We start from the raw sequence: 143,149 nt of genomic DNA on the forward strand, positions 1-143,149 counted from the left end.
CAGTTCCCTCAGCCGCTGCTCATCACACTTGTGCTTATAAAACACATGCTCTTATTCCGAAGGTTAGCCTGACATGGGGCTTTCAAATTACTGCGACAATTGGCTCTGTCAGTGATGAAGATCCAGCACCTCTGCCAGTATTACACTCAGTGTTTTTTCTAGATTTCACTTCTCCCTTTCCTGACCATCGAGCACGTGACTACGATGCCTCCAGGCAGCCCCGGCCTTGCCACCCTGCAGTGCAGTAGCTGGGAAAAGCGGCCTGGTGATGGCATGTACACTGAGGCAGGAGGCGGTTAGTGTTTGGAGTCTTGGCCAAGCCAGGAAGGCAGGAAGAGGATGGCAGAACAAGCCCTTTCCCCAGCAGCCGCTGCACTCAGCAGGAGTGGGCACCACAGTTCCGCATTAACAGAAATCCGCTCCAGATCAGGGGACTGAGAGAGGAGCAGGGTCTGTTCAGCCTGGAGAAGGCTGAGAGGGGATCTCATCAATGCTTATAAATATCTCAAGGGTGAGTGTCAAGAGGATGGGACCAGACTCCTTTCAGTGGTGCTCAACAACAGAATGAGGGGCAACGGGCACAGACTGAAGCACAGGAGGTTCCATCTGAACATGAAGAGAAACTTCTTCACTCTGAGGGTGCCAGAGCACTGGAACAGGCTGCCCAGAGAGGCTGTGGAGTCTCCTCTGGACACATTCAAACCCCCCCTGGACACATTCCTGTGCGATCTGCTCTGGGTGAACCTGCTTTAGCAGGTGGGTTGGATTAGACGATCTCCAGACGTCTCTTCCAACCCCAACCACTCTGTGACTGCGACTCTGTAACGGCGGCAGAGCGGCCGTTGGCACAAGCAGCCCCGCCCCCGAGGCGCGCGCACCCCCCCTCCCTCCTCGCTCGTGCCGCCTCCCGCCCGGGTCTGCAGCGCGAGAGCGCGCGAGGGAGGGGGCCCGCCGCCATCTTGGCCGCTTTGCGTCGCTTCCGCTGCTGGAAGTAAACAGAGAGAGGGGTGGGAGGGAAGGGAGCATCGACACGGGTGGGACGGGACGGACGGCCGGGCGAAGGAGGCGCTGGGGTCGGCTTCGGCGGAGGGAGCTGATGTGGCCGGAGCGGCAGCGCGGCCCGAGTCCCGGTTAATGCGAAGCGCAGCAGGGGAGCCGCCAGGTGAAGGGACTGGCCGGGGGCGGGCGGCGCGGCGGGACTTTCCTTCGGACCGCGGCTGAGCTGCAGATGCAGGGAGGAGAAGGAGGTCGGAGCGGTGGGGGCGGCAGGGCTTGGGGCTGTCAGAGCCCCGCGGCGCCGCGCTGGGGCTGGGCCGGGAGGAGCCGCGCCCGAGGTGAAGCCTCTCCGGGAGGAGCGGGGCTTAAAACTCACCCTCGGCATCCATACAGTATCGCTGCCTCGCAGCTCTCTCGTAACAACAGTAATACATTGTAAACTTTGCATTGTTTTCAGCAGAGCTGGCTGTTCTTGGCGGATTAGGGTTGGGGGGGGGGTCACCCCCTCGTTCGGAGTGTTCCTCCCATCAGTGCACGCACTCCTTTTATTTCAGGAGCAGCCTTACTTGAGGTGTAAGAAACGCAGCGAGCACAGTTACACTTATTCGTGACCAGGCGTTATCAGCAGGGTATAAACAGCCGTGAACGGTTGTTCTTAGTTGTTGGTTGGTTGGGGTTTTTGACTGCTGTTGTGTTCCGGATAAGGTCTGCATCTTCTTCAGCAATAAAAACAGTGTTAAGCGTGTGCTTGGCTCCTCCTCCTACTTGATGACTGAACTATGTGGTTATGGTTGAACGTGACTGTATTGCAAACAAGGGGGCGTGGGTTGTGCCCAGATGGGGAGTTCAGAAAGAAGCTATTATAATAGGTTGAGAAATTTCCTTGGAAAATCTTAAGGAGTCAGGCATCCTGATTTCGCACAGCTTTCTGTCCTAGTAGAGTTGTGGGCTGTTTTGGGGATTGGTTTTGATTTTCTATTTTTTTTTGTTTTGTGGGTGGGGAGGGGAGTGTTGTTTGGGTTTTTTTTTGTTTGTTTGGTTGGTTTGGTTTTGTTTTGGGGGGTGTTGGTTGGTTGGTTTGTTTTTTTCTCCTTTCTGTCAAGATCTTAGATTTTAAAGCAAAGTTGCAGCAATTTGGAAAAAACGATCAACAATAAGTGAGTGTGTCCTGAGTATGGTGGAGGGAGTTAAAAGCAAGATTGATGGTTCAAGTGTTGAAGTGATAAACAATCATTGTTTGAGAAATAGGTTGTACCTGTACACTAATACGTAAACATGGAATTTCACACCAGTGTCTTCCTCGTTGAAAAGTTATTTCTGTGGGCCTTGGATTTAAAATGGTTAGAGCTTTAGACTATCAGATACATAAAACAAAGTGAACTGAACTGCCTAATTGCATTTGTCTGTTCCTATATTAAATTTGCAGAAAGGTTTACTCTCTTAAGTGGCATTTTTATATACATAATTTTTAGGTTATTCTGCAGACTTTTATAGACAAATATGCATTATTTAAATTTTGTATTTGTTTTATTGTTAGGCATGTTAAGAGGTTGGAACCAGTTATGTTTTTAAAAAGCTATTCCAATAAATGTTGAAGCAAGATAACAAAAATTAGTTGAACAAATTAATTAGAAATTAGATGACAAAACAGTAATATAATTGTTAAAATCAGGTTTTAGTCTTGAGTGTAGGCTTTTCTTTTTCTGTTTTGCAGAAGTTCCACATGGCAGTATTTTTGAAAACTTAGGATTATTCTCTCTTTTCAGTTACAGGAACATCCAACATGTCAGTAACAAAAGAAAATTAACTGGAATTGTCTTTTCCCATCCCCTACTTTTCAAGTCTTAGAATATACAACATCTTATTTTCTTGGAAGACTTTACCTGAAATTCATCGTCGCTATAGCTCTAGTGATGGCTGTGTTGTCTCTTTTCTCTGTCTCTGTCTATAAAAACCTCAGATAGTATCCACAACTTCAGGGTTGATCTGTAACTGGCATATATTAACTACTTAGAACTTATCGAAGTTAGCTCAGACATGCAACTTGTAAGTTGGCCGTTGATGATCTGGTCCACTTCTACCAGCCATATCTCAGAGGTTATTTTTCCGGCTGAAAAATCATACAGTTTTGTCAGTGGCAGCTCACTCCTGTTTGTTTGTTTGTTTTTCCTAAAACAGAAAAAAAAAAAAAAAAAAGTGTCAGATGTAGTGCTCATGTTTCTGGAAAGATCAATTATAATATATATGCTGTGTATGTGAATCAACTCTACTGTACCTGCACAGTAGCCCCTATAATGTGATAAGGGAGAAAATCCAGAACTTGACCCCCCTAATGCAGTAATAAAAGTAGCCTACCTATTCTGGAAAACTTAGGCAGATACATTACCTTATTAGCAAAAGATGAGGAAGGATCTCTGTAGAGGAAGACTTGGAGAGCCCAGTCTAAAAGTTGCCTTGTGTAGTTTTTTACAGATGAGCAAAAGATGGCTTTGGAAAGACTTAAAGATATCAAACATGTAACCCCAAATTTGGCAAGTGAATAGCTTGCGTATGGTAATTGCTCATTATGACCTAGTTGTTCGAACTATCTGTTTAGCCTGAAGTTTAAATAAAATACTGCATTTCAGACTAGCTTATTAGAAATAATATTCTTGAACTATGCTTAGCAGTTATCTCAAACACAAACATTATAGGTTTGCAGTGGATTTGCTAATCTATTTCTTGATTTGTTTTTTTAATTATTCAGTTTTCACAGTTGCAAAATCCAGTTCCTTCATGTTTTTGTTAGTTGCAGATCGTTCTAAGTCACTATGCAGTTTTCTTGCTTCTCTGCCAGTGAAGTTAGTGGCTCAGCAACAGATCACTGTCTCTGGTGTAAAGCTTGTTTCAGCACAGGAGTCGTGTTTTGCTTAGTCTCATAGTCACGATCTGTGAGTCACAGTAAGTAGTTCTCAGGAAGCAATTAGAGATTTTTGCCCATAGTGTTTTCACCTTTTGCTTGCCCTAAGGTGCTACTGGGATTGAAAAATGAAGTTGAAAAAAATCAAAAGACAAATTCTGTTCTTCAGTCTTTCATGTTCAGGTTTGTTTACATCATTTGATGAATGGCTTCAGACCTTAAGTGATACTTTGCTTTTGTCATGTGAGTAGGTAGGATTAAAGTGTTTTAAAGATAGGTAAGGAGGTGCTGGTTTTGAGAAAATAATGTATGATGCATTGGATGATAAACAGTATATATTTTTTCACTTGTATATCTAGCATATTACACTTTGTTTTAGAAAGGACTTCTACACTTTTACGTAGTTGCGGTACATAGCAGGGAAACTTAATTGTCTGGGTCCCAAATTAACTGGGCATATGATAATCTTATATGTGTAATTGTACTTGAGTGTTAAACCAGAATTATTTCGCTGTGTATGAAGCCCATGTTTATCTTATAGCAATCACTGGGGCAGGGAGGTGCTTAGACGTATAAAGCCCAGCCCACCTCCGGATTCTCTTAGCTTTTTAGAGACTAGAGTGAGTGTTTTGTTGTCTAGTGTGAGGTCTTGTGGATCCTTTAGGACATGATGTGCATCTCATTGAAGTGTTTAAAAATAAATGATGGGATGCTAAGTTCAATTGTAAGATGGCGTGTACAAAAGAACGCATTTTGGTCAAAACCCAGTGCTGGATTTATTTTGGCTGTATGTAGTGGTGAGGGTTTTTTTTTTTCCTCTTAGGAATGTAATATAAGGTAGAATGTGTGTGTGACAGCTGTCGCAGAAGTATATGCTACTTCTAATGAGAGAACCTTTTGCCTCAGACTTGCTGAATTTAGTATTAATTTGAAGAAGGTTTGCTGACTCTTCTGTAAACTTTTCTTTTATTGAAACTTGCAGACTGTTACTTTCATAATGCTTGTTTGCTAGTTAGTTGGAAAAATGAAAGCACACCAGCATTCTTGATGAAATATGTTTTTAAGGATACTAATTCAAAATAGGTGCATGTTGAAGTAACCTTTTAAAAATAAATTTAAAAAAAATAAAGGTTCTTCCTGTCTGGGAATAAAAATAGATTGGGCAGACACAACATCTGCAAGATGCAATGCCTACAAACGTGCATACAGTCATTATTTACTTTCTTTTACCTTCCACAGTTTCAAATGTTGTTTCTGGTAAATAGGACCCAGGCAGCAATATCAGTGTCAGTCTTCACAAAATTGTTTAGAAAATATCTTTCCATTAGTAGGAAAGTAGAGCGATAATCAGCAAAATGGTAAAATAAATTAGGTCCAAAGTCTTCTCAAACACAAAAGTGAAGCACTGGAAGGAGAGTGACTCATAAATGGATTGGCACTGTTAATGATTAAATAAGTAATATTAAAGATATCTGTTCAGATTATGTTATTTTTAGATTACCACTTCAAATTTGTTGTTACTTGGGGTTTTGTCCTTCATATAGAGAAGAAAAACTGCAAAAGTGTGGTTACAGGAAAACATGCTTTTTCACCTGTGCAGTTTTCTATTAATATTATTGTTCTTAGCTCTCCTACATTTACAAAATATATACAATTTTTGTTATTATTCTTTTTGTAGAATGAAACGAGGAAGGAAAACCAATGAGGCCAACAGCAGCTCATCTGAAGAGACAACTGAGAAAGAATTCAAGAGACACAAGGTCTTAGATGAGAAAACTGTAGTTACACAGAGTCCCGACTGGGCAAACCTGCTTCAAGACATTATCCTGCAGGTATTTCAGTACTTGCCCCTTCTGGATCGTGCTCATGCATCTCAGGTCTGTCGAAGCTGGAACCAGGTGTTTCATATGCCTGATCTCTGGAGGTGTTTTGAGTTTGAACTGAATCAACCAGCTACCTCTTATTTGAGGGCTACACATCCTGAACTCATCAAGCAAATAATAAAGAGGCATTCCAATCACCTGCAGTATGTAAGCTTCAAGGTAGTGTATTTTGGAGGCTTTTTAAAAGTAATCCTATAAAAATAAAAGCATTTGTTAAACTTGGCTCTTTTTTCCTGCATTTTATTTAGAATGTTTTAAGGAAATATCCCTAATACTTTGGAGGCAGTTTTGATGGTTCATCTGTATAAATATCAAAACATGAGAACTGTGGTTTAATTAATGTCAGTAACTGAAATATTTGTAAGTGGTGGTTGACAATTGTGATCAAAAGATTTTAACATGCTGAAAAAAACATGACTAAATGTTAGGAAAGGCTTACAGTGTTATTTCTGTGGTTAGGTTTGCCAGTTATTTAAAAAGAAATATGCCAGCTCTCAGCGGGGTACGCCTTGTTCTCAGGCCTAGTATACTGAAGAAATGGATTTTCTAAATGGGCTTATAAACATAGAGGTTATCTGCCAATTAATTTATTTATTTGGATATATTTTCAGGACCAAAACTTGGAATAACAGTTCTGAACATATGTTTTAGTTGCCTTAATTCCATTAGCTTGGGATTTTTTTTATTTGGTGCTTCTTTTTTTTCTCTTTTCTTGAAGGATCTTAGCTGCTTAGAATTCTGCCTCAGGGGGTGGGCAGATGTACTCCAGTTCCAATACTAGTGTACTTGTGGGTCCCTGCCTCAGAATTAAGTTTGATTAGGATACATAAATCGGGCATTTCCCTGTTTCACATCCTGTAGGGACTTTTATCTAATATTCATGGTTAGAAAACCTCTAGTGCACTAAGAGTGACTTCAGTACTACTAGTAAGCAGCTAGCCGTTTTAGTACTGAATTGTATGCGATATTCCACGCGTGGCATGTACTCAACACAGCTATATTTCAGTTAACTGAAAAAGTACATGGTATTTGCACAGGATGTGATATCTACTGATTGTACTTGGCTGAGAAATACTGTTTGGTCAGAAGTGGCTTTGTTAATGTCATGGAATTATGTTCAGCAGAGGAAAACCTTTAATATTGGCTTACATACCACTGTTTTGGAAGAGTGCTGTGAAACAGTCATGACTATGTATGCATCAGCTATGTGACAAATTTGGAAAGGAAATTACTTTGCACCAAGGTGGACATATGAGTTGTTCTGAGATCTGTCTGTTTTAGTGTAGAACCATCTGCGTGTGGGTAGCTGGGGCAGCTCTGCCCGATCATGTGTATCACTACTGCTTGATGCGATATGAGATGTAAACTGGTTATCACAAGGTTTGCAGGGTTTTATCAGTGTCTGAATAAAGAAAATTTATAGTGGTATTGGAATTGCCTTCCAGTGTCTGTCTCCAGTCTATGTTGCTTTGCACCAAATGTTTCTGAAGGATTTCAGATGCCTTTCACTGGTAGGGTGATATCCATGTCATTTCTTGCATGTGCCCCTTCACAGTGTTGCAGAATGTTGCAGGGATAATCACAAGAAAGTGGCTGAAAACTTGGGATTTTTTTATGTAGGCAAGGAAAGATTTGGTTGTTGAAAATGTAAGTTTTTCAGCTTGTTTTCAAGCAGAAAATTAAGATTCGTTGGACTTAGGTCAGTTACTGACAAGGTGGTGGGTGTTATGGTAGACTTAAAATTGATGTTGTGATCAAACTTTTCACCATTCCGTAGGTTTGCAAAGTTGTCACGCCTAATGTATGTAAGAGGTTGTTTGTAAAGAACATCTGAGTGTTGAGGGAAATCCACTGGAGGCACATTAAGTGATTCAATTGTGTAATAAGCTGACTAGTGAAGATTTTTTTTTTTTTTTTTAGGGTATCCATTGCACATCTGTTGTGTTATTAATGAGGAAGGCCCCATCCTTTAGGTTCATCTGATAATGCACTTAACTCTTCAGCAGCTCTATGTTGTGAGCTGAGTCATCGTAAAAGGAATCAGCTTCACACAGTAAAGGATTTATACAATTTCCACATTTTTATAAGGAAGAAGGTAAAGAGGAAGTAGGGTAGGCTCTGGACCCAAATGAACCTCCTCTTGCTTATTATTTGATGTGGATAAAACATCTTGGAACAAACTGTTTAGTTGCCTTCTCACCATGCTGAATTTTACCAAAGTATTTAGGAGAGTGGTAAATTTGTAGCAAATTATCTTGGACTTTTGGTATGTATTATTTGGGGAAAAAAAAATTACATTGGTGCATTCCCAGTGAAGTGTTTTGTGGGTTTTTATGACATCACATGTCAGAAGGTAAAGTGGAAAAAAAGTAAAAGTGTATCTGCCTTACTCTGCTTTTTCATAAGGACTGTGTTTGATGCAGTGTTTTCTGAACGAATAAATCTGTTTTGTTTTAAGGTGGACAGTAGCAAGGAGTCTGCAGAAGCAGCTTGTGATATTTTATCGCAGCTTGTGAATTGCTCTCTGAAAACACTTGGGCTGATTTCAACTGCCCGGCCAAGCTTCATGGATTTACCAAAGGTAATTGAGTATGTAAATTTTTCTATAGCAAAGTATGGCAGTTGTTCATACAGTATTTCTATGACTTTATGAAAAGTTTTATTGTAAGAATATGAATCTTTGGTAAGGAAAACTTTATTACTGAACTCTGTTAAAGGGAGGAACTGAGATGATATACTTAGGTTTCACTCATTTTCTGCGTCATGTGAGAACGTAGTCCTGACCTTGTTCTTCTAAATCCTCCTGTCTATTGACCTCAATGTAATAGTGAGCAACATGATGCAAGTCAGGAGGCCAAACGATTCATGTCTGTGTAGTTGTGTTGTGGTACTGTGGGGACTCTTTAGGAGGCAATTATAATTGAAAGAGTGGTAGAGTTTTATCCATGGGACTTGCTGTAGGGATTGTGTCAACAATGAGCTGTCTTTAGAAAGCAATAAGATCATGATTTTCAATACTTTGTCAGATAGTCATATATCAGATCCTTAGGCAAAGTGCACTGTATTTCTGAAATTTTCTGTCAGATTTTTACCTTGCATGTTTACCAAAAATTAGATTTTGTTAGAAGGCATCTAGTCTAGAAGACAACAAATCTTTTACATGTGCTTCTAAAGAATAATTCCTGCTAGTGAGGTAGAAGTTTACTGTTACTGAGGAGCAGAAGAGTGGCTGGGGTAGCCTGGGCTGCTTGTTCTATGGCAATGACATCTCGGATGACTCACAGCCCTAATTCTTGAATCCAGTCCACTTGTATGAGAAGGGCCAGGTACAACTAGACTATTAGCTGGATCTGAGTGATGTCATTGCTGATGATGGCAACATGGACAACACAGAACTAGGGACAGCCTCAGGAAAGGAAGTAGGCTATAGGATTTACGCAAGGTTAGCTACAGAAGGATTATCAGTTATCCTTGGCAGTGATCACAGCCACGTCATGTAGTTCCCTTGAATATGTATTTTTAATCCTTAATTTTCAAAGAGGCTTTCCACATCTTTAACTAGTCTTTGTATGTCTTTTTTTTCCTTCTTTGATATGCTTTGGGATGTGACTCTAAGCAAACCTGAACATAGTGAAGACATTCCACAGTCTAAATGTGGTAGAAATACTTTGTCCTTTCAGCTCTTGCATATTGTTTTATTTCTTAATCTAAATCCTGTTTTAGCTCTCTTGGTTTTCACTGGAGGGATATGTTATGGTCCTATTCAGCTTGCTGAATAATTGTTTGTGGTCACTCATGCTATTGTCTTATTTAGCCTCAAAGCTTCTAAAATACCGGCTTCCTTTTATTGTTCCTAATAGATTCACATGTAGCCTTTAAAACATATATTCAAAAGGAATCAAAATCAACTCTAGGCATAATTTGTCTTTTGACCTTTACCACTCCAATAATTTTGTCACTGGCATATAGAACCAGCAGTGATTTAGTTAGTTAGTTAGTTTAATTTTCTGAGACCACTTACGAAACTGTTGTGTAAAGTGTAAAACCGTTGAAATTGTATTTCAGATACTACTGTTTCATTTAAACTTTTTTTTTTTTTTTCCAGTCTCACTTTATTTCTGCACTGACAGTGGTGTTTGTAAACTCCAAATCCCTCTCTTCACTGAAGATTGACGATACACCAGTAGATGATCCATCTCTCAAAGTGCTGGTGGCTAACAACAGCGACACACTCAAACTGTTGAAAATGAGCAGTTGTCCTCATGTTTCTCCAGCTGGTAAGCCACTGTGTTTTCTTTGATTGTTTGGGGTTTGTTGTTTGTTTGTTTGTGGTGTGTGTGGTTTGTTTTTAATTTATGCCTTAAATTCTGTCTGAAACCATTAAAGCCCTGAAAAAACATGGCTGAGGTAAGAGTGAGCATGAATGCATATCTACAGCAACTGCCACTGAACAAAATACTAATTCAACTGTTTGTCAGTCCATCCATCTCACCACTTGCCTTGTGACTACTGAGCTAACAATAAAATAGCGTGTCCCTTCTGAACAAAAAACGAACCTCTTGTGGAACTTAAAAATGTATGTATTGACTTGATAGTCACTGCAGAAGTAGTGCACTATTAAAGTATTCCAGTATAACTAAGCCATTTGGAAGTAGAGTTCCTCTTCTGCAGATCATTATGTATGGGTTTTGAGTGTTGCAATGTCCTGGATTATGGTTTAGCCTTTCTGAAAGAAAGCAGTTTAATCTTTTGCTGGAGGGGAAGTGCAGATTAGACTGAGTTGTGCAGAACTTCTGCCGTTACCAAATATACTTCATTAACACTCTAAGTGTGTTTGTAGCAAGAATGAAGTCAGCTCGTATCAGAAGGAAAGCATTCAGATTGTTGAAGTTCATAGAATTAACATTTTTGGAAGGTTCATGCAGTGCACAGCAAATTTAAGATTAATTCACATCCCATCACCTTAGTACTTAACAGTTTTTCACTGAGAAGTGGAAGAGGAATGAGATGCTGGCAACTTCGTAAAATTCCTCTTCTGAGGATAAGTGGAAACATATGTAAAAGTCACCAGCAGGACTCCTAATATCTGTGGAAAATGATACTGTAGCAGAGACCATGTTCCTGTAGTGATAGCAAACAAAGCACGAACTTAAAACCTTTTGCAGTTGTAGCTCTTGAACAAAAACATCGTGTTTGGTTTTGTATAAAGAAGTCCTAAAAATGCTGGTTTGTTTTACAGCAGATCTGTCCAGCAGTGTGTTCACCAGTGTGTTCACTGGAATGTTACTTCCTTCAAAGCTTTGTAATCATAGATAGGGGGTCGTTAGCTTGAGAGACTGTTTTTCTGAATTAAATTTTGAGAATCCTTGTGTCTGAGAAGTACGGGAGCCATACTGTGTCCTTCAGGAGGAACAGGCTGCTTCAGCAGTAATTTTTAGCTAGGAAAAGAAAGCAATTCCCAAGAATGCTCAGCAAAAGGCAGGAGAACTTGGTTGCTTAATTTGGGTATGGGTGTGCCCTGTGATAGAGAAAAAAGTGGAACAAACTAAATGAGCCATTATGTGGATACTTGGCTGCAGAGCATGCAGGCTTCAAAAAACGGTACTCTTGAAGGAAAGTGAGAAACTGTGAGCCCTGAGACTTACTTGGATTTTTTTCAAATGGGAATATTATAATTAGCGGGCTGCTATAAATGTGGAAAAACCTCAGTTGAACGAAAAGGGCCATGAGTTATGCAAAACTAATTACTTATCGATGCACTTAAAATAGTGAAACAGGCCTTCAGATTGCAGTTGGGTGGTCAGAAATGCTCGTTACTAGTTTAGTGCTTAAGAAATTTGTTAGTGAATGACAGGGAAGACTAATGCAAGTAGTGCAAGAGAGACTCCACTACTGCAGGAATAAAGAAAAAGGATTCATATTAAACTCTGAATTTCTTACAAAGGATGCTCTAAATAATCCCTAAATTACTGTACAAAGATAAAGAGGCCTGTTTGGGTTTGGGCTGGAGAAACAAAGGCAGTTATATATTTCTGATCTTTGTGAGCATATTGGTAGCTTCTTTGATTGCTGTTAACCATATGAACTGTAACTTGCATTAGAACTGCAACAGTACTTTGTAAAACAAAACAATGGTTATTTTTAAAATCTGCATTGATGTGCTGTTGTTTATTACCTGAAGTGTTAGCTATTGGAACAGAGGGAACTGAAAGCCTTTCTGTAAGGCCTGTGTTTCTGCTCTGAATGGGGAGGTTGTTTCCCTTTGAATGGGGAGGTAGAAGAGAATGGTGGATGTGGGGTGTGTCTGCATCAGCAGTTTAGTTGAGGGATTTTTTTTTTTTATTTTTTTTTTTTTTTTTTTTTTTTTTTAGTCCAAATCTGTGCTGTATGATAGCAGAGCGATTTACCTCTCTGTGTCACAAAGGTTTAGGTAGTGCCTGGGGATGTTCTGTGAACAGCACAGGCTCCAGGCAGGCTCTCCAGTAACTGTTTACACTGTATTCATTGTCAGTTCTATATGCAGGATACATTATTTAATTGACAGTATGCGATGTGGATATCCAGTCTTAGACCAATAAAAAAACGCAGCAAGTTGAACCCCTGTTCTTCCCTTGTTGTGTTGCACTAGTCAATAATGTACCCTCACAGTTAACAAAGATTATTTGTTGAAGAATGGCAGTCTGGACAACAAGCTGCTTTGGATGCTAAATTTGTAGCAAGTTGTTTTCTGAAACTGTGTAGTGATGAAACAAAAACATCAATCTTGAAACTCTCTTTAAAATATTTAATGCGTCAACAGACCTAGTTATTGTGGAGCAGCGTGCCTGAGTTTGCGTAAAGGGAGTGGTCATAATATGTGTTGCAGGAGTGGAGTATTGCTGTAAGAATAACTGTTATGATTTAAGGACTGGAAATGATCTCTGGCATGTGTAGAAGGTACACAACAACTGGATTTTCACTTCATCTTGGATGCCATCCCCTGCCCCCTGAATGAAACAAGGAGAATGCTTATAAACTGTTTTTACAGGAAATAGTTGCTATAGGAGTTGGGTTAAAATTCTGTTTACCTAAATACTGGGGGTTTTTTATTCATCTGACAGACTTTTTATATTTGAAATTACAGTATTTGATATTGTTAGAAGGGCATGTGTTCTTGAAGATCCTCAGGTGGAAAATAAATACTTTTTTGGTGTATATATTAATGCAATATTTTTACAGGGTTGTGGGTTTTTTTTTTTTTGAGAAGGTGTTTTTAGGCTCTGTATAGGCTTCTAAGTTTAATAACTGCATCTTAATATCACTGCTGTCTTTCTGTATTTATTCCCCCTGTGTCAAAGCTGTGGTGTATTGAGCTCAGGTTTTTCAGTTTTATATTAGATGCTACATTCTCATGTCCTTTATTAATGGAAAGACCGTATCCTGAATTTCACACAGTTTTCTGGGTCACATGAAAATACAGAGGCCTGTGTGCTTTTTGATTTTTGGGGTGTTTTTTGTTTGTTTGTGGGTCGTTGTTGTGGTTGGGTTTTGTTGTGTGTGTGTTTTGTCGTTTTTTTTTTGTTTTTTTTTTTTTTTTTGAAGTACTGTTAGCAGTATGATACCATGGCTTGTAGCTGCAAATATGATGAGTGGAAACCTTACAGACTGAACTGAATTCTTTTTGTTAATGTCTTTATCTTCTGTGAGCAGCAGGTTATATTGATTCATTAAAGGGAGAGTCTGAAACTAGCTGTTCTAGGAATTACCACTTCCAGTTTTTACTGTTTCACTCTTTTGCTGTTGCTTTTCCAAATTTCAATATTTACACTTCACTAGAAAGAACGAATACTGACAGCAGCAAGTTCTGTATTTAATTAAAATCTAGCATTCATTTGATGTTTGCCTTCCTCAGGTGACAGAGAACAGCAGAGGAGGACAGCAGGTCTTCTAGACCAAGCTAGGGAAATACTTTTATTATGAGTAAGCCCCTTTTAGAAACATGAAGTTAAGTATACATGCTCTTACAACAGGGCAGAACAGTCAGAGTATGCTATTTATATATTTGTCACATGAGAATCAACTCCCACAGGAAAGTATACAATGCAATGTGTTAACTTCTTTATGTTTCCCTAGCAAAATAGCGATGTTGTTGCGTAGTGCACCTACGGGGTAAGATACATATACAAAGAAGTCACAAGACCATGCTTATGCGAAAAAGATTCATGTTTTGGTTTCCCAGTACGATTTTGTTTTGAAATTAGGTCTTGATTGCATGTTGAAATATGTGGTCTTTGCACCCTCTTGACACACAAAACAAACTCACTCTTAACGTTTCTTGTTCAGTTACTAGTATATGTATCTGTGTAACCCTTTACATACTGTTCTCTTTTCCCAGGTATCCTTTGCGTGGCTGACCAGTGTCATGGTTTACGTGAATTGGCGCTGAACTACCACCTGCTGAGCGATGAGCTTCTGCTTGCTTTGTCCTCTGAGAAACATGTCAGGTTAGAACACTTGCGCATCGATGTTGTCAGTGAAAATCCTGGACAGACTCAGTTCCACACAATTCAGAAGAGCAGCTGGGACGCTTTCATCAAGCACTCTCCCAAAGTAAATTTAGTAATGTATTTTTTCTTGTACGAAGAAGAGTTTGACCCGTTCTTTCGTTACGAAATACCTGTCACTCACCTGTACTTTGGAAGATCGGTAAGCAAAGACGTACTTGGCCGCGTTGGGATGACTTGTCCTCGGCTAGTTGAACTGGTGGTGTGCGCCAATGGATTGCGGCCGCTGGATGAGGAGCTGATCCGTATTGCGGAACGTTGCAAGTATCTGTCAGCCGTTGGCCTAGGAGAGTGTGAAGTCTCTTGCAGTGCCTTTGTTGAGTTTGTGAAGATGTGTGGCGGTCGTCTCTCTCAGCTTTCTATTATGGAGGAAGTTTTGATTCCTGATCAGAAATACAGCTTAGAACAGATTCATTGGGAAGTTTCAAAGCATCTTGGTAGAGTCTGGTTCCCGGACATGATGCCCACGTGGTAAAGTCCTTAAAAGACTTGCGGGCGGATGGAATAGCACCTTAAACCCAAGCTGACCATATTGCAATTTACTGTATACGCTTATTTAATACTACAATTTTTACTGTAATTTACTTAATTGTTTGATTAGAAAATTAATTTTTCATTCCAAAACAATTTATGAACTCCAGAGTCAAAAATAGAAATAGCTCCAAAACCCATTTTCATCCATGCACAAATCTGTTTTTTATTCTGGATTTGTTCTTTTTCATTAACCGTGACCTCAGACTTTTATGGAAATAAAAAATGTATTTAAAATATTGAAATGTACCTGCAAAATATCAGTTTTAATATGCTGTCCTTCTTTAACTTAGATACTGGTATTGAACACAATCAGATTTGGTCTTAAAAAACAAAACCCCACTGAAATGGCATGCTTCTGTTGCAGACTGTAGCATTTCTAAATCCAGCCACTTAGAAGGCCAGATTAAAAGGAGTATTTAGTAGGCTGTGAAATATACACATTCTTGTATATAAAAGGCAAGAGCAATATGCAACAATAGTAATATTTTAATTGTCTAAACTATAAGTTTACTACCTTATTGAACAGACTATTAGATTCATCTAAAATGTATTGCAGTGCAAAGAAATAGTAGTGCAAGCTATCAAAAGTGTGGGGGTTTTTTGTTTTGTTTTGTTTTTTTCTTTTGTCCTCTATGCGTTTTAACGTAGTTCGCTTATGGGGTTTCAGATCTGCATCTAAACCTGTTTTAAGGTATTTTATGTCTAGCTCAGGAAGCGAAAGCATTCTGGGGGAAAATGTAGATACGTTGTATTTAAAAAGACATTGGAGCTAATGAGCTTTTCTTGCACGTTAACCGGTTTTGCAGCATACTGTTAGATGGAATAATGTATAGGTAATTAAATGAACCCTGCAGTGCTAAATGTGATGACATGCATGTGAGCAGTGTGAGACAAGAAAGTTAAAATCTGAATGGTGAGCAAGAACCTTTTAACAAAAATCTTAGGCCTTTTGGCTGCTTTCAATTTGAGAGAAATGACATTGTAACAGTTGCTTAAGCTGTATAAACTAATTGTATAGTGTAAATCTGTTTCAGAAATGTTTATGTATAAAGTGAATGATAGATGATCATTTTGTATATCTTTACTTCAGCTAGTTGAATCATTTCATAATATTTAAAAACCTAAAAGTAGTAAACTTGCGTGAAGTAGAGCAATAGACAAAAATTTGTTTTGAATATTTGGTAAATCAGTTTTATTAAAGAAAGTTTTTTGTCTGTAGGTGGTGTAGGCAACGTTTTGCCTGTGATCTGGATGTGGCTTGTGGTTTCATTTTTTACCGCCAACAGTTACGTTATTTTCTTTCACATTATTGATCAGTAACACTAAAGTATTCATGCGACTGCTGAATGTGTTGGAAAGGTGCTGTCGGCCACCAGCAAGGCAGAGCTGTGCCAGCTGTGGGCTGTGCTGCACTTACCTGCTGGCCGCTTCTCACCTGAGCTGTTCAGCTAGTGCTGGTAATATAAGTAGATTTTCTTCATTTCTGATTTCAGTAATGTTTCTCCAAATGTATAGTTTAAGTGTAATACACTTATGAGCATATTTAAGTTCATAACTATATTTTGAGCAAACATTGCTCAGCGGACTGGACATCTTTATTGGGGAGCTGTATGTTTCTGTAGAGCTTTAAAATTGAAATACGCAATTTTTTTGTATTAGAATTTGTTAAATTAATGTAATACTATCATTTGCTTTTATTTGTATAAAAGGTGTCAATATACTTAGTCCGTAAAAGTAAAAAAGCTCAGTGTTTTTTATATTCTGACTCTTGGAATTGCCCGCATGGTAAAGGTGGAGTAACGCTACTAATCTCATGAAGAGGACCTGTTTTCACTAAACTAAACTAATGTGCGAAGTAATATCATTAGTAATGCAGCTAAAACCTCTTTGGACCCTGACTGCTGGTGTCCTGACGTTGGCAAGGTAAGTTGGTCTGTTGCTCGCTGCTGTGGTGGTGGCAATAACCAAAAAGCAAGATGCAACCAAAGTACCCGAGTTCCCTCGATGTTGGAATTAAGGCTTTGAGGCTCAGCGTTCTGCTGCTCAGAGAGACCTCTGTCAGGTGCCAAGGTGGGGAACATGTTAGTAGTTGAAGGCTTTATGCGTAGTTTTAGTGGAACTGCTCTGTTGTCTTGCATAGACTTTAAGAAGTCTTTCGTAGATGCAACACAGTATTTTAACAATTATCAGAATGTTCTAAGGATAAGAAAACCACTTGAAAGCAGTTGTCTCTCTCTTCCTCTGAAGGTCTGCAGTTTTTTTACACCAATTACAGCATCCTTAGCTCAGATAATTTGGCTATAAAACAAACTTCCCAGGCAAGTCTATATTCTATGTATCTTCAGGAAAAGTCGCAGTGCTCCTTTTTAGCAAATCTCATACAATTCTTATTTTGCCTTCTACACGTTGGAAAAAATGAATCCGTGTAATCCATTATATGAGTAGTAATGAATACCACAGACTATCATGAAGTTTACTAGAAACATAAACACAGGTGTCTTATAGCTGTATAAAATAGTGTTCACTGGGTTCACCTTTATTTCTTGTTGTTTTCAGAAGAAGATAACACAGTTTTGTGTAGGAGTTGTTGATGTGTGTAGTGGTAAATCTTATCTCTGAACACAAGTGGCACCTCACTTCTGTGTTTGGATATAAAATTACCCCTGAAAGCTGTTGATGCTGAACAGCTGGGGTAATCCCGGCCAGCTGTGCAAGTTCACAATAAGAGATTGTATCAAAAGTGGAAAGTTGAGTAATTTAAAAGCAGCTGTTATAGTTTCCTGCGATTTACCTAAAGCTACAAACTTGTTTAATTGGGTTTGTTTGTTTGTTTTTTGAGGGATTTTTAGGCAGAAACTTTCACTAATAATGTACAAACTGATCTAACTACGTAGGTATAAATTAGCTGTATCTTTTCAATTGTGGTTTGATGTGCACCAAGTTAATTTCCTGTGTATATAAAGCTGGGTTCATCTTGGCCTCTATATTTGGAGCAGGCCCAACTACAACCTCAACTTCATTATGTTACTTCAGAGAGATCTGTCTTGATCTTTGGCTGGTCTAGTTGGTTGCACACAGAATGGCAAGAGGTAAGTGGTGCTGCTGCTGTACCTAAAACTGGAGCGTTGATTTAATGAGGAAATCTGTGAAATCTTAAAGGGACTCAGAACTTCAGACTACAAACTGTAAATTAATTTTTCTAAAATACAGGTACTGTAGAAACTAGTTCCTTGGAGATACGATTGAACTTGAATAGTATCAAAACTAGGACAGTGAAACCACAATTAGCCTTAGATTAACCTTCATCTGTTCATCCTTTCTGTTGGGTTTTTCTTCTTTCTTACCGGTGGTTGTAGTTCATATGCTTTGAAACGGAGACTGGGGTGTGCTTTCTGCTCTGTCATCCACCTCAGCTTTTGTAAGATGGCATTTCCTTGCAAGATGTTGAGAAACTGTGACAGTTTTGGACCTTTCAGAGGAAAATACCTGTTCCTTCCAGTCTTGCAGCATGATAGAAAACTCATAGTTTCTCATTTTAGCACAATCCTGCACAAAGATCAGCTGTCATTGTTTGTTATGTGAGGAAAGAGAAATATTCTTGTGATTCCTTGTATTGTACTTTATATGTTGTATCATCTTGGTATGGATAGAACATAAAGAACTCTGTAATCTGGAGCAAGATTTAAGAGAGAAAGTGCTGTCCCTGAAACCCTCCCCCAAACAAAGGCTGGAAGGGAGAAAGGAGGAAAAGGGTTGATTTCCTAATTCTGTAGCTGAAATCTCACATTAACAGAGAATCTGGGTTGGAAGTCCTGTTAGACCTACCTGCTGGCTGGCTCCTTTCTCCCCCTGGAGGCTGGGGCACCCAAAAGCTTTTCTCTGCACTCTGGAACAGCCTGGATGCAGCAGGAAGGAGGAAGGCTTTACAACAGTCCCTTCTCCCATGGCCTGCAGCATCGAGCCCTTCACAGGCTCTTGAATCTTAATGGTGACATGAGCCCTCCAAGTTAGATTGTTCCACATTACGCTGTTTTATAGCCTTTTTTTTTAATTATGTTACTGTAGATGGCATAGTATCACTTGGAAAATTCCTTACAGGAGTCTCAGTCATCATAATAGCTTTTAATCACAGAACCCCAATGACTGAGTCTACCACTAATACTAAACTTGAACTGTGACATCGGAGATAATGATTCTTTCGCTGGAGCACTGTGTGCAGTTCTGGGTGCCACAGTATAAAAAAGATATAAAGCTACTGGAGAGTGTCCAGAAGAGGACCATGACATTGGTGAAGGGTTTGGAGGGGAAGCCATATGACGAGCAGCTAAAGTCACTTGGTCTGTTCAGCTTGGAGGAAATTGAGGGGAGACCTCATGGCAGCTACAGCTTCCTCACAAGGGGAGGAGGAGGGGCAAGCGCTGATCTCTCTGGTGACGAACAATAGAACCTGAGGGAATGTCAGGAGGATGTGCCAGGGGAGGTTTAGGTTGGACATGAGGAAAAGGTTCTTCACCCAGAGGGTGGTGGAGCACTGGAACAGGCTCCCCAGGGAGGTGTCACAGCCCCAAGCCTGACAGTGTTCAAAAAGCAATTGGACAACACCCTCAGACACACGGTATGAATTTTGGGGTTGTCGCATGCAGGGACAGGAGTTGGACTTGATGCTCCTTGTGGGTCCCTTCCAACTCAGGACATCTGTGAGTCAATAATTTTAGTTCTATCAGTTCACCCTAGGCTGAAAACGTGATGGCTGGTGAAGTCTCTTTTCATGATATAATTTTGCTAATTTGCAATCAGCAGCTGATGGTAGGGGGGGGGTTATGCTTTAGATTTACAATTTAGACTCCATTGTAAGTGGAAGAGCAGAAGTCTTCTCCAGTTAGATGTTGCTAACACTCGCTTTTTAAGTGACAAAAGTGTAATCTTTATGGATCTATTCTGGGCTTGTCTGAACTTCCCAGAGGTAGCCTACGCATCACCTCGGTGTTACTTTGGGTCTGTCTCTATCGGCCTAATTCAAGGATTCTGGATTCTGCCTACAAGAGAGCACTGCACTTGCTAACTGCCATCTAAATGTTAGTGAAACTATTAATATCTTCAGTGTGATAATTAGTCAACTTCAACAACTGCACCTCTTACAGAAATGCAGTTGGTGCCAGTGGAGTTTATTTCCGTCTGGCTGTGCGTTCAGTCTGAACAGTTGGCTCCTTGTTCTGAACCTTAGAACAAGCAACTTGAGAAAATCAAAGAAAGTGAAGATTGCTCTCTTCAAATGTTGTGCCTATGGAAGGAATAAATAGTGTCCTCAGAAGGAACTGTTAAGTTAAAAAATGACAACTACTACATTGATAATTTGTACCTTAATACTGAGGTTGGAGTTCCTCTTCTTTTCAGAGCAAGATGCAGGTTTGCATACACACATGGCTGCATAAAGGAATCAAATTATCATCAGTATGATCTACTGCTGGATATACTCACAGATTTTGTCTTAAATACTTGGTTCTTTTTTCTGCTTCTGACTGGAAGGGATGCAGTGTCCTTGACAAATAACTTGTCTTCATCTTTTTTTTTGTTGCCTGAAATTTACCTCATCTAACTTGCAACTAATACATGCCAGGATGTAACTTGTTTTCCTTGAAGTGGCTCCCTATGCCATCCGGAGTATTAAACATGCTAAATTAAGTAGAATGTACAGATTAAATTGGGAAAGTGAGAGGGGCTGTTATCTAGTTACAAAAAAGCCAGGGATATAAATTTGTACTGACAGAACCATGACATTACATTTGACCACAGCCATGAAAAGCTATCACTTCTTTCATATAGACATCAATTGGTTTTGATCAAGTTCTTTAATATGATAGTTTTTACTTCCGTAACCAGTCAGCTGTATCAAGTTGTCATTGTATAATTTCTCTAGATATTACAAGTCCACAAACACCCATTTCTTCATTAGGAGCTGCATGAGGCAGCTTTGATGTACAGGACTCAGCTACCGTTGCCTGTGTATTTCAAGATTTGCCATTTTCAGCTCTCCAGGGCTTTCACATACCCTAACTATTTGGGGAAAAGAATGACTTCGGTGTCTCAGCTCCCTAGGTCCTGTATGAAGACCAAGTAGTGCTGTACAGTGAAGGAACAGCACTGTCAGGCTAAGCAGAGACTGATTAGGAGAGAGCACAACCCTCCCCAATATGGCATCTGCTTCAGGCTTCAAAAGGTCTCCTTAGTTGCATCAATGCTACAATACTTTTTAGCAAATGCTAGAGAAGAAGCTTTTGGGGCTTCTACTGGCTTGGCTGCATGATCCTATTTCCCCTTCAGAGCTTGGGACACTGGTTTTGAGGTAGAGGCTTTTTCCTGAAAGGATAATGTGGGCTCAACAATGCCGAGCGGTTCAAAGTCATAAAAACATGCATCGACAAGAATGCACCTTCTGTAGACAGGCTTGTGTCTCCCCTTTATCTTCCCTAGTGCCTCCTGGATAACCTTCTTAGTGGGTCATCTGAAGCTCTGCTGGTTAAAGTGCAGGCCTGTGACTTTGGCTGCAAAGAATCTTTCAAGCTGAGGTAGAAGTTTCATGTAACCGAGGAACTAATTAGCAGCTTTCCCCTGCAGAACACCCAGGTGCTCATCACCTCATTCCTCTCACGTGAGCTCTCATGCTCATCACGTTTATATGACAATACAATTCAACTAATTAATTTTAGTGACTTTTTTTAACACAAGGTAAATTTTCTGCCATTCTTATTATTTGAATCAAATCACTGTGTATTCTGTCTTTGGCTGGAGCAGACTATTAATTCAACTCAAGCCAAATCAAACTGCAGTGCTGGGTTGCTGTGTTACTACCTACCTGCCCATGATGCAGTAATAACCTCTGCAGGAATGCTACTTTTATTCTGCAACTGAATTAGAAAACCAAAGTGAGCAGTATACACTCAGGGATGATTATGCTGCTGCAGGTGTATTTTTTTGTGGGTAGAGGCTCCTTGCTGCTCTCCAGAAAGCCAGTGTTGCCCTTGGCTTTGGTCAGCTGGGTTTAGAGGGCACTAGCTGCCAAGCTGTTCTAGGCATAGCGAGGAACAGGACCCAAATACACCAGAGCATCACTGCCAATAAGAGGCTGCACATACTTTTTATAGGCAAATCTATGACATTTGCTTATTTTTAACTGCCTTTGATACACCACAAACGTCATTGCTACTTTCATTTTAAGGATTCCATACTTTTTAAAGAAGTGTAAAAGGAATATAAACATTACTTCTATGCAACCGACCTAACTGAAGCCTCAAGTAGACTTTAAGAGAGGAGGCTGCTAGAACACTGCAGTTATGCATCAATGTTGATATCAAAACAGGCTGTTTGCCTTCTCTCCGTGCTAGAAAACTCCAACACAAATCTCAGGAAGAGCCATCTGTATTGTGTTTATAGTGCAGCTGAAGGAAGCAAAGTGGTGACAAGATATCCCTCCTGCCATCTTTTAATAGATTCACTGTCCCTTCCCACCCTGCTGCACACCTGCTTTGTGAACCAGAGAGCAGCTCATAGGCTTCAGGTGAACAACTGAAATACAGAAACACCAAACTAAGGCACACATTACAGGAAATGACATATCTAGGCACTCAGGTTTGTTAGCTCCAGCACATGGATTAGCTGAGTCAGTCAGACCAGAAGGTCCTTGTAAGACTTGTGTCCCATCTGTGTTGGTGGCCAGGTGCTACCTGTAGAGTTGAGCCAAGAGGAGCCACATCAGCCAAGCAGCAGGTGTCCATGGTTACACAGAAGCTGGCCAAGGCAGAGATGCTTTAGTGTTCATGAACATATCACACAAGTACTAAGAAAAAAGCCGCTGTCTTTCATGTGGTCTAGCAAAGACTTCCCAAGGCCACTTTGACAGTCAGCTGTGAAACATACAACACTTATATACCTTCATGGTTGCAATCCAAAATCCTTTAGGATAACCTGGTATAAGGGCAAGTTTGGTTCTTTAGTAAGCAATTACACATCAAAGGACATTTTGCTTCCAACAGGTAAAGGGACCTCTTCATAAATTATTTTGAGATAAGGGTACTTCATAGGTAAAAACCAGTATTCCAAGTTGTAGAAGAGGTAAAACTGGCCATTCAAGATGACACGATCAATTATTTTTAAAAGATCCACAAAAAACTCTCCAACTGTCCGGTGAGGTTTGAATGGATAGTAGAAGTCTCTTATAGCTCCTGCCAATGTCTTGTTTCCTAGCGATCCAAAAATAGATGTTTCATTTCCCAAATAAACAGGTTCTCCACTGAATAAAATTATGCTGGTATAGTTTGTTTGTATCTTCCTAAATACAGCTCCTAAGTCAGCCAGCTTCTGGTATGTTCTCTGTATAAATTTAGAGCATTCATAAGAGTCAAACCATACTGTTGACTGGTTGTCAGGACTTGCTTGAACTTTCCAGGTCTCATAGTAAATCCCAGTCTCATTGTCATATTTCACCCATTTTGCCATTTCATTAAACATGGTTCCTGTAAGAGATAAAAACATGTATTACAGAGACAAGGTAATAAACATGACTCAAAATATTTTCCATCTATTTCGAGGTTCGCCCCCCTCCCCTGCAAAAGTTTACCTAGAACTCACCTAGCCATACAAAGACACAAGGCTCACATTGGAGGGAGAAGTGATACCCCACTAAATAAACTACGTTTACATCTAAGTTATTTAAATTCTATTTCCCTTTTCTGCCCTATTTCCTGCTACTGTGCCAGAACATTCAAACATCAGAGAACCATGACACTTCTCATTTTGTTTCATTCACACAGACAAACAGGGCAGGTAGTACAGTCTACAAGAGATGTTGATAATGTGCTCACCAGTGCAAAAGGTGTTTCTGCAATTCCTCCAGTTTTAACTAAATTCAGCAATTCAGGGCAGAAGTTTTCATATCTTTCCATGACAGAAGATTGTGTAACCTTAGACTGAGACACCTTAGCAGCTCCTCAGCCAGCAAAGTTGAACTAAGCCAAATGATATGAGTTGGATGTGAAAACCAGGAAACTTAAAACACCTTGTGGAATATTTTTTTGGTTAGAATATGTTTGGAGTGGTTTGGTGATTTCACAACTGGAATGAGGAAGACACCTCTAACTCAGCTCAGACCTCGAGTAGCTCCTTACATGTGATGCATCTGCCTCCCCAAAACTGAGCTGAAGCACAGCACTGCACCTCAACCTTTCCCTCCATCTCAGGGCACAGAGTACAACCATCTATGACTCAGATCCCTCCAGCACCTCACATTCACAGCACGGCCAAATTTTGCAGATTCTTTTTGTGCGCTAAATCAGACGCAGTCAGATGACAGCTTGCAATCATGACAGCGTTCCAAGCCATGACCTCTCTTCAGCTGCAAGCGTGACTGCTGGGGGTACAGTAACTGTGCTTGGTAGCTGCTGAAAGACAGGCAGGACTGTTACAAAGTCGAGAAACTGAGGTGAAAGCCATTGCACAGAACTGTGTCACCAACACCGCCCTGCACACAACAACCAGCCTCTCACATCACGTCTGAATTCACTGCAATGTTGTGTTCCTGCAGGCCAATGCAGAGCACTGTGTGCCACACACACCTCCCTCCAAAACAAGATGCAAAGGTCGGATTACTGGGTCCACTCTTCATCAGAGAGTAAATACATCTCACGCTTACCCTAAGGTACGACATGCGTGCAAAGCTACTACCTTGGAGTAACCAGAGCTCTGCACCTTCACTTTCTAGGCTACCCCATTGTAACTGCTCTTTGCTCCACACTTAAGAGCTTTTGGGCTTCACAGTACACATAAAAAAATTCTGTTTAGTGAAAGTGTTGGATACTTTCTTTTTTAATTGCCCATTACTTTAATCAAACAGCAAGTCATTTAATCTGTATCAAGAACTCTACTTACTATACACTGTAGATGGGCTTGAAGCTCCTTTCTATCATCTCTAATTCCTACCAGATTAGCTTTCTAGTGTGTATTCTGCAAGGCCTGTTATTGAAAAGGATTCACCTCTCCTAGCAAGACCAAGATGGACTTAGTATGAAGTTCTGGCCTTAGCCTCTTAATTTAAACAAAGATATAACAGGTTAATGCATGGCTTCATTATAATCTGTTGGAAGATGCCTATACAGTGAAAAATCAGATTCCTGCCCTATTTCCACAAAATAAACATACCCCTAAGTAACATTAACCTGGCTGATGGGCTTTAAAAGAAAATTAGAATGCTTCAGTGTCGTCTCTGACACTGCTGACAAACAGGATCTCACAAAAAGGGTCCAGCTGTTGAAGCCCTCTCCCAAGAGATGGGATGCTTTTGCCTGCTCTCTGAAGGAAGCAAATTTGGCTTGTGGTGCTGCTGTCTATCTGTGCTTGCATCCACTCATCCCCTTCCACAGTAGCTCTCAGATTCCTAGTCAAATTCAGACAATTCAAAACTCTCAGAGACGCTACCTTCCTAAAAGTTTTGTGGAAACATGAAGCGACAGGGACAAGGAGGACCGTAACATCACCACCACAAGACACCAGCATAGCCATACCCTTCTGAGACATCACATAACCCACATGGGCAGGAAGCATTACAAGTTTCACAGCTGTATGAAAATATTTAACTTGGTATTCATACGAAAGAATCCAACTATACTGGGCATCAAGGACTTTGGTCATGAGCTACAAACTCACAGGAAAGCAGCTCCGCTTATTTCACCACTTAAAGAACAGTCTAGTATTTCCTAGCACTGCTGGATCTAGAGACTGAGTCCAGCAAAGCTGCTAAAGGTAGAAGTGGGCAAACATAAAGCACCACACTGGCTGTAATCTGACTCTTCACTGGGCCCTGTACACTGTGCTAATTTAGGAGAATAAGTGGTTTTGTTCACGAAAAATGCAACTCTCCAGGTCCTCAGGGGACTTTGCTTGTAAGTCATTCACTATATGACTACAGTAACCACCCAGATTTATTTAAATGACATTTTTATTCGAGAATTTGGGGATTCATTGTATACTAGAAAGCTATTTTGGTCGCCAATGACATATTCAGAGGTGTAAATTCTGGTTTTGTTCTACGACATATGACAGAGGCCTATTATTGGGGACATTTGCACAGTTTTTATGACCCATAATGGGACAGATGGAAACTGAGGGGTTTTTTTTGTTTGTTTGTTTGAGACTATTTCTAAATATCCCCTATTTGTTTGCTCAGTAAGGTACACATTTTCACCAGTTTTTCTATCTCAGCAGTCAGTCATCTGCCACCTCATAATAGAAGGCTTTGTTTTGGTGAAGCTATGTGAAAAGAGTCCATAATGGTTCTATATCAGCTGTTTTGCTATTTTTACACTCAAGAGACTCAAGTGTTTTTTTACAGCAACACCAAATTATTCTCATAGAACAACTCTTCAATGTGAGTTGTTCAAAAGGCAGCAACCTCATACCACTTTCTGTATTAAAGTGCAGAGACAGTATTTCAGTTTGAAATTAGCATCAGTGACTATATTGTAGATGATAACCTACAAAACATAAATTAAAATATGCTGCTTTACACGAAGACAAGGCTGACTAAATATTTTACTATATTAGCACCATCCAAAGCATCTGAAATCTACCTGATATTGTGGTCACGAGAACTAAAGTTCCATTTTCCTTCCAGTGTGCATCATCTATTCCTTCATAAAAGCAGGCAGCTCCCTGGTTACACCAGAATGGTGCGTCCATGCCAGGCCGGAGATGTGGAAATGTGCAGTTCCCAAGCTGGAAGAGCTCATACCACTCCATCGTGTAGTTTTTGCCTGTTAGAGAGCTCTTGAAACCCACAGCATCGTGCATAATTTTCTGGAAAAGCAAACAAAAAAAAAAGCCCCAAAAGCCAAAATTTTAACATAAAACCAACTCCAGCTTGACCGGTACAGAAGCTAAGATGCTTGGGAGCTGTAGTGTAACAAGGTGAGAAGTGGGGAAAGGGTTCCTGTAACATCTTGGATTCAGTAGCATCAATGCACAACATACATGGTTATATCATGTATATACTTTTACCACAGAGACACACTGTCTCAGTGCTTGTCTATCCATCCATTGTAAATTTGTTATTTGGAGGCAGATGCTCAGTGGGAGCTCATCATCAAAACTCAAGCTTACTTTTGAATCCTCAACCTCACAAGGGTACGAAAGAAATAAAGAACAGAACAGAGCTACCAAAAACAGATGTTACAAATGAAAGTCACAAAAGGAATGAGATGAACATTTATTTTAAAACCTGTAAATACATAAATTTAAGTTTAGTTTAACATCTAATATAATGATATTTGAAGCTATTTCTATTTATGACTCTGTGTGCTTGGTTTTGATGTTGCTATTTCATGTTCACTAGTATTTATTTGTTAGGGATCATGCTTCAAAGCTGAATTAAGGTACTTCTAAAGCTAAAAATGTCATCAAAGCTGTGATTTTTTTCATATTTGCATGACTCCATGAATTCAGACTTTAATTAAATACTGATCACAACACCCAAGACAGAACCATAAAAGCAACCAGTCATTCTGACAAGCTATTAATATTATAGCTGTCCACCAAGCAAGCACTTCATCTGACATAAGGGGACAGATAAATGTATTCTCCTGATCCAGTGCTAGCACACGAAAAAAGACACCTAAAATGTAATAGTGTGTATGTATACAAAACATTCTCAATATGCAGCTCTGTGGTGGAACACATGCAAACCCAGTGACAGCGTCAGTCACGCTCTTTTCTTTAGCTGAGCTGAACTCTGTTTGAAACTCACTGCTCTTTGGGTATCTTTCCTATAGATAGCCTAGCCTGTGTGCTCCAATACTCTTCCATACAAGCGTATCCCAACCTTACAGCTCCCACTATTGACACTTGCAGTTGAATTCAGCTGGATTTGCCACTCTAACTTTGTTAAACAAAAACACCACCTTACCAGATGTCCTAATAGGTCCCCATATTTGAACTCCCATACTGGAGTCTGTAATCGATATACTTCAATGACATCCTCCTCTTTCATAACTGGAATGGCAGAGCCAGTGGGACAGAAGGTGTAACGAGCTTGGCAGTACGGATCAGGTTTTGGACGGTAATCAAAGCGCCTGTGTTGAGAAAGAAAAGCACACAGAATGATAAGCACAGCTTCACAGCTGAAGTAACTGCGTCATGGCTTCCCAAGGGCCTGACTGGGGAAGCTCAAGCACGCAGCTACTCCCAAAGACAGATTCTGCGATCCAGACGCTGCAACACTTGGAGCACACAAGTTCATAAGGCTGCTGAGGTGCATGCCTGCAGAAACAGGACTTAAGACTTGCAAATGCAAATCACGTTGTACATAGTGCTGGCAGCTAAGAAGTGGACATGATACAGATTACAAAGGGTGACTTATACTCAAAAAGTCAGAGACACGTAGAGGATGGTTTGAGATCTGCCTCAAAAACATTCTCCTAACAGTTTGTCTACGCAGGGACTGACCAGTTTGCTTTGGGAAACTACCTTATAGTAAGAGGTCACCAGATGGAGCTATTTTTACTGCACAATTTTGCCAATATCAGAAAGACATATTCTGTTCCTCTATGTTAATTTAGATAAAAAGGCCTGAGAAGCTACCATCACTGCTTCCATTCAGCATTCCTATTAAACCTCAAGAACTAAAGACTGAATCTGGTTACATATCACACTATATACAAACACCAAAAAAACCCACTTTCTGATGAGTCTTCCTTTCCCAATTGCCTTCAAATTCACTTGCTGTATTTCACTTAAAACAAGGTTCCTATATTCCTATTACCAAGACAGATCAGAGCACAGAGCTTGCCCAGGTCACAGCCTGAGAATCTAGCACACTCAGTTGCCCAGGGCTACTGAACGGCACAAATACCCCAGCCATGAGATGACTCAAAGACATGAGACTTTCTGAGCCATAGCAAGGCCATTAGCCCTGCTGAGACACCACTGATTTTCCCTGTGGACTTCTTCTCCAAGCTTGATGGGTAATTCAGCATGTCTGCCTTCATTTTGTCCAGGAAAAGAAAAAAAGGAACACACAGCTAAAAAACAAAGACTTGTGCCAGCCACACATTTAAGTCCTGGTTTTAGATTGCACACCTCAAATTTTTAGTTTCCTTTCCCACTGTACTTGGCATCTGACAAGAAGGTAACAAGCAAGCATGTTAAAAAACATTAAAACACCACAGTTCTGAGTGTCTCACACTGACAGGCTTGTACTACTTTGACCATCTTGAGACCCAGCCTTTCAACTCCTGAACTTGCTGGAGAACCCCAATGCCTTGTGACTGCAAGATCAGCTCCTTCAGGCATCACCTGATACAAACTGAACTGCTAGAAATTACACAACAGGCTTGCAAAACTTCAGGCGTGCATTAGACAGCAGTTCAAACTACAACGCCTCACTTTACAAACAGCAAGGCCACACAAAATACACACAGAAGCATAACACTTCTCCTGAAGAGCCTTATTTCCTCAGCATAGCCATAGCCGGAGCCACTTACTTCAATAAAATGAAATAACGTGCATTGTTCTGCTTTCCCCAGCAGCACCCCAGGCCTCCTCCTGGAGCCTGTATCTCACTTCACAGCTCCGGAGCAGCGAACTGGACTTTATATAATGTTGTTTACCGTGAACATGAAGTAAAGTCAAATTTAAAAAATAAAATAAACGGTAGCCTGACTTCCTCATCGCAGCTTGTGGCTAAAACAGGACTTACAGGTGCATTTTTAAAGCAGGGGCAGACAGCCCGGGGGCGGCGGTCTCGCTGCTGACAGACCGAGCGCAGCTCGGAGCCAGGGACGGGACACCCGTTCCCTTACACCTGTGAGCTAAACAGACGAAAAATACCCCCGTGATTGAAAAGGGGAAACTATTCACGACCTTTGTAGCAAAAAAATTACATAAACAAAGCAAACGGAAAGCTGCCGGGCCGAGGAGGCGGGCGGTCGGGCGCAGGCAGCGGCGAGGCCGTGCTTGTCCCCCCGCCCCGGCCGCCGGGCCCCGTCCCCGCCTCACTCACCTGTAGGGCACCGGCCACCGCCGGGAGCGGAGCCTCTCCGAGAAACACGGCGCCCAAGCCGCCGCCAGCAGCAGCAGCAGCAGCAGGCGGCAGTGGCGGGCGGCACCCATGGCGGCGCGGCCTGCAGGGCTGCGGGCCGGTCCCCGGTGGTGCCGGCAGGCGGGAGAGCGGCAGGGCGTAGGGAGATTGGGCGGGAAGGAGCCGCCCCCGCGCCCGCCCACCCGGCCCGGGGCGGCTGCTGGTGCCCGCGGAGGGCCCGGGCTGCAGGGCGGGGGACGGGAGGGTGACACCGCGCTACGGGACCCAGTGCAGGTTTTTTTCCTTCGCTGGAGGAAAACCAGCCGTGTGTTGAACCACCCCTTGAAAACGTCTCTTAGAATCATAGAATAGTTTGGCCTGGAAGGGGCCTTCAAAGGTCATGTAGTCCAACTCACTGCAATGAGCAGGGACATCTTGAACTAGATCAGGTTGCTCAGAGCCCCGTCCAGCCTGGCCTGGAATGTCTCCAGGGATGAGGCATCTACCACCTCTCTGGGCAACCCGGGCCAGTGTTTCACCACCCTCAGTGTAAAAAATTTCTTCCTCATGTCTAGCCTGAATCTCCCCTCTCTGAATTTAAAACAATTACCCCTTGTCCTGTCGCAACAGGCCCTGTTAAAAGTCTCTCCCCATCTTTCTTACAGGCCCTTTTAGGTACTGAAAGGCCACAATAATGTCTCCCCAGAGCCTTCTCCAGGCTGAGCAACCCCAAGTTTCTCAGTCTGTCCTCCTAGGAGAGCTGTTCCAGCCCTCTGACCATCTTGGTGGCCTCCTCTGGACCCTCTCCAACAGGTCCATGTCTTTTCTGTACTGAGGGCTCCAGAGCTGGATGCAGGACTCCTGGTGGGGTCTCACCAGAGCAGAGGGGCAGAATCACCTCCCTTGACCTGCTGGTCACACTCCTTTTGATGCAGCCCAGGATACAATTGGCCTTCTGGGCTGAATCTGATTGAACTACAATTTCAGTTTTCTGGAGATCCAGACAACTATGCATTCTTGTCATTTAGCTAATGTGCTTTTTAACAGCCTAGTATGTTGTTTCAAGCATTGCTTTGAAGCTGATTTAAAACACACATCAAATGCCCATCCTTAAAACCAGAATCCACCAAGAAGGATGACCTCTGGGCCTGGACCCAGCACGATGGGATGAGGCCTCAACAAACTGCTGCAATAAACCGCACAGGCCTGAGCCTCTTCTGGCTGCCCAAAAGTCTTGTCTGAAGCCTTTCAGGGCTTCAGGCTGAGTTTGTATACTCATCACCCATTTCAGAACACTTATTCAGGTTGTAACTTACATTACAGTGATTATAGGAGTTTATTCTCGTTTTTACCACAATAGCAAGCACTATCTTTAAAATGAACTCTGGCTAAGAGAAACAGCAAGGACAGGTTTGCTGGCAGCAGCCCTGCAGTAAACACAGCTTCTTCCAGCTTGGTAGAGTTCAAAACCAGCTATGCTGGCATCAGAGTCCAGGAGGCTAAGTTTGGTAGTTGGCATTAGCAGTGAAAGCACTGGTGTGTGCTCTTCACTGGGTAAATAATAACTGTGCTGTGGACTTTTGACTATCAGGAGCCAGAGAAATATCCCTGCTTATTGCATATGAGCCCCTAAAGAACAACCAGTTCTCCAGTCAGCACCACGCTAGACTATATTAGAACAAAATTGGAGGTGGAAAACCCTGTGTCTTACATAAAAATGCAGGATAGGCTGCTGAATATCAATTTCAGTAATGCTGGAGGTACTAAAAGTGTTCCAAAACTGTAAGATGATGCAGCAATTAAAATCTTAAATTTCAGCAACATTTCTGTATCTCACTTCATCGCTACCTGATTCTATAACACCTATCTTTAAAATCCATGCCACTCAGCACTATACATTATTTTCATTCATGTATACATAATCTATACTTACCTATATTTCCATATATCATTTCAATCTCATGCATGTTATTTGTGTCTGCTTTAAAGTAAAGCTCTGATTTTGTTCTTTATAAAATAAAGTGTGCTATTACTCATAAGGGTAGTACAGAATGCCAGATCTTTCATCTGTTCAAAAAGATACATGTTTGTGTGCAATATAGTTGTAATTCCTAGTTTTAAAGAATTTGACATGTAACTCTGGAAATACTTTCTGAAATAAGGGAAGGATAATTTATCCCTTCTATGAAACTGGGATGCAGAGAAGTGAAATGACATAATGAAGGTGCCATAGCTACTCATTAGCCAAAGTAGAAATACTGTATGGACTGGTTCTTAGTCCTGGCTGAGCATATGTTTGCAGTTTGGACTAGTAAAACTATTCAGGCACTGCTGTGGTTGCTGAAGGTATCAGGTCAAATCACTAATATGGCATACTGTTTTGTTTTGTTTTTCATTTTAGTAGCATTTATGTATCTCACTTCATTGCATCCTGTGGGAAACTTTTGCAGCACAGTACCCTTTTTACTTCTCACACAATCAAAGTTTTCTGGTGCACTATATTTTAACATAGAAAATAAATGACTTATACATTTGTGAATAAACATGCTTGAGCTCAAAAAGCTCACATCAGCAATTTCTGACTCAGCAGCTGTCTCATTTATTATCCAGAAATATGTCGAACTGCCCTTTATAAACCCACTAGCAGGGTTGAGACTGGCTACAAAGATTAACTTCTGGAGTTGACAGGATTCCTAAATGTTTCTTATTTCCCGAAGCATTTTATTTTGCTTAGTGAAAACCAAACATTTTCCTGAAAAAAATGAAGAAGACTCTTAGTGATTTCCCATTATAGAACAGTGTCTTCTCCACCTCTGCCTTTGAGAGTGACAGGATGGAAGGCACAGAGAGAAAGGGGAAAACAAATCCTGCTGCTGCAGCCAAAAGTTGTGCTTTTGAACAGCTAGTTTGGTTCTTAACATCTGTATGAGTCATCACACTGTAACAGTCACAGCAAAGAGGCTGTTGAACCTGAAGTAACAGCTCCTGTCTCATGAAAATGGGGTTCTCTGGCTGGTGGTTACACCCTCAACTGCACATCTGCCAAAGAAAGTTACGATTATATATATGGATCACAGTAGACAAAACTACACAGATGGCAGTTTTACTGCTCACAGGTTTTTTTTATACTTACTCTGGCATATGTTAGCTGTTGAGTCAGCTGGATGCACACTAAGAAGAACACACAGTACCTGAAGTCACACTGAAGCCAGTCTGAAAGACAGGAGTTCATCAATGTGAGGTCCACCCTCCCCACCTTTGAGGGGTGTGAGAGAAGTCTTGAGAAAAGGAGCCGGAGACAGGACTCCTCTGCACCTCTACTCTGCTGCGTAGCCTGAGATACAAACTGAACTGTGCATTGGGGTGGGGGAAAGCCATGTATTTTTCTATGGGAAAAGAGAATGGCTGGGCTTTGTGCCTATGCAAGGTAAGGCTAAGGGTGTCCCCTCAGGTGGCCTCCTCAACACTGAGAGCCAAGATGAGGGCTGTGCTCAGGACAAGGATGCAGATGAAGTTCATCACGAGTTTTGAGCTGAGAGAGACTCTCTGGGATCTGCTGCAGGGTAGGGATAAGCGAACCGATGAGTCAGCTGGATACAGTCTGTGGAATACAAAGAGCCATCCAAGGCAAATTTAAGGTAATCTGAGAATCTGTTGTTAGGCAACTAAGGGCCTTCAGAAAACGATTTCCAGTAGAGAAAACATCTTTCTTAAATCCTGAGCAGTAGGAAAAGGGTTGGGGTCCAGGGCAGAAATGTAATTCAACAAGTTGAAGCCTGAAGGACACAGTAAGTCAAGGCCCAGGGCGCGTTCTCCCCTTCGCATTGTGTAGCTGGTTGCTCAAGGTCTGATAAGAACTGTGAAGAAAGTCAGAAACTGTTCCTGCCTGGGCTCTCCCAAACAGCTCTGCTGAGACAGCTCAGCAGGGGATCCCCACTGCTTTCCTGGGGATGCTGCCACATAGCAGAGCAGTGAATCCTCTTTCCCACTTCAAATACATGTTTATCTGAAGTTGGATAACTTTTGTCATTTCTGCTTAGCTCTGGGGTGCCAGGGAACAGCAGGAGTAGGGCTGCTTTGCACAGCAGGACAAGCCAGAAGCAGAGGTGACTGTGGTGCAGGCAAGGGCAGTGACCTCAATGACCACAGTGTAGTCCTGAAGTTTCTGAGTGAGAATAGGTATGGAATAGTGGCTGAATCCACCAGCAGCCCCAGACACAGCAAGGTAGAGTCAAGCCCATGGTCCAGCCAAGACACAGGACTACCTATGCATCCAATGTCCATCCAGGAGGCAGGACTGAAGATCAGGCTTCCTGTGGCAGAGGTTCACAGTCTGTGCAGGAAAACCAGCCTGTATGAGTGAGTGGCCAGAGGGTGTGTGGGTAGAGGCCCCAGCTGAGGCTGGCCAAGGTAATTAAGGGCTATTAGTGCACTCAGAGCCCTGACAGTAGTTTCTTCTCCCATCAAGGTGAGTCCTTACACCTTACAAAGATCTGTCTGCAGAGGTGTATTGCTTGTGAAGTGCTTTTGTTGTTATTTGTTGCTGTGGCCTCAAGACAGAGAATAGTCATCATGTGCTGTTTCATGGTGATGCAGAGCCAGGGCAGGGACATGCCATGAGCTGTGATGAAAACATGGATCTAAGACAGACACAGAGGGCCATCACAAAGTCGCAGAGCTGGGAAAGGGACATGGCATGAGCAAGTTAGAGCTAGACCATGCTACAGAGCCAGCTATAACATTAACCCTGACCCTAATATATAGGAAAGTTTGAGAACCCACTCATATCTCCAAACATGCATTGAACTTCATCCACACAGCATCTTCTTCCTACCTCTCAGGTGCGGGGAGGATTCCAGCTCTGGAAACTCTTGTTTCCCCTGTCCCCAAACCTAATCAAACTTTCTGCTCTCCTGCAGCTGAGCCCAGGGAGTCCCGTGCCAGAAAGCATGTTGAACTACCACTCCACTCCCACCAAACATATTTCATACTTCGCTGGGTTGAGATGGCTCCACTGGAACTTCCCTGGGGTCCTGCTAAGCCTGGAGAATAAGGTGAGTATTTGGTGCTCTACAGAGCTCTAATTCCACAAGTGTTTTGGGTTGAGAAGGATCTTCCTCCATATGGTTGTAGATTAGGTGGTCAGGCAATCAAGGACTTTCTGAGTTGGAGCTGCATTGCAGTCCTGCTCAATCTTGAGAGGTAGAGTATGGGCTGGGGTAGAATTATTGCTGTAGCCCTGCATTTATTTGGAGCAAAGCATTGCCCAGCAGGCATGAGCCTGCTGTTATGTAGGGAGTTTCCCTATCCTGGCTGTTTTCTGTTGAAGAATCTCCCTATACTTCATCCCCCACAGACTCCTCACCTTGCAGTATACAGCTGAATGCATTCTGCTGCAGTAAGAGACTTTACTTTCATATGCCATTTTTGCTCTTCCCAGCCTGTGCACTGTTGTGTCCCCTGCAGAATTCCTATACTCCAAATTTTTGGAAGACACTCATTTTTCTACAAGATCTACCCTTTCATCCTTTTATTCCAGTAAGAGCGTAGATTTTCCTTAGTAAGGCCAAGGTTTGTTTTATAAAAGAAGCAGCTGATGAAAAATGAAGGACTGAAGAGCTAAGGGACCTTGCTAAAATTAAGTAATCTGGTCTCCTGTGTGGCATTTGTGTGTTCTGTCCTAAGGAAAAGACTAGAGATGAACTTCTGCCTTGCCCTAAGGAAGCCCTTTGGTTCTTGAGGGTGATGCCTTAACAAATAAGCAGGGAGTAGGTGCTAGAAGGTAGGTTTGGATTTCCAAATAACCTCTTTTTTTCCTAGTAAAAAGCAGTCACTCCTGAGAGGCCAATACAAGGTTAAGGGAGCCAAGAGGATGTGTGGGTCTGAGGAGTTGAAACTTGGACCCAGCAGTACTGCTTGCCTCTACTCAAATTCCACTTTTTTTTTGTCTTTCAGAGCACTATATTCATTACACCATTATAGTCACAGAATCACAGAATATTAGGGATTGGAAGGGACCTCAAAAGATCATTTAGTCCAATCCCCCTGCCGGAGCAGGAACACCTAGATGAGGCTACACAGGAACGTGTCCAGGCCGGTTTTGAATGTCTCCGGTGAAGGAGACTCCACAACCTCCCTAGGCAGCCTGTCCCAGTGTTCTGGAACCCTCAGAGTAAAGAAGTTTCTTCTCACGTACACTGCTGAGCCTCTACAAGGTCCTACGGCCAGCAGAGCAACTTTAAGGCGAGTTGCAGAAACAGAGATATGTGACAACATTGCAGGGGCCACCGAGCAGCACCTTCTTTGCATTCCTGCTCTGCTGCAGTAAGCACGCCAGAAAAGAAATCAGGGCTAATATACGACCCGTTCCACTTCGCTTAAAGCTAAAGGAAATTAGGACTTTTTTTTTTTTTCTTTCTTTTTTTTTTTTTTTTTTTTCCGGCAGCTGCGGCCCAGGCCCCGCAGGAAGCTGCAAGATGGATGCCGAGCCGCAGCCCCTCGGCGCAGGCGCAGCGGGAGGAGGCGGGACGCGGCTTCGGCGGCCTGAGCAGCCTCTGCCCGGGCCTAAGGGGCGGCCGCCATGGGCAAGCGGGTAGCAGTGGTGCTCGCCGGATGCGGCGTCTTCGATGGCAGCGAGATTCACGAAGCCTCGGCGGCGCTGGTGCACCTGAGCCGCGGCGGCGCGGAGGTAGGGGGGCGGCGGGGAGAGGCGGGGCTCCGCGCCCCGGCACCCCCGCCGGGTGTGTGCGGAGCTGCCACTGACAGGCTCCGCGGGGTCGGGGGGGTAGATATGGTTTCCCCGTCTATTCGAGCGCCGCAGTGGCTCCTGGTGTTTGCGGGATAGGAGCGTCACGGTGGGCTTTCACAAAATCACAGAATGTTAGGCATTGGAAGGGACCTCAAAAGATCATCTAGTCCAATCCCCCTGCTGGAGCAGGAACACCCAGATGATGGTACACAGGAAGGCTTCCAGGCGGGTTTGAAATGTCTCCGGAGAAGGAGACTCCACAACCACCCTGGGCAGCCTGTTCCAGTGTTGTCACCCTCCCTGTGAAGAAGTTTCTTCTCATATTTAAGTGGAACCTCCTGTGTTCCAGTTTGAACCCATTGCCCCTTGTCCTATCATCGGTTGTCACTGAGAAGAGCCTGGCTCCATCCTTCTGACACTCACCCTTCACATATTTATAAACATTAATAAGGTCACCCCTCAGTCTCCTCCAAACTAAAGAGACCCAACTCCCTCAGCCTTTCCTCATACGGGAGGTGCTCCACTCCCTTAATCATCTTTGTTGCCCTACACTGGACTCTCTGCAGCAGTTCCCTGTCCTTCTTGAACTGAGGGGCCCAGAACTGGACACAATACTCCAGATGTGCTCTCCTCCAAAACTACATACTACAAAGCCTGTTCAGCCATAACCCCCCTCCCTGTCTTAGCCCTCCCTCCCTGTTTTCACCCCTTTCCCCAAAGACGTGCGTGCCTCCCTGACAGGAGCAGCGGTCACATGCTGAACCAGGGAGAGGCAAGAGGCCCTGCCCTGTTCTCCATTCCCCACAGCCCTCACTCAGGTTCACCTGCTTGTTTACTGCTGGCTGTTCCTGGGCTTTTTAGGGTAACTGGAGTTCCTCAGAGAAGCCTGGAGCGGGATGTGGTGGCTGCAGGTGGCAGGAGGTGGTCACCTTCTGTCTGCATGTAGCCATGCTTAGCTGTCTGGTGGTAACAACAGCACCACATGAACAAAAAAAAAAAAAGCACTCTGTATTTACTGCAAAATTGTCCTCTCTAAAATTAACCAAAGTGGCAAGCACTGAGAAGTCTGCAAGGCAAGCATCAGAACAGAGAAGCGAAAACAGCCCCTGCAGTAACACCTTTCACAGAGCCATGTGTTTTTCATGCAGCTTTTCCCATTTGTGCCTAACCAAAATATGTTCTCCTGTGTTCTCCTGTGCTACTCGAGTAACTTAATAGTACAAGTAACTTGTACTAGAAAGTAACTATTGCACTAGAAATGCTTATAAAGTTTATATCTTTATCTTTTAAACTTTTTTTTTTTAAAACATGTTTTAACACCCTGATCTGTAACTGTTAAGAGCGGCCTTTCTGCAGGCTCAGCCCTGTGTCCAGCCAGGCTGCTGGTATAAATTGTGGTGCTCTGTTTGTCCTTGAGGTTGTCTATGGAGGAGATATCTGCAGGCCCTGGCAAAATCAGCAAGCTTAACATTGGTGTAAGAATGTGCTCTTGTCAAAAAGCTGCAGGAATAGGGTGTGGAAAGTGCCTGAGTTTACCCATCCTAATATGTCATCTGTCACTTTAGATATTTAATGCAATAGATCCATCCTGTGGAATCCACTTCCCTTGGATAACAGACTTCAGGAACAAAGACTGTTTTCATTAAAAGATCTTTATTGTCACCAGTACGTGTAAGTTCTGTTTACATTCGAAACAATGCTTCATCTCTGTGTTCTAGGTGAAGATATTTGCCCCCAATATTGAGCAAAGGGATGTAGTTAATCACCTAAAAGGAAGTCCAGCAGAAGAGAAGAGAAATGTTCTAGTTGAAAGTGCCAGATTGGCAAGAGGAAACATTCAGGATTTGGCTGAACTGAAAGCTAGTGAATTCGATGCGGTCATTTTCCCTGGTAGGTGGTTTTCAAAAGAAAAACATTTGTGTGTCTTCGGTTGCAAATAACTGCTTTGCCTTCATTACTTTTTGTTTTTAAATCCATTTAGAGAATAAATGACACTCTAGAATTTGAGAGCTGTGTCTTTTTTTTCTCTTATTTTCTTTTGAGGATGAGAAAATGTTTTAGCAAGCTCTCATGAGCCGCCAAGCCATCTCAGTTCATTTATTAATTTATAGTTCAATAATTTAAAATGTCAGAGTGTTCTTTTGCTAAGTTATACATCGCACCGTTCCTTCCTTCTTTCTAAAGATTGTGAAAACTTTAGTGCCTACTTGTGGACAAGAACACTGGCCAGAGTAGAAAAGTTAAGGCCAGAACTTGACATTACAGGGCAATGCTTTAATTTTATGGCCTCTAAAATTATTGGCAGGCAAGCAGGTTGCTAAGTAGATTGTATTCCCTGTCAGATATGAGTACATTTTGTTTTAATTGTGTATCTGGTCTGCTGCTGATCAAGTTACACTAAACATGCGTATGGATAATTTTTTATTTATAGACCACAAAATTGCTTTTCAGATGGAGGTGATTGTAATCATTCTAGAGATGAGGAAACCAAGGCGTCACGAGGAAATTATGACTTGCTGACGATCACTTGCCAGAGTATTCATAGTACTGTTAAATATTACCTTCACGACTGCGCCTAGCAGTTAATTTTGAAGTTGTCCTCTGTTGTAAGGCCAGCAGAGGGAGCGTGTGTATAACGCAGAGAAACAGACTTCCAGCGCTAAAATGAGTGGCTGACTTCAGGACTGATCAGGGAGTAGAGACTAGCAAACATTTTCCACGTTAATTTCATGCTATTATAACCCAGGCTCAGTGGGGTTGCTGTAATAACTGTTAGAGGGAAATAAACCCTATTAAGTTTGAAAATTAAAATCTTGCCTCAGAGATTCCAGATAACACTCGAAAGTGAGCAAAGAGTGAAGGGAAAATATTAAAAATGCAAAGCTACTTGATGTTGTCCATTTAAATACTCGTGGAATTTTCTTTTTGTTTATTTTAGAAAAGTTAATGTCATGTGCATTCCACAAGGAATCAAATATAATGGATGGTTACACTTACTAGTAACCTTTTTTCTTTGATCATTCTGGTGGTTATTGATCCAGCAAATGAAGGTGCGATAAAACATAATCTGCTTGTACAATTAAATGAAGATTAAATGCAAGCAAAGGATTGTTAAAACTTATTTCTAGAAAGAAAAAATCAGCATTATTCTTAATAGGAAGTTATTTTATCACTCACAAGTGATATGTCTCAGAATATCATATGTTATCAATTCATTTTTATCTAATATCCATTTTGGTTTTGTTATGTTAACCTTGATCTTTTTTTAAGTCCAAAAAAGAATTCTAGGTGGGAAAAAAGCTCCCTTGTAATTGTTTAAGTATTGAACTAAAACTCGAGACTGAAGTTACTGTAGAGTCAAACCACTGTTTGCATTATTCTTATGGACTGCAGTTTCTACTTTTAACTATCATTGGTCTTTCTTCTAATCCCTCTCTTGCTTATCAAGGGGTGCATATGAGATGGTGCAGCTTTTCCAGTCACTAGCAAATGAATGTGAGGTTTTGTATTTATCCATTTGTTACGTATTGAAGCAAGATTAAGCTTTCTGGCCTGCATAACATACATGGTATAAAAAATCTGCAGTTAAACTTTTAACATTTTAAGCCCATCATGTTTCATGTGCTGAAAGCTTTCAGTATGATAACTTAACAGTCCTACACATGCCATGATTGTACTGTAAAAAAGGAGAACTTCTTTCTGGTATATTTAGTGGCTTTTAGCAGTGTCTAACATTTGAGCTTTTTTTCTTTCTTTTTTTTTTTTTTTTCTTTAGGTGGTTTTGGTGTAGCAAAGAACCTGTGTTCCTGGGCTGTAGATGGCAAGGACTGTACTGTCAATGAGCACGTGAACTCCACACTCCAAGCTTTCCACAGTGCTAAAAAGCCCATTGGTTTGTGCTGTATATCGCCAGTCCTGGCAGCTAAAGTCTTCCCTGGTTGTGAGGTTACAGTCGGCCAAGATAAAAATGTAGATGGAAGGTAAGAAGGAAATGGATGGAGATATTTTACGTGGGAATTAGGATTAAGAAATGGACAGTCTTCTGTGCTAAAGTCTGAGATCTCTGGCGCCAGTAACCCTTGGATAATTTAATTTCAAATTTTCACTTGCATAATAACAGTAGGCACAGAACAGACGGACTGAGTCTGTGAGGTCAGATGACTAGTGCACTGTAGCACTGGAAAAAATTATCCCTAAATTCAGAAATACGTTGGTCTGTGATCCACAATGTCAACGTGCACAGACACATTACAATTAATAGCATGAAAACTCTAGGAGGCCTTATCTCTTGCCTAAGCCATCAGTCTGTGAGCCACCGAAGGTATCAGAGGCTCCTGCACTGGCTTTACTGTGCAGTGTGGGTGCTAATGAGTCACTGGATGTCGCATCTGTCAGTCTTAAAAGTGACAAAACAAAATGACTTCTATAGAAGCGTAACTGCGCAAAAACGCAGGTGACTGAGGGTGTCGAGTTATTTTTTCACATTACATTTGTGGTAATAGAGTGATAGATTTTAGCTCATATTGAGATACAGAATTTGCTTAACCAGTGCCTTTGAACGCCATGATTCGTATTGCAAATGTGCGAATGAAGATTGGGCATCTGGCCAGCTGGCGTTCAAAAATTTGGTACCCTGTGGTAATTTGAGTGGCCATTTTAATAAAGTTTTTCTGGTGATAGTGGTTTGGTGCCAGTTTAGGGGAAGCGGATGAGAGCAGGGCCTGGTAGAAGTCAGTGCTGCTTTGACAACTGTCAACTCCTGATAAAACTTCTGAATGGAATTGTGTATCAGTAGCAGTAGTGAGCGATTGCCACTGTCCCTCCCTTATCCTCAGGAAAAACAAACAAACACACAAAAACCCACCAGAGACAAACAACCTGCAGAATCTCTGCGGAATGACCTTTCATGAAGGTCTAACATGTCTGCAAGTTCAGCTGGCATCTCTCATTCTTTTGAGAATCAGTTACGGCTGCACTTGGTATCATCCTGTAAACTTATTGAAATTTTGTAAAAAACAGAATTGTGCCTTCTGACATACTGTGGCTCTACATTTCAGATGTTTTCAAAAAATTGGATCACTTGCATCTGTAAGGGTGGGGAGAAACTGGCACTGGCAGTCCAACTCCCTTATCATCAACTAGAGACTCACTTAAATATTATTAAATATCTCATTCAAGTTTTGAAGGCAGAACTTCACGGTTGTTTCATCTCTTTATGTTAATTACAATATTTTTATTTACAGGTTTCCTGATGCTGAAACAGCATCTGCTATAGCAGAGCTTGGATGTAAGCACGTTTGCAAAAATGTAAATGAATCCCATGTGGATAAAGCCAATAAAATAGTTACTACCTGTGCTTTCATGTGCAAGGCACCTCTGCATGAAATCTTTGATGGAATTGGAACAATGGTACAAGAGGTCCTGAAACTTGCCTGACTGGAAGTGCAGACTTCTGCAGGGAAATCAATTCAGCTAAGCATGAGCAATTAGCTTCTTTTGATTGTATTAATAAAATACTGCAACTGTTAAACTTCACAGTTCTTGGTGTTTTTGCAAAGTGTATCTGGTCTGCAAAGTGGTTATTGCAAAGTGTATCCTATCTATTTCTGTTTTAATGTAGAAAGTACATGTTGAAAGTTGTGTTGCTTGTGGCAGTAGGGCTTTTTTCCCCTTTTTTCTCATGAATCTGAATGTACTCAGTCTTGATAAGATAATGTAGTGTTGTCCCTAAAATACGGTTCTTTACCCAGTGTGCATGCATATAAGCCAAATTCTTCAAACAGAGACAAGAGATTTGTTTTATTACAGAGTTGTACCAGTCTGGATGCTGGACAAAACCAGCATACCAGCAATACAAAAGTCTCAATCACTTAGGCAAAATCTTATTACTACACACACACCCTCAGGGCAGTCCTGTAGGGCTGATTGGTTACAATATTTGCATACAGGTTATATAACATTATTCTTACTATGCTTGTTCAGTGAGTAGGGGTCCTCTGCAGGTGAGTAGCCTTTGACGAGGAGGTGTGGTTTTGGATTAAAATGATATTATAATGAGCAAAGTTTACTTTAGGTTAAGCACATCCACGAAATTTGGTAACAATCACTAGATAATCAACTGTCCATGGCTGACTTCTCAATTCCAGGGTAGGAGGGTAGGTTTTGTTCTACAATTGGAAGTTAATTACTGCTAGATATCTCATCTATTATTAATCTAATGTTAACTTTCTAGTAGGCCTCATGGTCAGGTCTTTTGGTCTACCTGGCAATAGCAGGAACCCTCCTCATTCAATGAGATTTTTATCACATCACTAATGATTATCACTAATTCACATTTGTTTTTAATATTACCTAGCTATAACTGCAGATGACATAGCTGTAAATGAGTCTGTATACCTTCAGTATAGGCAAGTAATTAAATTCTGCTTTCTAAAAATAAAATAATGTCTTTTTTTTTTTTTTTTTCCTTTGTAAGTCTCTAAGCAAGTATAACTAGCAGCCTTCTGAAATGACTGCAAAGCCCCCCTAGATAGACTGACTTCATAAACCAAGAGTCAAGAGGCTTAAGTGCAGATGAACACATTGTGGGAAGGACACAACTTTTTCTCTAGTAAATAATTTGAGGTTTAATAAAATGAATTAACTTTATTTTGTGGGGTTTTTTTTTGTGTGTATGTATGTTAATGCCCTAAGGAAGGTACATTTTATATATGTTAGAACATGCGCTTTGATCTTTCAAGTGTGAGCAAAGGTCGTCAGCCTCTCATGGAGACACAACCTGGCAAGGCTTTATTCTGCTAAAGGAACTAAAATCTCCCATAATTCGTTACCAAGATAAGTTGATAGTGTGGACTTAATTGTCTCAGCATAAGCATCATTCTGGAGCTCACAGGTCTCTGTCAGTCATAACTACTGTAGCTCATGCTTCGCAGTGCTTGAAGTAATCTAGACCTGTCATCGCTAATTAGCTCTAATCGTGTCTTGTTGAGTGAGCACCTTGTAACTGGAGTGGGAATACAGCAGGAATAAACCTGTACCACAGAGGAGCCAGAAGATGGAACCGAGAAATATTGTGCTTTTATGACGAGGAGTGGTGAGTTGTCCCTCTTGCTCTGCAGCTGGAGTGACCAGGGAGGGCACTAAGGTTTATTTTACCTTGTCGATGCAAGACCGGTCCTTGCAGCAAAGCCCGACGTCTTGTGGAGTATCAAGTCCTACTGCTCTGTATGTATGCCATGTTTATTTAGCACAAACGTCAAAGCTCTGACGTAGCAGGTGGCCTCTTCAAGGAGGCTCTAGAGCTAAATCTACAGAAACGCGTATTTAAAGGCTTTTGTTCTCTGTCCTTCTCACAGCAATGTTTCTCACAGAGACAACATTTCCATACTCCTCCAGAATCTGGATTTCCTTTATGGAGTTATTTAGCAGAAACAGAACATACAGACTTCTTTTGGCAGAAGAGCGGGGCATTTTTTGTGTGACACGCAAGCTGTGCTCTGCCTCTAGAGGTATAAAGATAATTGAAGTCGACTGTTCCAGCAGAGGATCTTCTGTTGAGCCTGACTGAGCCGTGCACATAATCGCTAAATTATTTACTTAGCCAAAACACATGATATTGGACTGAGCATGGCTCTTCTGTTACAGGAGTCCAATTTAAAAGTGGTTGAGTTACTAAATAGGAGTTTGTCCTGAATTTTGTGTTTGCTTTGTGAGCAGCTGTCGGTTGGAACATTCAAAGGAAGTGCAGCTTCTCTGACAGCACTCTAGCCGATTGTCCTGATAAAAACGTGCTTAGTACTGAACAGTCCTCTATTTTTTCCAGATTGTACACCGTCTCTATGATGGCTTCTGTGGCTTCTGCAGGCAGGACACTGGAGGCATTGGACTGGAACTTTTCCTCCAAGTCTTCCTTTTTCAGAGGTTTCCTCCAGTGTCCGTAGAATGTGTCGCAGCGGTCGCTGATGGTGTTGCCATCCTGAAGTGTGACACTCACTTCGCAGTAAAGGCTCTCAAAGCTGGGTGTATTATCAGCAGGGTGCTCCAGCTGTGTTTTGCAGAGGAGCTCCCGTAAAGCTGGACGGTGAATGTTCTCACTGGTGAAGGACTGGACCGACATGCTGCCATCCAGCAAAGCAGAGCATGCGACAAACTGAAAGGAGTGTCGAGCCTCATGCTCTGAGGTAGGGCTGGGTCTGTTCACATATTTGACCTCTGGGACTTTGAGAACGACTTTCTCAATTTTATCAAGGGGGAGCAAGTTGCCACTGCTCTCCATAAGCTTCCTCCTAACAGAAGATGCTGCATCAGCCACCCAGTGCGTTCCAAGATGAGCAGGAAAGCGTTTGATGGCCACGTCTTGTTGGTCCAACAGCCAGGGATAGGACTGCAAGGTTGGTAGAGTCTGCGGGTTGTAATCTGTATAAAAGGCACCTATGCCCGACTCCATGTCCAAGATCTGTTTGTTTCCTTGGAGGCCCTGGGATGCTAAGCAGGCTGCTTCCAGGCCGTGCTTGGCAGCATTGCCAACGTGAAGGGGCTTCGTTTGGGTTGCTGCGTTAGCCAGTGGGGCACCTGCATAGGAGGCAGCAATAGCCAAGGTGTTCTTACATTTCAGCCGGTCAAGAGCGAGCAGTTTAGCACAAGCTGCTGCACTCCCCATTGTACCAACCACAGTTGGTGGGTGAAACCTGAGAAAACAAGATCTCTTGATTACTGTATGTCAAAAAGTCACATGAATTCCCTACATACACCATTAGCTAACCCATAAGGAGTCATGTGTTTTCATGTTTAAGATGAACCTTTCCTAAATTTCCAGACATACAACAGAAAATATGATTGATTGTGGCCAGCTGTATTTTAACTTGCATTTAATTAAGTATATTAACACTGAGAAATAAAACCTTCCACACAACTTTCTACTTGAAGCATTTCTGTATACCTTTTTGGAATATTCCTGGCTTCACCCGAAAAGCGCAGCAGCCTGCCTTGCACTTCAATTCCCACGTTGAAAGCTAAGAGCAGATCGAGACCTGAGATTTTTTTCTTCTGGGGAAAGGCCTCCGAGAGTGCAATCACTGCAGGGAGCACGGCCCCAGACGGGTGTGTGGCTGGATGCCACGTGTCGTCAAAATCCATGGAGTGTACCTAATGGAAAGAGAAGACCGGACTTGTCATCAGAAATAAACTCTGACAAGATTGGCTCAGTCAAATGAAACTACTATAGCTCATATAAAGAAGGATTGAAGAACTAGATTTTCCTTAGAAAGCAAAACTTTAGAAGTTTCTTTTAAAGACCTTTACTACCAATAAGGGCCCGTGAGAAGTGACAATGCAATGCAAATCTTGCCTCAGAGGAATACAACTCTAATTCAAGTTGCACCAGTCTCAAACCAGTATGACAGTGGTTCTTCTTTCCTACAGTAAGCTTTTGCTTATCTAAGTAGACTGGTATGATTAAAGCAGCAGTTCTAGGTCTATCATATGAACAGTGAATTTTCACTTCCCCAAACCAGTATATAAACATAATGAAATTACTTCTCCAGTGCAGCAACTGATGCTGCCGTTAGTGCTCACACCATTAAAGCTGTAGAATCCATGCTGCTAATTGAAAGTTGTATCATCAGAACAACTTCCCTAGTGCAACCATCCACAGACACAGGCCTGCAAATGTACATGGGTCTTTAGCCTGAATTTTCAGCACATTGGAACAAGATTTGTCACATGAGGAACCAGACTCCCTAGGCTTGCTGAATCTTAAAACTGGGATGAGCTGCTTAGCCCTTGGGAGTATTGAGAGAGGTGCCTCCTCTTTCTCATGCTCAGAGCCCAGCTGCTTGGTAATATTTTGGGCTGTTCCAGCATGGCATACAGCTGATGTTCTGGAAGCAAACTGCTCCCAGCAATGCCGTCAGTTTTTGCAATGTATTGCTTGCTGGAACCACCCCCCAAAGTTTTAAGAACCCCCAAAGACTTGAGAGCATCACAGACAGCATTTTTAATAACATAATAATGCCTCAAAAGCTGAACGTTCACACCTGTTCACCTGTGTCTTACTTCATAGCAAACTGGGAAGATGGTCAGGCTCCCCAGTGCTCAGATCTTGCCCTGTAATACTGGGAATATGCACTTCTGAGGACTGCACTTCTGAATAGAGAGAATAAAACTCAGTCCCTGCCTTGAAAAACTTTGCTGCCAGCTGGGAAGATGCCCTGTAGTGCAGGACAAGGAAAATTGTTGCTGATACCCAGTAAGCTGCATTCCTGGCGACTTCAATAAGCGCTTAGAACTGACCTGTGACCAGGATGTAAACTGAAATGATCATATACATGCTGACAGCCAGATTTGAATATCACATAGGCTGCTAGGAGCTGAGAGGTACCAAATCTCATTTCCAAGGTAATTTTCTCTACGTTGGAAATGAGGTGTCAAATTGGACCTCTGATCTCGTTGTCACACTAATTTAGATAAGTTTAATATTACCATTCCCTTGGTTGGTCACCTTCCCTAGTTTAACATAATTGCCAAATTTGTCTACCCCACCTCTTGTGCATCTTTCAATTTCAAATGATTTCAACCTCAATCTGAATTTAGACAAATGTCTGGGGAATCAGTTATTGCTTTAATGAGAAAGTATGTGTCCAAAATATATAACCAGGTTTTGCAACTGTGTAACTGGAGATTAAATTGCCTTGTGATATTATATGCGTATGTGTATGTGCATCTGTCTGTGTTTTTCTGTAACTATCCTTTGCCAGTTGGCATGAAATTTGGATCCCAGTGAAATCAGTGAGAGCTAGAGTATCTCTCTGTAATGTGGCTGTAGAAAGTTTGTGACAAGCTGTAGAGTTCTGACCTTGAAAAGTCCAAAATCCCACGTTAAAGATAAGGGGTGCTGTTGAGTTGCATCAGATATATATTATACCTTGAGCTTGGTCTCACTGGAAGGAAGTTGAAGCACATTAGGAGAACAGTCTAGGAAAGTTTTATAGCAGGCTTCAGGCAGAAGAATAAAGTAAACTAGGATTTTAGGAGCATTCTGTTCTCTCTAGAGAAAGAATGGCATCAATTAGTGTGATTTAAGAGCAAATAAAAGTGTATCCCTTACAGCGACTCCATTCACAAAAGCTGCATACAGAGGAGGCAGTCGGAAATCCAAGTGGCCCCAGATGGTACTGGATATCTCTGAGCTGTAGATCTGGAACAAATTGACATCAATTAATTTGAAGTCTGAACCCAAGATAAATGTGCGCTGTATCTCTGATGTAACCAAGATCAAATCATAAGCTCTCAGGACACAACTGTTTCCTTTCACCAGAAAAATATCGTTATTTCAGAAAGTATGACAAGAAACTCCATTTCCGGTTGGTTTATGTCCCTCTCCACCCAAACAGATGTCAGGGGGTAGACCAACACCATCCACCTGGCCATTCAGTTCCCCCACACAGCCTCTGACTATCAATGTCGCTTCTCACCACCCATCGGCAGTTCCCTCATTACCTTGGGGAAGATCTCCAGTTAAAAGTTCTGATTTTCTACATTTTAGTAGTCCCTGGGTAGATGACACACAGCCTCCTGAGGCTGGTATCCCCACATTGTAAAGGGCTCTGCTCTTTTCCTCTTGCTGTGCAGATCTTTTAGCCAATGAAGAGATCTTTACAGAATGAAATGAAAGGGCACAAACTACCACAGTTTGAGAAGGGGGGATCTCTTGTGCGAAGAGACTTATTGGCACACAGAGCTCTCAAGCTTGAGTCAAACTAGACAGATCTGACGGATAAAACAGTGGGCTGAGCTCCTCCTCATTGATGAGCTCCTGTGTTGGGAAGGCTTCTCCTCAAGGCCAAGTACTCCTCTAGTTTAAGGAGAACATGACTGGAGGAGAAACATGACCAATAAGCCTCAGACAACAATTATGTTTTATGGACTAGAAGTAACCCACTACTAACTCTCCATCCCTTTGACAGTTCTGTATTTTTGAAAGTCTGGTGGTAAGTGACGTTTGCATTGCTGATGTTTTTAATAAAATCTCGTATGTGACAGTAAGGAAGGGATTCTTAATTAACTGTGTTTGCAGTGGGGAGTCTTAGCATACAGTCTGTTACATAGACTTCTGCCCATCCAGAGTTAAAAGCGACCCGAGCAATGAAGTTTCCCTGTCACCAGTGGGAAGAACGCTGTGTCTCTCTTCCCAGCCCCAAAATAATTTCTCCATGACAAACCTTCCCCTTATAGACCGATTTTCCCTTGCTTTTCTTAAAGCTAAACCTTAGGGTATGCCATGAATGGTGGACTCCTCACCTTGCTGTACTGTGTCACTTTGTGGCAGACCTCAGTGCTGGTACCCAGAAGCCCCACTCCAAGAGTATCCAGAATCATTCGCTTGCTTCTCTGAATGACTTGATCCGTCAAGTGGTTTGCATTCAAGCCATGAATCACATCGGCAAAATTTCCCGTAATTGTCTGGGAGGGAAAAAAAAAAAAAAAGTACACATTTCTCTTTATTTAAGGAAACCTTTTTTTTTAAATTTCTTTTTTTTTTTTTTTCCCTGTTTTGCTTGTTTGTTTGTTTTGTTTTGTTTTTACTTTCAGTTTTGAGCTATTGCTCAGCATGCTGGCCATTTCTGTTACCCTGCCTCTGCTTACACGAATTGCATCAGCAAAACTAAGGTTTGATTTCTTCCCTTTTTTATTCCCAGAAATGCCACAGTGTTATTTATAGTTTATTTATACTTTCATCAGTGTCCTTGTCTGTTCTGTATTTCTGCTGCTTCCTCCCTGGCTTGCATCCTTGAGGGTAAGCACTGCAGGTGATGTGACTTTGCAAGATATCTGTCTGTCTGTCTATCTATCTATCTATCTATCTATCCATTCATCCCTCTCTCTCTCTCTATCTCTATATTTATATCTACACACACACATATATAAAACAAATAGAACCAAAAATCATCTGGCTTTCTATAGCACTTTCTCATTGCTATTGAAATCAATGGGGAATTGTCATTTCAATCCAGAGCAGCCTCTACCACACAAAGGGTCAAGATTTGATCTCCCTGAATAGCAGAATTACCATCCCAAGCCTTGTTGAGCTTGGAGCTCAGTGGGAGATGGGACTTGGCAGCCCTACCTTGCATTTGCTGCTCCTGGCTCCCATTGAATTCATGACCAGCTGGACTCCCAGCTTTTCTCCAAGACAAGATCTCTCTCACCTCTTTGAAAAGCAGTGGCTCCTTTTTCCTGGCTCCTGCTGATCTGGGAATTATATCTCTAATTTTCTTTTGCTTTCCCATTGGGCATTGACCCATTATGCAAAGTCAGACTGCTGCTTCTTAGCTGGAGCTCTTAGCTGCTGTTAATATCTCTATCAGAAACTAATCTAGAACTTCATTTCTCCAGCCATTAGAATTTCTCTCTGTAGAGGCATATGTTATTTACAACCAGTCTATATACACACTTGCTTTTTTAATATTTGCATTACAGAATATAGCTATTTTCTCTCTTTGGAAATTGTCTCATTCCATTTCTCCTTATCCTTCCCCTTCCTCTACTCCCCTGCACATGTCCACATAGAGTGATGATATTTCCCCTTGGTCTCTGTTTTGCTAAGTTAACAAGACGAACTGTGCTGCTCTCTCCTTTATAATTATGATACAGGCTCACTCCCACTACGCCAGTAGCTTTTCATTGCGTTGTTGCAATTTGATTTCTCTTTTCTGACCATGGTGACTGGAACTTTACCCATGATTTCAAGTAAGTTCTCACCCAGCTTTGTACTAAAGCAGTATTATCTTGAGGTACAGAAGTAATTTAAAGCAGGTGAACCACGTATCCCATGGTGTGATACATGCCTACTGAAACATATGGAGTGAGGATACAAAAGCTTAAACAGAAAAGTTTATCTTACAGTGCAAAGAAGCAAGACAGTACCTTTGCCCACATCTTGGAGAGATGGTGTGTGGTCCCAGAGAGATGCAGCAAACAAGTATCAGCCAACGAGCAGGAGAAATCACTTTCTTTCTGTTTATATACGTGTGTCTGGGGTGGGGGAAGAAATATTAGGCCTGTTTTCTTGCTCATCTTGTCCTGCCCATTTCCTCCTCTGCCTAGAAATGTTCCTTTTTCTTCACTTTCAACTTTCCTCTGACTAACTGTACTACAAACTGCTGGTACACGTGTGATAGGACTTTTTCTTCCACATGCATGTCACATGCAAAACTGATAGATGTGATATTTTATTACCAGATAGAAACTGATAATTAATTTGAGTGTCTTACATTTGGTAGCATGGAGAGGAGAGAAGATATCACCGTGTGTGTCAAACTGACCTTGGGGAACCACAGTAGGCCATGGATGGGAGAGTGATCAACCCAGTACTAGATTCCAGGATGGCAAAGGCTATTTTATCTTAAATAACCTTTTGTTTGTTTGTGCTTTGTTTTTCCTTTTTATTCCCCCCCCAAGCCACGCTTCTTTCACTAGATCTGTCTCCTCTGTAACACACACACAATTCAGACACAGGAAATGTGTGCCATAAGAATATCAGACCATAAACTGGATTAAGGCAGCTCTTGGCATTTAATAGTGTTTTAACAGCATGAGTTGCTATGTGAGGCCATCATTTCTACTAGCAGGTTTTCTGCATCTCAGACAAAGGTGTTTTCTCTGAGAAACGAGGCACTTCTCCCACCACCGGTTTAGGGATTTCGCTTCTGCGGGAATCTCGGACTACGAGAATACAGTGAGTGAGGAATCCCTGCCCATCCCCTCAGGAGGGGAGCAGACCTCAATGGAGCATGAGTAGAGGCCACTGAATAATTCTGAAGAGAAAAAGTAACATATGTCTGAAGCCTGGGAACCTCCTGGATTAGGGAACCAAGTATCAAGTCTTTTCAGAACTGCAGTCTTGCACTTCCATGCTTAAGTGCTGCCTAAAACTTTAGAAACCTCAGCCCTTTACTGAGCCTAGCCTTAAACGCTTTTGTAAAGCCTGATCTAACTCCTGGTAGAGATCAGCGTGGATCTGTAGGTGAAGTTAAACTTTGATCTGAGTGGCTCTACTACTGAAAGGTTTGTTTCGGGCTGCATCCTCTCCCCACTCCTGGCCCTGGACACATATTTCTCCTCCTCCTCATGCCAGTGCTGATGCTGAGCAGACCCCTTTCTGAGCCAGTCCAACCTGTCTCCAGAGCCAGCTTAGGGACTTTCAGCTGTCAGGCAAAACTGAGTTTCATCACCTCAGAAATGCGAAATTACATTTAGCAGCACAAGCAGAGGGAGAGAGCTGTGCTAGTAGTATTCTGTGAAATTTTGGGAGGGCATGGGCAGGTAAAAAGAGATGGGAGGGGGTCAGCTGTTCCCCATCAAGCTCTAACCCAGTCTTTTGCCTGTTTTGCCTGTGCCTTGAGCCAGCTCTGCTTATGGACATCATCTTCAGATGCCTAACTTTATGCTGAAAATTGCACTGGGTAACAGGGTGCCTTAAATGATAGAAGAAGCAGTGTGTCTGTTCATGGATGTAGCCAAAGAGCCTGAGGCCCAGGACTCCTAAATCTCAGCCTTAAAAACACATACATACCTTCTGTGTGGGCTAACCTGCATTATGCACAGGTTCCATTTAAAACCTTGTCCTGTCTTTTTCTTAAATATGAGCAGCTGTTCAGCATGGATACTAAACCTCTTCCCACACACATTTCTTTGTGAGTACATGACATCTTCCTCATTCATGCATGAAAAATCTGCATAAAACATCCCAGTAGGATTTCCTAGGTCCTGGGTGAGATGCACACTTTGGCCAAATCCTGACCGCATGGAGAGACAGAACCAGAATGTGCATCAGTGCTTCTTCCTTGCCCCCCTATTTCCACACTAAGGGAAACCTCAGAGGTAACCTGGATGTGCTGAAGAATTATGTTTGGTGTTGATAAAATCCAGCCCAGCTAATGGGATTGCTCACGTTGACAAGGTTGACAATGGTTAGAAAAGTTAGTAGAAGTTAACACTATTAGACTGAAAAAGGGAAGGCCTTTGTTAACTTTCACTTTTGTTCTTCCAGCTCATTCTTCCCTCCAGAAAAATGGAGAAATAAACATCTAAATCACAGAACCACAGAATCACAGAGTGACTGTCGTTAGAAGGGACCTCCAGAGATAATCTGGTCCACACCGTCTGCTCCAGCAGGTCCACCCAAAGCAGATTGGCCAGCATTGCGTCCAGTTGAGTTTTGTATATCTCTGAGGATGGAGACTCCACAGCCTCTCTGGGCAACTTGCGACAGTGTTTCACCACAAAAAAATTACATATTAAATAAAAGATATTCAAATCCCAAAGTCAGCCCTCTTTCAGTCATCTTTTTCCTTTTAGTTTGGGATATAATTTATACTCTCATTCTGTTTTTAATTTCTTCCTCATCCTCAAGTGAGACTGAAGTGAAATTTGAACATCTCCTTGGCCTCTCTCTGTGCTTCTGGATGTCAGAAAGGAGACACAACAGCCCCACAGCCAGTTAAGGGGAGTTTTCCAAACATAAGAAGTAATGTGGGACCCTTTTCATTTCCCCTGACAAGTCCAATGAATGGAACAGTGAATAGAACTGAACAGCTAGAAAGTCTGAGAGAAGTATGCAGTGACGTAACTCCTGATTAATCTGCTTTATTGCTCTAATAACTGCTCTAATACAGGTGGCATTATACTGGAAAGCCCACAATCAGAATGGGGCAAAAATGAGCCATAAACCTTCTTATGTCTAGAAGGCATAATGTAGTTTCAGCCCTGCACCCTCAGCCTGCATTGTGCCTCAAAACAAGGCCTGTACAACATCTTACAGCTTACAATGTCTTGTTTCTCCCTGAACATTTTGAAAGATCTATTACAGGAAAGTGCAGAGGTCCAGTTACCTATAATCCCATGTTAAGATTCCAAAGTGAATTCAGATGGGAGCCAGAACTTGTGATGTGCCTTGTGACGTGATGTGTGGTCATATGCTGCTGCTGATCTCAGATATGTGGTCACTTTCTCCTGTAATCTTGTTTTTCCCATGGATTGTCCCATGAAGAGAAGGCTCCAGGGAGACCTTATTGCGGCCTTTCAGTACTTAAAAGGGGCCTACAAGAAAGATGGGGACATACTTTTTAGCAGGGCCTGTTACGATAAGATGTGGGGTAACGGTTTAAACTAAAGGAGGGGAGATTCAGGCTAGACATGAGGAAGACATTTTTTACAACATGGGTGGTGAAACATTGGCCCAAGTTGTCCAGAGAGGTGGTAAATGCTCCATCCCTGGAGACATTCCAGGCCAGGCTGGAAGGGGCTCTGAGCAACCTGATCTAGTTGAAGATGTCCCTGCTCATTGCACGGGGTTGGACTAGATGACCTTCGAAGGTCTCTTCCAACCCAAACTATTCTATGAGTTTATGATTCTACGCATTGCAACAGTAGCAGTACTATTTAGGGAGTGGACTGAGATATTGTGAGAAAGCTACTACTTTTGTTTTGTTGTTTGTTTTTTTTTAAAGGACAAAGTGAAATTCCAAATGCACATAGTTCAATTGCTTGGGAGACTGTTTTCCAAAATGTGGCCTACAGACCTTACAGTCAGGTGTATGCTGTAGGCTGGGAGGGAAAGGAAAGCAATATGATTATCACTGCAGGGGGAAGAGGCATCTATACAAAGTCCTGTACCTCCCCAGGAGAATTCATAGGGGTCTCAACAGAAGAAGGTTGAAAAACACTGACTGAGGGTTTGGCACAGGCTGTCCAGCCTGACAAAGGGAATCTGCTTCTTTCCTCTTCTTTGACACAATACGCATGGTTCAGCAATTTGGGCAGACAATTTGTTAACTAGCGAGCATGATGGAAAGACAAAATGCGTTCATCCAAATGCCATTTGCAACATCATGCACAGCTACAGTAATGAGCTATGTTGATTACAGAACAAGGCTTTAGAAAACCAGTGCCCCACAGAGCCTATTTTCTCCTGCTGACATTACATTTTTAAGCAGCTTTTTGCTTTCTTTTGCCTCCAGTTATTTTAGGCTAAACTCTGCCCACACCTGCAATCTGTAGGTTTGCGTCTGAAAGCAGTTTTGGCCTTAGCCTTATGCTCCTTTTGTTCTAAAGAAATATATAAAAAATAGGACAAAATACAGAGGCCAGGCTTCCTTTTCTCTAAGCCGCTTTTTAAGGAGTAACTTTGTTCATGGGCTGTGCTAAGATGAAAAAACAGGAGGCAGGGGCCAACGTGCCCTATTTACAGAGCCTCTGCTATTGCTGAGGGTCTGAAAGCACCTCACAAGTGCAGGACTTGCTCCTTTTCTCTCTACTGGGATATTTTCAGTACAGTAAAAAGGTGCAAATCTTAGCAGATGGTCTCGAATAAATGGCTTGATTTAAATCCTGTTAACAGCCCTACAGCCATAAACCCTTTGTTAGTTCTGTACCACGACCATTATAGTCTCCTGCATCTCTTTTTCCTCAAGCCTACTTTCTTATGTCCACCCCAACAGCAATTACTGAGCCAGTCAGCAATAATACACAGCAAAAGCAATAGGTGATAATTGCACCATGAAGTGCATAACTATGGAAATTTCTAGCCTATAGTAGTTCTCTTACTCACTTACTTGCACAACCAGTGACAAGGGCAGTGCAATCTCTGAGAAGTTACAACACCCTTGTTTCCTTTTCTCAAACTCCTCACAGCAAAACTTGGAAGTACCCGGCCGTATTCTGGTAAAGGTTGCTACAAGTCAGTGCACTGGTCTACATTTACACTGTTCTTCTCACCTTCATAAACTAGTGGTGCTATACCTAAAGGCAAGTCCTCACAGTTGTTTTTAAACTTGCAACGTAGTCACATTAATATATCGCTACAGCTCGTGCAAGCAAATCAGTGAGCACATTGCAAGTTTAATTAGAAAGAGGCAGCAGACATAACTGGGATAATCACATAGGACCTTGCTCAAGATAAATTTATTATCTCAGTATAGACACACCACAAACTCCTGCTTCGCTAGCAGCAAAAGCATGTTTGAAGCCAAAGAGTGTGTCACTGAATGATTAGGGAAGCCCCTTCAACATTGCTTAGGGAGTAGCATCAAGGGGCCTGAACTATAAAAACACATTGACCCAGTGTAAATTTTAGATCTCACCCATACTGTAGCTTTTACCTATAATACTAGTGCCTGTATTCAGATGCTGACAGTGCAGGGGGCTACACTGTACTCAGCTACCATGGGTACACAGCAAGGCAGATCAGGAGGACCAGATGCAGGAGAGGGTGACCCAGCAGCTCCAGCCCCAGTGAATCATCCCTGCATGCTGGGGTACCACCACTTCTCCCTGGGATGCCTCACAGTCACATTCCCAAAGCTTTTCTTCACCCCACTGTAGCTTCCCACCCTATTTTCTAAAGAAATAAGATTATTTGAGCTAGTAGCAGGTGGCTGTAGGGTTTCTAAATGGCACAACCTCCAGCCTGAATAATAACAACAGGTTTAAGAGGTCACATAGGTTTTCTGCACTTGCATAGACTTTGCCATAGCTTCTCCTTGTTGATGGTTTTGGCAGCCTGGGGCAGTCTGTGCCACACATTGTTCTCTTAATCAAAAAAGGGTCATGATGTCTATATTGAGTTGCCAAATGCAGCCAGATGTCAGTACAGGATATGTGCCATTTGAGAAGACGATAAAACTTGACTAGAATAAATTCAGAGTTTTGATTAGCGGGAACCAAATCAGTGTGAGGGAGGTGGTAATTTTAATTAAATTACCAGGAGAACTCCAGTGGTGCAAATGAGACATTAATCACTGTGTTGGGCTGCTGCATCACACATGGAAAGGTATCCAGCAAAGATACTCTCCTGATCATTTCAGAGCAAGCCCAGATGTCACATCATAACAGGTCCCAGCAAGCCTGTTGTGGCAGTCCAGTGGGGAGGTGTGGATATCAAGATCTAGTCTATAAAAAGTTTCAACATTAACTAAAGGATAAAAGAGCCTCTCTGCATCTAAGCTATTACTCAGGTATTTTGAACTCCCAGGAAATTATCCCCGATTCCATTACAGATTTTTGTTTGCACTGAAAGGGCTAAAATGATACCTAAAGCATATACAGCAAAACCAGAATGAATAATAAAACATTCTTTTTCAAACAGAAACAGGCTTTGGGAGAAAAGTTCACCTAATTTTGTGGGAGTCCATCATTTACCTGTCAGCAGCTGCAGAAGCACTTGAGACAGGTACTGGGAGATGCTGTGTGAGTTGGCAGAATTGTTCCTCCAGATTTCACTGCAGATGCTCGCTCTCCTCCTCTCAGCTTAGTCCCTCTCAAGCACAACCCCCCTCGGAAGGATTTAAACAACAAACCATGTTGAAAAAGCCACAGAGCACTTGTTGCTAATGGCTTGTTCATTCTGCAAGCTTGTGCCATAGGTTGTTTTGCCAACCTCCCCTTAATCTTTGGACCACAATCTCTGCTCAAACAATGTGTTCTCATTTGGATTCCAGAGGCAGCTCAGATATCCCATCAGCTACATGCTTGTCACTGCCCTTTAGCATCCTGTGGTAGTTTTTGGGGCAGTCTAGTAACTGGGGAAAGATATTTCTTTCCTCATCTGTGGTTGTATATAGCTAGATCATACATTTTCCACTGAATATACTTAAAAAATGCCAAGAAATTTTGCAAAACAGGACAAAATTACACTTCAAATATGGCAATCTCTGATTTATGGTGTAATGTTAAAACATGCCACGGTAGCTACTAGTTGTGAGATTATTACATGTTCCAGACTGTAGTACATACTGGGGATTTTCTAGCTGTGATTGTATATTCACCTCTAAAGAGAAAATGGTTATAATTACACCAACATTTATGAAAGGGAGAAATAACAGCAAAACTGGAAGAAAGATTAAATTTGAAGATGAGAGCTGTGAATACATAAAACAGTCATATTATTACACTTTTCTAATTGAAAATTTAAGCAGAAGCTAATGATTTGATTTAAATTGGTCCTTTTTTACATAAGTAGCATTTGAAGAATTTTGGTTTTTAGAATTTATAATGACACTATTTTTTCCCTAACATTACTCATCTTCATCATTGTAGATTAAGATAGACGCAGGAAGCATAAAAAAATCAAGGAAAATAACTACTTTCACAAAATGAAAGGAATTATTCTGTAACCTTTCATCATCTGTGTTGATTCTTCAGCATCAGCAGGGTTTAAAACTATTCACAGAAAAATGGTACCTACTGTCAGATGTAGTGGAACTCAGAAAGTATTTTATTTACCTTTTTCCCTCCCCGCAATAGTTGAAGATGTCCCTCCTTATGTAGCCTAGGATATTGCAGGAGCAATAGAATTAGCTGTAAGGAAAAGAACATCTTTTTTGAGTCAAGAAATTACTCCAGGTCATATGCAGTTGGAATGTATGATGTTAGCGTTACCACCAATGTACACAGCTTATCCTACTTACTTTGGTAACTGTTCTGAATGGTGCAATGCCAGCACTGTGACTTTGGTTTTAATCTAATAAGCAAATAAACAAATCTTATTCCTCCTTTCCACAATTAGAAAGTTCTCCCCTTCCTGCAATCTGGCTATTTCCATTCTCTATCAAATTTGGCAGTTTTGAAGTCTGTGTTTTCTTTTGGGATGTTTTTCATTGATTTGGTAAGGTATTTTATTATACTTTGTTAGGGAGAGTGTCAGAAGAGAGAGGACATTCATTTTTTTCTCCCAACTAACTGACTGAGTCGCGAATGAATGAAGGAATACTGAAATGATGTGGCACATCTTAAAACCTAGGTATGACTTGAAAGTCATATGGCTCAACCAGCAACACACGGGGTAGAACCAAGGCAATACTCTTTCACTGCACAAGAAAAGCAGGCAGCTGCCTTGGATGGCAACTTTCAGAAGGCAGTTTGCTGCCTGTGTTGCCTACGTACAAAACAATAAAGCTGAGCTTTTGTTTCTTTGTTTGTTTTGCCTGGTCGTCCCATCACTGCTTTATCCTTCTGTGTTCCTGTGCGGCTGCCCTTTGGAAGGGCTCCTGAGGAGGAACTGGGTGGCTGATGCTGAGAAGTTGTTTTTCCCCACAGGTTCCTGCTGTCTCGTCCTGCTACCCTTGGCAACAGGACTCTGCTCCACCTTCCAAGCACAGCCCAGCCCTGCTCATCCCCTTTTCCTCCTGTGCTAACGTTCCCCACACTTTTCTGCTCCTTGGAAATTTGGGAAGCTTATCCACTCAGAATCAACTAGGGAAGGGTGGATGGTTCCTTGGGGAAGGTGAAGGAGGAGAGGAAAGAGAAGACATATGGCTGCATGGGAATAAACCATGCCCTGCCTCTTAAGGATGCTGGAAAAGCACATTTTTGTCGAGCAGGGAAAGAAAAGATGAGAAAGAAAGGAAAAGAAGAGAGGAAAGAAAGAGGCTACAAGCCCTTATATGTTCCCAGCTCCTAAGCTCCTCTGATTCCTCCCAGATCTCTTTTTCCCAGCACCTAGAAATGTGTTTTACAGCAACACTGAACTTTTCTTCTGCTGAGAACCTGAATAAATCCCTGCTGTCTGTAAAGGGAGAGTGAGTGCTAATTTCTCCTGCCTCCCTCAGCAGCAGCAGCAGCAGCAGCAGCAGCAGCAGCAGCAGCAGCAGCAGCAGCAGCAGCAGCAGCAGCAGCAGGCTGAGACGGGAGAGGCTCCTCTGCTTAATGAACCTCTGTGAAATAAAGGGCAACTGCTCCCATTTTTCAGCATTTTCTGGTATACTGGGGCACAGGGCGATGTATGCAGAGCTGTTTGATGGAGGAGTAACCAGCTGGCCCAGAAAGCTTCTGCACCTGAGCTGAAATTGGTACCCGGTCCAGCTCTGCAGTAAGGTCCACCTGTGGCTTGCAGTCCCTCTGTTGCTGCTGGGCCTTGGTAGACACGAACACAGGCCAAGCTGGCTGCCCTGCATGTCTCCTTGAGACAAGGTTACATGGCTTTTTGTCTGCCCTAGTTGTCTTTACTGGCAGCATTTGACTTGCCTCTTCCTTTTCCTGTGGACAGTAAAGAGCAACTTGAAGTACCCATGGGGGCTGTGTCCAGCTCTATGACACATCTGGAGCAGGAGCTGCTCAGCAGTGGTGGTAGCAGCTCCTTCCCTTTATTTTCTTGGCTGTGTATGCAAGGACCTAGGCCAGATGAGCTTGATGCTATCTGTCCTCTGCTCCTGACTTCATTCTGTCAGTGCTATGATTTCTGGTCAGAAATGCTGCCTGCCTCTGTCAGATGCAGTAAGAAGGTTGTCTGTGATTTGACTTTGTGCCAGAGACTTCCTGAATCAGGGGTTTGATGCAACATGGGTATTGACCATGTTGATGACTGTTCTTGGGGTGTGGCTGAGAAGAAAATCCCCAAAGCACATGAAAAACCCCAAGCACATAATTCTTTCCTAGTTTCAGACTGCTCTCCCACATCATTGACTGTACCCAAAGAATTTTCCCATAGGCAGAGACATCTTTGCTAGCCACTACCTGTTAAGGCAGCTGCTCCAGAGTTTGCAGTTTTGCAACATGCATCCAAACTCAGCTTTCATTCCCATATCTCAGGAGGGTGTGTGTTGTGAAGCCTTCCTTGAGACTGTAGGTCAGCAAAGGGGAAACATTCAAGAGTCTGGGAGAAGGAGAAATGGCTTGTGGCCTGCATCAGAGGGGATCTTATCAGTGCTTTTAAATATGTCAAGGGTGGATGGGACCAGACTTTTCAGTGGTGCCCAGCGATAGGGTGAGGGGCAACAGGCACAGACTGAAGCACAGGAGGTTCCATCTGAATATGAAGAGAAACTTTTTTACTTTGAGGGTTCCAGAGCACTGGAACAGGCTCCAGAGAGGTTGTGGAGTCTCCTTCTCTGGAGACACTCAAAACCCACCTGGACACATTCCTGTGTGATCTGCTCTGGGTGACCCTGGTTTAGCAGGTGGATTGGACTAGACGATCTCCAGAGGTCCCTTCCCACCCCAACCATTCTGTGATTCTGTGAAATTATGTTCTCCACCTAGAGAAACTCTCGCCTGAATTTCTGCTGGAATTTAGATGAAGTCCTAAGTTGATGCTAAATATGATGTGATGGCCACATGAGCAGTGATCACATGAGGATGGGTGCAGATTGGAATGACCTTCCTTAAACTGAAAAAGCACAGCACAAGGTGACAAACTTGTGTTTATCCATCCACCTTGTAAGTACGTCTATTACACAGGCAGGAAAAATCAGGGTAATGGCACACACAAATTAGGCACGGAAAAATGGGCAGAAGAGCATATGAGCAACAACAAGTCTTCTTAACCTTTCTGGTGGCTTGTTAACTCATAACTGAATTCTAAATTTTAAACATTATTTGGATACATGATTCTGTTAAATGCACCAGGCATGAAAAAGTTACAGAAAAACTGGTGAGGATTAGAGGAGGGTAAGAATGAAGACAGGCTTAGAAAGCATGGCCTGCAAAAGAGGTATGAGGAGCCTAGAAAAGAGAAATTGCACCATTTCATATCAAAGCTAAGCCAGTCCAACCACTGACACTTGTTTGATGCCCTCCCCACGGCTTGATTCAATCAACTAAGTCCGCAGAAAACTCGTTTTACGAAAGAACAGAAATCTTCTCCACATCGTCCTCTGAACTGTTTCAACACAATCACGTGGGGGCTGGCTGAATGGGGAAAAAGTGGGGTGGTTCACTTTGGCAGCAGCTAATCTTCAGCCTGGCTTAGCTTTAACATGAAAGTGTACCATATATGGGTCCATGAGACAGCAATGCAATCTCTATATTTTAGGAAGAAGAGGATGTTGAGCAACTTTGCTGTATCCACTGAGAAAGAAAACGAAAATAAATCTGGTAAGGATTTACCAAGATTCTTGGTTTATGTGGAAAAAAACCTTTTATAAGGGGAAGGGTACTGTGTAATCAAACATTCAAGTATTCTACATAAGAATATTGTGGAATTTCCTTCACTGGAATCATTACCAGTATATCATGTTGATGTCTTCCAGGATTAGTCCAAGGTTTCTCATTCTGTCTAAATGCAGAGGTAGACTGAATCTCTTGAGATTCATCCCATCCCTCCCTTTTTCTGACCTCACAATTTACTGAGTTCACTCATCCTATCTAACTTAGCTCCAACTGAATGCAGTACTACTTGGAAAAACGGCTTTAACAAGAACACTGTCAGATTCTAATACTGCTATTTAAATAATATTTTGTTGAAGACCAGAGAAGCTTCTCTGAACATGCTGTCCACAGACACATTATCAGACACAACGTTCATGATCTTTGTATTCTGGAAAACTTCCTAGATTGGCACAGCTGGTCTCAAAATACACAATGAAAATAAATCTATGAGAACAAGTCACACTTCAGAGGTGGTTCCCAGGCTTATGGTTCAGACCACAAATGGGATTGCAACACTTGCAAGTAGTTGCTTGAGCGTGATGGAAGTCCTGGTGCAGCTACTGGAAATAGGGTCACCAGCGGGGAAATATGTACACTGATATATACAATTTCATCAATATATCAGAAGCAAAATATAAAACCCAGCAGATTGTTGTTGAACCATAAGTGATGTTCATATTCAAAATACAGGAGTGTGAAACTGCAGTTGAAATGAAGCAGAGAGATGTGCTGTATTCAGAAATTTATTTATTTATTTGTTTGGAAAACTTTTATAGAAATGACAGGCTACAGAATACCTCTGTCTCCCCACAGTCAATAAATGTCATTATTAATGATATTCTCTAGGGAAGTGTTTTGTGGACAAACACTGCATCTTTCCTATACAAAACCCTCTACTCCCTTTACTGCAGGGAAGTTCTGGGAAAGCCTTGTAGGAAGAATAGAATACAGGAACATATGCCAATTGCTTTAATTAATTAAAAATTGTTAGCTGAAGAACTAGACAAAACAGTTCAAATGCAGCAAGCCTGCAGATTCATCTAGACTGTACAGGTGAGGGATCAAGCTAAGAAGTGTGCTTTATGGAGTACCTTTTCAAGTCTTCGGAAGTCTTGTCGAATGGAGATGATAAATAATAATTTAGGGAGAGCGTGTTAGCCTTTCAAAGAAATCTGAGCACAGAACTGGCTGTGTAATCACGCCCGCTCTGCTGATGCTGTGCAGCCCCACGTGGGAACCACCGCTGTGGGACACGGAGCTGCCATTCAGGGTTTGAGGAGCGAGCAGCTTTCTTCTTTGACAAGCCCTGCTACCTTTGAAGCTCCGATCTACTTGTTCTAATGGGACTGATTAAAGAGGGAGAGGAAACTTCAAAAGACTTCACTGCCTCTGTGAACTAGCTAGTTAGAAGGCTTCACTGACAACCTCTTGTGATACGTACCATAGTTTATTTTTTAGCTTGTTCGTCATTCTGCCCTTTAACATTAGCATCTTCTCTTAGCTTGTGTGTGAGAATGCTGAAGTTTGCAGACACTGTAAAATAACCGGGTCCTCCCCCTTAGATGGGACTCTCTCATATTTCTCCCTGTCCTCCATGTACTTTTTGCTCTGAAGTTTTGTGGTCAGTCACACATTTTTAAAGCCATTGTGGTCTTGATTCAGCAGTGTGTGATACATGGTTGTGACTGCCTGAGTGACGAGAGGCATATTTTTATCACAGGGATAATTCAATGGCAAGAGCAGGAATAACTGATACATGGAATAGGAAAGAACAAAATGCTAACGAAACCCTGAAGAGGGGTTGGCAGCTCCTCTAGGCCTCTATGTGTGTGTGTTTATTTATTTTAATTTCACTTAGCACTGATCTGTGCTGATGTTGATGCTGTCTGTTCCCCCATTGCCAGATGCGGCCCATCTACTTCAATGAGTCCAAAGCAGGATGATGCACCAGTTAATCTCCCCTTTCTCTGTCCTGGCAGCGACCCTTGTGTCAACAGCCTCTGCTCATTTCCTTCTCCTGCTTCTGTCTGCCCTTGTGGAAGGAATGACTTCCTCAGCTGACTCACCAAAATACTACTTCTCATCCAAACCCCTTCTGCAAAACGCATTTCATAAGACACTCTTACAGGAATGAATTTTAAAATTGGTCTCTGGGGGAACATCGAAACTTCTCAACTGTCTCCAGTTTGACAGGTGTGTCTTTTTAGGGTGTGATGTTAAAAGGATGGGCATTTTCTTTGCTTTGGTGGCACTGCATCAAATATATGTTTAAAAGACACATAAGTGAGGTTCTTAGGGACATGGTTTAGAGGTGGACTTGGCAGTGTTAGGTTAACGGTTGGACACAATGATCTTAAAGGTCTCATCCAACCAAAATGATTCTATGATTCTATTCTATGATTCTATACTGCCCATCAGGTAACTCAGATGTCCCATTTGAGAAGTCCAACTGAAGATAAAACCAGATCCATATTTCTATAGTAAATAAGCTGGCAGAAATGCTTTGATGATTATGCAAACATCTAGGTTTAGCATGTCTTGAAACTGTTGACCTCAGTGATTCATACTTTCAAAGAAAAATATTTTTCTTTGGTTATTCTCCCAGTTAATAGTTGTGTTTTTTATCTCACTTCCCTAGAACACCAAAGGCCTAATTCATCCTTTATGTGGGTCCTCTTGGGATAACAGAGGCTGCACAGATGGCATTTCTTGTTTTCACTGGTTCTGTGTCTGTCTTGGTCACTCAAATACAGGCTGAAAAAAGAGAAGAAAAAAAAGGAAGGATGACACCACTCGATCCGCCTCATGATACTCATCATTAAGGCCTGGTCTTGTGGCTTACTCCCACCACCTGTGTGCAACAAGACAAAGGCATGGTGAGGCATCCTGTCTACTGCCTTCTTGATCAAGAGATAGCTTTATTGCATTAGCAGTGTTTGCTCCTGTCAGTGACACTGCTACTGTATTTACTTCTGAGAAAAGAGCTGAAATAAGCGTGATCGCTAATTTATCATGCAATTCTTTAATAATTTTTTACTTGCATAATGCTGGTACCATTTTATTAACCTCTGGCAACAGATGGCAGCTGTGCCTCCCAGGGAAGGTTGTCAACAGCGGCAGTAAAGATATACCGTTTGTTCACTTTAAATAAATTTTGGTTGAAAACAAAAGTAATTAAAAATCACTTGTACACCTTGATATATACCTACTCCTGGATATGTACGCTGGAGCAAATGCTGTATGTGTGACTTAGATTAATTTTGCAAGGAGAATTATACTGTTCAGAGACTGGAGGGTAAATTCACACCACCCTGACGAGGCTAGTTGGCACTGCCCCTGAGCAGAAGTGCCTTTGTTTGAAAGAAGTTGAATTATTAAATATTCTTAATGAAATGGCCTGTTCGAGCTGTGCTAATGCAGTAGCTTAAAAACAGAGAGCAGGGACAGCACTGCCACCTGCTGCTCCCAGGGACACAGAATCATAGAATCACAGAATGTTAGGGATTGGAAGGGACCTCAAAAGATCATCTAGTCCAATCCCCCTGCCAGAGCAGGAACACCTAGATGAGGTTACACAGGAAGGCACCCAGGTGGGTTTTGAATGTCTCCAGAGTAGAAGACTCCACAACCTCCCTGGGCAGCCTGTTCCAGTGTTCTGTCACCCTCACTGAGAAGAAGTTTCTTCTCAAGTTTAAGTGGAACTTCCTGTGTTCCAGTTTGCCACCTGTTTTGCAGCTTTGTAGTTACAGGTTTTGATGCTGTTCTTTTTGGCTGGTTCAGTGTAAAGGGTTTTGTTAGGAATTTACTGAAAATGTAGGCAATCATCATCCCACCAGGCTAAGGCTTTATACTAACAACACTGTCCTTAAAAAATATATGATGGGCAATAGGCAGAAAGAGTGAAAATAGAAAGAACAGCACAGGAGAAAACCAAGACCAAAATCTTGTATGACCTAAAAGTGATAGTGCATGTATTTACATTTTTTTCTACATCACCTGTCCCATACAGCTGAAATTCTTAGCCTGAGTCTTAGAAGTCTTGTCCTTGATTGATAAACACTACCAGAAATGCGCCAAAGAGTTCCCATTTTAAGGCCATAACAGAAACTGTCAGAACATCCGTAGTGCTAAAGCGGTATATTAGTGGCAGAAGTTAATAGCTACTACAGATACTCTAAAACTTTGTGCAAATGGGGCACCCGCGTTAGCAAGAGATGTGGTTCATCCAGGTTAATTCAGTCACAACAGACCTGACTGTGGTAGTTGTAAGGTCACTATAAAGTCAGTGCTGAAGAAACCTTACTGGGTTTTAAGAGCTAGGCCTGTGACCCTGGAGCTTTCAATGATACTTTATTAAAAACTTTGATTAGAATTTCTGATTTAACTACTGAGTTGCAAAACTGGCAAAAGGGTGGTGATTTTGTCTCATAACAAGGCATATGTAGATTTTGAAGGAAAGTGACTGCACTGATTGGGAAGTGAAATTTCAGATCTTCTAGAAAATAGCTGAAATAAAGAAGTGTCTATGGGAAGGCAGACAGACAGTGCATTCAGTCACACATGCTGGGTGAAATCCTGGCTCAAATCAAAGGGGACTTTGCCATGAAGTTGAGAGAGGCCAGAATTTCAACTTCTATATTTACATTTGCATGTGAATTCCACCAGGCAAGATCTGCTTTCTGTTTTTTTGAGCTAGATTCTAAAGAAAACGGCTTTTCACATTAAAAACAGCACTTGGCACATAGTGTGGTATTACAACCTGCTCATATTTTGTCTTCCAATGCTTTGAATCGGGATCATCCTTGCTTATCAAGTCAAGCTGCCTACTGCTTCCCTACCGGAGGTATATTAATGCTGCTTTGTAAGCCTATTCTTTTGTCCCTATTAGAGTCCTCACTCATAAATCATTCAAATCCCTGAACCTGAGCCCTGCTCTACTACTGCCTCTAGTCATTTTTACTTATTATGCCTGGAAACTCTTCAGGTTGTTCGAGAAAAGCCAACTGAGACAAATGTGTGCCAATATATTTCTTTCTTCCTTCGGTGCAAATTCAAACAGTCATCTTCTAGCACTTGTGGTTTGAACAAAAGTGGAGTACATGAATAGTTCCACAGCCAGGCACGATTCTCAGCTGTGAGAAAGGGACTTACATCATTGCCTCCTGGACAGCCAGATGCCTGGTATTAATATTTCCTGGCTGACGTATATTTGACTGGATCCTCATTTGGATGCATCAGGCTGGGATGTTTGCCCAGCCAAAGCACTGTGGATGTACTCAGAGTCCTTTCTAAAGAGAATTACTATGAGTCTTAACACAAATTATGACACTGAATGTGATACTCCCAGACTAGTTAAAACGTGGTGCACACACGCACACAAATTAAAAAAATAAATCAATAAATCATCTTGGGATAGTAAGCTACTATGAAGTTCAAACTTAACAACGATGCAGAGTAGAAGTTAAGAAAATATTATATGGGGTAAATTAGTATATATATGCTTATTCATCAGTGTTAGCAGACAAAACAGATCCAGACTTCATGTGCATTTACCAACACATTGCCTCTCACACTGATACAGCAGTTTGAAAAAGCACAAAACTATCTACTGTCCAACTAGCTCAGGTGATAGATGTTTGTGCTTTAGGGTTAGGGATTAATTAATTAAATTAGCTATGCTTTCCTGTGCAGCAATCTGCCTTAAGAAGTATGATGGATTTATGATTTGCATAATAACAAGGGGTGAGATACTCAAAGCTGAGGAAAATAGAATATTTTGGTTGCAAGAGACCTACAATGACCATTTAGTCCAAGATTCAGCTAAACAGCTCCAGCTACTGTAGGTGGGAATTGTGTGGCTGAGACCGTTAATTGGCTTTGTGTCTTGAACCAAGAATCTTTAGTGCCATAAATTTTCTTACAGAACATAGTGTTTGTGCTCCAGGTAAGATGAACATTATCTAGAAGAGGAATTATTTAAATCCTACAAGAACACTCAAAATAAGACATAGGACCGGTGAATGGAACAAACCATGTTTTTGCTCAAGCTGGTGTGATCTGTAAGGTTTAAATGCTCAAGAAGCTTACTGATAATACCCGGCTGAGATTAGTAAACTAAATTTTATTCTTCACAGTGAAAGAACAATATCAGGAAAACAATTTTTGCTCAGTGGATGGGAAGAAGGTTTTATGCAGAAGAATCAATTACGTGAAACCAAGAAAAACCACATGGGCAGTGGTTGTATAATCAGTTTTACAGAGTGTCACTCATTATAATAAGTACAGATGAGATTATCTTGATGCTTCCCAACCTGTATGTCAAACATATATTGCTGGAATGTACCCAGCTTGCTTCTGAAGAGCTCCTGTGGGTAACGTAGTTCCTATTACTAAACATAGTTACAAATATTTTTCCTTTGTATAGGTAGCAGAAGACTGTCTCCATTCCATTCATGTGCTCTTTCAGTCCAACTCACTCCCGACCCCTGCTCTGGACCCATGATGTGCAGTTAATTTGGTGCTATTGATAATCTGGCCTCTTGTACCTGCACAGATGCCAGTTCTTGGGGATATAGGTAAGCACCTCCTCTGGCTTCCCCAATACTTCTTATACTATAAAGCAAAAACCCCAAATGGGTCCATTGAATATATTCACTCAAGATGATGGAAAAAAGCACCAGCACAGCAAAAGGAAAAATGAAGAACTTTCTTGGAGAAAGTAAACAGAACATTCCCTGCTAGTACATCTCCTGCTGTCAAATGTCAGTGATCCAAACATCATCTTTTTCCACCAGAAGTCAAGGGGACAGCCATGTCAGCTTTGACCTGAGGACAGAGGTTGAGAGGTTAGTCAAGAAGACAGGTCACCTGGATAGGTTACAGATCAGTATTTTGCTCCTTAAAGTCACTCCACTATCAAATAGGTCTGAATAACCACATTTGGGCGGGGAATAACCTGATGAAATTTAACAAGGGAAAGTGTAGAGTCCTACATCTGGGCAGGAACAACCCCAGGTTCCAGTATAGGTTGAGAAATTCCATATTAGAGAGCAGTGTAGGGGAAAGGGACCTGGGGGTCCTGGTGGACAACAGGATGAGCATGAGCCAGCACTGTGCCCTTGTGGCCAGGAAGGCCAATGGCATCCTTGGGTATATTACAAGGGGGGGTGGTTAGTAGATTGAGAGAGGTCCTCCTTCCCCTCTACTACGCCCTGGTGAGACCCCATCTAGAATATTATGTCCAGTTCTGGGCCCCTCAGTTCAAGAAGTAGAGGGAACTGCTGGAGAGGGTCCAGCATAGGGCAACCAAGATGATTAAGGGAGTAGAGCACCTCCCTTATGAAGAAAGGCTGAGGGAGCTGGGTCTCTTTAGTTTGGAGAAGAGGAGACTGAGGGGTGACCTTATTAATGTTTATAAATATATAAAGGGTGAGTGCCATGAGGATGGAGCCAGGCTCTTCTCAGTGGCAAACAATGATAGGACAAGGGGTAATGGAATCAAGCTGGAACATAAGAAGTTCCACTTAAATATGAGAAAAAACTTCTTCTCAGTGAGGGTGATGGAGCACTGGAACAGGCTGCCCAGGGAGGTTGTGGAGTCTCCTTCCCTGGAGACATTCAAAACCCACTTGGACATGTTCCTGTGCGACCTCACCTAGGCGTTCCTGCTCCAGCAGGGGGATTGGACTAGATGATCTTTTGAGGTCCCTTCCAATCCCAAACATACTGTGATACTGTGATTTATTATCTTTATACAGTATTAAAGACCTGGATACTTAGCTATTGTACTACTCTAAACCACTGAAAATATATACCTGATGGCTCATAAAATACAGAAAGAATTTCTGTGTACTTATTTTACTTGCCCTTAGCTATATATTTTATTTCTTCCCTTTTCCTCTTACCCCTTAACAAGCCTAATGCTTGATAATTTTAATTTTTTCCTTTTTCAGACTGTCAGTCACAGACAGTGTCTTGACTTACAAAGAAATCTTTTCTTATTCCAGAAGCATTTTTTGTTACTATGACTGCAGGCTTCATGCTTATCTCATACTTTTCAGATAAGCTCTCCCTTCACTAAGATCCATCCTATAATCTCAACCTATTTCTATGTGATTTAACTTCCTTGAGATGAATAGATTTTTTTTTGCTTGTTTTATTTGAAAGGATTTTATTTAGGAGACTCAGTTCTGATATACTCTAGACTTGTGGAATATGGTTAAAAAATACAAACAGCAATGAAGGAAGCTTTCAATTATTCTGAGAAAGGCAGTTTGGCAAAAACTACATACACGCACACACGAAAAATTAAAAGGTGAAAAGAAACAAACAATTTCCTTTGCATGGCCATAGTTCTTTCTGGGCTAGCAAAACTTGATGGCATATACTTCTGTAATTGTATTGTTGCAGATACAGGAAAGATAATTTCTATGCTTATTTCATAAGTAATTAATAAGCAGTATTTAATTTGTCAGTGGCTTGCAAGTATACAAAGAGACAAGAGCTTCCTAAAAATTTAATTCCTATACTCCTGAGGGCTTAAAGGATCTGTAGACTGCTGGAATTAAGTGGCTGTGATTTTTCTGTTAATTCAGACATTTACTTCATTAAATCTAAACACTTCTACTCTTCATTTCACGTATTTCTTAAATGTCGTGATGGTCTCTCAAACATTTATTCTGTTTATGTGTATTTTCAGTAATAATAGATTACTTATATTTACCTACAAGACTGAAACCCCCAGATATCGTAGACAGATGATATCTTACAGGAAATCCATGCAAAGCAGAGTGTTAATCCCTCTATGTAAACACCTCAAACAGGAAAGCATACTCAGAATTTTCTAGACACATTAATTTAATCCTATTTTGGCCTCTCCAACTAAACAGCAAAATACACACAGTGAACTTTCCTAAGAAGGAAGACAGCCTTATCAAACTCACCTCCAAATGACCTGCAGTAACTCTCAGTTTTTCTTTACAGGTAAGAAGCAGCTGCTTTTCATTACTTTAGGCAGTAACATCTCATTAGCACAGCATGTCAGGAAGCCAGAGAGTTATCAGCAATGCCGATGAAGTTTATTCCAGGTTTCGTCGAGCTTGGCTCAGTCCAAGCAGAAAATCAAGTTGGGTTACGCAGTGGATAACAGGTAGTAGAAATTCTGGAAACATTGCTATGGGTAAGGGCTGAAGGAAATGTTCTGGCAAATTCAACTTTGGCCCTAGCAGAGGTTGACTTCTGCCATTTCACTCCCTAGGCAGAGATTTCTGGCAGTTGGGCAGCAAATCCTTTTCCCTGCCAAGTAAGTGAAAAGAAATGTATTCTTCATGACATTTTAGTTTATGTGGCAGGTCAGGGAGGGTATCAGAGAATAGGAGGTCCAGCATCTTGTTCTGGCACGGGTTGCACAGCTGAGATATGCTGACTGCAGGAGCTAAGAGTACCTAATTACAGCCTTCACTCACAGATGTCCCTGCTGGCATGAACTCTAGTTATAGCCATCAGTGACATGTGCTTTGGCAAGGTCCTGACAGAATGCATATTTTCCAGGATGCCTGGAACAGCTAAGAGCTTGTGGAGCTGCACCCTCCATGTAGGAGGATCTGTGCTCTGAGGCCAAAGAAAGAGAAACAAGCTTGTGTACCCTAACAATAAAGGGTCTCTATATGTATATAAGTTGTTTTTCATCTTTTAGGTGTGAACATGAACACCGAGTCTCTCTTGATTAACTTTATTTGAGTCTGTGTCAAGAGGTGATGAAGGCTGGTGGACAGATACTTAACTGTGGAGCCCAGTAGAAAGCTGGAACCACCTCTACCATATTCAAAGCATCCTTCAGGACTGATACCCTGGGAGGATATCAGTAAGCAGGAGACAGTGAAATGCTATACAAGTGTTGTGAAGCCATTTATTCCTTGACAGTTTAATATCACTCGTTAGTTTACATGGGCTGTGAAACACGCAGGGTTTGACACCAATGCCATCAGTTCTGACACTGAGGATGTAAGCTTAGGTCTCAGCATAGAAAAAAAACTAGTGCATATATGGTTTCCTTAGGTAGTCAAGAAAGGTAGCTAAAGTAGTCAAAAATCATTTACGAACTTATCTATAGTAGAGCGCCTCCTGTGGGCTTTCACCTAATGGCTTTCATCCCCTTCATACTTACATCATACCTAGTAAGGTTTGTGATATTTCTCCTATTGAACACACCAGGAATTTAAAATTTATTTCAACAGGAAAAGATGCAAAGAGAAGAAACCAGAACATTCAATTTAAGAGCCTGCCAAAATGAATGATTGCATTTCATTTGTTTATTTTAAAATAAAGAGTTAACATTGGTTAAGCACAGTTTGCATTGGTACATAGTGGCAGAAAGCAAAAGTATTAATTACTGTTCACTGACCGCAGGTACGATTTTTGAAAAGTGGTAGATTAGTGAATAGTATATCTACAATAACAACAGCTAAAGTGAATACATCAATTTGAAACACACAATCACCAATGTCATTATTATTAGCTGGTTTACCCTTGAAGAATCACTCTGTTGCAAAGGGTAAGTATAGCAATACATTCTGAATTCCTTTGTTAAAACACGTTTTTGTAAGAAAAGAATATAAACAAGATCTGTAAATTTTGAAAATTAAATTAAAAAGCATTTCTCTTGTATAGAGTTTCTGCCCAGGAATGATACCACCCTTGTGATTAGCTTCTCAGAGGATCAGGTAATTCTTACCTTGCTCCTCTGCAAACCTTCTTTTCATTGTAGCTCCCTCCAAAAAAATGTGCTTTTCCCCCACGAAAACTTCTTCTGAAGCCTGACCAACCCTTCAGGAAGGCAGGCTGATAAGAAGTTTGCTGTTTCCTCATACTGTCAAATTGCAGGGTATGTTGTAAGGATGCTGATCCATGTTGATGGTTAATGTAGAAGACTGATGTAGTTTTTACTCATGTTTGTAAAGGTCTGATTGTCTTTCTGTCATTGCTGTGGTAGAAGCTGGGTCAGAATGCTATTTCTTCACAGACAGGAAAATCAGCAAGGGAAGACTGAAAGATGTGAATGGAGCATTTCACAGAGATACGGAAGATTAATTTCAGAGAGCCAAGGCTCATAAAAAGAACTCTGATTTAAATCTGCTCCATGGGGGTTATGAGTAATTTAGCACAGGAGAAAAACGTCACATGTAGTGCATGTAAAATATCACACAACTACATATTATAAAATGAAATCATTGTCTTCTGCTTTTTTCGGTATCAGACAGAGCTGTAACTTCCTGATAATTAACCAAAGCTGGGAAACAGGAAATCAAGCATCACATTTTGCTAGATACCACCTGAAAAGAAGCAGCTGAGAGCACTGCCACATTTGGCATAAGGTGCAGAGCCTCTTTCATTGTGTCCTTCAATTTCAGAGATGCTTAAAATGTATGGAAGGTGTCCCCTTGAATGCTTTTCTTTACTGAGGCATAAACAACCCGCTTGTCACCATGACATTGAGAAGATACCTTCTGGCTTCCAAATTTTGCAAAGGTGCTTCCAGGAAATTAATACAGCCCTGAACTTCACTAATTGCTCACTCGATTATGTTTCTCAGCCACCTTCTGTAGGTCTGTATTGGCCAAGGACATGGATTACACAACTAATGGCTGCTGTCCTTCCGTCTCTCTCCCCCAGGCTCTGCAGAGCATCCCCCTCACAAAATTATTCAGGCAATGTCTGTATTACACTGGCAGGAGGAAAGTGCTTGACCAATTGATGACCTCCTGAGGTCACCTGAATTATTCTAGGATTCTTCAATATCTTTCATGCTTGAACAAGTATATCTTCACAACAGCTGGACTTTGTAGAACATGAAGTTCCAGCTAAACATATTCAACTATATACGCAAACACACAGGCAAAACAATCGCTATGAACAGACATGATCAGATATAACCTCCCAAATAACATTCATTACAATTCACATTAAATATGTAAATCTATGAATTTGTGTATTTGTGTTGCCCAGTTATTTACAGTATGTGAGACTGAGTTTGCAGAGAGAGAGTTGAGTGCTGTCTTTGGGTGGAATAATGCATAATTCAAGTTTTTGGCAACATTATTTGGTATCACTTGAGTATAACGCTGAGCCTGATCATTTCACCCTGAGTAATGATTCAGAAATGGGAAAGAGTTCATCTTACAGCCATCCATTGACTGTCGAAGTCAAACCTATGGAACTGCACACATTTTACAGAGTGTGTAAGTCCCAAAAATGTGAACAGTTCCCAGCTCTTAGGCAATAAACTCTGCTGAGGGACGAATCACACCCTTTTTTCCTGCATCTTCTAAGCAAGATTGTGAAGCTTAAATGAGCATGTTCGAGATTCCGGTTCAGCTTAGATCACTAACTCCTTCTGTTGGTTTTATGCAGGAGGCTGAATTCACTGAATTCAGCATTAAAAATTCAAATAATTCAGTCATATCTAATTAGGCATTTTCTAACCAATGTTATACTATTTCACACAACACAAACTGAAAGAAGAAATAATAAATGCTAACCACCAATTTTAGTTCAGAACAGGGATACAATACATTTTGCTTTGTAAAGTTTCTCAGGAATATGTTGAATATACTAATAGAATAGTTTACATCTCTTTTTTTTTTTTTGTGAGTAAAAAGGTGTAATTTTCTCATTATTATGTATATTGGGTCGTGATGGCAATACTTCGCAGTCCTTTGCATTCCTTAATTGCAATGTGGGTTTACTCCCACTAGGTGTTATCCTTTCTCTATGGTTTGTGAAGGCAAACCGTCCTCCTTGAATAAACCTGGACCACCCCTGAGTGCCCTACTCAAAATGGAAAACAGGGGCTCATTCTTCATCCCGTCGTGATGGAAACATCTTTCTAAACACAACAAAATTCTCCACCCCCCCTCCCCTCCCAAGAAAAGCACCCCCAAAAAAGTGTAATCTCAAAATATTAAAAGAAGAAAAGCTGTTGTAACCCATCAGATCAAGACAGCATGCACCCAGCACATAGCTAGTTTTCGTAGGCAGCTAATAGCAAACACTGGAATGTGACTGACTTATCTGAAGCTGGTACTGCACAAAGACTTCCACCTGCACATTTATTGTCATAAAACCTAGCCTGTTCTTTGGACCATATTTAATGCCCTTTACATTGGTATATGCCTTACAAGGCATTCTGTGGCAGCCTTGAACACCACATGGACGAATATTTCACTGTCTCCTGCAAAAAATAAGAATAAACCACTGAGGTTATGACTCTGTTATGCAACCCAGTGACTGACACATACGTAAAAATAGTGGATATATTTACCCATTTTAATAGCCTCAGATGAAGTCCAGGTCTCCTCACTGGAAACAAATGTAACCAAATGAAAAGAGATAGGAAACAGAGAAGCAGCTAGTTGAATATCTAGTGAAAAGAAGTAAAAAATCTGTTAAAGGAAGAAGTTGCAGTAACCACAACCTTGCACCCAAGCAAAGCATCCTCATTTGCACAAAGTTGCAGTGAGATGCCCAGAGAAGATAATTCTGAAGAGTGGTTGATTCAAAGCAGATATTTCAGTGCTGGGCATGTTTTTAAGCCCAGAAAATGATGGCTATTTCAGACACAAACTCTGCGAGCTGGGTCTTTACCCAGGACTGTTGCACAGGCTGTATGAACAGTGTCTTCCCTTGAGAAGGCTCCTGCTTCTCTTTTTGAAGGGGAGTCGGGGGTCAGTTTGCACATTGGCACATAGGACACTGCAGTGGGACCGATTGGTTTGTGCCCCTAAAGAAAGACGTGGGACAGCAGCACAACTCAAGTGCTTGTTACAGCTGTGTCCCCCCATTCCCTGTAATGTAGATGGCTTTGGAAACCACACGGTGCTGCACAGGAGCATGGTGAGTCCTTGTCTGTTGGCCCTCTACCAGATGATGGGCAGGTGGAGGTAAAGCTCTGGAGAGCCAGTGTCTGAAGGAGCAGCATAACTTATTCATCTGCAAAACTTGTGAAAACACGAGTTGGAAGAACCATTAAGATCAGGACTTACAAAGTGTGGTCTCAAATCTAACAAAGCTCAAAGCAAATAAAAAGCTCAAGTCTAATAAATATGTTAGTGCTATTTTTATTAATCTACATTAATATTCATCTAATGCCAGAGAAATTAAGTTTATCTAACAGATTAATTAAACATACAATTTTTTTATATATGGGAGCGACTGTAAGACTCACCTGCTGGTAGGTACAAAATCTTCCACTGCAAATTCTGCTATGAATAAGTGCCTGCATGAGCATTACATGATCTCATCTTCTGGTTGCACAGTTTAATCACAGCGCTCTCAACAGAGAGCCCACACTAGGGAAGCAGAGTTTAAAATACCAATCTGCAGGAGGCTCTTGAGTATGGCCAGGAGCAGGGTGATGTGCGGGGAGATGCCACATTAAGAGACTGAAAGGTTAAGGTAACTCCATGAAGTTGTCACCAGCAAACAACAATGTGAAAATTTTGTGTGCTTTTAGTCTGGTGAATTGACCCTAAAATAGTATAGGGCCAAAAAGAAATATCCCCTGTGTGCTAGCAGATAATTCATATTATTTTCTCTTATTTCTATAGTGTCAAAGTCAGGTGTTTAAATGGGTAGCAATCAACTTCATTCAGGAGTATTTTATTTTTTTCCTGATCTTCCTGAACTGTTTTCACCTCTCTCCTATTCCTTTCAAAAAAAAAGAGAGAAATAATAAGCTTTTTGTTACAAAACGTCAGCAAAATATCAGTTAACCTACTTTGCCATTTTGCTCCCACAAATGAAAATACTGTGTGGTTAAAGTCCTGGCAGCTGTCTTTCCCACATGGAAAAAGTAATGTTCTGCATCTTTGCTACCCTACTCTTAGTCTTGTTCAGATTAAAATCCTGTAAATTCCAAATGTCTGGTGCCCCAAGCCCATCTCCTTCCTTAGACCACAATATTTGCCTGTCAGCTCTACCTCCACACATCATTCTTCTTTGTCATCTATTCCCTTTTCGAAACTTCTATTTCTCATTTCTGTCTCTTCTTCCTCATCTTCCTTTTCTTCCTCTTCCTCTTCTTCTCCTGGGCAAACTTATCTTGCCTCTTGAGAACTAACTTGCCTTTCCTTCCTCTCCCATTTCTGAGTTTTTGAAGGACTTCTTACCCCTTGCCTCTGCATCTTTCCATTTCTACTTCATGGACCACTGCATCAGGGAATTTGCAGCAAGGTAGCCCCGAGAGGGCTTCTTTCACCCCTACAAAAGGAAGGCATTGACCGTTCAATGCCTTTGTAATCCTCAAATCTTCCTCCCCTATCAGCTCTTCTCTCCAGGAAGAAAGCAGGCTTGAACTCCCAGAGAGGGCAACCAAGTACATCGACGAAGCATCTCTTTGCTGTTGCTTGCAAAGAGACACAGAAACGCAGATGAAATTCAAGCGAAAGTGTGAAACAATTTAAATGCTCTCTGGCAACGCATATTAAATAGGTGCTTATGTTTCACGCTGATCCCGATGCACTTAATTAATCCAAATTAAATCTGAGCTGTAAGGACACCCAATTACACACATATCCACGCAGAAAGAGAAGCCAGGCTCTCACGGTGAAGTCCTGCTTGACAGGCGGCTGGAGGCGACCCCACCTGCTCCAGGGTCCCCTCTCGCCGCCAGCCCCTTCTCCCATCCCGCGGGAGCCGAGCCCCGACGGCGGGGGCACCCAGCACGGCGCTCTCGGTGCCTCTCGACGGGATGCGGATCGGAGGGGGTTTTCACGGGCTCCTTCAGGGCATTAAAAACCTGTGCAGGGGCAGCGTCTTGCAAGCCCAGAAACAGGCAAGAGACCCGGCTGAGGCCAGTGCGGACAGCACACCCCTGTGAAGGCGACAGGAGGGAGAGGACACGACTAGCTCGTCGGGGTCCCGCTTGGCGAGGGTTTGAACAAGCCTTAACAAAATGAGCAGGGGCACAGCACGACTCCTTCGGCAGGGCAGAAGCGTCTCGCTGCTGCCCCTCTCCCGCACCTCGGGGTGAACGGAGTGCGGGGCTCTTGCCTGCGAAAAGAAGCCACGTCTCGGAGAAGCCGCGGAGCGAACAGAAGCCCGGAGGGGTGCCGGGGTGCGGGCGGCCACCCCAAGGTTTGACCCCCGCCGGCCGCACATCGCGGCGCCGGTAGTCGGCGAAGGGAGAGCGGCAGGGGCGCATCGGGCGGGGAGAGGGTCCCCGCCGCAGCCGGGGAAGGAGGACCGGGGTGTTGGGGGGGTTACGACGACGGGGGACCCTGCGTCAGTGCAGGGCCGTCCCCTTCCCCTCCCCGTGCGCTCGGCTCTGCCTCCCGCCAGCCTCCCACGCCTCCCGCGAGGTGCGGCCGCGCTACATAAACACGGCCTCGCCGGCACCGCCGGGGCTTTCCGCTCGCAGCCCGACGGAGGCGCCTGGCCGGCAGCGGAGCGGCTGCGAGGAGCGGAGAGCGGCAGCGGCCGCGCAGGCTCCGGGAACAGACGGGGCGGGAGGCTCCGGCGGGCAGCGGCGGAGGGCTGCGCGCTCCCCCGCGGGCGGCGGCGGCCCCGCCGGAGCCCAGGCGGCCGGAGGAGGAGGAGGAGGAAGGGCGGCGGCTCCCCGCCGGCGGCGGGTTCCCTCCGGTATGGCCCTGGCGGACAGCGCCCGCGGGCTGCCCAACGGCGGCGGCGTCTCGCCGGCGGCAGGCAGCGGCGCGGCGGGGAGCGGGGCGGCGGCGGGCGGCTGGTCGTCCTTCCCGGAGATCGTGGAGCTGAACGTGGGCGGGCAGGTGTATGTGACGCGGCGCTGCACCGTGGTGTCGGTGCGCGACTCTCTGCTCTGGCGCATGTTCTCGCAGCAGCAGCCCAGCGAGCTGCCCCGGGACAGCAAGGGCCGCTTCTTCCTCGACCGCGACGGCTTCCTCTTCCGCTACATCCTGGACTATCTGCGGGACCTCCAGCTGGTGCTGCCCGAGCACTTCCCCGAGCGCAGCCGCCTGCAGCGGGAGGCCGAGTACTTCCAGCTGCCCGACCTGGCTCGCCGCCTGGCCCAGGCTCGGGTCGCCGCCACCGCTCGCCCGGTCGCCCTGCACCGCGACGGCTCGGTCTGCGCCGACGAGCCGCCACCGCCGCTCCTCGGCTACCTGGAGGCCGAGCCGCTGGAAGGAGGCGGTGGGGGAGCCGCGGCGTCCGCCCCGTCGCCCACCGCCAGCCGCAGCCCCTCGGGCGGGCCGCTGCTCACGCCATCGCAGTCGCTGGACGGGGCGGGCGGGCGACGCTCGGGCTACATCACCATCGGCTACCGGGGCTCCTACACCATCGGGCGGGAGGCACAGGCCGATGCCAAGTTCCGGCGGGTGGCCCGCATCACTGTCTGCGGCAAGACGGCGCTGGCCAAAGAGGTCTTCGGGGAGACACTGAATGAGAGCCGCGACCCCGACCGCCCTCCCGAGCGCTACACCGCCCGCTACTACCTCAAGTTCAACTTCCTCGAGCAAGCCTTCGACCGGCTCTCCGAGGCTGGCTTTCGCATGGCTGCCTGCTCCTCCACCGGCACCTGCGCCTTCGGCCCCGAGCAGGGCGGTCCTGCCGATGACAAGATCTGGACCAGCTACACCGAGTATGTCTTCTGCCGGGACTGAGCAGCCGCATAGGGATAAGGTGGTGGCCCCTGCACACCCTCGCATCCACGGTCCCCTCCCGGCCTGGAGGAGGGAGGATGTGGAGGGTTTCCATGTCCCTTTGCGCTCTCCTCGCCCCGGTACCTGCCTCCCTGCACAAGGCAGGTCAGCCCCCCGTGCAGCCCCCCCACTCCTCATGCACGCACCTCCTGATGGCCCCAAGGACGGGAGGTCACTGTGTCATGCCTCGACTGCCATATCCCTGCTTGGCCACCATGTCCCTGCTCAGCCATTGTATCCCGGCTGGTACCCTCATCCCCCCTCCCATGCATCCCAGTAGCTGTGTCAGTAGCGAGGAAGGAGAGAGGTAGCGTGAATAGACAAATACCTGCCCCAGAAAGGTGTTGCGTGTGTGCCCAGCCCCTGCCCCTCTCCACACACGAGCCAAGGGACGGCTCTGTCAGGGTGGGGTGTTTTAAAAACCACCTGTTTAGGGGCTGAGGAACTTTTCAGTTGCTTTTTAGCGACTTCTGTTGAAAATGGTGTGACAAATGGCTGTCTTTTCTCATCCCCATACCCTTAACTGAGATTTCACCTTGTTGGGTGGATCCATAACGGTCTGTTTTATCCTCCCACCCTGTCAAAGTGATGTCTGTCTATGAAGGAATGTCACACACAGAAGTGATGACTGACTGTGAAGGGCTGGCACTCTGGCTCATACTTCATCTGTAGAGATGAGTAATTTTCCAGGAGGCGTGCGTGTGGCCCTTCATGAGGGGTTGCATCCACCTCCCCTCTCTGCCACCTATCTGTCTGAGCTCCCCTCTCCAAGCTCCTAAACTGGACCAGGACCTGCACAGCAGGCATGTAAGGCTGATGTGAAAGGACAGATTTGCTGGATAACCAACCACCTGAACTACCAAATGTCCTCAGAGACATGTGTGCACTCCCTTGAGAGGTAAAGCGACAAAGCTTTGAAAAATTAAAACGCTTGTGAATTGTAAATTTCATGGGTGGTGTGAAGTCCTTATAATACTCATGATGTTATTGTCTATAATATACATAGAAATTTCAGTGCGTATTTCCTTAAACACCCTCAAAATTATGGGGGTGAGATGAAGCCAGACTTGCCAGAGTGACTGTAGGGCCTGCCTCCTGGGAAGGTGACATCATGTATGTTGAGTTAATGCAGATGTACATTATAAGCGTAATCAAGAGCACCCTGCTTATTACTTTATGTTTTGTCATGTTAGTGCTGTAAAGCTTCGAAGCCAACAGAATTGATTCCGAAACCCCTTTTTTTAAGAACCAGTTTCTTAGTGTTCACGGCAGTACTACCAGGGCAGTGACACTGCTGAGACTTAAGTATCACTTCCTAGACAAACTGAATGCTTCTTACAAAGGGTTAAGCCCCATCCTTACAAAAACAATAATGTTGCCAACTTTTTTTTCAGGGGAAATTGCCCCTTATAAGCTGTATTTGGCTTGTGTTATCTAACAATCTTTCTTTCCCAGAGGAGGCAGCAGTAGCTTGCTTTGGAACATTATGAGCAGGTTTTACATCAGGAAGATCAAGCAACTCTTTCTAATAAATTTGTGAAGATTGGGGTACAAAAGCCCTTTCCTTTACCTGAACTTGACTTAAAAACCTGTATTGTCTATTCAGACGTTCACTAAAAAATATTGGAAATGTGTCCAAAGTGTTGAAGAATTTAGCAGTACATATCACAGGCTAGAAGTTACATTTTAAAAACTCTTGAATAATAAATTGTTCTAATTCCAAATTTAGAAATACTGCTAGCACTTGTATTCTAACCAAAGAGTTTCACAGTAGGGTTTTATTTTTAAAACCTTAATTCTTTTGAAAACAGCTGTAGCTACATACATATTGAGCTTAGTGCTTGGTCTCTGTGTTCGCCACTTGGTCTTTCATTAAGTGCATGCACAATTGCATAAAACTGAAAATAATTTGCATTGCCATGAGTGTTTTTATATTAGCAAGATTGTTTATTGACATGATTAAATTGAAGATGCACATACAAAAGTGCTGGGTATTGTCTAGTTGTAGATAGTTGTATAATGGAGTATTTTTAAAAGGAGAAAGATGTATACCTGCCAAATTAGATGAGCAATAAGACAGAGTGAGAGGATAGTACACCTGAAGACGGAACAAAACCCGTTTGTCCTATGCCTTACTCTGAGATTATTTCTTTGTGCTTAACTTATTTATACCACAAGTGAAGGGACATTGATCACAGCTACTAGGTCTTTACAATGTCATTCTCAAGAATAATGACTGTCTTTTTCTAGTTTATGTTAAGTAATTCTGAAGTATGTTTTTTAAGATTTTGTATAAAATCAGTTTTCAGTAAAGTGTTCAGATTCGCTCTAGATGGCTTTCTTTTTTTTTTAAGAATCTGGTAGCCTACTAAATCCATCATAGGAGCTACGAATAGGGGCAGTTTTAAATTGAACTTGTGATTTAATGTATATATACATACAGTATATGAACATTTTACACGAATCATTTAGTTTTTTAATCATTTTAGTGCTACAGAATTTCATAATAAATCTAGCTGCGCATTTACATATTACAGTATGTAGATAGTATGGTAATGTTTTACTGGTTTCCTATACCTGTTTCTATGGAAAACCGAATACGAACATCAGCTTGTAGAACTGAAGTTGATTACATATTTGATTGAATGTGAATCATAACTAAACTTCCAGGTGGTTGAATGCATCTTTAAAACAAAGATTGCCTGTGTTTTGATCAGTGACTGCCTATCTATTTGCTGGCAGACGACCCAGAAATTCTCATAATTTTAGGTGAAAAATGGGTGTAATAAAACCAGAAACTGATGATTTTTTAATCTTTGTGTTTGTGCTAAAAACTCTAAGCGCTATTAGCATTAGGAAATGGGGCCTTTCATTTACTAATAACTCATTTAATCCAGGCTTAAAATGATAGTGCCGTAAATGTAATAGTAATTTGATGGTTTGCCATGCAAGACAATGTTCTTCTTAAACATTACTCAGTAATTTCAGTAAAATTTTTAAAAGGTAAAACGCCCAAGGCAAAGTCCTTGAGTTTTGCTGGTCTCCTCTGTTGAGAGCTCAAAGAACAGATAAACACGATGATTCCTCTAACCTGTTGATGTGCAGAAGGACAAAAATGTAAAGGCACAATACTGGAGTCCTGTATCCATTTTGTAGCTGTTGTTGTTCATGGTTCATGTACTTATGGATGAATGCAGTAGCATTTACAAGTGCTATTAAAAAAACAAAGGCAGTCTTTCTTTTCATTAGAAGTTAAGGCACAGGTCTTTGCAGATGTTTGATAGGATGTTTATATTTTTATACATGTAGATAATGAGCCACTTATTCATTCTTACTTTCACATGTATAGCATTGAAAATAAAGATCCTCCTAGGAAAACGTTGCATACCAAATTAAATTCTTGTTCTTTAAATATTAACTCAGTTGTGTGGTTTACTTTTTAGTCTTGGTAAAGATGTCTTTATCTTTGCTTTCTCTTCCACAGTATCACACTAATAACTTTAGCAAGGACTCCAAACTAATATGGAGAGCAGAAACATCGAGCAAAAAATGCTATGTGTATAGGGATCCCCAGTAACACCCAGGGCAGGATAAACAGAAATGTATAATGCTCAGACTGCATAAGTCCTTTTAAGTCTCACAGAGAATTATTGTAGTACTGGTCAATATAAATCAGTCCTCAGGGAAGAATAGTGATTAAACAGCTTAATTTGAATAGCGTAGAGTAATTGTTGAAATAAAATGTTGATTTTTTGATGAAATTAGAGAATAATATTTGATATAGTCTTTATTTAATGAAAGAAACATTAATACCTGAGGAAACAGATGATCAGAGAGAAATGCATTTAGAAATTCTGTTAAGGAATGGAAAGGTGGTCTTATAGCTAGCCAGTGATTTCTAATGAACTATTATGAACCTAATGGTTTATAATAAACCTGTGGTCAGATTTGTAGAAAATTAGTAATAAATTACTAGTAAAATCCACGTGCATGAAGCACCTGTATCTTTCTTGGGTAGCATGGTTATAATGCAAAGGAACCAAGTGAAGGAAGTTTAATCAACCGTTTCGTTCGATGGCCTGATATTGTTTGAGAGCTTTGTTATCATGCAATAATATAAGGAAGGAGTTTTTTCCATGAGCAACAAAACTTAGAGCCTGTCTTTCTGCAGGCTTAGGTCTCATTTTCTTTATACTACCAGTTAAATTACTCTGCTCACCCCCAGCCCTTTTATTTCACTTCTACTAGGCAAAAGATGGCATGCTCTTTGGCAGAGACAGCTTCTGCTGTGCTGAAGTTTAAGGCTGAATTCTACCTTTCTCCCTCAGTGAACTCAGGATTTTTTTTTTCCCTTTCCTTTACCCAGCCAGTCGTATTAATGATATTTGTAAGAAAGTAACATCTACAAGGTTTTTTAGTTCTTTCAATAGAGTTTGAAATTACCCATCAACTCAGAAGCTGTTAAGGGGGACAGATGTCCACCCAAATGGGCAATGAAAGGGTATGAGCCTTATTTCCTTAGGAAACAAGGATAACAACAAATTACTGTAATTAATGCCTGGCACTGTCTATATAAAACCTTTTGTCAAAGGAGGACACAGTAGTCTAAGTGCACTAAATCGCTATAGATCGAGGAGGCAAGCTGTCACGCTTGCTTTTGTGACCCTCGCCAGTCAGCCAAATGAATGGGCAGACTCGAATGGCTTAAAAATATTTCCAGCCTCCAAATTTTCACAGTGTTTCCAAGTGTAGCTGGAACAGCTTTGAGCCTTATTACAAGAGCCCTTCTTGGCTGAAATTACTAGAAGTGCTCAAAGAATGTGAAATGACTGCTTTCTAAATTGCAAAACCACTAAACCAGAACTGCTGTCATTGTATCTATATATGCTTAAGGGGAGGAAGGTGAGCTAAGACACTACATTTGCAGATTATACTATTATACATATCCAAAAAAAGTATGAAATCTATCCAAGAACTTGTTTCTAAAATACGTATTAATACAGGATTGTTGGAAGCCCAGGTCGTGGACTTATCAAGAAATATCAACTACCATGGTAAACACCAGTTTGACCATCCATGGGTATCACCTGGATACACAGTTCCAGTGTATGCAAAGGCAAATTAAGATCAGCTCTTTTTTGTATTTTCTGTAAGATTCAGCTCTGTGCATGGGTGTGTGAACTGACACAGACACGTTGCAAGAAAAGCCAGAGGCCACGAATGCATTTGCAATGAGCAAGTTTTATTTTAGTTACTTTTCTACTGGGGGATCTCCGAAGTAGCACCTAACCTCCCATGCAGAGGTGACACAAGTGGGGACACAGGCAGGCAGAATTCAGCCCTGGTAGGAGATCGCTGAGTCTGCTGCATTCACCTGTATTTCAAGGCTTCAAGCAGGCACAGCCTTGTGGTCTTTTCTCACAACAAAGCAGGAATCTCAGGCACAATGATAACGTGCTTTAGAGTTTCTCACAGGCCTATGTTACCTAACAGAGAGGTTCTACTTGTCAAGCATACAAGGTCAGTAAAACAATTAATGTGATGTATATGCTTTTTCAACACCACAGCATCGAGTCACTTGAGCGTATTTACAGTTAACCAACTTCCTTGCCATTCTTGTGCTATATTCCCATAAAATGGGAATGGTGCTTCACCCCATGGATTGCTACTTCGAACTTGCTGGAGGACTTGAGATTTTGATGCAGCTCAGGGCTGCATAGCCCTGCAGTTCTCACAGGCTTTGGATACCATAATTGTAACAATCTTGGATAGATAGCTGCATTTTTAGTTCTGCTATATCCTGTTGTGGTTTTGACTTAACCTGGGTTTTACAGTATGGAACATCATGTCCAACATAAATGTCATCCCGTATGTCCCTCCCAGCTGGTATGCACAGCCATGTACAAAAGAGTCCATCTAACCTGAAGTTCCCATGTCAACTCCCACCCGGGAGATGGTCCATCTGATGGGCATTTGCTGATGGAGCTGAATGGGTGAGCCAGCAAGGCCTCCTGCGGGGGGTGGGATGGGTCTAAGGGTGATGCAGGGCTGCTCTGGCCGAGTGGTGTTGAGTGGAATCTGCTGGCCAGAGCAGGAGGGCTCGGTGCCTCTGCCCTCGCCTCTACCCAGGTGGTGCTGGGGCTGCATTGTGGCCCTCGAAGGCCAGTTGTCAGAGCTCATCCAGGGAGTCCAAGCAGCAAAACTACATCGGCACCTACAAGGACAGAGTTAGCACTGGTGAAAAAATGAAGGTAGGAACAGGCATGGCTTTGTCTCCCTTTCTTCAGGATGTCCCAGGAATAGGGGTTGTTCTGGCACAGGAGAGAGAACCCTTACTGGCAGCGACTGTGGTGTTACTTTGGACCCAAAGTGGTGGATTCCCCAACATTGGCCACTTTTCAGATTTGGCTGAACAGTGTGCTGGTCTGTCTTGTCTAGACCGTGCTTTAGCTAAGAAAGGTTGGACCAGGGGATCCAGCCTTCCAACCTGATATTCTATGATTCTATGATTCTCAACACATGCGATACCCTCAGGGCACTGCAAGTTGACAATGTGCAGTGTCCCTTTGCCAGGCAGCAGGGCTCGGCAGGGAGCCCCTGGGGAGCTGAGATGTCCTTTGCAAAACCCAAGCAGCAGCAGCATCCATCACTGTCCCTTGCTTGTCACTGTGGCAGCAGTGCCACCTTCTGAGGGGGGTGGCTTTTGTTGTCACACTGTTTGTGGAACTCATATACCTCTGAGGCTTCTGCTTCTGCCTGTGGCCTGCGGTGCTGCTACCCTGGCAAGCCTGGTCTCCTCCTCCTCCTCCAAGAGTTCCTCCTGGTTCTCAATGAGGAACTGCACCAGTCCTGTTACCTGCACACAGCAAACCAATGGTTTCCACCCCAGTGGCTGAAAACAGGTCAAGCAGCCTTTCCCACTCCTGAACCTGGCTTCTGCAGAGAAGCTGCAGGTGTGGGTCCAGGAGGTTTTAGCAGGCTGGCAACACAGCGTACTTTCAACCTCCACCAGGAAATCTGTGGAGAATATGTCCTCCTCGGGTGGGCTGAGGAGGTCTGGCCCCAAAGAGATGGCCAGTTTGCGGGCCATCATCCTGGTGGTGTCAGCATTCCTGCTGATGTTATGGAGCAAGGTGAGCAGGTGCTTGGAAAGGAAGCAGTTGGCCTTGGGCAACTTGTTGGCCACCCTGAGGGAACAGGAACACAAAGTTAATAAAGTAGCAGTCTGGCTGAAAAAAACGTCTTTTTCAGTCAGGCTGTGGCTTAGCCAGCAAGTCCCGGTCTCTGGCAGTGCCTGTGAAGCAGACGGGCTGCTGGGCACAGTTACTCTTTCAGCCCTGCCAGCCCCTCCTGCCTGCTGGTCTTCTGCAGGGCGTCCATCCACTGCTGGTAGAGCTGTGTCTGGAGGAGCTGGGAGGGGATCTTGCGCAGGAAGTCCTGCAATGCCAAGGGCTGTGGGTGAGGCTGTGACCAGTGCCCCGGGAGCACAGGCAGCATCCCCATCACTCTGGCTGAGCAGCAGCTCCTGGCTTTGGGCTCCTGCTCTGGCAGGTGCCCCTCAGCAGCAAGAGAGCCGGCAGCTGCCGGGCTGCGTGTCAACAGGGTTCACCTTCAGGATGATGGCCAGGAGGTGCACAGGCTGGCTTTGGAGCTGGACCTCCACTCCTCTGTTGAGGGCCTCCCTGATCTCCCACGAGGCACGCTCGCTGGCTGTCAGTAGGAAGATCCCCTCCGTGGATGAGCCGTGCTCCTGCAGGAGAGCCAGCAGGTCCTGCAGGGGACATTGCTGAGCTGGAGACAGGCCCTGGCACAGGTGAACCCTCCTCAGGGGCAGGATTGAGTGTTTATGGGTCTGCAGGTCCCTCTGGGGCAGGACAGTGAGTGGCAGGAGGAGGGTGATGTGGGAAGGAGCTGGCTTTGTCTCAAAGACTTATTTGCGATCTCTCTGATGGGGACACTGCCTCTCCAGAGGAGACAAGAGGACATGGACCACAGGCCATACGTGCTTACCTGGATGGGCTGGGGCAACATGCCCTCCTGGCTGCAGACCTCTGACAGGGACCGGCCAAAGAGAGGCCCCCTGTCTCTAGCAGCTGACCTCCCTCGCTGCCCAAAGGGCAAGAGCAGCCTTCTCCTGTGTGTCCCGCCTGCTGCCAAAGAGAACAGAGCAAACAGCTGTGGAGTGGAAGTGCCAGGTGAGCACTCCTGGAGCCTCTCAGCTCTGTCCCCCCACTACCAAGCACACAGGAGAAGCATCATTTGGGAGCTAGCTAACAGAGAGGCTCAGCTCTCTTCCCCTGCAGAGCACTTTGGGAGGGACAGCCTCTGTGGGAAGGGCAGCAGCTGCCCCATGCAGCACAAGTGCCCGTCTTCAAGAGGAGCAGAGAAGGGTTGTTCTGCCCCTGTCTTCCCCAAAGTCACCAGCTGAGTGGCCAACTCCACCTTTGCTGCTGGAGGGGACAACAGGCGGTGGCTGCTGCTTGGCAGCTGGGCTCTGCAAGTCTAACTGGGGCTTCGCGATGACCAAAATGGTGCTGTAGAGGAGGAGGTCCCTCTTCCTCGTCACACGGCCCTGGGTCACCCATACACGCTGCCAGAGCAGTGGCTCAGGTAATTCCAGGATGGGCATGAGCTGCTGCATGAGCTCAGGGTCGTCCCTGCAGAGCACATGGCATCTGGCATGAGAAAAGCGGCTGCTGTGGGATCCGGCTGTGCCAGGGTGTCCCTGAGACCCTACCTGGGAGAGTCTACCTGGAGCTGTGGCAGCAGTTCACCTGGCCCATCCTGGCGAGACCAAAGCTGACTTGAGTAGGACACGCTGGTATATCCTGAGATATTCCACCAAAATGATGTGTAAAAGGCTGCTAAAAGGCCTCCTAGTGCCAGTTGGTGCTGCAGGGCAAGAGCCTGGTTCTCATCTGTGCCGCTCTGTGTTGACACAGAACTGTTGCTGGGTCAGCGCCAGGTCAATACAGCAACACATTCCAACCGAGGCAGGGAGGCACTGGGGTCTCTCCCCAGTATGTCCCTGTCTCTCTTGTACTGGGAGCCCAGCCCTGGGCACAGCACTGCAGGCCTGGCCTCAGCAGCGCTGAGCAGAGGGGAAGGGTCACCTCGCTCCAGCTGCTGCCAACACTTTGCCCCATGCAGCCTGGGACAGCACTCGCTGCTGCCTTGGTGGCTCCTGGTCACTTGGTGTCCATCAGGACCCCAGGACCTTTAGTGCCACCTCGCTTTCCCTTCTTGCTTCGTGCCTGTACTGCTGCCATCCACAGTCAGTCCCACTCATTTTCTGCAGGAGTTTTTGTGCCACTGCCATGAGGGTAAGGACGGCATGTTTCCTCCAGCACATGCAGTAGTTCAAGTGAAAATGTTCCTGTTATGGGACAGGGAGACAGGGGATGCGGCCTGGTGAAACAGAGTTTCCACAGAATTCCATCCTTCTCTTTTTTCCTTAACTCCCATTGGGGCTCATGTTCACCTACACATAGGACATGTATGAAGACACGTTTATTCTAAAGCTGCTATTTTTATCAAATCCGCTTCAACTTCTTTGGAAGTTAGGTACTTTTGTGAAAATTAGACACCAAAGTCTTCCTTGAGTACTGAATGTTTGTTCAGTATTCAATTATGCAAGGGTATAAGAGTGAATAACACAGGGCTATGCTGGAGCTGCAAATCAAAGCATGGACTGAGCTGACCTAGAAACCAGGTATGTTTTTCTAGCAGTTGTAGGTTCTGGCCTGTTTCTGTAGAAAATATTGCTTGTAGGACAGGGCGGTGTGAGTCACGGTGGCTTTTAACACACAGCGTGAGTTTGGAAGGCTGAGATATTGTGAATTATTGTCTCAAAGATTGCTTGCTGAAGTAATATGCTCAAGGCCTTCTTGGTGTGAAGAAACAGGACAGGGAATAGTTGCTCATGCTGCTTGCTTGATTTGGCCTGCTGCAAATGCTTCAATACAGCAAGTTAAAGCAGAAAATGCCTCATCACTGTTACTTGCTCAGATTCAAAGAATGCTTGAAGCTTGTGTAAGCTCAAGTGAAGCTCCAGCGATATCAGCCACCAACATATGGGACGAGGTCTGCCGTGTGCTCAGGCAACACCCGCCACCAACTGTCATAAAATGACCAGGTTACAAGTTGCAAGTGTGTCCATCCAGCACCAGGACCAAAATGTGTCACCTGGGACCATTGGACCTGAGACTCAAGTGCTGCCAGCAGTACTGGGACCTGGACTCTGATAACAGCACAACCCGAGACCTGTGAACTGCCAGAGCTACTGGGGCTTGAAACCTGAGAGCTGCCAACAGAAGGCGGCCTTTGGATCCTTGGGGATGACTGTCTCTTGCTTCTCTCTTGCTGATCTTTTCACATGCTTGCTTAACTTTCCTCCTAATTTCCACACACCACTTATTCTGTTACTCTTCCTTCAAGCATAAATATAAAATAGATGGATTAGTGGCATCAGACCTTGTTTGTGTCTTAGTCTGACTCTGGGGATCGTTTTGAAACTTCCCTGAGCCCAAAATCAGACTTGGACCCTACAGGTGGGTAAATCAATATTATCTAAATATGTGATAAGGTAGTCAGTCCTTAGTTAAGTGCTCTAGATGTGCGAAGCATATGAAAAATGTGCTGGTGACTCACTGGTGTTGTGACTTTTGACTGATGTCCCATGTTCCAAAAAAGATGTGCACAAAGACTAACAAGTCTCAAATGCATGAAGAACCTGAGAATAATGGTGGTTATGGGTCGGACAAAGGGTCTATGGCTTTTCTAGTGCTCTTGCCACTGCCCAGCACTCAATGGCACATCAACAACCAGCCCAGCCTCTTGTCTGAGAGGTGATCGTCACATGTGTGAGAGTGAGGCAGTAGACAAAACCTACTCCTTGATATTCTTTCTATTGTTTTAGTAGAGAACCTGAACTCTATCTACCTTTTTTTTGTTTGTTTGTTTGCATTTACATCAGCACTTCATGGGGTCCAGATCAAATGGAAATTCTCTACCTGACACAGCAAAAGTCAGGCTGTGCTCTCATTTAGTAACCAACTATTGATTAAGTTTGTTTTTGAAAGAGAGCAAACTCTGGAACCCTCAGAGGAGGACACAGTAGTCTGAGTGCATTAAGTCGCTATAGACTGGGGAGGCGAGCTGTCACACTTGCTTCTGTGACCCTGGCCAGTCACCCAAGTGAATGCATGGACTCGGATGGCTTCAAAATATTTCCAGTCTCCAAATTTCTCCTGTGTTTCCAAGTGTAGCTCAAACAGCTTTGAACCTTGTTAAAACAGCTCTTCTTGGCTGCCTGTCTTCAACCTGTCTGTTGATACCTTTGCTGGAGAAGCATTTTGTTAGGAATATGGAGCATTTAGGGCTCCTTCTGCCCTTTTAGCTGCCAGAAATTGATCCAAATCTGCAGGAGAATATATTCTGATGGCTAGATTTGACTGAGTTTTGTTTGTATTATAGGAAATCTCCAGCATCGTTGTTAATGAAAAATTACTGGAAATGCCTTCTGTTTTTTAGGAAGTTCTCACATTTTGTTTTATGAAACTGAATGCTAAGTTTGGTTTTCAATAAAATGAGCTGCATGTGTTTTTCCCCTTGCAGTGAACTGTGCTAGGTGTAAGGCTCTGCTGCTAAACAAAATTATTCTCTATGATTGTTGAAGTATTAATACCACCATTGCAAGCAGTCTCTTGGAAACATGCAGCACAACTGCTGAGACAGTCAAAACCACAGTCGGTCCAATTATCCCATTTCTTCCCTGTTCCACTCTCCACTGTGTTGAAACTGGTAGAGAATTAAGCTACGTTCTAGTTTTCTTACCCTAAAAGTTTCTTAGGCCATACTATGGAGTATTTGATACTTCCATCAAAGCTGCTGGCAACAAAGAGTCAGGGTTTTGAAGCAGATCTATTTCGTTGGGAGGAAAGAAAAGCTGGAAGAAAACCTTGTACGAAGTGGGAGCAGCCTCATGCAGGTTTTGGGAAATTTCTTGGTGTCACAAGATATTCAAGACGTTTTTCTATCTTATCCAAACAGTAGATTCCCACATTAATCCTATTTTGCAAGCCCTAGAACTCCCTGAAAACTATAGTTCCTTGGTGTCATTAGTTTGTTCTAGGTCTTATTTCACATCATATGGATGAAATAAATTTTTTTCTTCTCTTTGAAAAAAGCTCAGTGTTTAGCTACTGGGGAATGACAAAGCCTGCGGAACACCTTGCTTAAGGGGATGGACAGATGTGGGCTAACATTTTATCATCCATCTTTATTCAACATACTAAAGAAGGGAGGGAATTTCACACAGAAGCATATAGAAATGAGCCGGTGTGTCCTGTGAGGCCAGTATGCACTTGATGCCCAGCTCCCTATAGCCTCTGATTTGGCTTTTGCACTTGATCAATTTTCTCAGACAAGAGCTTAAGCAAGTGTTAACTCACAAAAGTTCAACGAGAGAAGATGAGAACAGCATATCTAAACTGCAATAAGAAACTAGCTCAGCTGAGAAAGAGCACTCGATCTCTTCTTTGCCTTTGTAATTTGAAGTTAAAGTCACAACTTGGTTACTTTCTTGAAAAGCAGGCTGTGATGTAAAAAGAAGTCAAAGAAGGGAAAAGGCCTTTCCTCCAGCCCTCTCCTTGTGCACACGTTTTTCAGGAGGGAACGAAGTGCTGGTATGATGGGACTGACCTTTCTTTTTGGTTGCAGAGACAGCTGCAATAACCTGTAATCCTACCACCTCAGTTTTGATTCACTCATGGCTGAACTGCAGGGTCACATCAACACTCAATAAATGGTCTTGCAGCAGAGTGTATTGTCATAATGACATAGACTTCTGTAGATTTGGATGTAGTTTGGTTTTGCCTCAGATTTTCCAAATAGCATAGTGATAATCACTCTCCTCATATTACAGCAAAGTCTGTGGTTCTTAGAAACCTAACTTTTTTTCCTTTAAAAGGGTAGAGACTGCTCTAGGAATGTGACTATTTTTTTTCTTCTTTTAGTATGGGATCCCTGTTACAGACTTTTTTCCCAAATCTGTAGTCTTGTACAAACACTCCTAATTTTCCTCGCTTTCTAAAATTCACTTCCATGTCTTCCTATGTCTGACAGCTCAAGGTCTGAGTATTTCAGAAAGCTGCAAGGCCCAGGATGTCTTGTGATGATTTGCAAGTACTACATGGCAGTTCCTTCCTGCTGTGTCCCCTCTTGCGGTCAGAGCCAAGCTGCGTGGGCATCGGGGTTCCAGGCTCCGGGATGACGCAACAAACCTGACCACAGCTGTCTCTTCTGCCTTGCTTCCTTCCTGGCCATGACCAAAGTGGCTCAGTGGTCCCTGAGCCAGCACGATGCTGCTGCTGGCCTCTCGCCTGAATCCAAGGGCAGCATTTAAATTCTGGTCAGCTCTGTGCAGCCCAACCGCCATCAACTGGCACTTCTTCTGTGCTGGGCTTCTGACCCACTTATTTCCAGGGTTTGCTTTCATGATCTGTATGTTATCTAAAGTCTCAGGGTATGGCTGGAGCATGGGAAAGATTTAGCGGTTTACAGTAGGCTGCCTAAGAACTTATCTGCTGTGGTGCTAAAGGGATGATAAAGACAACTCAGTTAAAAATAGTTGTAATGTACCTTAAAATTTTGTAGTCTGAATAACCCATGGAAAATGCTGTATAATCTCTAATAAAACTAGGTAAAGACATCTTTTCCTTTAGAGGGGAGAGTGATAGCTTTATTGGTTTTGCATGTTTACCCACTTGGACTTCTTTGTATCACATTAAAGGCTGGAGAGCACTCAGTTGCAGATAACTGGACCAAAGAGTCATATTTCCTTAGAAAAGGTTATAGGAAGAGTATATGTATACAAATGCACTAGTGTTTCCATTTCTACAAGAAAATTTAGAGGTTGCTTGCATATTTTAAGATTGAATATTTTATTATATGTTACCTCATAGGGTTAGAGAACAGAAAGGAGTGACCATCCAGATCATCTAGTCTGCTGTTCTACATGGCCTTCCCTGCTTAGAGTCTTTAAATCAGGCACTGAAATCTCTTGAACGGTTTTCTAATCTCATGGAGGATACTGCTGGTACAATAGCAGATGTCACAGTGCTCTCTTCATTGTCTCACCGTGGGTGTCTCCAGCCTTGTCTTCCAGCCAGAAGGGTCTGTAATGTCTTCTTCACTCAAGACATTCACCGACTGTGGGGACCCTGTCCAGTTTCAGACTTGAGAAGGTTCAACATGATCCCAAGGGTAAGATTAAGACACAAACGAATTCAGATGCCGCTAAACAATCTTATTTTATTTTTATGCCTAAAGCTAGAATGACAGAGAAAAAGAGGGAGAAATTAGGAGGAAGGTTAGGCAAGTATGTGAGAAGATAAGCAAGAGATAAGCAAGAGATAGTGACCGCCAGGGATCCAAACACCATTTTCTGTTGAGCAGCCTTCAGGTTTCAGGCCTCAGTAGCGGTGGCAGTTTGTAGGTCTTGGGTTGTGCCGTTATCAGAGTCCAGGTGCTGGTATCAGAGTGGTCCTGCTGGCAGTGCTTGGGTCTCGGTTCCACTGGTCCCAGGTGACAGGTTTTAGTCCAGGTGCTGGATGGACACGATCACAAGTTGTCACCTGGTGTTTTATGGCAGTTGGTGGCGGATGTTGCCTGAGCACACAGCAGGCCTGGTCCCACATGTTGGAGGGTGGTATCACTGGAGCTTCACTTGAACTTACACAAGCTTCAAGTATTCTTTGAATCTGAGCAATTTACAGTGATCATGCATTTTGCACATTAACTCACTGTATTCAGGCCTTTACAGCAGGCCCAATTAAGCAAGCAGAGTGAGCAAGCATTTTTCTGTAACAAGCAGGCCTTAGCAAATTATTTTAGCAAGCAAGTATGAGAAAAATCCTTAAACATATTATTTTAGAAAGCAAGTTTTCATATAATAATTCACAATAACTCAGCCTTCCATTCTTATGCTGTGTGTAAAAGACCACCATCCCTCACACACACTCAAACCATATGCTAAAAGTCACTGTCTCTTACACGGACAGATTGTAATAATTTCTCTCTTACTTTGTGTTCATCAGGTTACTCTTCCAGAGAAGGCCCTGCTGTAGTTTTAAACATGATTTTTGGCTATAATTCCCTCCCTCTAATCCATATAGTTGTCCTAACCGTTTTCCCTTGAAAGACTCTTAAACAGCTCAGTGTTCTTCCTGCATTCTCATTTGTAAAATTAGGTTACAGAAAATTAGAGGAAGAAATGCTGCTATAAATTGGCATCTTTAGACACCTTGAGGTTACTTTTAACCTTAATTTTTATAAAGGCAAATGGGAATAAGAGTCGTTGGCTGAAAGCAGCAAGTCATTCAGTTTCTATAGAATAACGGAATATGTAGTTCTGAATAACTTGGTTTAAATAAGAAGAAAGTCTTCCTGAGGTCAGAGCAGCTCTCTTCTCTAATAGAAATTTCATAATACTGAAGGTTTTCCCCAAGATGAAGTATCTATCACACAAACATTTCATCAACAGAAAAAGGCAATATGCAGGACCATCATTTCAGAATTATAAAAGTGCCCACCTCTCCCACTCTTTTCCAAGGATACTGTGTCCTTGTGAAACTTCTGTATTTTCCTTCTGACACACCACCAGCTAGAAAACATATTTCACCATTCCTCTTTACAGGGTTGCTCTCATTCTACAGCAACATTCAATTTTCCCAAGGCAATTATATTGGCCTGCAGTTTTCCTTTCCAGTTATTCTCTTCCCCAATTGAAACTTCCCTTTTTCTAAATTTTCAGTACAGCAAGTACATGTGTATTTCTAAGAAGTCTGATGTTGGATTCAGTGATTTACTTACTCTGTTAACTCTTTTAGCTCTTCTGTTTTCACTTCTTTTAAACAAATAGGCTTCTGGCTCAGGGTATGCACATGGCATTTCTGAATCTGGGGTGTAGTTAATAGCACAGGAATTGCCAGAGCATCTCAGCCACCTGCTTTGCCCAGTCATTTATCCTCTCTCTGATCATGATTGACAGTGAGAACATTAGAGGAATCTGTAACCATCTCTGTAAAACCCACAGACCAACTCAGAGTGCTGTACCGTAAACCCATGTCTAAGTGTGTGGCATTTGTTTATGCCTTGAGTAAGAAATTGTATGCTGTCAGTGTCCTACATAAAACTTAGGGAAAGGGCACTAGAAGAAATGTACTTTGAGTGTTCTTTAGGTTTACATATGTGGAGAAACCTACACAGTACCAGTGTACCTACACAGTACCTACACTGTACCCCTGCACTATAAAGAGAATTGCACTCCTCTTTCTGCTCAGCTGCATTTGGCTCAGGCTTTGTAAAAGAAGTTGTACTTCTCCAATTATATTATATTTTGTATTTTTTCACTTGACAGCTGATAAAGAATAATTTTAAATTAATCAGGTTTTTTTTTTTAGATGAGGTGGATTTGAAGTGGTTGTCACCTTGTAAGTTACCAGTTCTTTCTATCTTTTCCGTGTGACCAAAAAAACCCCAAAACTCTCCTGTCCACAAATAAAAGCTTTGAATGATCTCTAGATTATGCCAACATATGGCCAAGAAGTTTGGGGCTTTGGCACTGGACGTGAAGAAGGACGGAATGAAAGCACAGCAAAATAATGGAAATATTGATCAGTGGCCTCTGTGAGAGGTGAAAAAATAGTGATTTTTAATTTTTTTTCCAGATAAGAAGAAGTAGTAATATCCTCAGTTCTTTCCTTGTTAAGACCTTTTCTTGTATGCGTCTACCCAGGTTTCCTATGTGAAAAAGCAAAGTTCCCGGGAGGAAGAAAAGTCTTATACAAATGCAACCCTGCCATGACACTTTTGTCCTCTTGGACAGTTAAGGATCAGAGAGAGAGAGAGAGAAATGAGACACAGAGAATGAGGGAAGAATAAAAGGGAAAGGACTCATCCAGATACTGAGAATGGACAGATACATGTTTGATACTCTATTTTTGTAAAGAAATAGTAATACGTTTTTAAAAGACACACATAAGAAGAAATGCTAAGAACTGCATGCAGTCTGTACAATGTATTCCAACAAAGGCAAGGGGAATAGGCACATATCAGTCTTTCAGTCCAATTACAAACAAATCACTCTACCCTCAGAACTGAAATGGCTTTGTTTGCAGATGGCTGGGATGCCTGCAATAATTTCCTAATGGAATGAAAGAATCTTCTATTTATAAAGTGTCCCAATATACATTGGGACATCCATGGTACAGAAAAGAGAAAAGGGGACAGTTTTGAATTCCAGTGTTTTAGCAGAGACTCTAAGTCTGTATAAAGCACTAGAAATACACAGTTTTGTGTACAATCACACCATCGATTTGCACATCCACATGATTGTGTGATGTGTGGGCGCTTGGCATCCTTGATTTTCCTTCCTTGCATGGACTAAGCTCCAGAGATGCCAGGTACACTCTCTGCCTGCCCACATTGGCCCTGCAGAGCAGCAACATCTGGAACACACACTGTGGGTAATGAATCCAGACCAAATGCTGATCTGCAGTTCTCAATTAACCACAGAGGCAGGTATATGAATGGCAGGGAAATGGTAAGAAAGACCAGGCTAACGTCTCAACGTCTGACATTTTGCCCTTTGGAGTGCATCGGGATTTTTGATTGTCCAAAATAGGATTTAAAACCATTTTAAAACCACTCATTTTTTCCTCAGTGCAGAGGTCCAAGCCCTGGGAGTTCAATGACTTAGGGTAGCGATTGCTGAGGGTATCAAGTGAGGCTTTGCCCATGAAGAAAAGATGGCCATTGCCTCTGAAACACCAGTCAACAGCTGCGAGCACTGCACCTGAATTTTCATGCTCTGCCGACTCCTGCACAATCACTGTGAGACCTGTAGATCAGCCATGCAATTCCTTTTCCCTGTTGTGGCTGGCACTGGTATTTTCCCTTCTGAAAGGAGGTTGACCCCATTAGACATCATGCAGGGCTCAAGTAGCAATACAACAGAGGCTACTTAAACATTTGGAACTTTTGGAAAAGCTGCTTTCAAAACTCCAGCTATGCCTGACAGAAATGGGAGTGTTTGCATCAGTTTAGAGAGGGTTGATTGGCTGGAGAAGAAGCAACTAGAACATGTATCCAAACAAGTTACAAAATATATTGAAAAACATGATTCTAAAAGACATATTAATACAGGATTGCTGGAAGGCCAGGTCGTGGACTTATCAAGAGATGTGAACTATCAGGGTAAACGCCAGTTTGACCATAAATGGGTATCACCTGGATACACAGTTTGAATGTATCTGAAGGCAAGTTAGGATCAGCTTTTTTTTTTTATTTTTCTGTAAGATTCAGCTCTGCACATGGGAATGGTGCTTCACCCCATGGATTGTTCCTTCGAACTTGCTGGAGGACTCGAGAATTTGATGCAGTTCAGGGCTGCATAGCCCTGCAGTTCTCACAGGCTTTGGATACCATCATTGTAACAATCCTGGATAGATACATACATTTTTAGTTCTCCTAAAATGTTTTTGACTTAACCTGGAGCGTTTTATGGTATGACACCTGATGTCTAGCGTAAATGTTGTCCTGTATGTCCCTCCCAGCTGCTATGCACAGCCCTGTACAACATGGCCCATATAACCTGAAGTTCCCATGTCAGCTCCAACCCAGGGAGATGTGCCAGCTGATTGGCATTTGCTGATGGAGCTGATGGGTGAGCCAGAAAGGCCTCCTGCAGCATCCCTCACTGTCGCTTGCTAGAAACCCAGGCTGGAAGGAAAATACTCTGCTAGTTTGTTTTCTTTTTTGCCTTCTGTCGGATCTCTCAGGTAAAATGTGAGCTTTTTAAGAAGTGCCAGTATCTTGGTGTCTATAGCTACTTGGAACAACTCCTGGCTTTGTGTTTGGGATTCAGACATCAGCTAGCGTTATGATTGACAGCTGACATGAACAGAAGAGTGGGACTTTGCCTCTTTCTGTAGGTAGAGGGTCAAAGAGCTCCAAATGGTGAGTCTTGTGACCTCGCTGGGGTGTCTTCTCAGCCCTGCACAAAGAGAGCTTCAACAAGTGCAAGATGAAAAGTGCCAACACTGGAATTCTCCTCTGAATCAAAGCCAGCTTAAATTACCTTCAGTCCCCAAACAAGGTCTTCAGATGTTGGCATTCTGGAGCTACTAGAGACATCTGCAATGGAAATGTGGAAGTTAAGAGCTTGGCAAGGACCTTGCTTGTCCCTGTGGCAGCAGTCCTACCTTCTGAGGGAGGAGGTTTTTGTTATCACACTGTTGAACTCACATACCTCTGAGGTTTCTGCTTGTGCCAGTGGCCTGTGGTGCTGGCGACTCCTTGGATCTTGCACCAGGAAGCCCAACCTCCTCCTCCAAGAGTTCCTCCTGGTTCTCAATGAGGAACTGCACCAGCCCAGTCACCTGCACACAGCATACCATTGTTTCCACGCCGATGGCTGAAATGCCCTCAAACAGCCGTTCCGATTCCTGATTCTCCATATGGGTCTGCTCTTGCCAGCAGCTGCCCAACCAGTGTTTTCTGAAGAGAGGAGGCAGCCAGGAACCTCTGAACAGAAAAGCTCAAGTGGAACCAAGAGGCTGTAGCGGGCTGGCAACACAGCATACCTACAACACCTCCACCAGGACATACACAGGGAGCATGTTTTCCTCTGGTGGGCTGAGGAGGTCTGGCCCCAAACAGATGGCCAGTTTGCAGGCCATCATCCTGGTGGTGTCAGCATTCCTGCTGATGTTATAGAGCAGGGTGACCGGGTGTTTGGAGAGGAGGCAGTTGGCCTTGGGCAACTTGCTTGCCACCCTGAGGGAACAGGAACACAAAGTTAATAAAGTAGGTGTCTGGCCGAAAAGATGGCTTTTTGAGGCAGTCTGTGGCTTAGCAGGCAAATCCTGGTCTCTGGCAGTGCCTGTGGAGCAGATGGGCTGCTGGGCACAGTTACACTTTCAGCCCTGCCAGCCCCTCCTGCCTGCTGGTCTTCTGCAGGGTGTCCATCCACTGCTGGTAGAGCTGCGTCTGGAGGAGCTGGGAGGGGATCTTGCGCAGGAAGTCCTGCAATGCCAAGGGCTGCGGGTGAGGCTGTGACCAGTGCCCCGGGAGCACAGGCAGCATCCCCATCACTCTGGCTGAGCAGCAGCTCCTGGCTTTGGGCTCCTGCTCTGGCAGGTGCCCCTCAGCAGCAAGAGAGCCGGCAGCTGCCGGGCTGTATGTCATAGGGTTCACCTTCAGGATGACGGCCACGAGGTGCATGGGCTGGCTTTGGAACTGGACCTCTGCTCCACTGTTGAGGGCCTCCCTGACCTCCTGGGAGGCACACTCGCTGGTCGCCAGTAGGAAGATCCCCTCCATGGATGAGCCGTGCTCCTGCAGGAGAGCCAGCAGGTCCTGCAGGGGACAGAAGAGGACATTGCTGAGCTGGAGACAGGCCTTGGGACAGGCAAACTTTCCTCAGGGGCAGGAACAAGTGTTGATGGGCCTTCAGCTCCCACTGGGACAGGACAGTGAGTGGTAGGATGTGATGTGTGGAGGAGCTGGCTTTGTCTCCAAGACCTATCTGTGATTTCTGGGGACACCGCCTCTCCAGAGGAGCCAGTGGCATGGGGATCCCTTGGCCATACGTGCTTACCTGGATGGGCTGGGGCACCGTGCCATCCTGGCTGCAGAGATCTGACAGGGACCTGCCAAAAAGAGGCCTCCTGTCTCCAGCTGTCATCATCCCTTGCCACTCAAAGGGCTAGTGCAGCTTCCTCCTCCTCTTGTGTGTCCCACCTGCTGCCAAGGAGAACAGAAAAAAAGCTGTGGAGTGGAAGTGCCAGGTGAGCACTCCTGGACAATCTCAGCTCTGTACCCTCATTGCTGAGCACATAGGAGAAGCAACATTTGGGAAATAGGGCACAGACTCAGCTCATTCCCTCCACAGAGCGATGGGGACAGATGTGCCCTCTGGGAAGGGCAGCAGCTGCCCCAGTGCAGCACGAGTACCCATCTGTGAGAAGAGGGGAGAAGGGCTGTCCTGCCCCGCAGAAAAGGGCCCCAGTGCCATATGTGACAGGTGAGGATGGCTGAGATTGCACCCCAGGCGATCCTGACCTTTGCCTGGCTCTTGACCAGCCTCTCCAGGCTGCTGGTGTGCAGAGTCATGGCCTGGGCAAGGGGAAAAGAGCAGAAGGTGAGAAGTGCTGCACCTGATGCTGGGCTGGAGCAGCCTCTGGGGACAGAGCAGAGGCAGGAGGGACACTCACAGCATTGTGGGCCCTCAGCTCCTTCAGCATGAGCTTGAAGGAGGGCAGCTGGGTGACCTGGGCTCCCTCCTCTCCTTCTGCTGGTCTGTGCATGGGAAAGAGTAATGAAAGAGATGTGTGAGACCCAAGCGGCCTTTTCTCTCTCCTGCCACCCGGGGAGCACTTCCAAGCTGCCCCAAAGCAGCTGGGTACCACTCAGTAGTTGAGCAGAGAGCAGCAGCAGAGGTGAGGATGGGGCTGGGCAGCTGTTGACTGGACACAGCTGGGTGAAGCTTCTCTGGCAGTTTTCCCTGCTCAAGAGCTGCTCACACCATGGGGGCAGCTTTCAGCAGCTGGGGAGAGATGTTTCTCCATCCTACGACTCTGCCTGGAGCATCCCCCATGATGTGAGCATGGGCTCCCCAGGCTGCGCTGCCAGGCAGGGCTTACCCAAGGAGAGCGCTGACCCAGAGCTCCTGCGCTGCCCGGCAGCTGCAGAAAGAGGAGAAACAGCCTGAGTGCCACTGCTCCCCAGCCTGTGGGCAGAGGCGGGCGCTGGCACAGCCCTGCCCCATGGGAACGGCCACGTTGCAGGATGAAGCGCCATGGGGCAGGACTCGTCCCTGCCATGGGGCATAGCACTCACCAGAAAGTGATGACACAGGAGCCGCAGGGTCAGACAAGGACGTGTTGGTGTGCCTGCCTTCCTCCTCCTCAGTGGCATCGCCGGCTGCCCCCTTCCCACTTCTATCCCAGGGCCAGGCAGAGCTGTGGGTGCAGGGTGCTGCCATGTCTTCAGAGAGGAGCGGCAGGGAGTGACATGGAGGTGGGTGAGCCCGGTGGCTCCCCTCTAGCGTCCCCCTGCCACGGGTATGGCCATGGCTGCATCCAGCACCAGGGTGCTGGCGGCTGCTCCTTGGGTGTCCCTGCCCTGGTGCCAGGGCCAGGGCTTTGGAGGAATGGCAGCTGGGCTCTGCAAGTCTTACTGGGGCTTGGCGATGACCAAGGTGTCGCTGAAGAGGAGGAGGTCCCCCTTCCTCGTCACATGGCCCTGGGTCACCTGCACGTGCTGCCAGAGCAGTGGCTCGGGTAATTCCAGGACGGGCATGAGCTGCTGCACGAGCTCAGGGTCATCCCTGCAGAGCAGACGGCGTCGGGCATGAGAAAGGTGGCTGCTGTGGGACCCAACTGTGCTGGGGTGTCCCTGAGCCATGGGGGGACCCTACCTGAAGCCATGGCAGCAGTTCACCTGGCCCATCCTGGCGAGATTAGAAGCCATCTCACCTGGGACAGTACACAAAATATTACCCAGCTGGCTGCAGTGAGGCTGCCAAAGGGCTTCCCTGTGCCATTCAGTGCTGCAGGGCAAGAGCTTGTCTCTTACCCGTGCCGCTCTGTGTTGTTACAGAACCTTTGACAGGCCAGCGCCAGGTCAACACAGCAACACATTCTAACTGTGGGGAGAGGGGACACTGGGGGCTTTCCCCAGTATGTCCCTGTCTCTCTCGTACTGGGCAGCCCAGCCCTGGGCACAGCACTGCAGGCCTGGCCTCAGCAGCGCTGAGCAGAGGGGAAGGGTCACCTCCCTCCAGCTGCTGCCAATGCTTTGCCCTGTGCAGCCTGGGACAGCACTTGCCGCTGCCTTGGTGGCTCCCAGTCACTTGGTGTCCATCATGACCCCAGGAGCTTTTGTGCCACATTGCTTGGAAGCTGCTGTGCAAAGCTGCTTTGTGTCACTAGTCTATGTGCATGTGTCCCAGGATGCTTCGTGCCCATACTGGTGCCATCCGCAGTCAGTCCCACGTGCTTTCTGCAGGTGTCTCCATGCCACTGCCGTGATGGTGATAAGGACATGTTTCCTCCAGCCAATGCAGTGAAAAGGTCCTTGTTATAGGACAGGAAGAAAGAGGATGCGCCCTGGAGTCAGAGTCCAGAAACAGAGTTTCCACAGAACTCCACCATCTATTCTCTTTTTTCATTAGCTACCATTTGGGCTCACATTCACGTACACATAGGAAATGGATGCAGACATGTTTATTCTAAAGCCAGTAATGTGATAAAATCCATTTCAGCTTCATTGGAAGTTAGACAGGTGCTTTTGTGAAATGTTGATACCAAAGACTTCCTTGAATATTGGATGGTTGTTAGGTATTCAGGTATGCAAGGGTATAAGAATGAATAACACAGGGCTATGCTGGAGCTGCAAAGCAAAGCATGGACTGAGCTGACTTGGAAACCAGGTATGTTATCAAGCAGGTATTGGTTCTGGCCTGTTTGTGCAGAAAATGTTGCTTGTTGGACAGGGCGGTGTGAGACATGGTGGTTCTTAACACACGGCATGAAAAATGCCTGATCACTGTGAACTGCTGAAATTCAAAGAATACTTGAAGCTTGTGTAAGCTCAAGTGAAGCTCCAGTGATATCACCCTCCAACATGTGGGACCAGGCCTGCTGTGTGCTCAGGCAACGTCCACCACCAACTGTCATAAAACACCAGGTGACAACTTGTGATCGTGTCCATCCAGCACCTGGACCAAAACCTGTCACCTGAGACCTCAGACTTGAGTCCCAAGACCTGCCAGCACTACCGGCACCTGGACTCTGATACCAGTGTGACCCGAGACCTGCGAACTGCCAGCACTAGGGGGGCCTGAAACCTGAGAGCTGCTGATGGAAGGCAGTCTTTGGATCCTTGGTGGTGACTGTCTCTTGCTTCTCTCTTGCTGATCTTCTTCCATACTTGCTTAAATTTCCTCCTGTGAGAAGGCCGAATTAGAATTACACTGGCTTGCAAAGACACTGGATGTAGATTGGCCAGATCCAATTAAAAAAAATACTTGTTGCTCATCTTTTTTGAATTAGTCTCAGAAGGGAAATTGTTCATCATTCTCAGCAGACCTGCAGAGCAAAATATTTATACTTTTCCTGAACTAACAAGCCTCCAACTTCCATCTAGTAATGAATCAACACAATCTTTTACTTTGCTAATAAAAGTAAATAATTTCATTTTGAATCATGCTGACTGCTACTTTCTTTGTGTTCTTTTTCCTTACCTTATTGAATTTACACAATACAATTAGTACAGAATTTGGAGTTTGTAGCTTTTGATTTATACAGGTTGTGATAGCCTTCTCTTTCCCTATTAAAGTTCATATCTATGACTTTTTAATAGCAACTATCTGGATTCTGTCCCAGGATGTACTGGATAATTGTAACTCCCATTCATCTCAGTAAAAGGTGCTGTCCCTGCAGGATGTACATGACAATTTCACAAAAAGAGTCTTCTCTCTTCTACATTTAGGACTATACATTTACATTTACATTTATTTATTGAAACTGTAACTTGAGATTTAGAAATGCAAATAACAGAGTATTTTTAAAGGTTCTTTATTGGGGATTTACACTTCATTCATTAGTCTTCAATATAACAATTTGTCATATCAGTCCCTCATATTATTGTATAAGCAGAGAGAAAATATTAGAAAAGGTTTTTCATTTTCCTGAAGGAAGTAAATTTTGCTGACAAGCCAAGTTAAAAACCTTCCTTTGAGATTTCTATCAGCTCTTAGTATTCTTACTATTCTATTCAAGGAATCTTGCAGAAAACTGTAGAAAACAGAAAAGAATAGCAAATTTAAAAATTAGTTCTTTTTTAGAAGGGCAAACATGTTCAAATTTGCTCTGCTTCACTAACATAAGATCAGAAGCCTTTGTGGAAGTGCTGTCCTCGAGGTACTGTTTGAAGTTTCACTGGACTTATTAACTGAAGAAAAAACTTGTTTACTGTACTCCTAGTCAGCCTTTCTTTTTCAAAGACAAAATTATATGGGCTGAAGATTGTGCAACAGCAATGTTGTGTGCTGATGGGCATCTCAAGTACCTGAAAACAACACCCTGAACTTTTCTGGAAGCCATTTCTAGCTGTGCCTTTTTTATCACTTGCCAGTCTCCCATTCTTATATAATAGTTCCCAAAAGCTGGAAGATATGTAATATATAAATGTGAATGAGTTTTGGACATAGGAAATATAATTTTCACAATTATACTCATAGCCAAAGCCTTTTTGACCTATTCAAAACAGAAGGCTGCCAGCTTGTGAGAGACAGCATGTAAATATTGCTGTTTCTGTTGTTACCTTCAACCACAATACACAATTCAAGTACCATTTTTGTATTTGAGGGCTTGCAAAACATACAAATATGAAAATTGCTGCCATAGGAATATGGTGGAACTTCAAAACTCTGTAAAATAATGTTACTTTTTGTTTTGACCATTTAATCTCATTCATGGTGTATGCCCAAAGAATACCTGGAGAATATACAGAAAGGAGTATATTCTCAGATCTTTCCTAGCACTGTTTTCGTGCAGCTAAAAAGTTGCTTCTTTGTTCCATTCGGTTATTTATGCTTTTCCTATACGCCGTTTATGGTGTGACCTACGAACATTGCTGATGTGCATTTCAGAGTGCTATGTTTGTGGCACACAGCGCACTCCTTTGCCCTTGCCTGGACTTGCATTCCCTGGAGCTGGTATTTGTTGGGCGTTTATTTGAGGCCCTGCTTCCAATGCATATTTCTGATACATATGAATCGGTATGGAAATCAGAGGATCAAGATGGAAGCTCAGCTGTGGTAAGGGCATGTGGCCAGATCAGAGTGTCATCAGTGAAAACATGTCAGGTCCCAGAGGCTGCACATTTTGGCTGCCCACCCCACAAACTCTGGGTGTGTGGCAGCTGGTACTGTCCAGATAAGTCATAAGCACTTAACGTGACAAGTAATAGATTGTAATAGCTTCTCCCTTACTTTGTGTTCATCATGTTACTCGTCCAGAGAAGGCCCTAGTGTAGCAATAAATACAATTTTGGTTATAATTCCCTCATTCTAATCCATACAGTCGTCCTAACCATTTTTCTCTTGAAAGTCTCTTAAAAAGCACAGTGTTCATACAACTTCCTCATTTGAAAAATTAGGTTACAGAAAAGAGGAAGAAATGCTGGTCTAAATTAGCATCTTTAGACAGTTTGAGATTACTTTTAATCTTAAATTTTACAGATGCAAATGGAAATAAGAGTTGCTGGCTGAAAGCAGCAAGTCATTCCCTTTCTATAGAATAACAGGCTATGTAATTATGCATAACCTGGTTTGAATCAAGGAAAACGTCTTCCTGAGGTCAGAGCAGCTCTCTTCTCTATTAGCAATTACCTAATACTGAATCATAGAGTCATAGAATGTCCTCAGTCGGAAGGGACTCACAAGGATCATCGAGTCCAACTCCTGTCCCTGCATGTGACAATCCCACAGTTCACACCATGTGTTTGAGGGTGTTGTCCAGTCTCTTCTTGAACACTGTCATGCTTGGGGCTGTCACACCTCCCTGGGGAGCCTGTTCCAGTGCTCCACCACCCTCTGGGTGAAGAACCTTTTCCTAATGTCCAACTTAAAACTCCCCCAGCACATCTTCCTGACATTCTGTTGGGTTCTGTCATTGGTTGCCAGAAAGAAGAGTTCAGTTGCTGACCTTCCTCCTCTTCTTGTGATGAAGCTGTAGACTGCGATGAAGTCTCTCGTCAGTCTCCTTCAGGCTGAACAAACCAAGTGACTTTAGCCGCTCCTCATACAGTTTCCCCTTCAAATCCTTCACCAGCTCCGTAGCCCTCTTCTGGACACTCTCCAGTAGCTTTATATCCTTTTTATCCTGTGGCGCCCAGAGCTGCACACAGTGCTCCAGGTGAGGCCGCACCAATGTAGAACAGAGTGGGACAATCCCCTCCCTCGCTTGGCTGGCAATGCTGTGCTTGATGCACCCAGGACACAGTTGGCCCTCTTGGCTGCCAGAGCACACTGTCGGCTCATGCTCAACTTGCTGTTGACCAGAACCCCCAGATCCCTCTCATCAGAGCTGTTCTGCAGCATCTCGTCCCCCAGTCTGTAGGTACAGCCAGGGTTGCCGTGTCCCAGGGGAAAAATCAGGCACTTGTACTCGTTGAACTTAATGTGGTTGGTGATTGCCCAGTTCTCCAATTTGTCCAGATCCCTCTGCGGGGTGTCTCTGTCCTTGAGAGTCTTGACAGTTCCTCCCAATTTTGTATCATCAGCAAACTGACTAAGTAATCCTTCAAGTCCTGAGTCTAAGTCATTTATAATGACATTGAAGAGCACTGTCCCTAAGATGGATCCCTGTGGAACCCTGCTAGTAACTGGTCTCCAGCCTGACATAACCCCATTTACTAGAACAATTTGGGCTTGGCCCATCAGCCAATTGCTCACCCACTGCATACTGAATGCTGGACATCTTGTCCAGGAGGATACTGTGAGAGACTGTATTGAAGGCTTTACTGAAATCCAGAAAGATCACATCAACAGGCTTCCCTTGGTCAACTATGTGAGTAACCTTATTGAAGAACAAAATGAAGTTTGTTAAACAAGACTTTTCCCCTCATGAACCCATGCTGGCTGGGACCAATGACTGTGTTGTGGTTCAGATGTTTCTCAAAAACTCCCAGAACAATCTTCTCTATGATTTTGCCAGGAACAGAAGTGAGGTTGACAGGTCTGTAGTTGCCAGGGTCATCCCTGTTGCGCTTCTTGTATATTGGGACAAAGTTTGCCAGCTTCCAGGCACCCGGGACCTCTCCAGATTCCCAGAAGTGTTGAAAAAACTTGGAGACAGGTGGCTCTATGACACTGGTCAACACCCTCTAAGCATCCTTGGATGAATCCCATCAGGTCCCATCGACTTTTAGGGATCTAGCTAGAGAAGCAAATCCCATACAAGTTCTGGATTGATTGTGAGCTTTTTGTTCATGCAGCCATGGTTTTCTAACTCAGGTCTATGGGCACCCCAAGTCCAGCCTTGGTGTTGAAGACCAAGGTGAAGAAAGCATTAAACATCTCAGTTCTGTCTATGTCTCTGTTAATAAGGTGACTATGCTCATCAAGTAATGGGACAATGTTGTTTCCAGTTTGCCTTTTGCTATTAATATATTTAAAAAACCTTTATTATTGTCCTCCACAGTACTGGCCAGCTTCATTCTAATTGAGCTTTGGCTGCATGAATTTCCTCACTACAACAGGGAGCAGCATGTCTGTAGTCCTCCCACATTGCCTGATCATGTAATTTATTTTCCCCTTGTATTTTGACAAGAAGATCCCTGCTCATCCAAGTTGACTTTTTGCCTCGCCTGCCACATTTTTTGCATTTTGGAATTTCCTGGTCCTGTGCTTTTAGTAGGTAGTATTAAAAAGTGACCAAGACTGATGGATCGCAACACCTTCAAAAGCTTCTTCTCAGGGAATCATACTAAGTAGTTCCCTGAGCAACCTGAAGTCTACTCTCCTCATATCTAGTGTTAGGGTTTGCTGGCAGTTTTTCTCATATTTGCAAAGATTTTGAAGCTGACTGCTTCATTCTTGCTGTGGCCAAGGGAGCCACCAGCTGCCATTTCTCCCACAAAAACCTCCCTGTTAGTGAGAATCAAATCTAGGAAGGCACTTTTCCTGGTCAGTTCCCTTAGTGCCTGCACCAACAAGTTCTCATCCAGTTGCTTTAGGAATCTACCTGCTGTGTTAACTCTTTTAGCTCTTCTATTTTCACCTCTTTTCACGGAAAAGGCTTCTGGCTGAGGTACATGGTTCTGTCTGGGTATGCACTCCCATCTGGGGAGTTATGAGAACACAGGAATTGCCAGAGCATCTCAGCCACCTGCTTTGCCCAGTCGTTTATCCTCTTTCTGATCATGCCTGACAGTGAGAACATTAGAGGAAATTGTAACCATCTCTGTAAAACCCACAGACTACCTCAGAGTGCTGTACTGTAAAACTGTTTCTAAGTATGTGGCATTTGTTTATGCCTTGAGTAAGAAATTGTATGCTGTCAAGTAGATTTGAAGTGGTTGCCACCTTGTAGCTTAGTAGTTCTATCTTTTCCATGTGACAAAACAAAAAAAAAAAAAAAAAAGGCCTCCTGTCCATAAAGACAAGCTCCCTGATGGTCTCTAAATTATGCCAACATATGGCCAAGGGGTTTGGGACTTTGACACTGGATGTGAAGAAGGATGCAATGAAGGTACAGCAAGATAATGGAAATATTGACCAGTAATTTCTCTGAGAAATGAAAAAGCATTTGTTGTTGTTGTTGTTGTTGTTTTCCCAGAGTAGAAGAAGTACTAACATACTCAGTTCTTTCCTTGTTAAGACCTTTTCCTGTATGCATCTACTCAGCTTTCCTATGTGAAAAAGCAAAGCTCCTGGGAGGAAGAAAAGTCTTATACAAATGCAACCCTGCCATGACATTTTTCTCTTCACAGAAACACAGAATGTTAGGGATTGGAAGGGACCTCAAAAGATCATCTAGTCCAATCCCCCTGCCAGAGCAGGAACACCTAGACGAGGTTACACAGGAATGTGTCCAGGTGGGTTTTGAATGTCTCCAGAGAAGGAGACCCCACAATCCTCCTGGGCAGCCTGTCCCAGTGTTCTGCTACCCTCACTGAGAAGAAGTTTCTTCTCATATTTAAGTGGAACCTCCTGTGTTCCAGTTTGTATCCATTTCCCCTTGTCCTACCACTGATTGTCACTGAGAAAAGCCTGGCTCCATCCTTCTGACACTCACCCTTTACTTATTTATAAACATTGATGAGGTCACCCCTCAGTCTCCTGCAAACTAAAGAGACCCAGCTGCTTCAGCCTTTCCTCATAAGAGAGATGCTCCACTCCCTTAATCATCTTGGTTGCCCTACGCTGGACCCTCTCCAGCAGTTCCCTGTCCTTCTGGAACTGAGGGGCCCAGAACTGGACACAATACTCCAGGTGTGGTCTCACCAGGGCAGAGTAGAGGGGAAGGAGAACCTCTCTTGACCTACTAACCACCCCCCTTGTAATACACCCCAGGATGCCATTGGCCTTCCTGCCCACAAGGGCACAGTGCTGGCTCATGGTCATCCTGCTGTCCACCAGGACCCCCAGGTCCCTTTCCCCTACACTGCTCTCCAACACGTCGTTCCCCAACTTATACTCTTGTCGTTCCCCAACTTATACTCTTCTTGGACAGTTAAGGATCAGAGAGAGAGAGAGAAGTGAGACACAGAGAAAAAGAGAGGAATAAAAAGGGAAGGGACTCATCTAAATAATGAGAGTGGGCAGATACATGTTTGATACTGTATTTTTGTAAATAAATAGTAATACGTTTTAGAAAGACAGACATCTGAAGAAATGCTAAGAACTGCATCTGCTGCATACAATGTATTCCAACAAAGGCAAGGGAAATAGGCACGTATCAGTCATTCAGTCTGATTACAAACAAATCACTCTGTCAGCACTCAGAACAGAGATGGCTTTTCTAGCAGTCATTTCCTAATGGAATTTAAATAAACTTCTATTTATAAAGTGTTCCAACATACATTGGAATGTCCACTTTACAGAAAAGAGAAAGAGGGACCACTTTGTATTCCAATGTTTTACCAGAAACTGCAAGTCCATATAAAGTACTACCAAATAGACAGCTGAGTGCACAACTGCTCCACCGACTTGCACATCCACGTGACTGTGTGATGTGAGTGCACTTGGCATCCTTGATTTTCCTTCCTTGCATGGACTAAGCTCCAGAGATGCCAGGTACACTCTCTGCCTGCCCACATTGGCCCTGCAGAGCAGCAACATCTGGAACACGCACTATGGGTAATGAATCCAGACCAAATGCTGATGTGCAGTTCTCAATTAACCGCAGAGGCAGGTAAATAGGAAAGACCAGGCTAACGTCTTGAGTTCTGACATTTCTCCCTTTGGAGTGCATAGGGATTTTTTGATTTCCAAAAAAGATTTAAAGATTTTTTTTTCTTTAAAACCCTTTGTTTTTTCCTCAGTGCAGAGCCATGATCCCTTCATATCTTGAGCATGTTGGTTCAGCATCTCTCTGCCAAGCATTAGTAGCTGTGAATAAAAATTCCATGGAGTAATTAAATGCTCCTTTCTGCTGCCTGTCTGCATTTTCTTTTAGAAATTATCTTCTCTTCCAAACCTTTACATGTTGATGTGTAGCTGTATTCCAATAGCAGTTCGATGCATTTCCGGAGCTTGTTTGAAATTATTAAAGGTGCAGTGCTTTGTTCCTGTACAGAACAAGCACTGCAGCTCTGCTGGCATTATCCACCTTCTTGACACCCACTCAGAAGTGTCAAGTAAGATATGTGGCAAGCTACCATCTTCCTTTTGCATTGATAATTATCTTTCTGTCATTTCTTTCCTAATCCACAGACTCTCTCAGAATATTCTCTTTTCTATTTCGCACACTGCAGGATGCAGATGACAAGGTAGGTGGATATGACTTTTGTAATTCTTTTTGCTTTTTTACTAATATAGCTGAAAAGTCACTCTAAGACTAGCCTTGTAAAATAAAATGAAAATACTAGGAGTATGTGCTCAAATAATATGAAAACTGCTTTCTAAATTGCAAAACCACTGAAGGAGAACTCTGTCATATTGTTGTATCTATATATGCTTAAGGGGAGGAAGGCAAGACACTGCATTTGCAGGTTATACTATAACATGTATCCAAAAAAAAGTATAGAATCAATCAAAAAACTTGTTTCTAAAAGACATATAATACAGGATTGTTGGAAGCCCAGGTTGTGGACTTATAAAGGGAAGTGAACTACGAGGGAAAATGTTGGTTTTGACCATCAGTGGGTATCACCTAAATATACAGTTCCAGTGTGTCTGAAGGAAAATCAGGATCAGCTTTTTTTTTTTTTTGTAATTGCTGTAAGATTCAGCTCTGCACATGGGAATGGTGCTTCACCCCATGGATTGCTCCTTTGAACTTGCTGGAGGACTTAAGATTTTGATGCAGCTCAGGGCTGCATAGCCCTGTGGTTCTCACAGGCTTTGGATACCATGATTGTAGCAAGCCTGGATAGGCAGGTACATTTTTAGTTCTGCTATATCCTGACATGTTCTTAGCTTAACCTGGAGGGTTTTGTAGAATGGAACATGACCTCCAGCATAAACTTTGTCCTGTATGTCCCTCCCAGCTGGTATGCACAGCCATGTGCAAAACGCTCCACATAATCTAAAGTTTCCATGTCAGCTCCCACCCAGGGAGATGTTCCATCCAGTGGGCATTTGCTGATGGAGCTGATGGGTGAGCCAGCAAGGCCTCCTGCGAGGGGTGGGATGGGTCTAAGTGCGATGCAGGGCTGCTCCGGCCGAGTGGTGTTGAGTGGAATCTGCTGGCCAGAGCAGGAGGGCTCGGTGCCTCTGTCCTCGCCTCTACCCAGGTGGTGCTGGGGCTGCATCGTGGCCTTTGTAGGCCAGTTGTCAGAGCTCATCCAGGGAATCCAAGCAGCAAAAATACATCAGCACCTACAAGTATAGTGACAGAAAGTGATGACGAAACCATGAAGGTAGGAGCACGCATGACTTTGTCCCCCATTCTCCGAGAAGTCCCAGGAAAAGGAATCATTCCTGGCACAGGAGAGAGAACCCAACATTGGCCACTTTTCAGATTTGGCTGAACAGTGTGCTGGTCTGTCTTGTCTAGACCGTGCTTCAGCCAAAAAAGGTAGGACCAGATGATACTTGAGGTCCCTTCCAAATTGGTTTTCTATGATTCTAAGATTCTCAACACATGCGATACCCCCAGAGCACCGCAAGTTGACAGAGAAGTGCAGAGTCCCTTTGCCAGGCGGGGGACTTGGCAGGGAGCCACTGGGATGTACTCTGCAAAACCCAAGCAGCAGCATCCATCATTGTTAGGTAGGTCCTTTTGTGAAAAGGGGATACGAAAGACTTCCTTGAGTATTGGATATTTGTTCAGTATTCAGTTATGCAAGGATATAAGAATGAATAACACAGGGCTATGCTGGAGCTGTGAAGTTAAGCATGGATTGAGCTGACCTGGAAGCCAGACATGGTCTTCTAGCAGGTATTAGTTCTCACCTGTTTTTGCAGAAAATGCTGCTTGTAGGACAGGGTGGGTAAATTGATATTAACCTAATAGGTAGCAATTCCTTGGTTAAGTGCTCTACATGTGAAACATATGAAAAATGTGCTGGTGACTGGCTGGTGCCTGATGTCCCATGTTCTAATAAATATGTGCACAAAGACTAACAAGTGTCAAATGCATAAATAACGTGAGAATAACGGTGGTTATGGGTTGGACGGAGGGTCTACTGCTTTTCTAGTGCTCTCCTTGCCACTGCCCAGCATTCAGTTGGTCTATTCATGGCTACATCAACAACCAGTGCAGCCTCTTGTCTGGGAAGCTGATTATGGTATGTATGAGAGAGAGGCAGTAGTTAAAACCTACTTCTTGATATTCTTTCTATTGTTTTAATAGAGAACCTGAAGTTGTCTGTACCTTTCTTTTTGTTTATATTTACATCAGCTCTTCATTGGGTCCAGATTAAATGGAAATTCTCTACCTGACACAGCAAAAGTTGGGCTGAGCCCTCATTTAGTAACCAGCCATTGATTAATTTTGTTTCAAAGAGAGCAAATTGTGGTGGAATTGGAAACTCAGACAGCTAGGGATATTAGTTGTATTTTCTGGAAGGAGGTGGAAACATTTTTAAGGACAATTTTTAATAGTATTAACACGAAAGTCATCCGAGTAGCACATGAGCACCAAGTATCTTTGTTCAGCTAAAGTAGTGGAGGATTCACTGGGTTTGCTGTTAAGTTATAGCAGTCGCAGGGACTGCTCTAGGCAAATGGCTTTTTAGAATTAGAGGCCGTTACTGCCTGAAGTGACACATTTAGAAAATGTCTCTACACGAATAAGTAGCTCACACAGCAAAGCTGCAGCTACCTGATAACACAATATTTTTCTCACTTTGGAGGTTTTTTTGTTTATGTAAAACTTTCCAATAGTCATCACTGCAAGTTCATTCCCTGTATGACAAATAAGTAGTAAATGAAGGTGTTTTCATATATTGGAACAATCTGCACTTTCATATATTTTACAGCTGTTGCAAAGATGTAATTGAAACTCTGAAGAGCTTTTGCTCTTTATACTACTGAAAGCCATGCTAAACAGCGTTTTGCAAATTTCCAGCTTGGAGAACTGCAGATTAATTGTTGAAGTGTTTATGCAGAAGAAAAAAAATAATCTTCCTATACAGACAGTATTTTGCTGCAGATTTTTGTTCTTTCTTTTCTGTTTCATCTGCCTTTTCTCCAGCTCTCAAATGTCTATTTCCTCAGAAATTGTTCTGATATGTTAGAATATCTTTCTGTAGAAGCTGAAAAGAAACTGGACCTGTCCTTTGTCAGTCAAATACCGCACTAAATTCTTATTTTCATAATGCATGCAGTTTTCCTTTAAAGAAAATTACCAAACTTTTTGTGTTGCTCCCATATGGCTGCTGGGGACCATGTGTCAATCTGAATTTGTATGGCCCAGCATTACTTTTCGCAACTAAGCTAAAAATCTTTGCCAAATTGTATCATAGCCCAGGAATGAAAATAATAGGAATGACTTACTTCACATATATTCTTCACAGATTATTATGACCAGCTGCAAGTAAATGAGAAAAATACAGGTAGCTGATATTTCTAATTTAATCTTTGACATCTCAATATGTAATTTCAATACTAAAATCATTCTCACTGTACTTTCTGCATGAAAGGCCAAAAGAATCTATGTTTTTAATATAATTTAGGCAGGAAGGTATTGACAAAAAATACTAGAGTACTTTTAATGTTTATTCCTACATCAAACACGCTGAGATGAGGCTTAAAAGCCCACCAGAGAATTCACATTTGCCTCAGTGCTGTTAGTAAAAGCTGTAATTATCTGTATCTTTTGAAAATGCTTAAAATGAAATACAACCTAATTCACAGTTATACAACAATGTAGTAGAGCAAAGACATTATAATCTATTTTTTTCATTATAAGATGCGGGTGTATAACCAGGAAGAACACTAACACAATCATTTCCTAGTAAACCTTTACAGTATATAACCATTTGTTGAAGCACTGGAAGTCAGAACTTATTCTGACTTCATGACAGCAGAACACTTCTGTTGTACAGGTAGACAAAGAGCTTGACTTCCTGGGGTATTCTCACTCTCACAATCCTGTTTCCTCTCCTTTAATTGTCAGTAACCTCACTACCCAGTGATTTTTGTGCAGGATTAGGGTTAGCCTAATTGCTCTCCCCTTCACTCTTGGCAGCATTAGTGGGGCTGGCATCTCCAGCAGCGTCCCTTGGGTCTTACTGCTGCTGAATAATTCATGCCAGAGCTCTGTACCCCACAGCAACTTTCACCCACCCGTATTTCAGGGCTTAGCAAAGTGAAATAGGACCACAATAGAGGCTGAACATAGGCTGGGCTAGAAGTAGGCAAGGCTTGCAATGACCTAATTAGGAGCTGTAGGACTAAGAGGGACCATAGAGTTTACATGACCATGCATAGCCCTTGGTTAAAGACATCCAGCATTGTTGCGTGGATTTGTTTTATTGGAATATTAAAGGACCCACCGACATATCTCAATTTTTCCTCTGTCCCTGTCTTTTACAATTATCTAGTCTTTTTTATAGCTGAAACCTAACAACCACGGAGAAACTTCCAAATGTGTTGTGACAGGGAAGGGCATACTGCCCTTTTTACCTTCTGAAATTTTAAGTACTTAACCATTCAATTCTATATGTAGTTCAGGAGAAAAACAAATGGAGAGAAACATCAGTGGAGTGAGGGGCTTCTATAGCAGATAGGAACATATATGCCAGGTCAGGTAAAAGGTTCATCTATCCCAGTATTTTCTTTCTGGAAGTGAGAAATAGGGGAGTTTAGGTACAAAAGGCAGAAGTGAGGGAAGGATACGAACGCACATACATGTAAAGCAAACACTTAATTATATTTCCTACTCGCATTTTCAGATACTAAATCAGTAGTGATGCCTTTGTGTCTAATAATGCTCGGTGGATTTCTAGTCCATGACTTTATGTAGTTACTTTTTGAACACCTGTGAACTTTGATATCTCCAACATCTAGCAGCAGTGAATTTCAAGGTTTACCTATACCATGCTAAAGAGCTTCATTACCCTTCTTGTTTTCAGTCTGCCACATAATATTTTTGATGACTGCTAGTTCTTGTATAGGAAAAGAATAACCATTTCTCATTCACCTTCTCCCTACCATTACTTTTTTTAGCTCTCTGTCACATTGTCCCCTTAGTTATCACTTTCCTGGGATAAAGAGCTTACTTGGTCCTTCCTTGTCATTCCCTACCTCTGGTCAGTCTTCTGCTATTGTCATCTCTAGTATGGTCCCTCCTGTTCTCTTTGTAGCTTGTAGGGCTCACAAACATGGCTACACTTATTCATTCACTCACACTCCTGCGATATAGGGTCTAGAAGTGAGAAGCTGAACTGGGTCAGATCAAAAGTCTATTTAGTGTCCTGTCTCAAACTATCCATTAGCAGGTATCTAGGGAAGCATATAAGACTAGACCATTCTTCAACAAGGTTTGCACTTTAGACCTCAGGTTCCTGCACTGCAAGTTGTTTTTTTCTTTCGTTTTTTTAAATAGTGCAAGATTTAGACTCGTCCAAAAAGCAGTTCTTAGCTGTCCCTCACCCCAGCTTTGACCCTTTCTGTCTAGTAATGAAGTAAAAAGGTGGCTCAGTCTGCTGATTGCATGTTCTGTTTCTTGGAAATCTTAAAAACAGGAAGATATTTCCCTGTTGAGAGAGATTTCTTGATATTATAAAAAGTTCTGAAAAGAAGACAAGACCAGAATAATAATTCACAACTATTCATTTCAAAGATAATTTTTTTATATTCACCCTGAAAAGTAATTTCCTGGAAAAAACCTTTGAAGTCTTAAGCTAGCCCTGCTCCAAATTTGTTCTGCAGCAACAAACAAATACAGAATGATACAAAACACAAATAACATAACAGATCCTGAACTGATGACTGTGTTAAATATTTGCTGAAGCCTTGTTTTGGGTGGTATAATGGTTTGGCAAACTGGCAGGTCTCTACACCCTGTAGACCTTCTATTACACACATAGGCCTTCACTGGTTAATATTTTGGTGATGTAAGAAACTGATCATATATACATCTAATGACTGTAAAAAGGAATTAATCACTTAAGATGCAATTAAAAACTGCTGCTTCAGCATGGATCTTTTAAGTCAGTTGGAAATAATTAACTTCAGCATGATTTATTTAAGAGATTAATCTTTCCGTTAAATTTGGAGTAATCTACATGACCTCTTCTGAAGAATATTGCTCACTACAGTTTTAATGGATACAGGATGAGCTAAGATAGTGTTACTTGCTTTTGCTACCACCGAATAGACATTCTGTTTTAATATCTCTTTGCGTATGTAAATCATTTTCACTGGCACATATCTAATTAGGCACTATCATATTTTGAAGACAGTCTTTCTTGATGCAAGGGTTTTCTAAAAGGCAAGCCCTGAAAAATCTGACAGACTGGATCTTTCCATCTTTTGCAGCACACATAAGAATAATACCGAACCATAGCTTTTTGTTGGTTGTCAAATTTCCCATTGAAATCATAAAGCCACAGGAGGTTAAGCGTGCACATAAGGTTCTATTGATTTCGAATTAGCAAAGACAATGTCTACAGTCTGCAGATACCATAGGCATAATATTCTCATTTCTCTGGGAAACAACTATTTGTTGATTGAATTGAATGTGTATGTAGTCATAAATTTGAATCTACATAACACGAAGTGTGATCTTTGTATCAGTTTTTGACTTCATAATTTTTGGTACACAAACAGGCCTCTGACAGTCAGAAGAGAACAATTACTTTATATATCTACCCTGAAAAAAAAAATCTGAGATATTCTATGTGCATATTTCTGCTCTCTTTCAGAGTTCTCCCCAGCACAGTTGACTCCCACTTTGGCTTAGAAAAGCAGACTGCCTTCTCACATCATGATCTCTGACTTTTTGTGGGTTTCAGCCAGTCTGAGCATAATCCTCAGATTGCTGAAAACATATTCATCTCCAGTTCTTCTTGGAAACAGCTTTTAGCCTTATAAATAATAAGCTGTGTCATGCCGGAAGGAACCAAGCATTACATTTCCTACATAATTCTTTTGAGGATCCAAATTGTTTTATATTGTTTGATTTCATGTTCTCATTATCAGCCTCCTTACATTTCATTGCCAGCATACAGGAAGGACAGCAAACTAAGGCAGACAAGCTAGTTGCAGAAAAGTACCATCAGTTATGCACGACAGTCTCTTCCCCAGAAAACACTTGAGCTTGAAGAACCCTCTTTTCCTTTGATGTCACACATATGTCTCACATGATACATGCCAGACAAACATCTTCACTACAGCTGATGTCTTTGCTTAAGCTAATAAGAGGGAATTTCTGGACGGTCAGCTAGCAGGATCCCTTCCTGAAGGGTCCCTTGTTGTTGCACTTATTTTCAGTATCTCCTGTGGGAGATGTAAAAAAGTACCTTAAGCCTTTCTGTCATTAGGAGTTGGCATGGCAAAATAACAGCAAAATGATCACATGAATTAACCAGAATAGCTTTCTTCTGGAGTGAAGCTAGCTTTCTACACACTATGACACACAGTTTTAAGCTTCCTTTGCTTGCTCCACTACATCAGCACTGCTACAGTTTCATCTGCACTGCTCCACTTCTTCCCTTTGCTCACAATGCATTTCATCAACTACAAGACCATATCTGATCTCTTACTGGCCAAAAAATCTGGGCAATCAGCACATACAGAGCTTGATGGCAGAGCAGCAGCTGGGGAACCTGCAGTACATGCTCTAAATTTGGAATGCCAGTCCGTGTATCAACAGCTTCCAGTTTAATAATCCAACTTTTCATTAAAACTTGTTTTCTCTCTTTATCGACCAGTAAGGCTTGGCTGACACAGGAAGGAGCAATCTTGTGGTAATTAGGTTTCAAAAGACAAGTTAAATTTGTTCCTGTAGAAAAGGAAGAACACGAGAAGCAAGAAGTGCTGAGAACAAGAAATAGAATTAGGAGAAGTTTACAGGCTCTTCTGAGAGCAGAAGAGCCCCCTTTGCATGACCTCCATGTCTAGGCTAACACAGCAAACCAGCACATGACAAAGGGCATCTCCATGTGTGCCTGTCTTTAAGTCTTCTTTCCTGGAAGGAAAAGTGCATGAAATCCCTTTTAATTTAGTTGCTCTCAGAGATCATTATGACGTTTACTCATGGCAAATCCAGCCATCTCAGTTTCTAATCTCAGTTTCTAGAGGTATAAGATTCAGGAACAAGGACTTTCTTCTCAGTACTACCAATAGCTTTTCTGTTAACTACGGATGTGTAGCTTTTGCAGTTTCCTCTCATTTCCCCTTCTACATCCAGAAACTGATTTTAAGCTAGAGAAGTTAGTTTTCCTGCATTTTCTCTGTTGTCAGTACAGCAAAACAGTCTCTGTCATGGGTGATGCAGAGCAGCTTCCCTTAGATTCTTGCTCTCATTTGCTGCTGTTTCACCATGGATCATACAGAAATCCTAAGGTAAGTCTCCCAAGCAAAATTATCATCATGAACACCCCAGGGGCTTCAACTGAACCATCTGAAAAACAAAGTTAGTATTTAGCCCTGCTTATAAAGAACTTTTAAGACTGCAGATGAAGAATGCTAAACTGATAGACATAATAATTACCAACTACCCAGACTAGTAGCAGCTCCTCTTGTCATATAGTCTCTGCCTTTGCATATAACCCTCAATATAGCCACGTCATTTTGTATGCCCTTTATCTAAGACCTGTAATACTGCTTGCATTGCAACAACTCGTCTAGAATTGGAGTCACTGGTTAAGAGATTTGCAGAATTACAGAGTGTTTAAGGTTGGCAGGCCCCTCTGGAGACTAGCTGCTGAAACCCCCTGCTCAAAGCAAGGTCACCTAGAGCTGCTTGCCCAGAACCATGGCTCTTGACTCCAAGGATGGAGTCTCACCAACCTTTCTGGGCAACATATTGCTCTGTTCAACCACCCTCACAGTGTTATTATGTTGAGACAGAATTTCATGTGGTTTTGTGTTCACATGTTTCAGTTAATTTGTGCTCTAACTGGTGATTCTGCTTATACTGTGGGATTCATTTCACCTAGAGCAGGGGTGTCAAACTCATTTTCACCAGGGGCCACATCAGCCTCGTGGTTGCCTTCAAATGGATGACTGTAATTTTAGGACTGACCTAGAAACTGACTCAGCTGACTTAAAAGTAAGCCTCTGAGGCAAAGTCTAGCTAGCTAAATAAAAAAGGACCAGGTACAGACTGAGTTGCATCTATACAGTGTGAGACCCTCTGTGGCCCGTGTGTCTTGGAGTGAGTTGGAAAAGTCCAGGCACAACCAGAATTGAGGTGAGGGGCAAGAAGGTTGGGTGGTCAGGGACCAGTGCTTGGGCTTGCTCTCTGCCACACAGCTGCACCCTGTAAGGAGCAGCATTAATTTCCCCCTGGAGATGCCTGAGAGATTCGTTACACCCATAGTCAACATTCTCATCATGCAGAGGACTTTGTGCCATCAAGGCAGAATTCCCTTCGTTCATGAACGTATAGTTTCTAATGAGGGCACAGAAAGGGAGAGTTTTAGAGCACGTACTGTTCATTTATTATTGGGTAAATACTGATAATGAAATTTCTGTCTGCTTATAAAACAAACAGCGTAGTAATAATGCCTAAAAATGACTTTATGTTCCCTGTTACAGAATCTTGTTGGAGATGGGTAAGCTACAACAGAGGGAGAACCACAAGATTTCCAGTCCATAAGAAACATTGATTGTAAGCTGGTCCAACATACTATACTAATTTTAAGGTTCAGAATAAATGTTTAAACTCTTGTAGAACATTCAAATAAATTTAAGTTATTAAATACTTTTTAAGTTATTCAATAAATGATTTATGGACAACCATCCTTTCAGGTCAAAATTTGACCAGAAGCTTGTGTTGTATTCTGCATTATCATTTTCTTCTTGGTAGGTACTTTCAGATAGAATTCAAGTCTTTCAGCTGTTCCATAGGTGCTTCTAGGGGGTCAATAACTTAGTTTTATGGACTGGGAAATATTTATTTATTTTCTCAGTTGTCACTAATTTATACACATCCTTCTTGTACTACATATTTCCACTTTTGACCTTTCCACTGTCAGCCTTTAAAGAGATACCATCACTATCCTCCAGCCTGATGTTCCAGTATCGGTATGTACTCAAAAAAAAAAAAATTATCTTTTAAAATCCTGCATTGTGACTGATCCAGGGTCTTGAAGGTAAACTGTGTCACAAACAAGAAAGCAACTCCATTTTCCAAATGTCAGTTTGGCGATTTACTCACTACAGAACCACTGGAAAATAAATTACAGTGTAATCTGAAGTCTGGGCAAGTTTTCTAGTGACTCTCAGGGGCTTCAAAGCCAGGAGTTACTTCATTTTTGGCGTTACGTCTGTATAGTTGAGTTCAGACCAAGCATTTCTTTTCCACTACAGAAACTGCCTCAAGGCACAGTGGTTGTTTGTCAGCTTGCACGCTAGCCCGATTAACATGGTAGTACTGTTCCTTTTTTCATGTTATCACACTAAGACGAAGCTTTGGGAACTTATTAAGAAAAGCTAAGGGAACTCTCTTATATAGAGATGGAAGAAGAGAAGTTTTGCAGACCCTCAGATCAAGAATATGTAAATACTGTTGTATTTAATAGGGATCTCATTTATCAGTTTTCAACATTGGAAAGGTGTTTATTTTACTTTTGCTTTTCTACAGATATCATTAGTGATAAGAAAGCTTAGAAAAAAAGTAATGAAAGATTATTTTGTTCCACAATGATGCTAGCTTGTTGTTTTCCTTTTCTCCTAACAACTTTTCCTTAATTCTGCTATCCCAATGGAAGGATAGTGGGTGGAGATGCAATTATCTAGCTCCAGCACTCATGCTAGGTGCCTGGTGATTCTCCCAATACCTCTCTGTATGTAAACAAACACATAAATAAAGAAACATTTTAAAATAGTAAATAAATTCCTTTTCTAGCTGTAGGAGAAAAGTTAGGTGCTTTGAAAGCCTCCAGAGGGAGATCCACTTAAACTAAAATGAAATTTTAAATTCATTAATGTCAATAACTAAGTGCTTTGTTTTGGTGAATTAGAGCTCTTTTTGGACATCTTAAAAAGCACCTTCTTCCCTCTTCCCTGGTATGTTTACTTGAGGAACACTGATTGAACAGGTAGATACTTAACTATTAGACACAAAGAAATCCCCAAATCCCAAAGAAAACAAAGGTAGAATTCTTTTCATATGGGGTAGCTCCTTCATTTTTATATCTGTATGTGGTATGACAAATCATATTTATCACATACTTTTGACCATCTGTACTAAAATCTCCTTGGTACTTCAAACATCTCTTGTAATTGTTTCTGTTTAGGCAAAATTTAATTCTTCTCAGGCTATAAGGCCAGATCAGAACCAAGGAGTTCAGTAATACTAGAGGGTATAAGAGAAAATCTTTCTTATGTGCATCTGAGATAAAACTCTGAGAACAGGATACAATAGTCAGAAGGAATAGAAGAAAATAATTGATGGTATCGTTTTTAATAATAGACAGACAGGAGGATTTTCCAGTGGTACATTACCGCAGGGTAACCACCCCTGGACAGTGCTAAAATATTCTGTCCTTCTGTACTGCATCTACCACCTGTGTCCAGAATACTTGTGTTATCTGTGATACTAGAAAAGTGTTTTGGGAACATTAAGATATTTTAGTGGACATGTTATCTCTTTCTGCTAAGTTTTGGTCCTGTTGACCCACCTCAAGCCAAATTAGAAGACAGGTAGGAGTTCCAAAGACAGTTATGTTACTACCCTTGTAATGAACACTGGTGTCTGGGTGGAAAGGATGTCCAGGGTAATGGCCAAGCTAAGAGAAAACTGAAGGATCTGGCTGGTGCCTCAGCATGTGTGTTTCTCTAGAATAACAACGCCATTGCTGCTTCGTGTGCCATTGGGGTGCAGAGAAGTGTTGGGGTTATTATGACATGAGAGAAGCTGGGGTGAATATCTATATCCATCTACAATGGACCTGGGCTTAATTTGATTTCCTGCTTATAGAACAACTATGCTTTTTAAGCTCTTTACTTGTAAAATATGTGTGGTTCTGAGTAGAGGAGCAGAAGGCTCAATTTGCACCTTATTCCTTGACAAGAAAGTGTTTTGACACAGTATGTATCCAAGGCACAGCTACCATTATAGCCTGTGTGCTCACTCACATTCTTCCTTTCCTGTGTTTAAATGTTTTATCTTTGGGCTATTATTAAGCATGCTTAGTGCCGTACATCTTCTTATGTTTTTTTTCAGGCAATGCTGCTTGCTATTTTTTGGGGTAGATGACCACATGTTGCTCTTTTTATTTCTACTCTTGGCATTAAAAAAAAAAAAAAAATCATGTTTAAGCCGTAATTCAAAAAAGAAAGGTTACTGAGGTGCTTATGACTGGCAATGGGGATGAGAAACTTTTCTTATCAGTGCAGAAGTACAGCAGCTGAAGGAATCTAATCTCAGGAACTAGGGTGTGATTCTGGGAGCTTTACAAAAACAGCAAGGAGCTGGATACGCTACAGGTGTCTCAAATCATAAACTGTGCTGATAACAGCACTTTTCAGCACTTTTAGAGCTCTTTAATAATGGCTCAAAATAAAGGAGTTCTCTGTGCGTGTGATTAAAATTGGTTCCAAGAGAAAGACTAAAATGCCTAACCGGTACCTATTCTGTGTGACAAAGGGAAAAGAAAAGGCATCATAAACCATAATGAAGGACTTCTTACCTATTTGATGTAAGGACAACCCTTTCACATCCATTGCTTCTGCTGACAATGGGATCAGGGGGTACTCTATGAGGACAGGAAAGCCACCCTCACCCACATAACATAAAACTGGCGATGTAAGCCCCACTGCATTCTCCCAGTGCACTCTTCTCATACATGTAGTAAAGATAGTCTTAACAAATCTTTCAGTAGTAATTTTGATTAACCCTGATCCTGCACTGTAACCATTAGTGTACCAGAAATCAATGGTAGAGATACCAAACATCTGTGACCCAGTAGTTAGAATTTTACAGGCTTTGCCACACAGCACAACATGTAACTACAGAATAATGCACCACGTAAGAAATCAGTGCAACTAAAGGAAGAAGGTTCTTACTGATGGAGAGCATCTTTAGCTAACTAAGTCTAAGCTAGCTTAACTTTGAAGTTCTTATGAATTCCCAGTAGCACTTGCAAGGAGAGATTTCTCTGTGTTCAGTACAGAAGGAGCTGTTTTAGGCTGGAGTTTCTATTATTGTAGGAGTAAGCTAATCTTTACATCACTAAGACAAGTGCATTTACTTGTTATTTACTGTTGAGTTGGTTGAAGTAGTTTCTGAAAAATGCTGTCTTATCTCTTGGATCCTTCTCATTGTTCTGCTTCCTGCAAGGAGTTTTTACCCTACAGAGTAGGCTGGTGAGGTCTCTTCAGTTTATAATGCTGGTGGTTATATTCTCCTAGGTTTTATGGCCCTGAAGGTAGCTAGGATTTTTAAATATGTGTCACATAGTGTATCTAAAACTCAAAAGATTGATTTACCATTCTTGAAAATAAGACCTGATGATGATATATAGGCCAATTTGTGCTTTTTGTATCTGTTAATTCCAGATCTTCAGAGATGCAGGCAAAAATCAAGATATTGCTTACATTCAATTTACATTTTTAAACCTTCTTTAAAAAGGCATTCATCATGCCTGAACACTTTTTTTTTTTAGGATGAAAGCTGAAATGCTAAGATATGGCCCCAACCCCTACATGTGATCTGATAGAGAAAAAGGCTGCTTCTAGGCTCTGTTATAAAACCCACTTGTGCTACATATATAGTAAGAAAAAGAAGACTCTGTCACTGTGCTCTGCTTGAAAGGTATTATTGCCTTCCCATGAAATACCTTGCCAATTGGCATTTTATCTGTGGCTCATTGGTAATCCTGCAGTGGAGTATTTTCAAATTCACGCTATTAAAACCTTATGCCTCATGAAAACCCCATGTTACATCACCTATCCTGTTTATGTTGTTGCGTGCAAGAAGTCTGCTCAGGATCTAACTTCAGCTTGCAAGCTTTACTTTTTATCATTTGTATTGTGTTTGATGAGCATTTATTTGACTTGAAATGACAACTTCCACATCTGCTTCTGCTATGGACATTTGGCCTGTATGCTGGTACATGACAAGTATAATCTTATGAGATTACTATTTTATTCTGTGTTTTTATGAACTAAAAATAACTCCACTTTGTTTAAATAAAATAGAGAAGTTTTTAAATTTAGTGTCTTAGAATGATCTTATTTTTATATTGACTTTTTTTTTTTTTTTTTTTTCAAATATTCCTTCGGCTCATAGCAGTCCAGCTAGAATAATTACCTAGATTTCTATTTTGGGATTTTAATATTAATAACAGTCTTTTGTTTCCTGGGGAAGGTCCAGTTGTGTTCAAAAAGCTTAATCTTACTGCATTGGGTCTCCTCAGTGTTCTCCCATGTAATTAAGTGAGATTATCCTGACTTTAAACAAGACATACATGAGCAGCCAGCAGCCTGATGTACTCCAAGATCCACTGATTTCCAGTGTTCAGACCTTGTAGGCAAGCCCCAGACTGACTGTGGACAAGCACATGGACTATCTAGACTACCTTGCTGACATATTCACCTCCTAATGCCACACCAGTAGTATATGAGGTGCCCTTACTTGCAAGATCTTGTGTGTTCCAGGTTGTGCTGTCAGTGACTGAAACTATCTTGAAGCTGACCTTTGTATGCCTATCACACAAAACAAGTGCCAACCATAAATTTTCCCAAAAATCAGTCTTTGAATGCAAGGTATAACTTTAAATTGGAGGTTATTTACAAGGTTTGTGGCATTAACAGAAAACAACTGAGGGAAAAAGTGATACGTGATATGTCGCAAGAACTTTTGTATTGAGCAAAAGGTAAGTGGGGATAATCAGGAATATCTGCTGGCACAGAAATACAGCAGCTTTCTCAGGAAACCTTTGGATCACATCAGTGAAAATATTTCTGATTCAAGAAGTAAAGAAAGTAAATAAAGGAGAGATTCTTTTATAGTCATTGACAATTGTGAGGAATGGATGAGAATTTGGGGCTGGAAGGCCCATTCAAGAGTGCCCATTAGAAAGAAAGATTCATGATCATGAAGGACAAGAAGGAGGAATAGCAGCTGAGCTGAGCAACTGAGACTTCAATAAATTCACAAAATGGGTGAGCAAGATGTCATGTAAAGGAAAATGCTGTTAAAATGTTAGCACCTTAGAAATGATACACACAATAATATAATACCCATCCATACACATATACTATCCCACTGTGAAGAAAGGAGAGAAAACACAGTAAGAGATCAGCTTGATTAAAGCATGAACTGTACATGAACCTTAAACACAGGAAAGAATCAAGCTGGAAGCAGAAACTAGGTCAGGCTACTGAGAATGAGTGATAAATATAACATGAACATGTAGGAACAAAATTTTAAAAAGCCAAAGCTCAAAACAAGAGGCATCTGCCAAGAGATATAAATCAATTTAGAAATGCAAACGTAACAGAGTGAAGATGAAGGACAGGGTGAATTGGTCAGCTGTTCAGTGAAGAGGAAAAGCTATTGCTGAATGATACACAGAAGGTCAAACTTTGTAATAACTTTTTTTGCTTCAGTCCTTACAAGAATGATCACCTGTAATTGAGAGCTATTATAGCTTATACCAATGATAAAAGTAAGGACCTCCACTTTGAATGGGAAAGGAACAATTTAGAGATTACAAGGCAGGAAGGGATTATGAGTTTCCTAATGAAGAAATTAAAGAATTTCGTGAGGAAATATTAGATACTGCTCTTGTATCTGACAGCATCTGATGGGCAGGTAATGTCTTGAAAGATTTATGAAGGGAAAGACTGTGTCTGTCTTTAAATAAGGAGATAGGAAGATGGGGGTACGATTCAGCCACTAGCTTAATTTCTCCTCTCAGAAAATGTTTGAACAACTGACAAAACAAACAATTTGTTAGCACTGGAAGACAAAGATATGAGTAGTAGCCCATACAAGATTATCAAATCCATGTCATTTCCTCCTACAGCAAGATAAAATGTTTTGAGAACAGAAACTCCATTTGTCTTGACTTTAGTAGGGCTTTCCGTATTGTCTTATGTAACAAATTGGGAAAATATGATCTATATCTGGGGGTTTGGCTAGATAATCTTCAAAAGTTCCTTGCAACCCAAACCATGCTATGCTGACATAGTGTGGAAGCAGAAAGGTTTGGTAGGTTTCACAAGCTGTGAAATGATAAATGATTTGCAACAAAGAGGGAAGCACATGTCTACTATGGCTTCCCAGAAATGTTCCTTCAGTCTGTGTTCAGGTGTTTTCTTAATGATTTTCAGGTGACACAGAGCTGACTGGCATGAGAGGAACATAGAATTCAAATTGACCTTGAAAAATTGACTAAGTAGCTTGAAAACAGTGAGATGATATTGGATAGGGACAATTGTAACGTATCATTCTTGGGCAGGAGGAATCAACTAGACACATATGGGAAGGGAACAACTAGTTAAATAGTCATAATTCAGAAAAGGAGCTGGAGGCTGCATTGGATCACAAGATGAACATATGACACAAATGGAAAAAGATAAAAGTCATTTTTATATATTCAGGGAATATAGTGTGTAAGACATAAAATATTACTTTCCTTCTACTTATTATCATCAAGGTTACTGAACAGTATCTGATTTGGGGCATTGCATTTAAATAAAGGTAACTGACAAGCTCAGAGAAAAGGAGTGAGAGTGATCAGAATTATACAAAATATGACCTGCATTGAAAGACTGAAAAATTTATTTAATCATGAAGAGAGGAGGGCTATGAAAACAGTACTCAGATATGTGAAAGTGTTTCAAAGAAGACAGTAATTTGTCCCTTATTTCCATGGTGAACAGGAAAAGGAATAACAAAATTATGGGAGGGAAGATTCCAGTTAGTAACTGAGAAAACTTGCTTATGTATAAGGACACAAAAGAGTAGGTAGAACACTGGTGAGGTTCTAACCCTAAAACTGGAGGCATTGCAGAATAGTTTAGATGTATGTGTGTCAAGAAAACTTAGATAGGCTTGATCTAAGTGTAAGGCTGGGCATGGCCTAACGAGTTCTTTTGGCACATCTGTGTGTGTGAAAATGAGGGAGTATGAAAACATGAAAATCTATGATACTTAGTCATTTACTTTCTTGTTTAAGAAAATGGTTATAATTAGAAAGGCAAAAAGCTTTTACTAGGTAGCTCTTTACTAAAAAGAAAAAATGTTTAATGTGCTTCCTGAAATAACATGTGCCCTATGTCACAGTATCACAGTATGTTTGGGATTGGAAGGGACCTCAAAAGATCATCTAGTCCAATCCCCCTGCTGGAGCAGGAACGCCTAGGTGAGGTCGCACAGGAACATGTCCAGGCAGGTTTTGAATGTCTCCAGAGAAGGAGACTCCACAACCTCCCTGGGCAGCCTGTCCCAGTGCTGCAGTACAACATTGTATTCAATTGATATAATTTGAATAAAGGTCTAAAATAAAGACTGCATAAATGCATTAGGTAGTGTTATCTTCAAAATATTGTAACACAGCAATACAGTCTTTTCTAAAGGCAAATAATTAGTTCTGCAAAACTAATTTATAAATAATTTTCAGTTCAGATGATTTAGCAGTATTCAAATAAGAGAGCGTTCACAGAGAAGAAAAATATCCCAACCTTCACAAAACTGATTAACATATTTCTAGGGGACCCTTGGGTTGTGAATGCCTCTACTATAACATCTGAAGTACTCATAAGAGAAAAAAAGAAACAAAACCCCAACATAGGTGAGAATGCAGCTTTAGATAAGTAAAGTTCTTTCACCAATAACTTTTAGTATAAAAGTGAATTGATAAGATTAAGCAAGGGAAAAAAAGAGATAGAAAGTTCAGTTTTTATCTCAACTTTCATAATTTCTGAATGCTCTATTGGTAACATAAATTCTTTATATGGCCATGATTAGAAAGCTGAGACTTATGCCTGCACATATGTCTTGATTGTGAATATAATGAGCCGCTCAGATTATACTTGGCTTGGGATAGAACTACAGGCCCTGTGAAGTGGATGAATCCTCATGACTGAAGTAACTTTTACAATATTTTGAAGTCAGTGCATGTTCTACCCCTTCCAAACCATTCATCCAGGGAAGAGGTTTGAGTATTAGAGAAGGCAGCTTAATTTTCTGTTCACTAGCTGTAGCCCAGTGATGCCTGAAATGCAGGGAAACATATTGCACAAATTCCAATTAAAACCAAAGTTGCTGTAGAAATTCAGCTGCTTAGAGTTGTTTGTGTTTGGATAAAAACAGAGGGTTTATATATATATATATATATATTTTTTTTTTTTTTTTTGGTATGGTTTAGAACAATCAGTGTAATTTTGGTTAATTTGTATTAAAATAATAATTTATTAGTTTGGCTTGTGAGGTTCCTGATGTATTTAAAGCCTCATACTGAAGGTTTAAAGAATGAGTCAACACCAAGAGTAGCAAATAATTCAGAACTTGGACCTCTAGTCCTGATTGTCTTCTCACATCTTTTTTAAAATATTATATTCCTGTTGACTGCAATGAGATTATACTTTATGTGTAAGGGAGTTAAAAACGATAAAACAGTGTTAGATACATACATCAATAGAGAAATAGAAAATAAGGAAATGGAGAATTCACCTGTCTAGTGCAGGGCTCCCTCCATCCTGACAAATTTAATTGCTCCAGACAGTGATTCCGAGTCTGCAGGCCAAGTGGGATGTGATTAGGGATACCCTGCACTTCAGTAACATGATCACATCCATTCTGTAAAACACTCAGCCCTAGGGCCTATTGGATGCCCTTGCATATTTCATTGTTATTTTGTGTATGTTTTTCCTGGCTCAAAGTGCCTGTGATGGTTTTAGGAGAATATTGCAGCCTGCCAGATCGAAGTGTTTGAAAGGAACTGCATTTCCTTAGAAGAGGGATTTATCTCTTCTCCTCAGCTGCTCTGGCACTCAGAAAGGCTCATGATGAATGATGTGATGTCTCTACCAAGCCTCTCCCAAACCCATTCTGCTTTGCTAAAATGGGGGATGCCCCAGACCACTTCCAATGCCGGCTGAAACAGGCAGTTATGCCTGGAGGAGCATGCAGGACCAAGCACCCACATCCTTTGCTAGGGACATAAAAGGGAAAGCAGGACCAAACCTAATGCTCTGTGGGAATATCTGTGTATTTGGGGATTTTCCATGAAGAGATATGGCAAGAAAGTCAGTGTTTTCTTTAGACTCGAGGAGTAACTCGGAAAATGGCCTTCATGGATGGGGTTTTGCTTAGTTTTGGGCCAAGAGCTACAAGATGCTTTGCATTTGGTGGACTGAAAATGGTCTTGTGCATGTTGTCTTTCACTTGGTCCTTATCTCTGGACCTGCCAGGACTATCCAGTTTGACAGTTCCACTGCCCTTGATAAGGAAATTGTCAAGATTCTTGAGTGGCTTCCAGTTTAGCTGCCAATAGCAGGCATGGAGACCAAAACGACACTGTTTTCTATAGGAGAGCTATGAGATCCTATTTTCTGTCCACAGCTTGTCTGTGCTCTGTGTGGGAATCTTGTGAGGACCATCGCTCTTGCTGGGATAAACCATGTCAACAGGGTCACAGGGAGCTTCTCTCACAGCTCATTGTGTAGAAAAAAGGCCAAAGCATCACAACTGAAGGCCATAGAGGACCAGGCTGCTTCACATTCCTGCTTCTCCAATGTGACAGTGTAGATGATGATTCAGGGCCACAAGATGATCAAAGGGATTGAACCCCTCTCCTGTGAGGACAGACTGAGAGAGTTGGGGTTTTTCAGCCTGGAGAAGAGAAGGCTCTGGGAGACCTTATTACGACCTTTCAGTACTTAAGAGGGACCTATAAGAAAGATTGGGACAGACTTTTTAGCAGGGCCTGTTGTGACAGGACAAGGGGTAATGGTTTAAAACTAAAGGAGGGGAGATTCAGGCTAGACATGAGAAAGGATTTTTTTTGCGATGAGGGTGGTAAAATACCGGCCCAGGTTGCCCAGAGAGGTGGTAGATGCCCCATTCCTGGAGACATTCCGGGCCAGGCTGGACAGGGCTCTGAGTAACCTGATCTAGTTGAAAATGTCCCCCATTGCACGGGGTTGGACCAGGTGACCTTTAAAGGTCCCTTCCAACCCAAACTGTTCTATGATTCTCTGATTCTCTGATTTAGAGCGGATGGGGAGATGGCATCCATGGAGGTTCCCACTTTGGAGGGGTGCTTGGATCCAGGCTACATGCAGAGAGATGACAGCTCCTGACAGTGTGCCCTTTTTCAACACTTTGGGGCAGCGAGCTAAGTCTATGGGGGGACCATTAGTTTATCTTGCACATCCTGACAGACCCAGGTGCAACGGGTATAATTAGGAGTCCTCTGTATCCCATGGGTTTCCTCATCCCACGCTAATCCCACATTAGCAGATGCTGGTGCCATGGGTTAATTGGATATGTGCAGAACAGAAAAGCAGCCCTGGGTACGGTTATACAAAGAGAGTCTCTTGGCCTGCAGCAAGTGACCCTGGTGTGTCACATAGCTGGGGCACTCACCGGGATACACTCAAAAATGGGGGACTTAGGGCAGGGCAGTCTGGGCAAGAGGGTTTTCAGGAGAGTCTTTTTACTTAGAAATCCACCACAGTGACAGGAAATGTCCTCTAAGTTACACTTAATGCTTTTGGAAATATTTTTATTTGAATACACGTTATCCCTCATAGCTCTTCAATCTTCAGGCTTCATTTATCTTGAAGTTTAGTTTCCTCCATGTGTTTACCATCAGCTGAAGAACCAGAGCTGATGAGCTGCTTGGAAATGTTTTGTCATGCTCTGTATGAGTTTTTTGCTTTGCAGCTAAATGTTTTTACATTTAACTTGCACTCCTTCTGAGAAGAGATGAGTGTTCACTGTTAGCACTGTTATTTCATACTTATGTAACAGCTATTCATTTGCTCAACGAGTGAATTTTTCCATTAAGGGTTTCCAAGCCTCACAACACAGTAATCTGGATTTGCAATTTGATGCAGCCTTGGCTTACACTATTAATACAGAATGGTGCATGATGCCACCATCTTCCCTATGATGGAAGCTCTGGCTTAGACGGTGCCGAGCACTCCCATTTGATCTAAACAAAAATGACTCAATTAGCAAGGCAATCTCACTAAAGAGCATCTTGGGACTTAATAACATGCATACAGTATGATAAAATGTTTGGTAAGTGCAAGGGTAAACAGGGATCCTATTACAGAAAGCTATTAAGTAAATTTGCAAATGGATTTGTTTGTATATTTACATTTATTAAAAAAAAATCTTATTCTATGGTTGAACGATCTATAGATACACTTCATAATCATATTCATTTGACTTTAAAATTGCATTTTAGATTCTACTGTGTAAGAATTTTATCAATGAAATCTGGCAAAGTGAAAGCAGAAAAAAATTCAAATTTGGTTGCATTAAGCATAATTCAGGATAGGTTTAGGACTCAGTCAGTTATTGTTACCTGTTGTAAAGTTAATAGACAACATATCTGTCAATTTATATCAAAATACTTCAGAAAGGCATTGGAATAAGAGAAGAAAAGTAGAAAACTTACCTTTGTGATTTAGGACTATCATGATGTATACGTAGTAGTTTTAGGGTCTATTTTTTGGTTTTAGTTTTGTCTTTTAGAGCCAAAGACTGTTTGTGCTCCGTTGGAAATTCTATTTTATTAGCCCCATGGCTGTTTGGAAAACAGCAACTGAGAGAGCCTTCCAGAAACCTTCAGTTCCCCCTCCATCCTGAAGGAAACCAGGTTTATTTACATTTTTCAAACCACAATGCCATATCTACTTTTTTTGACCGGGTCAGTCTTACTGTGAATGTAACCAAAGTTTCATTTAGATTCATTATTTGGCCATTCATGTCTGAAATCCTACAGAATTTATACCACATGAATCGCAGGAGCCCACATTCAATCTAAATAGGTCTGTGGCTGTTATTATATTGCCGCATAGACATAAGATTTTGTCAGTGTGTGCTGGGAGATGGCTTGCCCATGGCTGGAGGTGAAGGTAACTGGACATGACATGAAGAACTACAGGACCAGACACAAGATGTTGCTCAAGGAACAGGCCACAAAGCTGCCAAAAGTGACTGACAGTGTTGTGAAGGATGGACAGGTCTTTCAGGGGCAGAGGGGGGTTATTGGTAACCCCATCCATGACACCAGATAAAGTAGAGATGACCTAGGTAATGGCAACAGAAATGACAAATCTGGGTGCAGGTGTAATGAAACTGGGACCAATGTGGGAAAAGTAATTGGTGGGAAGTTGTTTATTTTGGAGAGAACAAGGGAAAAGAAAATAAGAGGATGGGGAAAAAAAGGGGGGAAGAAAAAACATAAGAGTATGGAGAGAAGGAGAATAAAGAAGGTGGTCTAGCCTAGCCTTGCATTTGATCACTGATCACCATCTGAGCTGCTATTTTTCTGTGCGAGGGTGTTCTCTGTGCTCTGTGTGGAACTGTCGAGGGTTAAGATTGCGGGGTGACAATAAAACCCTGGCAGATGTATTGTTAACCTCCTCTCCCCCCCACTTCCCCCTTTTTGCCCCTCCCTCTTCCCCCTTCCCACTCAGGACGGGCGATCGGGAGGGAAAGAAGAACAGAGAGAAGAGAGTTGGAAAAATTAAAGATGTTTTACTAATGCTACTAATAAGAATAGAGAAAATAATACAAAATATACAAAACCAGTCTTGAAAGTCTCAGCAACTGCAGAGCCGGCCACCAAAGTCCTGGATTAGACTCTGCAACCAAGCAGAGCTGGATTCAGTCTCTCACTAGGCCTCAGTTCTCAGGGACGACCAGCCAGATCCTCTCCTAAGGTCGGCCATAAGGAAAAAGGGAAAAGGGACAAGATCCTCGTGATCTCCCACTTTTATATGAAGTATTCACGTGAATGGAATGTTATACACAGTTGGTCAGTTTCTTGGTCACTTGTTTCTCGTCGCCCCTCTCGCGAGATGTCCATCCATGCTTATCAATATGTTTGCATTCCATTGCTAGGTTTACCAAAACATGTGTCTGGTTCTCCAGGAAAATGCAGTTAATATGAAGGCTTTAGCTGACAGGCAAAATTCACTGAAAGAGAAACTTGTTTTTTAGCAAAACCAGGACAGGAACTTAAAGCCAAACTAACTGGTGAGCAGGGCAAGAGATCTACTGGAAGGGCTGTAAATGTAGAAGCTGGTTACTGGAGAGGCTGGGGGTCAGGGACCAGATACTGGAGGGCTGTAGGCTTATGCCAGCTACCGGAGAGACATCAGTGTGTTTGTGTATGTGTGTGTGTGCGTGCTTTTTGGGAATATACATTTACTCTCACATCCAGACAACTAGGGGCCATTGGCTTTGCCTCCTCTTGGCCGATATTGCATACACAATAGTTGTGATGATTCCCACATAGCTTCCCTTCTCTGTTCCTTAATTTCTCATGATCCAATTTATTATGATAATTCAAAATAAATTCTACAAGTTCATATAGGATTTTACTCTCAATGGTATGCAGGGAATGTTTGCAGTATGAAATCTATTATAGTTGTGCCGGTGTTGCTGCTAGGAAGGCAGGCCAGGGAACATGTTAAAGCACATACACTGTCCAATGTACTTGCATCTATGCCTCCATCTGTAGGGAATATGGAAAGTTTTAGGAATTGTTTCAAACTGTTTTAATTTTAAAATATTGTATGAGATATATTACATGATGTACAGACACATTTATTACTGTAGAAATTATTTGCCCTCAAAAATTCCTGGAAGAGTATACTACTTTTGTTGCTTATATTTTTTAAAAGATTTGGTTGTATTTTGTGTTTCAAATGTGCTGTATAAATATCTTAAATTCTTAAGCACTAAACTCATTATTAGATAATTTATCCTATTAGCTATTTTTTTTCTGCAGAATCCACTTAGAATGTGCAGCTCTGTATTGTTGAGATCTTTCTTGAAGAGATGCTATTAGCTATTATTTCAGATGTTGTCATTGTTATTTTAATTCTGTTATTTATTCAAAAAGCAGTGAAAACTTTCTGTGGAAAAACACCGATCTATTTTCACAACTGAAAGCGATGATCAAGTCGCCTGAGTAAGAGGCACAGAAAACCACAGGATTAATCTTAGCTGCTTTGAAAGTAAAATAGCCTGTTGGAACTCAGTATTTTATGAAACAGCACATAAGTCTAGAAAGTTTTTTTAGAACAAGAGAAAAATATTGATGGAGATTAGTCTGGTGCTTTTCTTGAACAGTAATGTAAAGACATTCTCAGCATTACCTTTAGGACTGTACTACTTTTATAAATCCAGATGTAACTCACAGAAGTTGTGAAAATAGGTATTCAATGTTTATTTAGTACTTCAGGAGATCCCACAGCTTGCACAACACCCATCAGGGATTGTCCTTCTGCTCAGTTGCTGCTGAGATAGTCTGCTTCCCTGACTGAAAGGGCTCCTCTCTATGTGTTGAACAGCAGACCAGAATGGGCGAAGAAAATATTGCATCTAATAAAGTGACATGACAGCTGTTTCACCTTCCAGTGCAACCAAGGCCCTTATTTGATGCAAGAAGTTTCTATGCTTTCATCAGCAACAGCAACAGCCGCAGTGGAACTTCTTCCTTCCAGCTGTGGCTCATTGTCATGATATGGGACAGTTTTGTAATCATCTTTGTGTTTTAAACATCTCATATGCTGTTGATCAAAGCTGGAGCTTTCCACTGTGATGTTTCTTCAGTTTGTGACAGTGTTGATATCTTCCTTAAGCCGACCACCCATTTGCTGTCATGACAGTATCAATTTCCACATTTAATGCTCTTAAACTTTCTAGTGTTTCAAGTACCTCTTCCAAATTAACTGTTGATATTCATTGTGCTGATTTTATCTTAATATTTTTCTTTCTAATTATTACTTACTGATCCTTCAGGTTTTTCTATTTTGTGCCCATAAACGATTCAAAACATTTAAGTTCTCTTTATATATTTGCATATGATTATTTCTTATATGTACTGATTCTTCTCTTAACATCTGTTCTGGCAAACTGTTCTGCCTTTGCTGATGTTAACCTGATCCGTTAAAAATTCTCTTCTCCTTTTAATATGTTTTATCTGAATATATTGTTTATGAAAAGTTATAGATTAATGATTACATATTTATTATCTAGAACTGCCGCAGACAGAAGCAGTAGCCCCTTCATGATGAGTTCTGTCCTGATCCAGGGTGTTTTGCCTCACAGGAGCATGGAGGCTTGTCCTATCTATTGCAAAGGTTGGTGAAAGTGACATACACTGAATAGGAGCACAACTCATTTCACAGGTACTACAGAACAGTGGTAACTCCCTGTTTTTCAAGATGTCTGTGTGCTCTGGATCTCAGTGGCTGATGTAAAATGCTCCACTGCCCATTTCCAAACACTTTCTTGCCTAGCAGGTCTACTAATCACCAGTAATCTAACCAGATATGACCTGATCTTTTGCTCCATATCTAAAATAAACAGATTTCAGTCTCTGTTCTGCACACCATTGTCATTCACTGCAGCGTTGACACCTTCTCCACAGTAAAACTTCCAGCAGCTCTTCTGCCTAGCCTTGTAATGATGTGACCAAGCTCCCATATGCATTAAACTGCATCTTTTCACCCCTAGATGAGAGTTCCCATCTACTCTTTCTCTGTGGATGTCAAGAGATCCAATAGCCCTGATGGGACATCTGAGAAGCCAACTACATCTCCTGGATCCATTGAGATATCCGTCAACTGGATGCTGAATGTCATGTCTACTGTTAAACATCAAAAAGGATAGTGCACCTTTGAAGTGAGTTTTGGGGAAAACCCAGGATTTAGAGGGAAGTTTGACAGCTGTCCAAATTCACATGAGTTTAACATAAAGATCTCTGCAGAAGCTAATGGCTGATACCCAGTAATGATGAACAGTAAACTGCAAAAATATTAATATAGAGCTAAGTTAATTTAACCAGTCAACAGCAGAAAACAATCAGACAAGGGGAGAAGATTAGTTTTGGAAGCTGATAAACTGAAGAAACTCTGGAGAATCTTCTCTTTCTAAAAACTGCTGTATCATACCCTCATATCCCTGGAGACCTCATCAGAATCTGTTTCTTAGTCTCAAAACTTGCTACCAATGGACAATAGGTTAAAAAAAAAAGCTGCTTGAAAATCTTGTTATAGCATAAAGTTTGGAAATCTAAATAAGAAATTTTATGCTTGTTGTCACTGGTTTTTTTTTGTGGTTTTTTTTTTTTTTTTTTGCAGCTGCAGTATTGGACTAAATACAGTCCTGTGAAAGTTTATTTTGTTTTGGTTTTTTTTCTTTCTGGACTGGTAAAAAGAGGAACCTCTATAAACCCAGAATATCTATCAAAAGCTACCAAACAGACATACTTCTCTTTAAATAGGGCCAGAGGAGCTTTTGCATAGCCACTTTCCTAATATTTTCCCTGAAGACATACTGCTTTTGAAAACAATACCACAGTTTTGAAATGAGAGGTCTTGTGTGCTTTGATGATTGCAATTACTCTATCATCCTGACTAAAACTGTGACCAAACCCTTATGCTTTATGGCCAAATCAGGTCTGGGGTAACTCGACATGCTCAGTGGAACAGTTCTTGAGAATCACAGAACCACAGAATGTTAGGGATTGGAAGGGACCTCAAAAGATCATTAGTCCAATCCCCCTGATGAAACAGGAACACCTAGATGAGGTTACACAGGAATGTGTCCAGGTGGGTTTTGAATGTCTCCAGAGTAGGAGACTCCACAACCTCCATGGGCAGCCTGTTCCAGTATTCTGTCACCCTCACCATGAAGAAGTTTCTTCTCAAATTTAAATGGAACCTCCTGTGTTCCAATTTATACCCATTGCCCCTTGTCGTATCATTGGTTGTCACCGACAAGAGCCTCATGACACTCATTCTTCACATATTTATAAACATTAATGAGGTCACCCCTCAGTCTCCTCTTCTCCTCTTCTCATATTTAAGTGGAACCTCTTGTGTTCCAGCTTGATTCCATTACCCCTTGTCCTATCATTGTTTGCCACCAAGAAGAGCCTGGCTCCATCCTCATCCCCTTTATATATTTATAAACATTAATAAGGTCACCCCTCAGTCTCCTCTTCTCCAAACTAAAGAGACCCAGCTCCTTCAGCCTTTCTTCATAAGGGAGGTGCTCCACTCCCTTAATCATCTTTGTTGCCCTACGCTGGACCCTCTCCAGCAGTTCCCTGTCCTTCTGGAACTGAGGGGCCCAGAATTGGACACAATATTCCAGGTGTGGTCTCACCAGGGCAGAGTAGAGGGGAAGGAGAAACTCTCTTGACCTACTAATCACCCCCCTTGTAATACACCCCAGGTTGTCATCTCAACTGTTTTGCCTCCAGTGAACACCAGAACATACGTTATACTATGGAACATGACTGCCAAACATTTTTGTTGGGCTGATCAGGCATGAAAGACAGAAATCTTTTGCATCAACAGGAATGGTTTCTTCAAGATGTTCATGTCATGATGCTTCCATTTTCAGGCATGGATTTAGGATTTCCAGGTAAATCCCTTGAACAGGAAAAGATTAAAAAGTGCCTTGTAATTCTCTGGCTTGATGTGATTTCTAAATACACTTTTTTCTCTGTTGAACAATAAATACCAAAGTGCTGTTACAGACAGTAATTTCTCTTACCTATCATTAATGAAGATTTTTACAGCTAGTCTTCTCTGATGCAACCTGGCAAGTTCAGTATATTAAATCATTAAGCTTCTTTTTACAGTCTTTGGTAAAACAACACAGAAAAAAGGGCAATCATTTTCATTTTTAGTACAGAAGCTCAAAATTGTCTGGCAAGCTCAGTTACTCCTTGGATAATCCATGGAACAAAAGGTAGAAGGACAAATCTAATTCCCACTACAATCTTAGGAGCTCCTAAATCATTCAAGGAAACTTGGTTTTGCTTTGATTACACTTGGCAAAAAATGTAATCCAATTTTATATTGCTGTTGTATGTAATTGCGTGCTCTTTGAATGAACATTATTTCCCATCCAGAAATCCCCATGTGATTCCAAAGCACTGCCCACATCACTGCCATATATGAATGTGTTGCTCCTGGCAGAAAATGACTATGGAGTTTTTTGCAAAGTTTTTATCAATTATCATTTGTTATGAAAGCATATCATGTATTTGCATTATCCTGAGAATACCATAAGTGTGGCCATTAGTGGGAGGGCAGGAAGAAGAGTGAGGCATTGTTTTTCTTTTTCTTCTGAATCTTTTTAATGCAGGCTTACACAGAATTCCCAGAACACATCACATTTGACACAGCAAAAAAATATTCTTACAAACCTGCACAAAGTCTGTTCTGTATTCAGATGGAATAAAGTCAGCATAATGAAAAAGCAATGTTGGGCTCCTCCTGAGTCTCTGACAAAAGCACAAATACTGGCTTTTTATTCTCTGCTGCTCTACTATTCAAACAGAATAAAATATCAGTCATACATTTTTTTAATGTCTGAAAGAGCTCTCTTGGCATTTCAGGCTTGGTGCACAGTGGGCTGGATACTTGAGTTTTAATTTTCCCGTTCAGCTTTCCATGGTCCCTCTCCTCCTGGAGCCCCTTTAACAATCTTTGAAAGCTGTTTTTTTTGCTTTATGTACATCTTATAGTTCAATATTTGTTGTACTAATTCTTCACAAGCCACTGGCAACTACCGCCAGTGGGCCAACATGAGTATTAGTGAGATGTGGGCAAGGGTGATTTTGATGAAACAGTGTTAGATATCTCTGTTTAAAACAGCTCTAGGAGCCCAGGGTGGATATTATTTCATTCCATGATGACCAGGGCAACTGAACTCAAAACTCTGACCCCAAAGGAGACCCCAAAGCCCAGTCTTGTTGAGCAATCAGAAATCTGACAGTGTTACTTTACGTTTGCTGCAAAATGACAAATTCTTTTTTCAATGGTGTTAGGAAAGATATTCTTGAAACATTTCTGCCTGCCTCCTGCATGTGACAAAGTTTTCTGAAAAGCTGCATCTTACTGGTTATATCACAGTAGATACTAGTAGGTCATCTGTTGATTTGTTTCTCAGAGAGAAATTATCTTTTTCCTCTACTCAGACAAGTTGCCAAGACTCCCTCACGAACAGCTGCTTGTTTTCAATCCCAAACATTTTTAACCATTTGTTTTGTCCTTCAAGGAAGTGGCTCCACTACATCCAAGACATGATTCTTAGAAAAATGAAAACATGATGCAGGCTGCACAGGCCACTTGCAGCTCATGAAGAAATTTGTGTGCTTGCTGACTGCTCGAGAAGTGCCCTCACTGACACCTACTACCCTGGAGCCCTGATGATCAGGTGATGAGATACTGCTGAGCATCCTGCAAATCAAGGGCTCTTTGTGCATGTCAAGGGAGCATCACAGCAGCTGCACATCTTCCTTTGCCCTTCGAGAACTGGACATAAATCCTAAGAAATGGATGCATGTGGCAGTCAAAAAACTGCACAGAGCCAAGGCAGGTATGATCTGGTTTAGAATCTGGAAGTAGAAGGATAAAATTAAGCACGGGTTAAACACCACCCTGGCATTTACCCAAGCAAGGTCTGGGGCAGATTTCGTAGCCTAAGTTTTGTGTCTCCATGGATACTGTGCCCTCACTGGGTGGGTAAAACACACTCGAGTGTGTTTTGTCTGAGTGGCAGGACGGTCTTTGACCGCATTTATATGTATCTTATGTGCTGTCATATGGACCAAGAAAACTTCACTGACTTGATTTGTAAGCTTGGTCTCCCTCTACCCCCAAAACCAACTTTGCTGAAGTAAGTTGTGCATTCTTGAATCTACTTTTGAAGAAAACGTAAAAATGAAAACAGAAAATAAGGAGCCAGAGATTTTAATGCTAGCATTAAAATTGTTTTCAGTATTTTAGGGAAATGTAGGGCTCAAATCATTGGTCACTCTACATTTTTTATATGCACAGCTGAGGCTAAACTTGCCTGCATGATATTTTCATACCAAAAATTCAGCTCTGAATAACCATCATTTTTAGTCTGATACTTTCAGGAGACACCCCAAAAGTGAGTTGACTCCTAGCTCTTTGCCTTTTTCTATTAGAATGAAGCCAAATGAAACAAATAATGTTGTCTTCACAAGTTAATTCAGTGGTTCTTTTCTTGCATTTTTGGCCTCAGCCAAGTTTTCCCCTCCTGCTCAATACTGAAAGATGTCAGTCAGATAGCTGTAAGGCCTTACACGAAACAGTGCAAAATAACTATGAAGCAAACCTTAGCTCTTTTTGTGCAACTTCATTTACACTGGAACACTGGAATCTGGAAAACTCTCAGAAAAGAAGAGTGGCCGAAACAGATTTATACACTTTTCTGGAAGACGGATAAGACTTACTGCTTGGCAAGGAAGCCAAAATGCTTTTACAAAGCCCAGCAGCCCTCTCTGAATGCTAACAGTATGTCTCTGCTTGTGGAAACACAGCATTCCTGTTTTGTCTCCTCTCTTTTGAGCTGCTTGCATGCACCTTTTTCTTCTTGGATATCGTTGTGTCATAAAGGACAGTGGAGCAGGTTTCACTTACCCTTGCAGGTAAGGGCCATGATTACTGATGGCTCCTGTGCTCCAGCCTCACTTCTCACCCTGTGCGCAGTACAGGGACTAGTAGTGTCACTGGATGTTTACCCCAATATAAGGCAACCAGGAGTACTCCAAAGAGTAGAGAAGGAAGAATAAGCTTTGGTCCCTGCTTTTCATAGCTACTGTCTGTTCTATAATGTTAAATAGAAAAAGAATGAGTTTTCCTTTCCATTGTAATTTATTAATTTCTCACAGTGACTTTCAAAATTGACTTTTTCAAAGACAAAGTGTCCAACATTTTGAAGCCATAAATGTGAAGTTAAATGGCAACAAAACCAAGACTGAAAAGCTATACTGGTATGGAAATATAGTAATTCTTATATACATGGGCTTGAATTCTGAACAGCTGATACTGCAGTGGATGTGACTCCATGGTGGCTGGTATGCCTTGGGCACTGGGAATGTTTGTAATATTCTGGGGGACTTGTCAGACAGCTTTACATAGTGTCAGCTTTACCCCAGTGTCACCTTGTTTTGCTTTCACTTCCATGGCAGTCTCCAGACACAATGAAAGCACATGAGTGAGGTTAAAATCTGAGTACATAAAAATAGCATCAGGAAATGAATCCACCACAAGGTTCCTACTAAGTGGAAGATAACGCACTACAGTATATGGTAGGAAATTTTTTTCAGCATTGCCACAGACAGAGAAGTTAACCACCTCATCTGACCTTTAGGTTTTTTTCTCTTCCATGCAGTCACACACAACTATTTATGTACCTGATATTAGAATTTAGTGCTGTTGTATCCATACATGCAGCATGTTCTTTCAACCACTGACATACCACATACAGAAGACTATCACTATGTTGGAAAACTTCAAGGTATCTTCCAGTAGGTGCAACCACAATGTTAAAACTTTAATTCTTGACCTGCCGAACTACTTTACATCTCTTCCTGTCTTTCGGGAAAATGGAGCTCTTTCTTTTTAAGTGACTGTAGAGGAAAATGGGAAACTGAATATTAGTTATCTAGTCTTCTGTTTTTCCCTTCTATGAACTAGCTGTATTTTTCACTCCTGACCATTGTTATTGGTCAGGAAAAAGCTTTTGCATACCTTTCCCAAAAACTCAGAAAAGGACATTATTTTAACTTTTTCCGTTCCCCCTTTTCTCTTTTTCCTTTGCCAAGTAAACATTTCTACATAGACATGGATATGTAGGCATCAAAGCACCATGGAAAACACTTTAATTCAAGCATTCCCATTTGAGAAAAGAGATAACAAGCAGAAAGGGCTAATGTTGTCTCCTTTTTGTCATGCAGCTGGTGGCCTAGCAGCTCTCATATCTTATGGGGCCAGATCTTATGTCAGGTTGAAGAAACAAAAAGTGAAGATCCAAGCAGAGAGTAGAGATGGTACCCAGCCTCTCCTTTCTGCTGAATGTAGACATTCTGCATCCGGTGAGTTCTGCATCCAGCTCTGGAGACCTCAGCACAGGAAAGACACAGACCTGTTGGAGAAGGACCAAAGGAGGCCACAAAAATAATCAGAGGGCTGGAGGAGAGGAGAGGAGAGGAGAGGAGAGGAGAGGAGAGGAGAGGAGAGGAGAGGAGAGGAGAGGAGAGGAGAGGAGAGGAGAGGAGAGGAGAGGACTCTGGGAGACCTTATTGCATCCTTTCAGCAATTTTAGCAGGGCCTGTTATAATAGGACAAGGGGTAAAGGTTTTAAATTAAAGGAGGGGGGATTCAGATTGGACATAAGAAAGAAAATTTTCTTGAAATGAGGGTGGTAAAATACTGTCCCAGGTTGCCCAGATAGGTGGTAGATGCCCCATCCCTGGAGACATTCCAGGCCAGGCTGGACAG

General features: G+C 42.5%; 5 protein-coding genes and 1 long non-coding RNA gene across 8 annotated transcripts in view; 3 read left to right on the forward strand and 3 right to left on the reverse strand.

Moving 5' to 3' along the window:
- The first annotated feature begins 973 nt into the window (after positions 1 to 973).
- FBXL3 (F-box and leucine rich repeat protein 3) lies at positions 974 to 16,107 on the forward strand. The gene is made up of 5 exons (XM_082050607.1): positions 974 to 1,162; positions 5,574 to 5,937; positions 8,237 to 8,359; positions 9,884 to 10,055; positions 14,153 to 16,107. Exons 2-5 carry the CDS (start codon positions 5,575 to 5,577, stop codon positions 14,794 to 14,796), a joined length of 1,302 nt encoding a protein of 433 aa, XP_081906733.1. The 5' UTR covers positions 974 to 1,162; position 5,574; the 3' UTR covers positions 14,797 to 16,107.
- Positions 16,108 to 20,685: 4,578 nt separating this feature from the next.
- On the reverse strand, positions 20,686 to 30,130 carry CLN5 (CLN5 intracellular trafficking protein). The gene is made up of 4 exons (XM_082050617.1): positions 29,899 to 30,130; positions 27,805 to 27,970; positions 26,474 to 26,699; positions 20,686 to 23,365 (listed from the first exon to the last, which is right to left on the reverse strand). The coding sequence occupies exons 1-4, from the start codon at positions 30,006 to 30,008 to the stop codon at positions 22,854 to 22,856; spliced, it is 1,014 nt and encodes a 337-aa protein (XP_081906743.1). The 5' UTR covers positions 30,009 to 30,130; the 3' UTR covers positions 20,686 to 22,853.
- A 6,311-nt stretch (positions 30,131 to 36,441) lies between these two features.
- On the forward strand, positions 36,442 to 42,199 carry LOC309441140 (glutamine amidotransferase-like class 1 domain-containing protein 3, mitochondrial). Its single transcript, XM_082055609.1, has 4 exons — positions 36,442 to 36,604; positions 38,383 to 38,554; positions 40,440 to 40,644; positions 41,908 to 42,199. Exons 1-4 carry the CDS (start codon positions 36,497 to 36,499, stop codon positions 42,098 to 42,100), a joined length of 678 nt encoding a protein of 225 aa, XP_081911735.1. The 5' UTR covers positions 36,442 to 36,496; the 3' UTR covers positions 42,101 to 42,199.
- Positions 42,200 to 42,329: 130 nt separating this feature from the next.
- On the reverse strand, positions 42,330 to 52,365 carry ACOD1 (aconitate decarboxylase 1). 3 transcript variants are annotated; one of them, XM_082055580.1, is made up of 6 exons: positions 52,236 to 52,365; positions 50,588 to 50,695; positions 48,962 to 49,123; positions 47,769 to 47,858; positions 45,603 to 45,808; positions 42,330 to 45,351 (listed from the first exon to the last, which is right to left on the reverse strand). In XM_082055580.1, the coding sequence occupies exons 2-6, from the start codon at positions 50,597 to 50,599 to the stop codon at positions 44,397 to 44,399; spliced, it is 1,425 nt and encodes a 474-aa protein (XP_081911706.1). In that variant the 5' UTR covers positions 50,600 to 50,695; positions 52,236 to 52,365; the 3' UTR covers positions 42,330 to 44,396. The 3 variants fall into 3 exon arrangements, with proteins under 3 accessions (XP_081911706.1, XP_081911708.1, XP_081911707.1); XM_082055582.1 differs by lacking the exons at positions 50,588 to 50,695; positions 52,236 to 52,365 and adding an exon at positions 48,161 to 48,535 and having other exon boundaries at positions 48,962 to 49,078; XM_082055581.1 differs by lacking the exons at positions 48,962 to 49,123; positions 50,588 to 50,695; positions 52,236 to 52,365 and adding an exon at positions 48,161 to 48,596.
- Positions 52,366 to 78,078: 25,713 nt separating this feature from the next.
- On the forward strand, positions 78,079 to 82,675 carry KCTD12 (potassium channel tetramerization domain containing 12). Its single transcript, XM_082065093.1, has one exon. The coding sequence runs from the start codon at positions 78,223 to 78,225 to the stop codon at positions 79,216 to 79,218; it is 996 nt and encodes a 331-aa protein (XP_081921219.1). The 5' UTR covers positions 78,079 to 78,222; the 3' UTR covers positions 79,219 to 82,675.
- A 56,329-nt stretch (positions 82,676 to 139,004) lies between these two features.
- LOC309449899 overlaps positions 139,005 to 143,149 on the reverse strand; it is a 6,625-nt gene continuing 2,480 nt past the window's right edge. Inside the window, exon 3 of the long non-coding RNA XR_014186019.1 lies at positions 139,005 to 142,793. This is a non-coding gene — a long non-coding RNA (uncharacterized lncRNA). The remainder of the gene's footprint in view (positions 142,794 to 143,149) is intronic.

This window comes from Streptopelia decaocto, assembly GCF_964273445.1.
Source record: "Streptopelia decaocto genome assembly, chromosome: 1".
In the NCBI taxonomy this organism is placed as follows: domain Eukaryota; kingdom Metazoa; phylum Chordata; class Aves; order Columbiformes; family Columbidae; genus Streptopelia; species Streptopelia decaocto.

What these genes read in the sequence shown, in the direction of transcription:
- FBXL3 (XM_082050607.1), top strand. Translation starts at nt 5,575, where the DNA reads ATGAAACGAGGAAGGAAAACCAATGAGGCCAACAGCAGCTCATCTGAA. An exon ending in TGCAGTATGTAAGCTTCAAG is followed by an intron (nt 5,938 to 8,236) that starts GTAGTGTATTTT and finishes TTTTGTTTTAAG; the next exon opens with GTGGACAGTAGCAAGGAGTC. An exon ending in TCCTCATGTTTCTCCAGCTG is followed by an intron (nt 10,056 to 14,152) that starts GTAAGCCACTGT and finishes CTCTTTTCCCAG; the next exon opens with GTATCCTTTGCGTGGCTGAC.
- CLN5 (XM_082050617.1), bottom strand. Translation starts at nt 30,008, where the DNA reads ATGGGTGCCGCCCGCCACTGCCGCCTGCTGCTGCTGCTGCTGCTGGCG. An exon ending in CGGTGGCCGGTGCCCTACAG is followed by an intron (nt 27,971 to 29,898) that starts GTGAGTGAGGCG and finishes TTCTCAACACAG; the next exon opens with GCGCTTTGATTACCGTCCAA. An exon ending in TCTCGTGACCACAATATCAG is followed by an intron (nt 23,366 to 26,473) that starts GTAGATTTCAGA and finishes TATCTCTTACAG; the next exon opens with GAACCATGTTTAATGAAATG.
- LOC309441140 (XM_082055609.1), top strand. Translation starts at nt 36,497, where the DNA reads ATGGGCAAGCGGGTAGCAGTGGTGCTCGCCGGATGCGGCGTCTTCGAT. An exon ending in CGATGCGGTCATTTTCCCTG is followed by an intron (nt 38,555 to 40,439) that starts GTAGGTGGTTTT and finishes TTTTTTCTTTAG; the next exon opens with GTGGTTTTGGTGTAGCAAAG. An exon ending in GATAAAAATGTAGATGGAAG is followed by an intron (nt 40,645 to 41,907) that starts GTAAGAAGGAAA and finishes TTTTATTTACAG; the next exon opens with GTTTCCTGATGCTGAAACAG.
- ACOD1 (XM_082055580.1), bottom strand. An exon ending in AAGTGACACAGTACAGCAAG is followed by an intron (nt 47,859 to 48,961) that starts GTGAGGAGTCCA and finishes AATTTGTTCCAG; the next exon opens with ATCTACAGCTCAGAGATATC. An exon ending in GCCAGGAATATTCCAAAAAG is followed by an intron (nt 45,352 to 45,602) that starts GTATACAGAAAT and finishes TTGTTTTCTCAG; the next exon opens with GTTTCACCCACCAACTGTGG.
- KCTD12 (XM_082065093.1), top strand. Translation starts at nt 78,223, where the DNA reads ATGGCCCTGGCGGACAGCGCCCGCGGGCTGCCCAACGGCGGCGGCGTC.